General features: G+C 38.7%; 6 protein-coding genes and 5 non-coding genes across 16 annotated transcripts in view; 9 read left to right on the forward strand and 2 right to left on the reverse strand.

Annotated features, from left to right (window-relative positions):
• Window positions 1-6,604: 6,604 nt before the first annotated feature.
• trnai-aau (transfer RNA isoleucine (anticodon AAU)) lies at window positions 6,605-6,678 on the forward strand. Its single transcript has one exon. It is a non-coding gene; the product is annotated as a tRNA-Ile (tRNA).
• A 234-nt stretch (window positions 6,679-6,912) lies between these two features.
• Window positions 6,913-6,986, forward strand: trnai-aau (transfer RNA isoleucine (anticodon AAU)). The gene has a single exon. It is a non-coding gene; the product is annotated as a tRNA-Ile (tRNA).
• Window positions 6,987-7,538: 552 nt separating this feature from the next.
• Window positions 7,539-7,612, forward strand: trnai-aau (transfer RNA isoleucine (anticodon AAU)). The gene has a single exon. It is a non-coding gene; the product is annotated as a tRNA-Ile (tRNA).
• Window positions 7,613-8,176: 564 nt separating this feature from the next.
• trnai-aau (transfer RNA isoleucine (anticodon AAU)) lies at window positions 8,177-8,250 on the forward strand. Its single transcript has one exon. It is a non-coding gene; the product is annotated as a tRNA-Ile (tRNA).
• A 241-nt stretch (window positions 8,251-8,491) lies between these two features.
• On the forward strand, window positions 8,492-8,565 carry trnai-aau (transfer RNA isoleucine (anticodon AAU)). Its single transcript has one exon. It is a non-coding gene; the product is annotated as a tRNA-Ile (tRNA).
• Window positions 8,566-9,296: 731 nt separating this feature from the next.
• vps53 (VPS53 subunit of GARP complex) lies at window positions 9,297-37,269 on the forward strand. Of its 2 annotated transcripts, none has more exons than XM_077566888.1 (22): window positions 9,297-9,451; window positions 9,799-9,879; window positions 11,989-12,038; window positions 12,482-12,548; window positions 18,971-19,057; window positions 19,359-19,474; window positions 19,823-19,942; window positions 21,348-21,426; window positions 21,521-21,664; window positions 21,771-21,913; window positions 23,991-24,132; window positions 25,367-25,474; window positions 26,104-26,198; window positions 26,811-27,053; window positions 29,023-29,170; window positions 30,306-30,388; window positions 30,491-30,569; window positions 30,688-30,836; window positions 30,923-30,992; window positions 31,113-31,250; window positions 34,797-34,901; window positions 36,325-37,269. In XM_077566888.1, the coding sequence occupies exons 1-22, from the start codon at window positions 9,365-9,367 to the stop codon at window positions 36,493-36,495; spliced, it is 2,505 nt and encodes an 834-aa protein (XP_077423014.1). In that variant the 5' UTR covers window positions 9,297-9,364; the 3' UTR covers window positions 36,496-37,269. The 2 variants fall into 2 exon arrangements, with proteins under 2 accessions (XP_077423014.1, XP_077423015.1); XM_077566889.1 differs by having other exon boundaries at window positions 25,370-25,474.
• A 599-nt stretch (window positions 37,270-37,868) lies between these two features.
• rflnb (refilin B) lies at window positions 37,869-42,681 on the forward strand. Of its 2 annotated transcripts, none has more exons than XR_013294072.1 (6): window positions 37,869-37,942; window positions 38,048-38,381; window positions 40,727-40,812; window positions 41,896-42,217; window positions 42,330-42,392; window positions 42,519-42,681. XR_013294072.1 is itself a non-coding variant. In XM_077565510.1 (6 exons), exons 2-5 carry the CDS (start codon window positions 38,190-38,192, stop codon window positions 42,383-42,385), a joined length of 642 nt encoding a protein of 213 aa, XP_077421636.1. In that variant the 5' UTR covers window positions 37,869-37,942; window positions 38,048-38,189; the 3' UTR covers window positions 42,386-42,392; window positions 42,519-42,681. The 2 variants fall into 2 exon arrangements, 1 of the variants encoding a protein (XP_077421636.1); XM_077565510.1 differs by having other exon boundaries at window positions 41,896-42,203.
• Window positions 42,682-44,578: 1,897 nt separating this feature from the next.
• On the forward strand, window positions 44,579-47,213 carry dus4l (dihydrouridine synthase 4-like (S. cerevisiae)). Its single transcript, XM_077565507.1, has 7 exons — window positions 44,579-44,673; window positions 44,771-44,954; window positions 45,068-45,189; window positions 45,296-45,413; window positions 46,042-46,161; window positions 46,226-46,452; window positions 46,536-47,213. Exons 2-7 carry the CDS (start codon window positions 44,866-44,868, stop codon window positions 46,802-46,804), a joined length of 945 nt encoding a protein of 314 aa, XP_077421633.1. The 5' UTR covers window positions 44,579-44,673; window positions 44,771-44,865; the 3' UTR covers window positions 46,805-47,213.
• Window positions 47,214-48,628: 1,415 nt separating this feature from the next.
• Window positions 48,629-53,711, forward strand: bcap29 (B cell receptor associated protein 29). The gene is made up of 8 exons (XM_077565509.1): window positions 48,629-48,794; window positions 49,163-49,273; window positions 50,190-50,290; window positions 50,506-50,653; window positions 50,728-50,863; window positions 51,094-51,196; window positions 52,386-52,486; window positions 52,583-53,711. The coding sequence occupies exons 2-8, from the start codon at window positions 49,182-49,184 to the stop codon at window positions 52,616-52,618; spliced, it is 717 nt and encodes a 238-aa protein (XP_077421635.1). The 5' UTR covers window positions 48,629-48,794; window positions 49,163-49,181; the 3' UTR covers window positions 52,619-53,711.
• slco1c1 (solute carrier organic anion transporter family, member 1C1) lies at window positions 53,545-85,944 on the reverse strand. 2 transcript variants are annotated; one of them, XM_077565505.1, is made up of 15 exons: window positions 85,813-85,944; window positions 76,839-77,011; window positions 72,474-72,615; window positions 68,833-68,965; window positions 68,618-68,739; window positions 68,402-68,548; window positions 66,938-67,036; window positions 66,043-66,285; window positions 65,355-65,519; window positions 64,999-65,194; window positions 64,474-64,639; window positions 62,621-62,793; window positions 57,702-57,766; window positions 57,447-57,564; window positions 53,545-57,343 (listed from the first exon to the last, which is right to left on the reverse strand). In XM_077565505.1, exons 2-15 carry the CDS (start codon window positions 76,932-76,934, stop codon window positions 57,106-57,108), a joined length of 2,103 nt encoding a protein of 700 aa, XP_077421631.1. In that variant the 5' UTR covers window positions 76,935-77,011; window positions 85,813-85,944; the 3' UTR covers window positions 53,545-57,105. The 2 variants fall into 2 exon arrangements, with proteins under 2 accessions (XP_077421631.1, XP_077421632.1); XM_077565506.1 differs by lacking the exon at window positions 85,813-85,944 and adding an exon at window positions 82,089-82,205.
• Window positions 85,945-97,509: 11,565 nt separating this feature from the next.
• Window positions 97,510-144,179, reverse strand: part of LOC144052210 (cGMP-inhibited 3',5'-cyclic phosphodiesterase 3A-like) — a 49,070-nt gene continuing 2,400 nt past the window's right edge. The window contains exons 2-15 of one of the 3 annotated variants that reach the window (XM_077566095.1): window positions 118,351-118,596; window positions 116,095-116,240; window positions 115,903-116,018; window positions 115,578-115,821; window positions 113,311-113,387; window positions 113,018-113,145; window positions 111,488-111,625; window positions 109,842-109,953; window positions 109,100-109,207; window positions 108,809-109,008; window positions 108,517-108,720; window positions 107,215-107,376; window positions 100,789-101,032; window positions 97,510-99,663 (exon numbers count right to left, since the gene is read on the reverse strand). In XM_077566095.1, the coding sequence (XP_077422221.1) occupies window positions 99,344-99,663; window positions 100,789-101,032; window positions 107,215-107,376; window positions 108,517-108,720; window positions 108,809-109,008; window positions 109,100-109,207; window positions 109,842-109,953; window positions 111,488-111,625; window positions 113,018-113,145; window positions 113,311-113,387; window positions 115,578-115,821; window positions 115,903-116,018; window positions 116,095-116,240; window positions 118,351-118,596 (2,445 nt within the window). In that variant the 3' untranslated portion in view covers window positions 97,510-99,343. Of the gene's footprint in view, window positions 99,664-100,788; window positions 101,033-107,214; window positions 107,377-108,516; window positions 108,721-108,808; window positions 109,009-109,099; window positions 109,208-109,841; window positions 109,954-111,487; window positions 111,626-112,948; window positions 113,146-113,310; window positions 113,388-115,577; window positions 115,822-115,902; window positions 116,019-116,094; window positions 116,241-118,350; window positions 118,597-144,179 lie in introns of all 3 variants that reach the window. The other 2 variants (XM_077566094.1, XM_077566093.1) reach the window with 2 other exon arrangements.

Raw genomic sequence — 144,179 nt, forward strand, 5'->3', positions numbered from 1 at the left:
GAAGAGAAATACAGCTGTGTCCTTGAAAGATTTGGAAACTAGCTGGTTAATGCCACTTCACATTGACTAAGAAAGAGTTTTTCCTCCATAGGTTTTCTCACATTTCTTGAAACTGAGATGACATTTTTAAAATACCATGGACAAATCCCAAAACCACCTTACAATTGGTGCCAACTGAGCGGCATTGCTCATTGCTTTCATCAAATTGCCAATGTCTTAGTACATGTCTCAATTGCCTCAGTGGACCTGTGCAAATGGTTGCGTACATTTAGCCTACAGTTAGCACAAGGTGCCCACATTTAGCACATTTTCCAAATGAATAGATCTTGCTGATCGAACTAGATTAGTTGTTTTTCAGTCTAATGGTTGTCCTCTCCAAAACATGTCAACAGGATTTCAGTGTGTAAGTAATAATATGCAAAATCGTCTGTTCAATTGTCAAAATTAGTTCAGCATATCACAGGGGATCAGTGTAGTGGATGGTTGAGACATTCACGTTTTTTTTTCCCTCGCTGCATTGCAAGGGAAAATATCGGCTGCGACGTGGATGAAAACCTTTGGCCAAACAGAGAGCCGGATATTGATGGTCAAGAGGGGGATGGTGACGATCGTGACTGCACAGTAAATTTGACGCTATTTTGAGTGGGACCAAATAGACTCAGTTTTAGAGTAATATTTACTCTTGGAAGAAAGTCAAATAAAGAATTGAAAAAAATAAAATAAAAATCAAAGTCACTCAAGGGTTGAGGAAATTGCAGGTTGGGAGATGGCCGCAGTACCACCTGCGCCACTTCTACTGTTTGCTTAGCTCTAAGATGTTTTTGGTGTCTGAGTTATAAAGATCCATCTGACACGAGCGATATACTACAGTAACACACAACAGGAGCTCTGTTGCTCAGGGCGTCTAATGGCTGACTCCCAAGCTGAATGTCGTGAGTTTGTTCCTCAACCCTTGAAGGACTTTTATTTATTTATTTTTCACTTCTGTATTTTACACTCTTCCAAGTGTAAATATTACTCTAAGGGCCATTTCTTCTGTACCGTACTGAAGCCTGATTGCCCCCCCTCCCCTGTCCCCTTCCGGCGGCCCGCACTCACATTACTCTAACCAAACCGTGCCCGGGCCCAGTTGCCTCCGAAATTTACGTCATCACGTTGATTCACGCAAGAAGAAGACGTCATCATGGGGGAATGCACGTCATTATCAGACCAACGTGAGCCCTTTGCTGCTGCCATATCTTTGCTAGGGACACTCTGGTTGTTGTATGGTCAACAGTTCAGGTCACTCGCTATATACGTCGCACGTACGTACGTGACGTCATGGTTACGTTTCGCTGTGCGCATTTGCGGGCAACCGTACCGGTCTCTGGCCCACCTCTCCCAAACGTGCTAAGCTGGGGATCCGAACCGTACTCAGGCGCGGATCGATTGTGCTCACACTACCGGACTTTAGCAGCAAGCGTGCTTGGGTATGGTATAATGGCCCTAGTGTGCTCAAAACTGAGTCCATTTGGTCCCACTCTAAATAGAGTCAAATTTACTCTACAGAATTTACTGTGTAGTGAAAAAATTACAGTGGTTGGTTCTTCATTTACGCTGTGCGCTAGATATAATTTTAGTTACTAGTTTTTCATAATTATACAGAATTCAGCTTACACTTTCTTTTGTTGCACTCTAATGTGTAAGTAACTTTGTGTAAATAAAAAGTATTGAACTTTCCTTTGATGTGAATGGAGTATGTCAAACCGCAAACTTTGAAGAAAAAAAATATATATTTTCCCCTCAGTTTTATGTATAATTGTATTTTGTTAGCGGCACCTCTGCTGTTGAGACAGAACATCAAATGATTTTGACTTCAAGTGCTCAGAGAATGCCAAAGGGATGATGCATTTGGGGGGCACTGACTACTTGTATGACATAGATATTTGATTTGATTTGATGGAGAAAAACTGTGACACAGTTGCAGCGTGTGGGCATGCATGTGTCAAAACGTGAAAATTATCACATTAAAATGTGAAACTTATCGCGTTAAAATGTGAAATTTGTCACATAATGTGATATTCACCTTTATTTTAATGGTGTGGCAGCAACACACTTGCACATATACTGAAATGTAGCAGCTACCTTGAAATCTTACAACGACATAGCAGTATTCTTTTTCACAGACACCCATCCCTTTCCTCGGAAGCCAAGTGTCAATCAAAGGGCACAAATAGACAACCATTCACACTTGAATTCAAAACTATGGGTATGGAAGACCCGCAGAAAACCCACAAAAGCATGGGGAGATAATGCAAACTCCACATAGAAGAGCCATAGCTGATATTCAACCTCAGAACCTCTGACTTTATGGCTATCTGCATGATGCCTTGCCTTCGCAGACATTCAATTCATCAAAATACTGGACGGGACTTAACAAGGGACTAATCTGAGTCCTTGGCATTAGTGTGACACTTTGGAAGCCGTAGCAGTTTTTAATAGCAGCAAAGAAAATGTTGAATATGGAATAACCCAACTCCATTCTATACCTGAAGGTGAAATCAAGCTTTTTATTTACATAGCCTATTAGCCCCCCCCCCCCCCCCCCACACACACACACACAATAATACAGGTTTTTACAATTAAATTCAACCATTATTTTTAAATACCATTAACCTGTGGCTATAGTCTGACAGTGTAAATTTATGGTGGCGATAAATTTGGATTCTGAAAAGACGTAACTCATTAAAGTGGATTGACACATGGAAGTATAGTATAAAGTTGTTTATTCAATAAAATGATAATATTTGACAACACCATTACAAGTCATTTAAACTTGCAAATTCCACCCACCCACCTCCCGCTGAGGTCATTCCAAAATTAGATTTTCTTCAATTGATTACACATCTCCACCAATGGTGTGTTTGGTGACTGTGAGTCAAGGCAACTGCTTGAGGCCAGATTTATCTGGCAACTGGAATGAGAGATCTCTGTGAACTAATTATCACTGATGTAATGTACTCATCAATATTTAAGGGTAATCACAGTCTGTCCAGCTTCTGATTAGAGAAGAGCCTGTAATGGGGAGGGGGGTAACGGAAATAAAGTAGTTCCCTTCATGGCTCTTCCAATTTTTGTAACACATAAACCAATCAGTTTTAACAATTTAGTGGTAAATTGTATTTGATTTAATTGTATTGTACAATACACTATCTACTATCCAGACGGATGGATCCATTGGGCCACGTGGTCACTGCCCCATACTTTATGAAGTGGAAATAGGTCATAGTTTGCATATTACATAAATTCTATTCTTTTTCACTTCTTCTTCTTCTTCAGTGCTATTCTTGCCTGAGTTTGTTTATCATGGTAATTTTGGACCAATTCCTTACTGTTAATTGTCATTTGTTAATAATGTTTTTCTAAACATCAAATCTTCTGTTGCAAATGCAATACCTTTAAGTTAATTTTCTTTTGCTTGTCTAAAAATTGTGTGTTAGTGTTGGAATGTGTCTGTAAGAGTTTTTGTACTTTCATCCAGAGTAGGGTCGTAGGTCACTGATGTAGTTCTGTACTAGCGATTCCACCCCAAACTCATCCAAGCATGTTTTGTGCACACTGACCTGTTGCCTGCCATCCGCAAACTGTTTGAAGCATACAATTGATTATTTTGCCAATGAACCGAATATATTTTCATTGATTGTCCAAAATGTGAATTTAAGTTTTCCTGAAGAATTACTTGGTTAAAATGTCTGACACACTATTCAGCCTGTTTTCCATGTCTCCCTATTCCACACACAGGTGAAGATCGTTATCAGGCTTCTTCAGAGCATGCTGATGAGCATTGTCATTGGAATCACCTGCGTGTGGAATAGGGAGACATGCAAAACAGGCTGGATAGTGTGTCCCAAGGACCAGGGTTGAGAAACACTGCATAGTGTAACAAAGACAGAATTCAATTTATTTTTTATTTTTATACAGTACAAGGAAATTAATACTGTATTTATTTTTTTTAATTTTGACTTCTGTCATTTCTGTCTTGTCATATTATTCATTCTCTGTATTTTCAAAAAGTGTGAACTATTTAATAGAAGGAGGATACAGGGTGAAACTCAGAATAGATCCCCACCAACTGCAAACAACTAAACATAACCTCTCGCCTTGTGCTGTTCACACTTTGCAGAGGTGATGAAGAGAGATAAACATTCAATAGTTCATTTTCTCCAAACACTTTTCCCATGACAGTATTTTTTACTGCACTCTTATTCTTCCTGGCACACAATGGGAACACAAAACCTGCATGAACACTAACATAAAAAAAAAAAGTAGTACGGTAATTAACAGAAATATATAGCCTTTTTAAAGCAAATATAGACATACCGCCCCTTTATCATTAGTGGATCATTTTGCTTGCAGTAAATGCAATCATTTTGTTTGCTCTGAGATGATCTTTTGGATTTTATGCATTGAACCAATGAGCTGTGAGCCAAAAATATTGCGAAACAGTTTCTTTTGAATTTTGAGTTATTAGATCATTTGTACCATAGCAGGAGCCATCCTCCTACGCTGCACATTTGCAAATAAAAACATTCAACCAGTCTAAATTTACCTGCCGCTGAGACAATTACAAATCTGACATCCCTGTGGTAGAATTTGTTCTGCAGTTAAAATGAGCCATCTTTCTGATTCTGTTTCTCATCCAAACAACTAAATCCACCATGACAGATAATCTTAGCAAAAAAAAAAAAAGATGATGCGTTGCCCATAACATTTTTCCAGACTGATAAAAGCGGTATTAAAGTCAAGAGCTTGTCATGCTTATAGAGTAAGAAGGTACTGTACTACAATTGAATTATGCTTAGTTTAAGATTTTCATTTAGCTCACAGGTGTCTCAAAATTATTTCTGTAGACTTTATATCACTTCTTTCCTGACCATTTTTTTTTTTAAATATAAATTTCAGTGTGACATGAGAAGACATATTTAGTTCAGGCTTGATCAGAAAGCTTTCCGGAGGCTGCATTTTTATAGGTTCTTTTGGGGTGTCATGCATTTTATTTTTATTTTTGCGGACGCTTATTGAAGCAGCTCCTCACCCGCAATGATGTTTGTGGAGAACTGCCTGCTGTTTATTTCACACTGTGACAACTTTAGAGGGTTTAATTGATGATGACTCTGGAATTTTAGCAAATAGGGGGTATGTAAAAAATAGTAACATATGTAGCAAAGGTCATTTGTGTTTTATAAAGCAGGGCAGGGATTAGAGAAATGTGATGATTATATGATTTTAAAATAAATAAATACAATTCTGAGGCTAAGTATAGTATCATCTGGAGAATCCTTAAATCTACAATACATACAAGCAAACAAACAAACCTGCAAATCTTGTCACAAAACACCAGAGCACCTACTCATGGAATGGCCATTGGTTACTCACGAGGTTTAAGCCTTTTTTCCTCAAGCAAACACAAAGATATTAATTCAAGAGGGATCTATTATTATTAACTCAACAAACATGCGAATCTTGTCATCCATGACATTATAGAGGCTTTCAACTTTGAAAGTTCCTGTCTTCCCTTCCTGAGGTAGGCTACTTAAAGCCCACCCCCCACAGTCACATTGCAAGCCTGATGCATGCACTTTGGAAATCCTTTCAGTCCTCTTCTAAACCGTGAATTATGCCCGAAGCTGATGATTTAGAGAGAAAGTGCTTTCACCACATCTTACATGTAGAAGGCGTAGTGCTGCAACATCACACAAAACTGCACTCTGTGTCCTATACTATCTATCTGATTGTGATGTGTCAAATCCCTCTTTTGTTGTGGTGACACTGTTGTGTTGTACAGGTCTTGTCAGTCAAATAGTTATTCATTGTAATTTTGAAAGTTTCTGTCTGCAATTAAAGCTTCTTATTCTGCATTTGGGTCCGATTGCCATTTTCATTCTCGCGCCAATCTGCCGATTGTGACATCACCAGACATAAAAGATCAGACTCACAGCTGTCATATTGCAGTGGTGCTCTCATGTGGATGCCCAGAGGGTTGTATGAAACAGATTTGAACGTCAGTGTTTTTCTTCATGAAGAGGATTTGCAGCTCAGACTAGATACAGATGCATCAGATTAATTGCCTATGAATCAGCTCCTGAACATGATACGGTTCTTTTCACAAAGACAGGTTTATTAACTTTAGGTTAGAGCGTGCTGCTAATAACGCCAAGGTCATGGGTTCGACCCCCATACGGGCCAATGTCATTGAAGAAGCAGCAGTTTTTGGGCCCTCGATTGCTCCAGACTTTAATAACTAGTGGCCTGTTAGCTCAGTTGGTTAGAGCGTGCTCCTAATAACGCCAAGGTCATGGGTTCGACCCGCATAATGGCCAATGTCTTTTATTATGTGATCATCCTGAGTGTTATCACAATTGAAATTATGTCAAGTTGGTTCTTGTACATCCCTTTCCTGAGTCGGATGAGTTAGTCCTTCCGTCAGGTGGCATGTGTCTTTTGGTTTAATGTGAAATAGAAAGGCAAATTTCATCACTTCACAGATAAAATGTTCTATGATTCTTTCAACCGAAAGAAGCAGCAGTTTTTGGTCCCTCGATTGCCCCAGACTTAAAGCACTTGTGGCCTGTTAGCTCAGTTGGTCAGAGCGTGGTGCTAATAACGCCAAGGTCATGGGTTCGACCCCCATACGGGCCAATATCCTTGATTATGTGATTATCCGGAGGGTTATCACAATTGAGATTATGTCAAGTTGATTTTTGGACAGCCCTTTCCTGAGTCGGATGAGGTAGTCCTTCAGTCAGGTGTCATTTGGTTTAATGTGAAATACAAAGGCAATTTTCATACCTCCACAGATGAAATGGGTTCCAATTCAACCGAAAGAAGCAGCAGTTTTTGGGCCCTCAATTTCCCCAGAGTTTAGTACCCTGTGGCCTGTTGGCTCAGTTGGTCAGAGCATGGTGCTAATAACGCCAAGGTCGTGGGTTCGACCCCCATACAGGCCAATGTGTTTTATTATTTGATCATCCTGAGTGTTATTACAATTTAAATTATGTTAAGTTGGTTGTTGGACATCCCTTTCCTGAGTCGGATGAGGTAGTCCTTCAGTCAGGTGGGACGTGTCATTTGGCTTAATGTGAAATAGAAAGGCAATTTTCATCACTCCACAGATAAAATGTTCTCCGATCCTCTCAACCGAAAGAAACAGCAGTTTTGGGGCCCTCGTCTTCTCCAGGGTTCAGTCGTTTGTGGCCTGTTAGCTCAGTTGGTTAGAGCGTGGTGCTAATAACGTAAAGGTCATGAGTTCGAATACGGGCCAATGTCATTGATTATGTGATTATTGTGAGTGCTATCATAATTGAGACTATGTGTAGTTGGTTTTTGGACAGCCCTCTCCTAAGTCGGATGAGGTAGTCCTTCAGTCATGTGTCTTTTGGTTTAATGTGAAATAGAAAGGCAAATTTCATCACTTCACAGATAAAATGTTCTATGATTCTTTCAACCGAAAGAAGCAACAGTTTTTGGTCCCTCGATTGCCCCTGAATTTAGTACCCTGTGGCCTGTTAGCTCAGTTGGTTAGAGCGTGGTGCTAATAACGCCAAGGTCATGGGTTCGACCCCCATACGGGCAAATGTCGTTGATTATGTGATCATCCTGAGTGTTGTCACAATTGAAATTATGTCAGGTTGGTTTTTGGACAGCCCTTTCCTGAGTTGGATGAGGTAGTCCTTCAGTCAGGTGGCATGTGTCATTTGGTTTAATGTGAAATACAAAGGCAATTTTCATACCTCCAAAGATGAAATGGGTTCAAATTCAAACAAAAGAAGCAGCAGTTTTTGGTCCCTCGATTGCTCCAGACTTTAAACGCAGGTGGCCTGTTAGCTCACTTGGTTAGCGAGTGGTGCTAATAATGCTAAGGTCATGGGTTCGACCCCCATACAGGCCAGTGTATACAATTATGTGATGAAAACTTTTGTTCGTGTCCAGAATATTCTGTAAAATAAATCCTTCGAAGGACCTGTTCACCGATCTCCAGTCTGTATTCAAAAAATCAACAATCTCTCTATCCGAACAACAACGAACACGCGAAGACAAAGATAGTCTTCTAACACTCCACAAATGAAAGGGCTTCCAATTCAACCAAAAGAAGCAGCAGTTTTTGGTCCCTCAATTGCCCCAGACTTCAAAAACATGTGGCCTGTTAGCTCAGTTGGTCAGAGCGTGGTGCTAATAACGCCAAGGTCATGGATTCAACCCCCATACAGGCCAGCGTCTACAATTATGTGATCATCCTGAGTGTAATTACAGTTTAAATTATGTTAAGTTGGTTGTTGGACATCCCTTTCCTGAGTCGGATGAGGTAGTCCTTCCGTCAGGTGACATGTGTCATTTGGTTTAATGTGAAATACAAAGGCAATTTTCATACCTCCAAAGATGAAATGGGTTCAAATTCAACGGAAAGAAGCAGCAGTTTTTGGGCCCTCGATTGCCCCAGAGTTTAGTACCCTGTGGCCTGTTAGCTCAGTTGGTTAGAGCATAGTGCTAATAACGCCAAGGTTGTAGGTTTGACCCCCATACAGGCCCATGTCTTTTATTATCTCATCATCCTGAGTGTTATTACAATTTAAATTATGTTAAATTGGTTCTTGGACAGCCCTTTCCTGAGTCGGATGAGGTAGTCCTTCAGTCAGGTGGGATATGTCATTTGTTTTAATGTGAAATAGAAAGATAATTTTCATCACTTTCCAGATACAATGTTTTGGTTTTCTCAAGGAAGCAGCAGTTTTTGGGCCCTCGATTGCTCCAGACTTTAGTAACTAGTGGCCTGTTAGCTCAGTTGGTTAGAGCGTGCTGTTTTTTTTTTTTTTTTCTGTTCAGGTTTATTAACTGAAATAAATCAATGAATGTGGCAGAGGAGGGGACTTTGGCCTTCTTGAATGTTATGGATTCAAATCCCACTCGTGGGAAAAAAAAAATCAATCAATCAATCAATCTATCTATCTATCTATCTATCTATCTATCTATCTATCTATCTATCTATCTATCTATCTATCTATTTTTTTCAAATGCAACAAGCTTCTCAAAAAGCAATTCATTTGAGCAATTATATTTACAAAATCATGTTAATTAAGCAATTTCTTATAATTGTAATAGTCCTCCAATTGTAATAGTTCTGTGGACTAACAAACGGACTAATAAAAGAACTTTCACACAAATAGGTGCAATACTGTATACTGTAATTACTGCAATCATGAACCGGCGATTGATTAATCTTTCTCCTTTCCCTGAGAGCTTTGAACGCACCACGAGCTGCGTCATAGATTATCCCAGAAGCCGTTTCACCAGGAAGTGGGAGGCTTTCGAGCTGTCTAATGTTTTGACAATGATGGAGGACGAAGAATTTGAATTTGCCGATGATTTGGAGGCAATTTTGCATCTCACACCAGAAGTACAATTGGCAATTGAACAGGTAGCTTTTGGGGTTTGGAAAAAAGTGCAGCTTGAGGCGCATTGTTAACGAATTTTCCTAGCAAACGACGAGGATGCATTTTACTGTAATGTGCCTGCTCGTTGTTACACTAGTACTCTGTTGTATATTTAACGTTTCCTTACACCAGCTGAAAAGTTCACCTTCCATATGTGTTAGCTGTGCTTATACCCGTATTCAAAGACAAAATGTAAACGTGCTAATTTAACAAGATGAAGACCGTTTAAATTGCTAACCTTACAAACTACAGTCGCTCTGTTTTATGAGTTCTGCATTATCTATGAATATTAAGTATGTCGCGTTAACTAAGTTTGTCTTGTGTTTGCAAGGTCTTTCCAAGTCAAGATCCGCTTGATAAAGCAGACTTCAATGCGGTGGAATACATCAACACATTGTTTCCGACCGAGCAGGTAAAAGGGCAGAAAAGCAGTTTATCTATTTTTATCCATCTTTGTTGAATGTCTAAAATACAAAACAGACCGTTATTAACACATACAGTACATACGAAGAAAGAGGAGCCAAGGAGATTTAAAATAAAAATGTTATAAAAACAGCATAAAGTAATCGCTTTAACCACTTTCTTGATTTTCTAATTTAATATCATACTTATTTACTGTATGGTTTTGATTAATAAAAATAAGAAAAGAGGTTTTGAATGACTAAATTTGGATTAGTGTACTGTATATCGATTTTAACAAGAGTAAGTGTTAAATTTATAACAAAGACGTGTTTATGTTTTTATTTTACTGCCGTTATTGTATAAACCCAAAAAATTAATTTTGCCCATGAAGAGTGCAGTCAGAGTCTATATGATCAATAACAAATCTATTTTATAAGTGAAATAAGTGAACCAATGTTTCAGGGGACATGTCACAAAATAAACATTTAAAAACAGTAAAGTAACTTTTCTCCTCTATATAGACCTTACTACCTTGGTATCACACATACTTGCGGTTGGCATAAGCTCAAGCATTCCCCGAGTAAACAAACCCTTGCATGTTAATTAATGAGTGACGTATAAATATTTATTGCTGAACAAAAGTGTGGCTTTGCTTTCTTCAAATAAATGACCATTCACTCTCTTTCAATAAGATTATATTCGTAATGTGCAAACTAATACGATTAAACATCTCCGGATGTTATAAATGGTGTAGAAGTCAAGGATTTCCCTGTCTTTAACGTGCTAGCTCCAGTGTTTTTTTTAGCTGGCTCCGATGCTCAACATCCCCATGAAGTCACAATCGAGTAAGACTAACAATGAACCCGCTAACAAGTTAAAGTACAGTAGACTGTAAATCTTGCACTCCAATAGAGTATTATTTTTCTACACTTTCATGATATGAATAACAAATGACGATTAATGTAACTTTATTATCGACGATTAGGTATAGTGTCTTCCGCAAATAAGCATTCACCGCAGTGCTTGAGCCAGCAGCATGGATGCAAATAACATTACCTATTACACTACATTACAGTGTTCACAAAAACATTGTATATTCCTTGAAAATTCGTTTTTTTAATCAGCTATATTAATGGTATTTTTCTTCTGGATAGTTGCTTTATTGAAGTTTATCTTTAACTCATTTAATATGAGATGAGACTGCTCGCTGTCACACTATTACTTGAACAGGAAATATGTAAAGCAATTTTGACTGAAACCGTGGACTTTATTTCATTTAAAAAAGATATCAATATCAAGCACAGACCAGAGGACTAAAATTGAAAATAATTTTAATTATTCATTTAGGCTTGAGAAAGCAGGGCTGACTGATGATCTTAGCCTTATTCTTTAATGCCATAATTTGAATGTGTGATGTGTCAGTTGAAAACTGGATGCTATGTGAGATGAAGTGTTATGAATGAGGACCTAATACCAACATGTTGAAATTTAGATTTCATTAGGTAGATTGATTCTAAAATAGATGTGATGGAAATTCAGACCTAGCATAATCATTGGAAGACTGGCCCATTACTTGACCTTTCTGTCGCTTGGTTCGAAGTGCTCTTTTGACATGTCTGTCCCTTTTGATGTGGCTACTCCGTGAGCAGGCATGCATGTAGTTTTACGATCTTCTCTATACAATTATTCATTCATTTACTTAGATTTTTTTTTTTCTGAAGATAATAGAAAAAAAAACATAACCTTTTGGGAAATATCTGGCAGTACAACTCTAAACACAGAAAATTATTGTAATATTCAATTCAGGTCAGCGGTAGTCACTTGCGTCCTGCCACCCAAAAACTATCCTTGTGCCTTTTGTTTGCAAACATCATGAAAATGTCTATAGAAAATGTTGTACCACTAACCAGTCTACTGGTGTAGGTATCCTACATTTCCATGAGGGGGCTCTGTAAGCCATTACAGTAGAACAGTCTAGAGCGCAGCAAGATAAATCAAGAAGTCATTTAGGATTTATGTCACATCAATATAGCATGAAACAGATGACATTTTTGAAGGCTAATATTGTCGTATTGCTTCAATGACGTCTTGTTTCCTTGACTTGTTTTCTTCCCCCCAGTCCCTTGCTAATATTGACGATGTGGTAAACAAGATTCGTCTGAAAATAAGGTCAGTAGGGCTCAGTGTTTTTGTGTTAATTTGCTAACTCTGTGATATATGCATTTACAGCCATGGAAAAAATAATAGACCACCATGTTTTCTTCAATTTCTTGTTCATTTAATGTCTGGTGACACTTAAAGTGTATCAAGTGACTGACACAAAAGAAAGCATGTAATACCTAAAAGTGCCGTTTTTGGCAGTACAATGAACTTAAAGTGATTTTGGTCATTATGAAGAATACCTTTGGGGGTAAAGGTCTCCAATCTCCATAATCTCTTAAATTCAACTCTCATGAGCTGTTTTTGTTTTCATTAAAATACTGGTCCACACAAATGTCCCTTTAGTTGCACTAGGCATTTAAAATGAGCAATACATTGAAGAAACAAGGGTGGTCTCTCACCCAACCCCCACCCCCCCTCACAGCTATACAGTATAATCATGTGTTCTGCAGGCGCCTTGATGACAACATCAGAACAGTGGTGAGGGGTCAAACCAATGTAGGGCAGGATGGCAGGCAGGTGAGTTGACTCGTTACATTTTGCACTGGTTGTTTTCAATCTAAAAAAGGACTTATTCCTGACTATTAAGGAGCTGTTGTATTGTTTGACACTTAATAGCATTGTTATTTAGTGTTTTACACACTGCTGCCTCAGTCAAAGTTAGGGGGAAAAGGCTGCAAGCGCATCTGTGGCCCTAATTCGATAAGCAACATTGCAAAAAATGTGTCGCTTAATATAAAAAGGTGTACTATACTTTCATTCCAATGTGATATATCCTGTCTAATGTTACATGTTTGTATTATATAAATGTTATTTTTTACTGCTCACCAAGAATATTGACGTTTTCCAAGTCAACGAGTCTGGGCGAGTAACAAGAAAACAGCCATAAATATAAAAACAAACATGTCTTAACCAATGTTGTGTTTGGTATAAAAGTGGACTCACCAGAGAGCAACAATTAATTAAGTAATTTTTTGCCACAAGCACCATTTCACATGTAATCTTCGGAGATGATTGGCGCAAATCCGGTTCTTTTTCTTTCATTCTTTTTTCCATTTTTTGTGACATCGCGTGAGAGCTTGGCCTCACCAAGGAGAAGCGACAGCTCCGAGATTCCGAACGTGGTGTTGACAACACATGGGAATTTGCGTTTGGAAATATGTTTAAGATTTATTTTTGTTTTCCAAGAAGATTGAAGAGTAGTAATGACTCTTAACAGACCCCACACCACACATTTCAGTATAGCCTTTCATAGACATCTGAGAATTGAGCGTTTGCTCAAATACTCAAATTTTGTACCAAATGCTGATGTTTATACCCGTCTTAAGAAGTAAGACATAATAATAATAACTAATTGCCTCTGAAATGTAAAATATTTTACCGGATAATATACATAACTGATTCCAATGCAATAATTGGGCCGATAGACATCCAGTTCAGTGTTAACACACACTAGTGACTTCATCGGCAAAGTGTCCACAACATTATCCCCCTCCTGAAGTTAGAATCCAGCAAGTAAATGCTGTCATCTTTGGAAAAACAAGGTTCCTTCTTGCTTTCCCTTTCATTTCTCCCCACTGCAATCCATGGAAAAGGACATGATGACTCAGATTCATCCCCATTGCGCAAACTGTACCTTTTTACAAAAAAAAAAAATGTCTGGGAAATATATCCCCTTGTGTATACTTCTTTTAGTAAAACCCCAGGCTTTATTGTAAGAGCATGATGGAAAAGAGAGCTGTGCATATTTAATTCAAGCCTTTTCCCAGTCAAGGGTTTGTGGTTTAAAGGGAACATGACACCTGAAGGTTGAGCCATGAAAGTTCCGAAAAGTAGACTTCATTTGGTGTGTGTTGTCTTCTGGGTGTCTGCTGTGGTGGCCATGTCTTTTCCAGTGTGCTACTGTTTGGAAGCGGAAACAACCCCAGACGAATAACATTATCAGGTTGCGCGCACACAATAACTTGAGGTTGTTTTTCCAAGGCCATGAAGCAATTCCAACATTACCAGGGGGAAAATGTCTTCTACAGATGGAAAGGAGGAGAGGTGCTCTTTTCCAGGATGAAGACTGAGACATAGCAGACTCAGTAGAATAAAACCAACAGGGTCCGCAATGTTGTCTGCCACACAGCGAAATGTGACCGTTGGTTGACACTGAAGAAGGTAACTCTTACGAACCACATGGTGTTCGCTGTGCTGTGCTGCAGGGTTAATGAGAGTTGAGTGTCGTCGTGGAAGTCTGAGGAGTACCCTTAACCTGGGTTCGAACCTGGTCTATTAAGTTCAAATAAAATGAAACAAAACTGTACGCTGCTGACCATAACAGACCGTGACAGAGCATGGATGTAGTGCAAGGAACATTCAAATAGAGCATCCATTGTGGAATGGGGAAATAATGTGATGGAGATTGCCATCACTAATCCACCTCATACACTACTGGTGTGCAAACAATGTTGCCGGGTTGAGGCTGGTGCACCTCGACAGTAGCCAGGGAGCAGACGAGTAGCTCTACAAAAGTAGATGCCATTTGTACAAAGGTTTACAAGCAGGACTCAAACTGGGGAACTTTGGCTCTAAAGCCCAACTTGTTACAGATGCAATATCATATTTTTCCACGCAATATATTTATTGAATTTTCCACAAATTGTATTCAAATAGAAACACGCCGTGTCATACATTCCGCCAATTCATTAAATACAAAGCATACTAATTGTCACATACAATTAAAACCAAAAATACAGCTCAGTCAGATGAATAAAACCAATTGATAGAGTATCCAGGCCCATGCAATATCATAATTAACATGCTATTGTTAGTTCAAATGCAAATTCTGGCATATTGGATTAATGTCCTATTGTCGTTTCTTTCTCAGTTTTCCTCTTTTATTGTCCTTTTTGTGTGTGTGTCAGACGCGGTTAAAACACACTGCATCTATAATGTTGAGGGGCCTTTTTGTCAAAAAAGCTTCACGTTAATATTTAATGTAAGAGTTTAATATTTCATATTGTCAGAAAAGGCAGTTCAGAGGCTGTTTTTGTTTCCACACGTATCATCCGCTCGCTCTGTCTTTGACAGATCCATTTATTTCTTCACTCTGACACTGAATCAGTTCTTTTAAACCTTTCTAACAATGCTGCTATCTGCACTTGTCATTTAAAGTAACATCTGGGACACAAGCAGCATAATGTTTTTCAGTTCAGAATCCTATCAACTGTACCTGTGCTTAGATCACTTTTGCAGACACAGTATGGGGTGGGGGGGGGGGTGTTTTTTCAGTAATCCTTTTTTAGTGTAAAGTGTAGCACTTAATAATGTTTGTATGAAATGCTATGCAATTGATAGGGAAATGTTTCTACTCTCAAAATAATTCCACTAGGTTGATAGATTTTATTGTGTTTAACTCAATTTCGAGGCAAATCCTATACTCCTACTACTTTAAATTCATGTCAAGGAGAGTTGATGACTTCTTTTTTCTTGTTTAAGCATTTTGATGGTCGGTCTCCTCTCTCCTTCAGAATACCTCAATACTGACTGCTTGAATGGGAGGTACTGCTTATTTCATGTTAAAGGCATACACTGTTGTGTTTGTGTGGGAAGGCAGATAACATCTCGGGCATGAAGGCGCCTGCTGGGCAGTGGTCTCCCTCTGCTTTCCTCTGGGCTAAATACAGGAAATGAGCACTAGGCAGCAAGCCAGATTGATTCGGCTGTGTCTGCATGAGTGACAATTGCAGCCTTGAAGGATTTTGGCTCTTCAGGATGTACAGATTTTCTTTAAGATCACCTACAGGGAAGTTCTTTAAAATTATGGGGAACTCCCATTCATCAAACTGCCAGATCAAATAGCAGACATGCAGTTTACCCCTAAAAAAAAAGTTTATTTCTTTCAAAGGGGGATTATTAGGCTACACTAAAGAGAACAAATCGGAACAATATAATAAAGTTTACAAGAGTAAATCCTATTGCAAAGCTATAAATTTATCTGGTAATATCTTAGAATATTTTTCAAAACCTTTTCTGATTAGGTGATTGAACACATACAACAAAATAAGTGATTGAAGTCTGTGTAGTTCTTACTCAGGCACAACTGTTTGCACAATTAACTGGTCAGACTGATAATGTTGATTTGCCTAAACATTGCTTGTGAAACTTAAACTAAAGTTTTTCAACAGTCTTCATCAATGCGTATTTTCATGTTCATGTTAAGAGAATTCTCCTCATAAGATAACTATAGCTTTATTGTCTACAGTATGTTTAATTTCGTACTCCGTGTACATAATTTTATCTGCAGTGAAGGTTGTTTTTAAAGTGCTCTGGAAATAAAGCTGAGTTGAGCTGTAGTATATTACAGTATCAATGTGGCCCTTTTAGTAAATGTAATGTAAATTCCTGGTCTTCCCAAAAGGTTGCACCTTGCCTAATTCCAGCTCCCAACAGGTTTCTTGGAAAAATAGCCACAGAAAGATGTCATAGTACTTTGTGGGACAAAGAACATCTCTCCTTTTTCCGTGGTGATCTTGGATAGACTTTCTAAAAAAATTATTAAAATATAGGTGTGAATTTGCCTTTACCAATGATACATAGGAAAAAAAATGAATAGAACAAGCTGTATTTACTGTATAGATGCACATTTTTCTTTGTGTGTGTGAAAATCTGCTGTTAGATGTTACTCACATGAATGTTGTTGGTACCCCTCGGTTTATGTTTATAAATGAAAAATGCACATTAGTCTCAGAAATAACTTGAATCTGCCCAAAATAATAAATGGCAATTTAATGAAACTTAAACAATGAAAATCAGGCATTGCTTTTTTAAATTGTGGTTCAACCGAATTATTTAAATACAACAGTCATGAAACAAGCCTGGACAAAAATATGATATTGTACCCTTGACTTAATATTCTGTTGCACAACCTTTTGAAGCAATCACTGCACCCCCCCCCCCCCCCCGCCCAAAAAAAATTAACTATCACTGAGACTTCTGCATCTCTCTAACTCATAAACCTCCATATTAGAGGGCAATTTTTATTATGCTGAAATATTAGAACAACACCCCAACTTTTTTACTACTCTAACTTTATATCATTAAATTGGGTCTGTCGTTTATAGGCTATCAGAGCTGCGAATGATCCCTTTAACCTTGATAGTGACTGTCCTCATGTTGAGCTGAGTCTCCCGGCCCTTTGCCTCGTTTGAGTTGGTGCCCATTTGGCCAATTAGACTGAGCCTGACATTACACACAGAATTAGCGGGATCATTTTTCACTTGGAGCCACAGCTTGTTGTGAGAGTGAATAAAAGCGATCCCTACAAATCAGTACCAGGCTTTGATAGCATGACTATAGTTCAACCATCGCACAACCACCCACCCAATTTATGATCACAGAAAAAGACCACATTTCAAGTGCTGTTTCATTTAAAACATAGATTTTGCTAGTCAAATCACTGCCAAGTAGGCTCACAGTATCATGTCCTTTAGGCCAATTATGTCTTAAAGTGATCCCTACAAATCAGACCCAGACTTTGATAGCAGGACCATAGTTCAACCAACCATCGCACAACCATCCACCCAGTTTATAATCGGAGAAACAGACCAAATCTCAAGAGTTGTTTCATTTATAACATCAGTTATGCTAATAAACCAAAACAAAATAATATCGGACTAGGTTTTATAATAGCTTCAGCGGTTTAGATAGATGATGTGTGTAAATGTATAAGGTTAGCTCAAGTTTCAGTGTCCATACAGATCCCTTAACTGATGATGTATGGAGGATCCGGTGTATATGAGATGGTTTAAAAACATGTTTTTATTTTATTATTGACTTCAATAGTTAACTCATAATTATCCGCAACTTTTATATGTTCTAAATGTACAATAAGATGGACATTATTTTTTTCTGCGTTTACATACAAGTGGAAATTTTTTTAAACTAATAGAAATATGGCTTCATTTTTTTGTCATCGATACAGTAATGTCATAATAATTAATTAAATTTAGTTAAAATTAAAAAGATGTACTGTTCTGTAAAAAACGAGTGTGATATTGATTGGTGTTGAGGTCATTTTCTGCCACTAGATGGCATAATTGCATTTGTAAGACATTGGCAACAGTTCAGTGACTTTTTATTTTCATATTAAGAGCTGTCTAATCTTTAACACGAAGAAAGTTGAAGAAGTTGTGAAATTCTGCCCATTTTTAAAACTGTAAAATACAACTTGACCCCAGTCTCCACAAATATATGCATTATTGTTAAATGTATTACTGCTAAACGTTAACGTGGACGTGTCTGCTGAGTTGCTACTCGAAATCCCCCAGTACAGGCTTTCCAAGTAAGGGGCAGTCATTAATCGCGTGTCCTTAAAGAAACTTGAATTAACTCAAAATGAACACACTTAATTTTGACACCCCTAGTTTTTATATTATTATTAATTTGTGAAATGTGAATTGATTGACTTCCCAGTTCCTTTCTGTACTCATGCTCTCCTGATATTTTAACAGAACTGAGTGTTAGTTTTCAAAACCCCTGAATAACTTATCTTCTATTTTTAATAGTGTTGTTCCGATACCGTTTTTTGGCCCCCTATGCCGATTCCGATACCCAGCTTTGCAGTATCGGCCAATGCCGATACCTAAGTTTTTTTTTTCTCAACCTGAAAAAGCTGTCCTGCCATTGGTTCAGAGCATTCAAGGGCCAATAGGATATCTTGGCTCGGCATGCAGTGAACATGTCACACATCAGTGAATGTTGTGCACGAGCAAGACACAAGATGCTGCATCCAAAGTCCTATATAGCATCGGAATAATTGGTATCGGCATGTTACTTGTTAATAATCACTGATACCGATACCACCGTTTTAATGCAGTATCAAGGCCTCTGCTGATACCAGTATTGATATCGAACAAAACACAAATTTTTAATATTGACATATATGATTTATGCAGGCGTTGGAAGAAGCCCAGGTAGCAATCCAGCAGCTTTTTGGAAAAATCAAAGACATCAAGGACAAGGCAGAAAAGTCTGAACAAATGGTATGTTGGCACACACATCCAGACAACAATCTGCACCTTCCATCAATTATGATAAATAACAGTGGGCAGCCTTTGTGCAAGCGAGTTTATGTGTCAGGGGAAGTTTTAGAATGCAGAGAATAAAGGAAGGATTGGAAGTGGGGGGTAGAACCTCCCTCAAGATTTCTAAGCAATTAGTTCTCAGACTAGCATGTCTGTTGCTCTTTATCTTAGCTATTTGAAAACACACCTGCCATGTTACTCATTACCGTTTCTCTTTGCTGTCCTTTCTCTGTCTTTGATTTGCACAACCTTTGCTTAGGTCAAGGAGATTACCAGGGACATAAAGCAGTTGGACCATGCCAAGCGCCACCTTACTACATCTATCACCACACTGAACCACCTCCATATGTTAGCAGGAGGTGTGGACTCTTTAGAGTGAGTACAGCTATAATGCACATAAAAACACATTTGATTTATTAACAAATATGTCTACGGGGTTGGGGAATCCAGGTCCAAAAAGTAAAAACCTTGAAACTATTTAGCTTCAGGTGCTTCTACTCAACAGGTGGATACAAGCTCGTTTACCTACAGTAAAAGCACCTGTGGCTAAAGCCATTCTGTGGCAGGGTTTTTACTTTCGGGTCCTGGATTGTGTCCATAAAAAAATTATACGAGCAGATGTGATGCTTGATATGTTTCTTTTTTTTTTCTTTTAAATACGGAAATGAAGACATTGACAGTGACACACAAAAATAAACTCGGGCATGTATGCGTTTGTTTCAGGGCCATGACAAGAAAAAGGCAGTACGGTGAGGTGGCAAACCTCCTGCAAGGAGTTGTAAACGTACTTGAGCACTTCCACAAGTATATGGGCATACCACAGATAAGGCAGCTCTCTGAGAGGTAACTCATACGTAAGACATGCATGCACAGCTGCTCACTTCAGTGCAAAATTCTTCTAGGTCATGCATCTTGTATGGCAAATTATGGCCTCATTTTACAGCAACTCTAGAGTCAGATGGGACAAGGCTGAACTCCAGGTTCAGAGTAGTTTTCATCCGCCTAATCAAGAAATATGACCATCTGTTCAGTTTTGACTAAGGTGTGGCAGACAGTATTGAATACCAGACAACAGCTGCGTGGAAGAAGTTACTCTTCAGGAGAAACAGATGGGAATGTAAAGAAATATGAGAAGGGCAAGTAATGAATGCAGAGAAACTAAACAGAACAGGTTAACAGCATGAAGCACAAAGAAGACTGGACGAATGAAGCTTCTAAAATCAGTACAGACTCGGAGGTTGGACAAGCAAAATTTTATAATTGTGCACTCCCGTCCACACATGGAACAATGAGGCCAATTTTAAAAGAGCAAATACAAGTTTGAGTCTCGACAGAAATGCATTTTTTTGCTATGCTGATTAATGTGCATTTTACCTTAAAAAAAAAAGAAGAAAAAAGATGTTGTGGTATGGGTACTTCTTAGCCCCAAGGACAGCATAAGTAGCCCACGGGTCCGTTCTCAAAACAGCGCACCAGTGATGGGACATTGTGACTTACTAAGAAGAATTAAAACAAGGTTTATTTTATTTTATTTTTATTTACACTTAACATGGAATATGGCAGTATAAACATATATTGAACTCTGAGGTTGTTTTGTAAATTTGCATTGCAAGTGATTGTATGCTCAACATTGTTGAGAAATTTAGTTTATCTTTTTGCTTCATTCTATTTATATTTGCATCAGCCTGACAACAAGAATTTGTGTTTGAAATTGCTATTTAATTGCATTACTTGTATTGCAAGTTCCAATTCTCCCTCTGTGGCACCCTTTTCTTTGGCCGATGACCGGTTGTGGTGGAATCACAAATAACAAAGAAGCAAAAGATGCTTCTGGAGCCAAAATTTCACAAGACTTGCTGACGTCTCACATCATGTCAAGCATGATGATGGTTTTACGTTCAAATGCCCGAGGGGCTCTTGAGACATTTTCCAGAAAATATTCAACTTTGGAGGTTGCACTGTTTAAACAGTTGAAGTGACACAACTAAGACTGCCTGCCTGACTTAAAAGCTATCTCGACATATTTTGGAAAATAACATAATTCAGTGCACTATATTTCAGACTCTTAATAACCTCTACTTACCAGTCTGAGATATGACACCCAGAAAAGTTAGTTTCAGTTTTTCATTTGAAATCTTGCATACAGCTTCATTCACACCAAATGGCAAGTTAATGGGAGCGTAGAAAAATATTTTATACACATTTATACTGACATTTCCACTGTGGATTTGCTCTTTGACTTTTGTAGAGTAAAAGCAGCACAAAGTGAGTTGGGCACTCAGATCCTGGCAGATTTTGAAGAAGCATTCCCATCCCAGGGCTCCAAGGTAAACACATGCCACATGTCATCTTTTCAAATGTGTTTTCAGACTCTCCTTTATAAAAATGAAAGCAAACGTGTTCTTGATCTTTTCGCCATAGAGGCCCGGTGGGCCAAGTAACGTGTTGAGGGATGCCTGTCTGGTTGCAAATGTTCTTGACCCACGCATCAAACACGAGATCATGAAAAAGTTCATCCGTCAGCATCTCTCAGAGTACCTTGTACTCTTTCAGGAAAACCAAGATGTGAGTAAGCACTCATTAACAAAGATTTATAGATTTCAATAAAGGTTTAATAATTCATGTGGTTTTGAATGATGGTGTGTATCAAGCACTTTACCATATGTTTTAGGTCGCATGGCTAGATAAGATTGATCGGCGCTATGCCTGGATTAAGCGGCAACTAGTCGACTATGAAGAAAAATATGGACGCATGTTTCCAGAGGAGTGGTGTATGACAGAACGTATTGCAGTGGAATTCTGCCACATCACCAGGTAGAATTATAAAAGTTTCTCATTGACCTTTGACTACACAAAATCTATCTTAAACAACAGACTGATTAGATGAGTATGTATTTAAATACTCTCAATCACTGGCAGGAAGTGAAAAATGAATATGGGAAAGTGAAGCATAATGGTGTGGCAATTTTCAGTTCAGTTGTTGTAGGTGGCCAACTTAAGTGGTGACCGAGCAGTGAATATAGTTCAAACTGTCTTTTCAGTTAAGAGAGACTGCTTCATTTCTACTATAAATTACGCTGAAGTATAAGTCTAGTAAAAAAAAAAAAATGCATCATGGACTTGAACACGACACAAAAAAAAAGAACAGTAAAGCTCAAATTCTCTTGTTTCCTAATCGTGCTAATGGCAGCAAATGAGTTCCTTGTGGATTTAAAACTACAGAAAAGTTTATTTTTTAGTTTAGTTTAAAATGGATTACCTTAACTAGAATCCCGCGTCACTTCGTGGCCTTTTGATCCTGTAAATTGGAATAGTTCGGCGCAGGGTTTATCACAGTCTTAATTTACCTTAGACTTTTTAGAACTTGTTCTGACGTCTGAAGTTGAACACTGGTGGCAGCAACCAGGAGAGACTCGTTAAAATTTTTACCACAAGCTTCACTATTCTATCCATTGTTACATATGAAATTGTCAATATGGTTAATGTGTGTTGTAAAACACAATATAACGGTACGCGTGCTGTATTTTTATGACTTAGCGGCAGGCAGCTCTGTCCCGTTTGTTTAACCATAAAATGGGTTTGTAATGAGAATGAGACGGAACATCCTTGCCGCATCTTTCGGCCAATCAGATAACAGTGATGTCGCGGCCCTGCTCAGCCTGCGCATTAGAACCACCTCTCTTCTGAAAAGCGGTTCCATAGTAACTGCATGGCTCTGCAAAAATGTAATGGAAAAATGACCACACAAGGCCATTCAAAATAGAAAAGTGGCTCATGATCACACTTCTCCCCTAAACAACACCTGCCTTGCTCCTTCCTGCAGAGCCAAAAGTACTCCAAAATTTCACTTTGCCAGGTGCAGTCAAATGGAATCCACTTAGCCAATAGCTGTGCTTTAGTATCAGCCAAGAGTTCAGTTTTTTCTTCTCCCCTGAGTGCCATTTGAAAGTGGTGGTGTTTTTTTTTTTTTTTTTAAAGCTGCGTCTGTATCAAACAAAACTTCACACATCACCACAGTTGGAAGAGTGCGCCCTTCCCAATTGAGTGCGGGCTTTTGCGCTCCACTGTTCTCAACAAAACAAAACTCCACATGCTCTGTCATCAATTTTTCGAACTTTAACCAGTTTTGTTTGTGAATCACTTGAAGTGGACAGACTTAAATAGTTATCCATCAGTCTGTAACTCAAAAGTAGGAGCTGAGTGCCGAGTGCATCGCCAGTCAAGCATCCAAGTGATGTCTGACAGATTTATGTGATATGTCATATCAGAGAATATTTTTGACCAATTGTGATTTAGACTTATGGCTCTGATAACATTGTATTTTAGCTGTGGTTACTATATGTAGTTCAGAGTAATGTAATTTTATTTATTTTTGCTTAATAGTTGGGGAATAGTGGCAATAACTGATTAAGTTCTATGAATTCTTCCAATCGATTGCGAAAACTGAGCATAGCCCCGGCAGGGCCCTGCGATCTGTTCATGGTCGATAATCAACGTTTCTTCCAATTCTCATTAGTTCTCTTCACATTTTCACATGGTTATGCAGCCAATCAAGTCTGTGTATCCTTTAAGAACGAAGTGGAAATAGCGAGGTAGCAGCCATGCTAAATGACATTCTGACCAAAAAACGACATTTTAAGTATTTAGTGGCTCATTATTTCATACAGAGATAAGATCACAATGATGTCGAGGCACTTTCACTACCATATCATGACATTGTGACATGGGTTAGTTTGAAGTTTCACTACTCACTGCAGGGCCCGGTGCCTATCACCCCCAATTACAGGGAACCACTGTACCTCAATAATAGTGCAAATTATTCATCCGCTTGAGTTTTTATGTGTTGACTTGTATATGCATCTTCTTCTTTCTTTTTTTTTTTTTTTTAAAGATCAGAGCTTTCCAAAGTAATGAGAACACGTGCTAAGGAGATTGAAGTGAAGCTGCTTCTGTTTGCCATTCAGAGGACTACAAACTTCGAAGGTCTGCTGGCAAAACGTTTCACGGGATGCACATTGACAGATGCCCCTGTGGTAAGAACAAGCACAGGCAGGCTTCTGTTGCACATTATGTCAGACAGATTTTTCTATCTCCATTTAGGGCAGGGCAGTTTGGCATTGGAATAAAATCCACAATTCTTTCACAAAATCCCAATTTCTCCCCTTTCGCTTATAGAAAAAGCACATGACAATGATATTGACATGTCATGCTCTTTTTTTTTTTTCACCTTCTGAGATTTCTTCATTTTTCCCAATACAATTTTCCAGTTAGTTTTCCCAGCAATTAGTTGCATCAACAATCACAAGAATAATAGAAGTCAATATTATTTAATAATGTAAATCTAAGTGGTTCCTCTTGACAAAAGATCCCTTTTTCAAAACACAGTCCTTAGCAATGGCTCAGCTGTTCTACATACAGTATATGTCATATGGACAGTGTCAGAGTTGCACCACCTCCAGTTCTCTTGCAGCCTTTTCTCATGTAAAGTTGCACAGGTGATGCAAGGTGACCTTGGCAATTTATTTGAGGCTGGAAAGCACATACGTCAGTTTAGATGTTTTCAACATGTCAATAAATCACTGCTTTTGCAACATTATAAATGGGTATGGTCGCTTTGCTTTCCACCGGGCTTCTTTCTCGTCAGATGGAAAACAGTGTGGAAATGATTCCGCTCATGTTGTCTGTTTCTAAGGAATTAAGGTTAGGGGGAAAAGTCGCTAGAGGGTTGGGAACAGGCAACCCTGTTGATAGCAGAAGAAGCAGTGCACATCAGCGGTGACATACTTTGAACTATGGTAGTGGCTAAAACAAACAATATAAGGAGTTTAATTGTCCTTACAAATAAATTAGTATTAATCACTGAAATCAATTAGCCACCCATCTGTAACTGCATTATTAAAATGCTAATTTTGGTGCCTCATGGTCCTGGTTGTGATGCCTAAAATCTGGTATCCTCCGCAACCTGTGTTCTCTGTATATCTGTCATGGAACTTTTTGGTCATTTGGCATGTAGAGGTTATAAAATAAATGATGAGTATCACTGAAAATACAGTCCTGCATTTTGCCTCAGCAAAGATGCTTTTTCTCAGCTCATACCACTTTGGTTCTGTACACTTTACAGGATAGGATTATATATTAAAAATGGGCTATGTTGAAACATTGTCCTTTGGATGATTTCTATAAATTGAGCTAAACTATTTCTTCAGTCACTAGAATTTCAACATAGATTGAGCTATGTAACCAGAATATATTTTTTTTCTTGAACAGCAGAAGAGGCCAGAGAGCCCTTTAGACCGCTCTAATCCTTTCTTGGAAGAGGATCAAGGTGAAGATGAGAGTAACGAAAAAGATGACAAAGATGGGGATCTGGCAAAGGTGAGATATAAGCTTCGATAAAACCTTGTACTAGTATATACTTTCCTAATCAATAGCTTTTTTTAAACTGGGTTACTGTTGTCTTATTTATGGTGCAAAAATGTTGTGTGCTATATAAATTCGGTTTTCAATAAGTGTGTGTTCTTGAGGCTGTTTGTCGTTTAGTAGCAGAAAGTTTAATCATGTGTGAATTTGGCATTGACTGGTGAATTTCTGATCTCAGCTGGCAGTGTGATTTATTTAATTTTATTTTTGTTGTTTTTGTTTTGTTTTGTTAGTTTTTTGGGGGGGGGGGGCACATTAATCGACAGCAAAATGCATCCGTAAGTATGCTGGAGTTAGCACAGTTGCCCTCTGGCATCTCCCTGAGTCCTTCCTCTCCACATAACTGCTCACCCCTCCCCTCTCTGCTCAGCCGAGAAGGAGTTAAAAACAAAAAGTGGCTGGCCTCTTCTTGTCATTAACTTTAACGAAGCGATTGCTATCTGCAAGCAGCCAATCATATTGCACCGGCGGCAGACAGTTTCAACAGTAATTGAAACCTTGACTTTTTAAAACCACGGTCATCGAACCATGCATGTCATTTCTGCTGTATACTGTAATTGCCTATGTTTGTTGCATTCTTGCAGCCTCGAAAACCCAAGACTCCTGAGAATCCTTTCCATGGTATCGTCTCCAAGTGCTTTGAGCCTCATCTATATGTCTACATAGAATCCCAAGACAAGTGAGCAAGAAAAATGTTCATTCAGATACAATTATATACGTATGCACGAGTCACATAATCAGAGGTAGATTGTGTTTAAAGTTTTCTCGTTATTCACTAACACACACACACACACACACACACACCCCTCTTGCTCTCCACCTCACTGGCTTGTCTGTCTTTCCATCTCTTGTTCCTGGACATGCCACTGACTTGGTTGTGGCAGAAATGTTTCCCATTAGCTACACGACCACAGACGCTGAGAGAGCGAGAGAGCTTGAAGAAATTGCTGCCTCAGCAACCACTTTTTTTTTTTATCCCCACCTCTTCATTTTTTGATGCCCCCCTTTTTAGTCTGCTCTTGCCTTGTTTGTTGGCTTTCTTCATTTCTCTCCCTTTTCCTTTTTTTCCCGCTCTGTTACTGCCACCAGCCTCCACTTTTCCCCTAATAGGCCATCCTTTCCGCAGGCCGTAGTGGTTGCTCCAAAAATGAGTGCAGTTTTAGAAGAGCTGCGATTGCATGGTTGTTGTGCGCAATTTTAAATGGTGTCAATTAAATCCAGAGGCCTGACTATAAAATTTTTACATGCTTGCCTGTTAACCCATCTGGTGTTCTGTGTGTGCTTGTTGCAGAAACCTAGGCGAACTGATAGACAGGTTTGTGGCTGACTTCCGAGCACAGGGCCCACCCAAGCTTGCCACAGACGAGGGTGGTGCTGTGCTGCCAAGCTGTGCTGACCTCTTTGTCTATTACAAGAAGTGCATGGTCCAGTGCTCCCAGCTGAGCACTGGGGAGCCCATGATTGCCCTCACAACCATCTTTCAGAAATTCCTGCGGGAGTATGCCTGGAAGATCCTCTCAGGCAATCTGCCTAAGTAAGATCACATTAGTTCTGTTCAACTAAAGCATAATTTCATCCACATTTGTCACACCCATATGTGGTCTTTCTTCTTGCGTGGTGATATAACCACTAGAGACTAGAAAATTCATTGTGAAATAGAATAGCTTCAATACTTGCCGTGTTTTAATGGGTAGCGGTAACATGGCAATTGGAGTGGGTTATGCAATGGTAATAGTGCACAGATTGTAATAAAATTATTTGGATCACTAAGCACACTAGAAATAATCACTTACAGGACTACATACACAATTATGCTCTTTGTGTTGCACATATGCAAACATGCTATTACACATATGCGCTCGCTGACTAATGTATGCCATATTGTCGACCATATGTGATCACTTAAACATACTCTCAATGATACTCTCAGTCCCACTTGTCTAATGCCATGAGTTATGACTTTTTTATTTCTTTATTTTGTCATGGTTGCGTCTTGAGAGCAGCTTGAAATAAATGGTCATTGATCAAATCACTTTCTTCTGGCTGTTGACGATACGCTGTTGCTGTCGTGTCTCTACATTTGTCTGCACACTATTCATCGTTCCACCATAGTCCAAACTTTTAAACTCACAAGACGCAAATGGCTAAGACTTAAAGTGGAAGTCAACCTTAAACATTTCTTGACAATAATATTTTATATGTGACCTCACTGGTCTAAACATGACATTCTGATTAATATTACATTTGTAAAAATAAGAGTTATGCAGCAAAATCCAGCCTTTTTTATCCATCACAGAGGGCGGCCATTTTGCCACATGGTATCGGCTGAAGAGGACATGTTGCTCAGGTCTCAGGTAACAACCAATCACAGCTCAGCTTCAGAAAACAGGTGAGCTGTAATTGATTGTTGCCTGAGCCCTGAGCAACATTGATGTCATCTTTATTCGACAGCAAGTGGCAAAATGGCTGCCCCCTGAGATGGAGGAAAAATGCTGGATTTTGCTGCGTAACTCATATTCCACTAACACAATATTAACCAGAATACCACATTTAGACTAGTGGGGCTGCACACCATCCATCAATTTTCTTAACCCCTTATTTCTCAAAAGAGTCATGGGGATGCTGGAGGCTATCCCAGCCGACTTTGTGCAGTAGGCGGGGTACACCCTGAACTAGTTGCCAGCCAATCGCAGGGCACACAGAGACGAACTGCATAGAACATATTATTGTCAACAACAAAAAAAGGGGGCGGGTTGACTTCTCCTTTAAAGACTTAAAAATATCTAAATCTGTGATTCTTAACCTTGTTGGAGATACTGAACCCCACCAGTTTTCCTATGCACTGAACCCTTTTTATTAAAAAAATATTACTTTCTTTTTCTTTCAAGTTTGAGACAGCGGCATAACCAAAATGAACAGGGACAGTGGCCTTTTCATCGAATCTGACTCTCTTCACCTTGAATTAAGAAAGCTTATGTTCTTGTATTCCCCATCTCCATGCAGCTTAAAGTGTTCCTTTAATTTTGCTAAAAACAACCACCACTTGTTTTCTTAAGATGGAACCCAGGGGCAGCAGAAACAATGAAAACAGCAGAGGCTCCAGAATTGAACCCTGTGGAACACCATACGTTCCGTTATACATGTGAATTCTTATTGCACATATTTGGCGACCACTTTTTTTTTTTTTTTTTTTTTTTTTTACTCCGTCCACATAGTTAGTATGAAGGGAATAACGAAACCACACCACGTACCAACACAAGAGCCACAAGTCGATTACTGAGCGCACCAAATTCCCTGCAGCACACATAGGCCAAGCAATGTAGCGTGATCACCTGCAGCCATTGCGGCAGCCAAGTGGGGTGTATCATCACGAATCATTTGAGTCGGGTGTGTGTCGTGACCTCCACCGAACCCCTGGGGTCTGATCGAACCCAGGTTAAGAACCACTGATCGAAGTCATCTCTTCACTGATTTGTCACTCGGTCACTTTGTGTCATCTACAGGTCGAGCAGTAACAGTGGGGTTCTGACCATCAGCAGTCTGCTGAAAGAAAAAGAAGGCTCAGAAACGGCCAAGTTCACTGTTGACGAGCTGTGCCTCATCTGTAGCATCCTTAGCACTGCCGAGTACTGCCTTGCTACCACGCAACAGGTATGTACATTTCAAATGTGGAAATTTATTTCTTTAAATGCTGTGTCTATTTCGCAAGCTGTAAGGAGGATTGCAAAGGGGAGCACAATGTGGTAGATTTACGTAAAATTTTAAATTTAGCTGAAAGATTTTGTGGACAGCTTCGACAGTTATTGTGGGAATTAATTTATTAACTGGAAATTTGGGCTGTTTACACTAAGATAATAATGAACTTTTTTTTTTATTCTTTCCCTTAACAGCAGTAACGTAGGTTCAATAGATTTTAGAAATGATCTGTGAATCTCATGATTTTTCCAATTTACTCAGGTATAACCTTAGTGTCCACTGAGATCATGTTAGATTGTGTTTAGTTACACTTTGCCTTGTTTTACTATGATGTTTGCAGCCAGGTCAGCTTTGCGAAAAATAATCTGTTCTCAATTCCCTCAATCTGGATAAATAACATACAAATAGTGTCAGTACTAGGGGCAGATTTTATATATGTTCTAAATGTACAATATTTAAAAAAAAAAATAAGTGTCCATATTTGTGTTGGCATAAAAGTGATTTTTTTTTACTAATAGGAATATGGCTGCATATTTTAGTCATTGATACAGTAATTTCTTAATAATTAATAAAATTGAGTTTAAATTAAAAAGATGTACTGTAAAAAGTGAGTGTGTTATCGATTTATGTTGAGGTAATTTTTCTGCCACTTGATGGCATAATTGCATTTGTAAGACATTGGTGACAGCTCAGTGCATTTTTCTTTTCCTATTAAGATCTAACCTTTAGCATGAAGTAACTTGTGAAGTTCTGCACAAAATTAAATAGTAAAATGCCGCTTGACCCCAGTCTCCACCAGTATATGAATTATTATTACATTTATTACTGTTCATTTTTGACGTGGACATGTCTGATGCGTTGCAACTGGAATTCCCCCAGTACAGGCTCTCCAATTTTTAATCGTGCGTTAAAAAAAAATGAGTGGCGTTAAAGGATCTTTAAATTAACTCAAAATCAATGCACACATTTTGACACTCCTAGTCAGTACTGATCGCAACATTCCCAAGTATTTTTGTAGACAAGTTGGTCATATGAATGTCTCTGTTACATATTGCTGTAGTACTGTACTAAATCTTGTGCTGTTTTCCAGCTTGAAGAGAAACTCAAAGAGAAAGTGGATAAAATCCTGGTGGAAAGAATTAATTTGACTGGGGAGATGGATACATTCAGCACGTATGTATCAAATAAAACTCATCTATTGTTCTTAAATAGCAGCATGCCTTTGATTTGATAACTTGCCATATTTGCGCTTTCTCATTTTCACTATTTTACCAGCGTGATCTCAAATAGTATCCAGTTACTTGTTCAAGATCTTGATGCTGCCTGTGACCCTGCTCTCACTGCAATGAGCAAGGTCAGATGCGCGAAAATACATTTCGATTCTTATGGAAAACACGATTTAATAAAACATGAAGTGCATATTATGAGGAGGCTTTGTGTGACTGCATGTGTCAATTCCGTTTTCCTCTCAGATGCCGTGGCAGAGTGTGGAGCATGTCGGTGACCAGAGTCCCTATGTGACTTCAATCATCATGCACATCAAGCAGAATGTGCCAATCATCAGAGACAATTTGGCCTCCACGCGCAAATACTTCACGCAATTTTGCATCAAATTCACAAAGTAATAGCCGTGAGACATCCTCAGTTTCTCGGTACATGAGTCTGAAGTGACCATGCATCAATTGAATGTTGTCATCTCTTTTCTAGCTCGTTCATCCCCAAATTTATCAATCACTTGTTCAGATGTAAGCCTATCAGCATGGTGGGAGCGGAACAAGTACGTGTGTGCTAACGACCAATATGACCTTTGTTTTAGTCACCAACTTAAGTGCTTTGCTAGCTCTGCTCAGCCTTCTTTTTTGACTAGCTTTCCATTTTGTGTATTTCTTCCAACCAGCTCCTCCTGGACACACACTCTTTAAAGACCGTCCTGCTAGATCTGCCCTCCATAGGTTCTCAGGTACTTCGCAAGGCACCTGCAAGCTACACCAAGATTGTGGTGAAGGGCATGACCCGTGCAGAGATGATACTTAAGGTGAGCAACCGCGGTGAGGCCTACTTAAGTGCAGTGGCGTTGGACTGACATGATTCCGTACAGAGTAACTTCAGATTTTAAACATGCCTAACCTTTCTTGGATGAATTTGGAAAATAAGCAATTGGTAGGTTTAAACAGTTTATGTATCCCACATAAACTCAGAATGACTATGTTCACATCTTAAGTGGAGCATAATAAAACATCAGTGCCACTCAGTCGTAACGGGGCACTTCAAATGTTATGACAGTTCGAACCAGTGTCGATAAACGTGTGCCTGTCTTGTCGACAAAAAAAATCGCTTTCTGACCTTTTAAAGGCATGGAATCTTTAGACTCTTTAGACTTTAGGATCCTTTAGTATCTATTTGTGTTACCACTTGAATGAGGTCTCCATACTTTTCCGTCCATATTTCTGTTGAAACGGATAAATTCTTACATCAAGAATAGTGCCACTCGTGTCTGCAGACTTTTGAACTGAATCAGGTCCTAAAATATGAGAGAAGAATCTTTGTTGACCCCTTGAGAGAAAGAATTTACTTGCAAATTCAACATTTTATCCCCAGAAAATTAATCCATGACAAGGCCATCTTTGCTGCCATCTTTGCTGTTATACTGTATTCATAATAATGATACACCGGGTGGGTGGTGCAGCTTGCATGTTGCTTTCATGGGTTTGTCTGGGAACTCATCCTCCCACATTCCCAAACCATGTATTAGGTTTATTGGCCATTTCTAAATTGCCCTTATGTGAGAATGTGACTGAGATAGTTGTTTGTATTTTGTTTGATTCTCACTGAATGTCGACTGGCACGACAGAATAAGTAGTAGAAAATGATGGCCGAATGAATGAATGAATTATAACTTGTTTTTTGCTGCTTGTTTGTGACAAAACGCATAGTTCTTCAGACTTCTGGAAAAGGCGCGTGGCATCCATTTCATCTTATAAAGATGCTACATATGGTACACGTGATGAGTATCACACAGACTCCCCTCCCCCACCACACCCACACAGCTGCCATTACCAAAACAGCCAAACAACCCAAACAGGGTACAAGTGTAAAAAAAAAAAAAAAAAAAAAGGTATTATGCTTTTATTGTTGTTTGCTTTACCACGCAACAACAATATCAAGTAGTTAAAGTTTGTAAACTAATCAGAATAGATTAGTAGACTGATTTCAATGGATAAATAAAGATTAAATATAATAAAAGCAAAATGAGCTCACACACAAAAAATCAACAATTGCCTACATCTACAAATCAGAAGCAAAAATGCTCTCAATTTAGTCTACTTTCTTTTCAGTGGTTTGTACAAACAAACAAAAAAGTTGCCCTCTAGCCTTCACTCTTGCAATATTATTATGCATGGCAACATATGGAATTTGCATAATGAGGACAAGCGGTTTGGCAAATGAATGAATGAACAATGATGAGGTTAAGTCTTGTCCATTAGGGAGTGCCATTTATTTGTCTTTATTCAACTTGACGCCTCTTAATGAATGGGCGCTCCGGCGCTCATATTGGAAAATAATGAGTGAAAAGTGTTTTTGTCCCCCTCCCCCACACCCATCAGAGAAAGACGCCCTGTGCGGCAGCAAATATCGCCCTACAAAACACAGTGTGCACATTGGATGTAGTTTTTCCATTATAAAGAGTAATTCTGAAAGCCAGGACAGTTGGCCTTGTCTCAAACCAACCATGTGACATCTAAAGGGACTTTGGTATGTATTGCCCCACCCTTATTAACTGTCCTTGGGGTGAAGAAAAATGCCCACGCACATTAAGTGAATGTCTGTCTGTCTTTCGAATTTGGTGGGACTCTCAAGAGCCTTTCCTTCCTTCCCAAGGTTGACCTTGGTTGTGCTCTATTGTCTTGATGGCAATCAGCAGACTTGCACGAGTTGAGACAATTCCTACCCACGGCTTGACAATGAGTGAGATAGATTTGATTGATGTCCTTAAACATAAGTTGTATATATTATCTCTTCATGTTTACGATATTTTATCTCATTTCTGACAGTGTAGCAAAACGTACACTTAAAAAAAAAAAAATTTGCAAAGCTAGTTTTTGCACACTAAGGGCCTGATTTAGAAGATCCCAAATCGTGGGCACTAAATGCACTCCCAACAGGTTGCGTGCTATTTTGGTGGGTGTGTTTCGTGTGATATATGCTAAGATTGCAATCTTTTACTCAGATCCTGAATAGCATGTGCTAAATTGCATATGCATTCATTTAGTCTTACAGATTGGCGGCAGTGTTGGCAAAAAGTGGCGGGCATCGTAACGATGTTTTTTTTCGTGCTTTGGGTAGCTTTGATGGTTTTCACTCGAGCTCGGCATTGCTCAGAACCTCATGATTTGATTTGATTTCAATTCTTTAGATTGTGATTCAATAGGATTTTGATTCTTCAGGTTGCCATTTAATTGAAATGATTCGATATGAGCTAAGAATAAAAAATACACAAATAGGAGTACATTTTGACCTTTTTTTTTTTTTACCCTGCCATGTAAACATGTGGCACGTCACATCACATTTTTAGCAATAAAACATCTGAAAATAAAAATCTCCATTCATTTATTCATTTACTTACTTGTTCTCTAACTTGCAATATCTCAAGGTATGAGGCTGCCTCCCAAGATGTATTTCTTGCTTGGCTGCTTCATATGAGAACCTTTAATAAGGTGCTAGAACTTAATTGTTTGATGCTAGTTTGTGTGCTCTTGTTTGTGGAGCTGCTGCTGGCTGCGTAAGAAATTTTCCTCACTTTTTTTTCCAACCCAGCTCAAGATTGCTACAATGTTCACTAGGGAAGGTCTCCTCTGGGGACTATTTAAAAAGCAAGCCCCATCCCCACCCTTGTTTAACCCTCACTTTATCACTCAGCCTTTTTTGGGGTGTGGGGGGGGGGGGGGGTATTACATTCTTATACTTGCTTATATTCTCACAATACCCACAGGCCTTTTCCTTGGCCTGGCTCCAGCACAGTTGCTAAATAAATCACTTGGTCAGCAGGGCGAGTATGAAAGCTTAGAATTCCACACAGTCCTTCATGCCTGCTCACTTCTCAAATTCTTCTAATTCCTCCACAGCGACCTTCCATGGACACCTTTTTGTACATGTCTGTGGTGGGTTAAAATGTCTTACATGAGGCAACAAAAATATTTTTTTAGTGCTGATATTTTTTAGCGTGTTTGTACGCACAAAAGAGGAGAGAGAGTCCGAGACTAACCTGAGATTTCCGCTTAATGTTTAGTTGTTGAGGGAATCTATTCCATAAGCCTTTTGTAAAATCTCTCATTATACCCACTTCAACCAAATGTGCTCACTACTTGTAGTAGAAATGTGCAGTGCAGAATAGTTAAATATCAAGACTCGACTTCATTTGTAGCCACTGTCAGATTGGAACCCCCCCACTCCATTTGCCTGATTTAGGTCATGGTTGCACCATATGGGATCATTTAAAGATTTTTGGGGTCTTACCATGATGGCTCACAGGAAAAAGAGGGGTTGTCAAAACAAACTTATGGACAGTTTCTTTTTTTTGTAGGTGGTGATGGCCCCGCATGAACCGCCTGTGGTGTTTGTGGATAACTACATCAAGCTCTTGGCTGATGGCAATCCTGAGACTTTCCAGAAAATACTTGACATGAAGGTTTGTTGGTTTGCCCAGTTGTTTCAAATCTTTTAAAAGGCATGATGCAGATAAATGGAAATTCCAAAAAGCATAGAAAGCTGAGAACAGGCATCCTATGCAAGTATGTTTTTTTTAACCAAATGCTTTTTGCAACACATGTCCCCTGAGGGGATTTTATAAGAAGAAGAGGCTATTACAGTTAACCTATTAAGGTCTAAAGCGTCTGCTAAAACATGCCTCTAAAACCTGAAGTTTTCCTGGAAATTCAACAATATTGGCAATGCCGATTTAATTGATATTTCAACCCCTGTAGCAAATAGAAACATACTTCCAAAACATTTGAGAGCTTACCCCTGTGGCTTTCACACAAAGGGTTTATTATTAACTCATTCACTGCCATTGACGGCTATAGACGTCAAAAATGAATTTGAACTATTTCTATTAGATTAACATTTTTTCTCACAAAACCTAGAAAAACTTTTTTATTGTACATTTAGAACAGGTATAAAATTGGTAAATCGGGAGTTAACTAGTGAAGTCATGCGATTAATTATGATTAAAAATTAATCGCCTGATGCTCCTAATTTTTTTTTTTTAAGGAAAGTTTATTTTTAAAAATATATATTTTTTAATTAATAAAAAAATATATATACATATATATATAAAATTTGGGGCGTCAGATGATTAAAAATGTTCATATTTAATCGCATCACTTCACTACTCACGATTAATCACAAATTTTATATCTGTTCTAAATGTACAATAATTTATTTATTTTTAGGTTTTCATACTCTTGTTAACAAAAGTGGAAAAAATGTTTAACTAATATAAATAGTTCAAATGCATTTTTGACGTCTATAGCCGTCAATGGCAGTAAATGAGTTAAAAACCTTCAATATATATATTTTTTAAATCAGCAATCAACTGTGTCACATCTGTGGGTCTAATTTACCTTCAACACTGGAGCGCATTCATAAAGTAGAATCAGATCAAATTTGGATTTATTACATTTAGTAAATAATTTCTGTCCGATAAGGCACACCTGACTATAAGCTGGGCTAGCTAAATTTGGGGAATACTCGAGTTTGTTACACCTATAAGCCGCACCGGACTGTAAGCCGCAGGTGTTTTAATGTTACCACACCGGGTTCCCGCTACTTTCTTTTCCATAATGAGGGTTCAAATTGTCTCACTCTCGTTCTCTCTTTTACTGTATTTGTTCTCCCTTGGTTTGTTTTGCTCTGCCTGATGCTCTTGCGCTTCCTTTATAGTGCAATCTTGTGATCTAATGGATAAGCCATACCTTTGTATTAGCCGCAGGGTCAAATGCAAGTGAAAAAAGTAGCTGCTTTTAGTCCAGAAATTACTGTGTACTTACTTTGATTATGTTTTGGAGATATTACAATTCGTGCAATGATTTCAATCATTCTTTGGTGTGTAGGGTTTGAAGCGTGGTGAGCAGAGCAGCATGCTGGAGCTCTTCCGACAGAGGTTACCCACACCACCCTCCGGGGCCGATGGCAGCACCTCTTTGTCTTTCAGCGCCCCCACCCCTGAGCAGGAGTCATCCCGCATACGCAAACTAGAGAAACTCATCAAGAAGAGACTGTGAAGGAATAATATTTCAACATATTGTGTGCTGCTTGGCTGGCCTTTACCTCTCAACTATTAATCTCACAAAATGCCATTATGCTCCATTGAGTTATAGTTAAAAATAAAAAATTAAAGTAAACACAAGTTGGTGGTAAGGTGTGAAGAAACTTCCTCATTTGTGACTTGCTTTTGGTACATGAACTCCTTTATGTGCAATTTCCTTACCTTTGTCTTAATGCAATGGCCATGCAGTGCTCAGTACATTGCACATTGAGTTGCACTCAAAAGAATGGATGTTGTTCTTGTTATCTGTCTAGTACAGGCAACTTTATCCAGGTTTAATGATGTTTTCTTATAATGATAAAATACTGTAACTGAAGGGTCATGGCATTGTATGGCAAATCTGAGTATATTAATTTGAAATATGTGCACTTGTCTTTCATACATTTATGAATGAGAAAATAAAAGGCTCTTACCTTTATCAGCTATTTGGGGGGATATTCAGTTGACTCTGTTAGACAATTTATACACACAAGACAGAAATTCACATGCACTTCAACTGACATACACTCAGGCAATGTCAAGCATTCCAAAAATGCTGCAGTAGAAAAAATTGACTGTGGAAATAATATTTATACAAAATTACATTTAGCTGCAATTGATATCTGCTGCTTATAGTAACACATTCCTTCCTTTGGGTAAAACTATCTTTCTTGTCATGTTATATTATACAATTGCAAGTTGTGAACAGATGAGTCTTTGTGCTTCATTAAATGGTTTTATGCCGCATTTATTTCTGCTTTTTGCGTAATATCAATAAGGAAAGCTGGTGTCAATGTTTATGATCCATGTTGGATGATGCACGTATCACACAGCGTCCCAGCAATTGACATACTATCGGCTGTGAACTTGTTTTTACTATATGTTGTACAAAAGTGTTAGGACAGTTTCTACAGTTTTGCTTTTACAATACACACCACCACTATATGGTTTTAGAATGCACATTACAGTAAGTGTATTGTTTCTTCTTTTTTTCAGATTCCATGCCTAAATTATTAAGTTATTCATATACACTTCAGCATTCATGTGTTCCCATTAGTATGTGACACTGTACACAAATTTAAAGTTCTCAAACATTTAATAAACATCAATTTGGCTTCATTAAATTAAGCCATTGTGGTTTTGGAGTTTCCCAAGATATTGTAGCCCATATACATGTATGAAAGAACGTGTTTTTCCTCAATGGTCTCTTGGTGCCTTTTTGGAGTTTAAAATAAATACTGTATTCCTAGTAGTTTCCCCTTTTGTCTTTCATCCAATCAACACCGAGGAAAAGCCTCCATGGGGCGGGTCTTTCCCTTTTTAATGCCTGATTGGACTTTCGAGGGAAAAGTTTGAAGCTCAGCCGTGGGGCCGCTCAATTCATGTTCAACGTTGACCTGTTCGGTGATAAAATACAGAATAATGTATGGTTATATTCATTTTAACGTGCAGATTACTGTGCCAAAAGGACTTAAAAAAGGTTAGTGTGAGTCGTGACTGTTTTTCCTTCTTTTTTTGTCCTATCCAAGGCACCAGTGTAAGCAGTGAGCCGCGACCACGTAGAACGTTAACAAAAAGCGAGGACTAACTGGGGAAACTACATTTTGGAAGTCGTTCGCAAGAAGCGTCACCAGCTTCTGGAGTTTCACAACTTCTCCCTTTGAAAAGGAAATGGTCGGACGGTTGAACTTTCCAAATGTTTACGAAGAGGACCCGCTGGGCATGAGCTGCCGGGCGGACCGAGGGCTCGACAGCCCGGACTCCGGGTTACCGCCGAGCCCGAGCCCCAGCGTTTGGCTGCTGCCTCAAGACAAAGCCCGTGGTGTGAGTCCGGTACCGGAGGACGAACGAAGCCGATCGCAGGTGTGTATCATACACTGTCAATGTAGTATTTATTGAGTTCAGCTCGATCCTAATTTGACCACAAATGCACAGCTGTAAACGGCCAGCTATCCCACCTGCACCGAGCATGCTCCACCTGTTGACAATATGGTATCCAACAAGTCCTGACCCAAACTGTTAAAAAAAAAAAAAAATCCCAATAATAGACGCTATTAGGGGCACCGATTTCTGTCCGATCCCTGATTTCTACAGCCTGACCAATCGATCCCAACTTCTTTAGTTTTTTATAACCAACAGCAACCACCTTCAATGTTCCATTCTTGTTTGATGGTAAAAAATTGAGCAGTACCTATGAAACAATATAAACGTGTTAATTTAATTGAAGTAGTTCACTCAAATAAAAAGTCTGTGGGCTAGACTGGCCATCTGGCATTTAGGGCAATGCCCGGTGGGCTCTAGTATTTTGAGAACGATAGAGTGCTATTTAATTATTTTTCCTCCATTTACCCCAAGAGACCAACAGCCCATTAATCAATTCAGAATGCAGACAGCAAATTGAACCAATTATCAACATTAGTGGCAGAGCTACGTGGTAGTCAGGAATCAAAATGCCGTTTTGTTTGTTTGTTTTTTCTGTGCTAGCTCAGCCCTGGCCATCTTACAGCAGAAGAGGACAGTGGCTTTTTCTTTTTCAGACAGAGGTGGATGAGATCGATGGACAAGATGAGTTTTATTTTAAGACATCTGCAGATCCCCCAAAATTAAGGAATTGGCCCCAATCCTGACCGATCGATCAGTGTGTCTGCCTATTGATACAGTAGTTTTAACCCTAAATGCACCCAAATATGTTTTCCAGTTTAATACATTACCTTGTAGATTTGATTTAGAAAAAATGCTCCAGGATTTTGAGGCAAATATTATTTTTAATGCTTTTTATTTTTTGTCTCTGTGATAGATGGGTAGTACGGGGGGGGGGGGGGTGTACTGTAATTGCACACGGTGCAGTAAATCCCCCGCAGACAGCCTGTCGCAAATACAGGAAAGCTAAGTAATTTACATCACTCCTAAATGTTTGTAACTGCTTATATTTTAAACTGTAAATATGCTACAAATTACGATCCCCAGACATGTTAATATAATTTCAAACACATCTCACAAAATTGCCTTTTAGAGTAATTGGCTTACAGCTGACAAAAAGATCCGGAAATGCTCGGTGAGCCTGCATATGCAGCAATTATTCCGCAAGTTCACCACAGTCTAACCTTGGCTCATCAACAACATACAAAGATATTGGTCACCTGTCAACACACGTTTCTGCTTTCCTATTAGTCAGAGGCTTGACACTATCTCAGGGCATTACTGAAAGTTTGCACACAAAAAAAGTGAATGGGTGAGTTTTTCAGCAAACGACTGAGGATTGGTTTTACATAATTAAGAAACCATAAATAGATAGGAGTTGAGACTGTACTATTGCAAATGACTCTTTAGTTAGGTACCTGGTGCACCTTAAGTTGGGTAGCGAGCTGTTACCAGCTGATCAACTGTTAAAGTCCAACTCTGTGGAGAAGTTTTCCACCCACGTTTCTCCATCATCAACCCCACAAGGACCTCTACAGGAATCTTGCATCACACCACTGTTCATTGCCGGGGCTGCTTGTTAGCTGGTGACAAAAATGCTAGCTGCTCCTTTGCTAACATGGCACTTTAGCAGAAAGCAGGCTATTTTCGCGCCATCTTTTGGTGTGACAAAAAGAGCACAAAAATGGCGTGGGAATATGGGTGTGCGTTTTTTTAAACAAATAGTATGTTCAACAGGGGGGAAAAAAGTATCATATTTCCTCACATAGTGGTTCTTCTGCGTGCAGAAAGTAACGGGCTCCCATTTGAGAGGAGGCGTTATTTAAACAGATAGCCTACATGTCGTTAGCCTACTAGCATAATTAGCCAAGATGTTTTTGCACGTTTTTGGAAAACAAAACACAAAAAATTCAACAGACAAGAAGAGTCCAAATGTCTCTTAGTCTACAGTAGAAACATTGGAAATTAATGACGTGATGCTGTACATTAGAAATCAGTTTTTCAATTGTTTGTGTTGCAGCGTCTGTCCCTGTTCAAATACACATGAAGTGAAATGAATTAACACATTGGCTCACTTTCCATCACAGGCCACAGTCCTGCACGTTGTAGAGGTTTCCCCTCCTCCAACACACCTGGTTCAAATGATCAGGCTCGTTATCTAATCTCCTGCAGAGCTTGCTGATGAGCTGATCATTTGAATCAGGTGTGTTGGTGGAGGGAAACCTTGGACCACGCAAACGTTCATCCTAGCGTTCTTGTTTAATGGTATTTATTTATTTATTTTTCAGGTTTCAGCTTTGCCCGCTGGTCCCTTCCAGCCTTTGTCCTATGGGGAGGGTATTGCAATGGACCCTTTACCTCCTAAAGAAGTAAGGTGGGTTGTGTTGAAAAGTCCTCCAATCCATCCTTACGTTTTCTATACTGTCACTGTGTTCAGGTCTGCGGCCTTGTTCTCCCGGCCTTTGTGTTGGTTTTCTCTGGTTACTTAGAGTTCCTCCCAAAACATGCGTGTTAGGTACATGGAAGGCCTTAAATTGTATGCATGGATTTTTGTGAGGAATGCTCGTTTTTTTTTTCTACGTGCCCTGAGATTTACGAGGGCACAGAGATTTACCGGCAGTCTGTAGTCATGCGGCTGTCTTGCTGCGTTTGATTGGTGAAATGAAATCACACAATCCTCTGACAAGCTAATACAGTACTTAAAATGTAAGTAGCTCAGTGTAAGTGAGTAAAAGTGGTGTTTCTTAACAAAAACTGCCCAAGTATATTGCGTTAAAGCTACTTGTCAAGTATAATTTTATCCAAAAAGTTACTTAGATAATCGTGACGGAGAAATGTAGCTGGCTGCTATCCATTTCTGTGCTGGAGTACGCCAAAAAACCCAAACAAACACAGAAAACAGCCACTAAGAACAATAATGTTTTTGCCATCTTTTAGTTTTTAGTTTTTGTTTTTTTTTTCTCATTGACAGCTCAGCATTGTTCATTCGGTAATTTTACCGATTCGACATGTCATCATCATTGCTCTTTTTTATTTTTTATTTTTTATTTTGTGAGTGCGTGCGTGTGAGTGTGTACTCATTAGTTCACCTAAACCGAATACTTCAGAATCCAGCTAGTCGTGAGGTTGTCAGGGGACCCGAGGAAGGATCAAAGAAAGGAAAGTGAAATCCAGCACCGACCAGACATTACCTACTACCCACCGGGTTACTAACCAGAGTCTTTCACCAACCCCAGAAACATCTAAATTCCGACAAATTAGGGACACGTCAAGAGACCAAAGGAGAGACTGAGGGAGGGAAGGAAGGATAGATGAAGCAGAGTGAGATCCACAGACATCAGCCTCCACCGATTCAACGACCAGAGGAAGAAGCAGATTGTGTTTGAATTTCGATATGTTTTTGCTATCTTAACTCAATGGAAAACTAAGCTGGTCAATCGCCTTCTACCATCCACAGATACACCTCCTCACTGCACTATGACTCGGACCGCCACTTCATTCAGAATGTGGCCCTGCAGCCGCGGGGTCGGCGCCTGGAGCACTGCGTGCAGACCATCACAGCCGTGTCACACAGCACCTGGCGTCATTACAAAACACAGCTGGATTTCCAGCCCCGCCATCGGCCGCAGAGCTTTACGAGCACCACCATCGTCTACCCCAAGAAAACGAGCTCCGTGTTCGCCACAGAGCTGAGCTACGAGCGCCACCGGCGAGCCAGACGTTTCCTCTCCAGCGTGGAGTTGGAGGCAGCGGGAAGCTACCTCAGTAAGACGGAAGAGGTCATTTCGAACGAGCCTGTTCTGTAACGTAGCCCTTGGCTGGTTGTCACCGACCCTGCTGTGTTGTCTTTCACTTTTGAGTCATTAGTTATTTTTTTTTTTTTAATGCCAGTGAAGCGGGAGCGCGTGCACTGTGTTACATACGGCAGAGATGTAAAGACAGTCTAAAGTGGAGGTAATATCCATTCATTCCATGTCTTCATTATTCTGCTATCGGATGAGCCATCCATTAGAAATGACCTTTTATATGAATTTCCAGAAATGCAGTGCTGTATCTATCTCAGTCTTTGTGTTTTTGCAGATCTTGCCCAGCCAAGGCTAATGACTTGACCGCCATTGAAGCCTCCCATCAAATTGGTCACTGCCTGATGCTTAACATAACACATTTTAATGAGAAGCAAAGACTGATGACATTTGTATTAGTGAAGGAAAAGAAGAGAAATTCACTGTCGTGGGGGGGGGGGGGGGGGGGGGTTGGCGGTGCATGCTAAGAAATCACTCACGAAAGATTACCGCACTGCACAAAGGGGATATACTTAGCTATGAGTTTTTTATTTCTGCACTAAATTATCACAAAATGAACTCTTTGCAGCCTGTTTTTAAATGCAATGCATTATACTATTTTTGGTGTATTAAAGTAACCATTCAGTATGAGTAAGCTTTTGTAGAAATGACTCGGGCATGTGACGTAGATGGAACAGGAGTCTTATGTGACAAATACACTCACTGGCCTACAGGTGAAAAGTAACACACTTCATTCCACTACACTTTTTATGGCATTTGAGTGGAATTTGTATTTATTCTTTTTAAGGTTTAAACAGCTGAGATTTTATCATTTGATAAATTTATATTGTCCATAGATGTACAATATTTGCGGTGTGTTGTGCTCTGTGTCTCACAGATGTTTTTGCTGTTGCTGACTTATTTGGTGCCAATTTGAAATAAAATTATTCAAGCTTAACATTTTTTTATTTTATTTGATGGAGGATAAGTGAACATGGATGGATGTGGTTACTAAGTGACTACCTCTTCGGCAGTATTTTTATTTTATTTTGAAATGGCTTGGTCAGAACCATCAAAAAAAACAAAACGGCTCACAATACCGCCCAGGGGGCCTACCACGCATGTCCGCCTCAGTGCAGGTCGTTATATTGAATCCGGGCTCGGCTGTCCTGTGTGGAGTTCACATTTTGTTCTCCTTATGCCTGCGTTGGTTTTCTCTGGGTACTCCGGTTGCCTACCTACTACATTCCAAAAAGATGCATGGTAGTTTGAACAAAAAAATTGCCCGTCGGTGTGAATGGTTCGTCTGCGTGTGCCCTGTGCCGTGTGCGTACCTCGCTTACCGCCCTAAAGACAGCTGTGATAGAATCGAAAACTCTTGCGACCCTTGTGAGGATAAGCGGTTCGAAAAAGTGTTGGATGAATGGAAGAACCGTAAAGATTATTTGGGTAGTGCTTGAGCGCCTCGCAGTGGCCAAAGATTACAATGATTTCAGTTTAGAGGAAGAGCAACGTCTAAACAGTATGGGCAACATCGATACAAGTTTGTCTAATTATATAATATATTAATATATGTATAAATAAAATTAAAATAACGCAACATTTTCTTTAATTAAAGAAATTATGTTCCCGCCCAGTTTCCACGTGATGGGTAATCATGATAACCATTACACTGTGGAACCATATTCAGTAATAGATTTCATATGAAATATAACAAAAATTCCGTAGAAATGTTTGTATTTTAACTGGTAGGCAATAATTATTACCTCTTTTTTGTTGACATTATGCCTCTAATTGACAGGACAGTTAGAAGCGGGAATGACACGCAGCAAAGGCAGACGGCACGGGAATCGAACCGGCGACGCTGGCTCAGAGTGCAGTGTTTTTTTTATTATTATGAATTGCTTTGTTTAACAAATTGAAATCAAAAGCCAAACATGGTAAACATTAAGCAAACAATCATCATCACAGTACACAACAATTTCACAATAACAGTAAAGGAAAAGGAGGAAAAATGGGAGAGAAAAAAATGCCAGGGGTCTTAAACTAAGAAATATTAAAAACACCAAAATGAGAACACAAAATTAAGGTCTTGATAGCCTTATTATTTTTTTATCTCTTTCAAAAACAGGAAAAAAAATAGGTTTCGACTTTACACATTTCCATTTATGAATATAAAACTTAGCAAGATAAATTAAAAGATTAATCAAATAATATTTATTTTTCAAATGAATCGTCATAGTTCAAAAATAAATAAAAACGTTCGGTAAGGAAAGCTCAAAATTACAAAATATACTGTCCAAAATAAATTCGCAAATGTCTTGTCATAGCTAGAGTTTCTGATTGGGAGCCACAGAAGTCAGAGTGCAGAGCGTACGCTTGGCTACTTTGAGATTGATGGCGTCATTTTTCAAAGGCCACGCCCACATTCTTTTTGCATGGTGGACGGGAGAGTGAGTACATGTGTCCGAAGCTGAAATTTGGATTGCATCTGTAGCTTTACAAACGCAAGGACATGTTAGCAAAATTGTGCTTGTGTTTGATTTGAAGCGGTTAAAGAGTGCTTCGCCAGGGACTACCCACGAGTGGATACTGAATCAGGCGTTAGCTGGTCATGCTAAGTGGTAACGCTAAGCTTGGAAAGGATGAAGACCACTAACCACAACAGTGTTACGAGCTTGTTTGAAGAAGGAAATGTGGTAAAGATTTGTGCGCCGATGGTTCGCTATTCAAAGTAAGTTTGATTCTTTGTAGCTCTTGTTTTGAAACTCACACATAATGTAGTGTGGCTCGGCTGGCTCCTTAGCGAATCGAAAGACGTACTTCCCCTCTACTATTTCTCCACAGACTGGCTTTCAGGTCACTGGTTAGGAAGTACAACTGTGACATTTGCTTCACTCCAATGATTGTTGCGTCTGACTTTGTGCGATCCATCAAAGCCAGAGACAGTGAATTCACCACGAATGAGTGTGAGTAGGAGCAATTCGTGCAATGTTGAGTGCTACTAAGTGTTTATTATCTGTTGGTATATATTTTTTTAAATGTTGTACTGCTTTTGTCTATTGTCTGCCATAGGTGACAGACCCCTGATTGTGCAGTTTGCCGCCCACGATGCTCAGACTCTAGTTGACGCAACGTGTGCAGTTGCACCTTTCTCAGATGGGGTTGACTTGAACTGTGGATGCCCCCAGAGGTGCATGTCTACCTGTTTTAAATTCCATTCTTATTTTGGATTTACACAGCACGTCCAACTGTTCAAAATCGAACAGATTAGATGTGTCAGAAGTAATAAACAACTTATTATCACATTTAACAACAACTATTTTGATAATCAGGAAATCGTTAAACCCTAGAACAGATTAACCAACTATAATGGACAATCACCAAAATTACACAAATACTTCCACAAGCATCAACAGTTAATGCCGTTTATTTGGCCTTTGCTGATTCTATCCCCACATTGATTTAAATGAGGGTAACTGATGGGTTACAAAGGCCAAAATAATCAATCATGTTTTGCGCTTCATCAAAACACAATGACTAGCAAAACTGAAAAAAACAAACAGATTTTTACAAAAGACGGAGAATTCACGTTAATTGCTTAGCTAACAATTGATTGTAATCATTTAACAGCGTAAGAGTTGCCATGATTCATGTCTCAAATGTCCCACCTAAGAGCAAAAAAAAAATGGACCTTGCAATGTAAATCCAGCCTTAGAATTGTTTTGTTTTTACTGTTTTGGTCGCGGTGTTCAGAATATATTAAGACCGCTTAAATATGATAGCATTAGCATCTTTCAGTTCTATTTTTATTTTTTCAGATGGGCCATGTCTGCAGGATATGGCGCGTGCCTTATCAAGAAGCCTGAACTGGTTAAAGACATGGTCAGACATGTCAGGAACCAAGTGGACAATCACTATACAACATCCATTAAAATAAGGTAAAATACAAAGTGATAAAAAAAAATAGGATCACAAAAATAATGAAATTGACTTCATCTGTAGAATACACAACGACCTAAGGAAGACAGTTGATCTGTGCCAGAAGGCTGAGTCAGCAGGAGTATCGTGGATAACGGTGCACGGTCGTACGTCGGAGGAGCGCCACCAGCCAGTCCACTACGACGCCATCAAGACAATCAAAGACAGCGTCTCCATTCCGGTCATTGCCAATGGGGACATCAAGTATCCACGTGATGTGGAGTCTATTCACCAGCTCACTGGTGTAGACGGTGATGTTTGTTTTTTGTTTTTCAAAATCCAAATTGCTTTATTGAAAATCAATTGAAAATAATTTCCTGTTGATTTGCCGTAGGTGTGATGGTAGCGCGAGGCTTGCTCGCTAACCCGGCCTTGTTCGCGGGGCACGAAGAAACCCCTTTGGAGTGTATATGGGACTGGGTGGACATCTCGATACAGCAGGGCACGCCATTTACGTGCTTCCACAATCATCTCATCTACATGCTTGAGAGGGTTAGCTCACAGCCTGAGAGAAAAGTATTCAATTCTTTATGTAGTACATCGGCTGTAATAGACTACCTGCAGAGCACGTATGGTTCAGTAGTGCATGATTTGGGAACATGAACATCCACATTTGTCTCATTAGCGTCGCGGGTGAGCTGGAGCTTATGACTTTGGGGCAGGGTAAACCCTGGGCTGGTAGTCAGACAACCATTCAGAGTTAAGTATCAAATCAAACTTTATTTGTATGACACGTTTCATTACATAAAAGAAAATGCAACACAAAGTGCCCCACAATAAAATAAAAACAAATCCAAAATATGACATTGATTTTCATCGATATGAATGCTTCTGTGCATTTGATGGTCTTTGAAATGTTACCACATCATCATGCAACGACTATTTAGATTTTGAATCCCCACAAAAATATGAAATATTACCCAGCATTTTGTCTGTTAACTGCTACCCATCCTGCTAATTTGTGGTCAGTAATAATGTAAGTAATAAAACTAGTTTGACCCCTCTGTGTTGATATCAATTGTCATGTAACAGAACTAGTTTTGTTCTTTCTACCAGAAACCGTGTCAAGCCATCATATATAACAAAATACATGTGAGTGCTGCGTTGTGAGGGTTGAAATTGGCTTGTTTACACATTCACAGGCTTTATTTAAGTATTCAGTAATGTAGAACATCAGTAAGCAAATCACTTAGTTTTGACTGGACCAGGCCAGATGGAAGTCAAAATTTCCTTTAAAATATTAAGACTAATTTAGCGCGGTTAGTGGACAATAAAGTCCCATAGTTAATAGCAAATAGCTAGTGATGGCCAAATGAAGCGTTTGTGGGGAAAAAAGCCACTTGGTCGAATTACTTCGAAAATGGGTTCAGTCCTTGAAGCGTCAGTTATAGTGCCCTCTCCTGGCGAAAAGCAAGACCAGTGGATTTAGAACATCTTTGCTTTTAAATATTTATGTACACAAAAACTGAACAAGAAATGCAAGCAAAACGTATTATTTATCAAATAAAGGTTGATTAATGTGTATGTGTATTTTCCTAGTGATTAGACACTTCTTGGTTTGGGTGCCTGTGTAACTATGGCCAGAGAAGGTTATAGTCTAGTGTAGTGGATCTCAAATGAGGGTATGTGTCGGCACTCCTGGGTGATACATGAAATATTAAAATATATTTAAAAGAATAAGTAAATATTTCTGGAAAAGAGTTAATACAATGAATTTTATATTCAGAAGGCAATTGAATTTCAGTGTCATAAAAACAAGCATTTCCCCAATACCAGAATGTTTTCACCCACTTGACTTGAAAACTTTATTTAAAATTCTGTTAATTACTTTTTTCCCTTTTTTTTTAGAACAGGTTTTTACGGTGATCCCAAAAGATGACACTTTATGTTGATAATAATCTGTGCGCACAAATCTTCATTAATAATTAAATTATTTATTCTTATTTTTTTAAATTATATCTTATTATTTCCAAATAGTTCAAGAGACCACATAGATACAAATAGAGTTCCAAAGTTTAATAATAAATCAGACAATGATGGCACAGCACTCGTTTTTTTAAAAATTTAATTATTATTATTATTATTATTATTATTATTATTATTATTATTATTATTATTGGTTAGGGGGTACTTGGCTGAAAAAAACATTTCACAGGGGGCACATCACTGAAAAAAGGTTGAGAACCACTGGTCTTGTGTAGCGCTCGTGAATAATCAAGGAGCAGATGATGCTAGAGTGCATGAAAATGTTTGGGATTTGAAATATATGAGGAGTGAGAGATACGCGTTTCAGACAACGGATATAGATGGATTAGGGTTATCCTAACCCTATATAAATAAATATAAATAGTAAGAAGAAGAAAAACACCGCCACCGTAGGGAAATCAGGCCAAAGACCTAGAGCCGAAAGCTGCATTGAGTTTTCATTTGAAAGGAAGCAGCGGAAGACATGCTTTTCTCAGCGGAAGTTTGGGAGCTTGCATAAAGCAGGAAGTGTGGCAAGCAGACCGACAAATGCAACTTTTCATGCTGCCAAAATTGTTTTAACAAAAAGTCGAAAATTCCCTTTGGTCGTCGATTGTGTGCTTTCCTGGTAAGTCAGCAAGCCATATTATTCAAGTGCGGCGTGTGTGAAGCGTTTATGTTTTTAAATAAAACAGTTGGAAGTTTGGGTTGCAATCATGGGAAACTGTAAACAAGTGTGATTAATTTTCACATGTCGCCTCTTGTGAGTATTTTCACGTCACATTATTGCTTGTGACGACGTTGCGCCGTGTAATGTAATGTAATGTAAACCTTTGACTCATTTGTTAGCGCACATTGTGTTGAACCATGAAGTGTTGACAAACAGGTAGAGAACTGTCAGCCAAGATGGACCGCGCCTATCATTGAACCTGTCGGAAGACGACGGAGGTTGTATAACCAGAGTTCGCTAATCTTGCCCTGTTGCACTTTTTCAAGTTGACCTCACCACATCAAGATGACCCTACAGTGGACCGCTGTAGCCTTCTTCCTCTATATGGAGATTGGGATTCTTGTCATCCTCTGCCTGCCATTCATCTCAGCTAAGGGGTGATGCACAATGTTTTATAAGCAACTATATAGTTAAAAAAAGAAGCCTAATTTGACCCTAACCCCCTGCCCACTATTGACTAAAGTCAACATGTCTAAAATACTACCCTGGGTGATTATCCTGCTGTGTGAGTTGAGTTCAGAGTGATTTTTCGGGGGGGAAAAACGTCCAGGCAGACTATTGTAAATGTTAAAAAGTAGAGCCACAGACTTTCACTCTCACGAAAGGCAACAATAGCCAATTAGGAAGCAACCTGACCAGAAGCTAAGCTAGTAAAGGTTGTGTTGAGTATTTGAAAAGTGTCTGCATCAAGAGAAGATTTTGCCAACGCAGTAGTTAAGTTACCAAATAAGCTAACAGTTAGCCTAGCCTAGCTTGTACTAGTTCATCTATGATTGGTCTTTCTTTTTGGAAGAACAGAAGAACTCACCTATTTGCACTTTTTCTAAGGTACCATGTTAGCGTAATGGTAGCTAGCGTTTTATTTTATTTTTTACAACAGAGCCAGCTAAAAGACTGCAGAACACTGACTCTTCCCGAATTCGACAAGGACCCGGTCATTGCAAAAAAATTATGGATGGGCTCTCATCTCCGCGCATTGGGCGTTTAGCATGACGGGTCTTTGCGATGTAGGTCACTGATGTTAATTATGTCTGGTGAAGTGAGATCTTGGGTGCAAATCCGAGCTCTACCCATAAGGATTTGTGATTGTAAATCATGAACAGGTTTATCATTTGAAATTACTCATAAAACATCCCACACCAAAAGAAAATCACTCGGGATGTTTTTTTGTTGACTTTGATCGGAAGGAGCAAGCAAGGATGAACTTTGGCCTGATGATCAGAATGTTTGTAATCTGCTATAAGGATCAATGTCTAACTGTCTGTGTCTGTTTATGTCTGTGGTGTATTTTAGATGGCAGCGTGTTTTCAATTTGAGGATCTGGAGCCCGTTTGCCCGCTTTTGGAACAAAGTCTTTCTTACAATGATTGTCATACTTATTGTCCTTTTCCTCGGTAAGTGCAAAAATAGTAGTCTCGGATTTTTGTCAGTACTAGAAGGTACCCTTCTTTGGGGGCATCACAAGGGAAAGACAAAAACGATAAAAAACACTTTGTTGGAGTTAATCCTGCAGATAAATCACTAATCAAGATTCCCAAAAGTCGTGTTTTGATAAGCTTCTAAACAAATGCTGATGACGTTACAACATGGTGTGCTCCTTCATTTGTAGATGCCGTCCGCGAGGTGAGGAAGTACTCTCTTAAAAACCTCGGCACAGACGCCAAACTGATGCCCAACATGCACGACCACATGCACATGAAGCTTTTCCGGGCCCAGCGGAACCTCTACATCTCCGGCTTCGCTGTCTTCCTCTGGCTGTGAGTCTTTGCTTCACTCTTAAAGATTCAACTTTTGTGAAATTGTCAGTTTGTTATTTATTTTTTGTAAAAAGGGTTATGAAGCGAGTGGTCACCTTGATTAACCAACTGGCTTCAGTATCTGGGACTACTGCTGCACTGCAGGCACAGGCTGACAATGCAAACAAAGCTGCCAAAAAGTACATTGAGGACAACGAGCTGCTGAAGCAGGTACTGATAGTTCGACAGACCGATAACAAAAACTGAATCAGAAAATCACATTTACAATACTGACAGGTTCATTCATTTTGTAAAGTGAACAAGAAACTTCCTCTAGAACTGATCTGTTCTAAATCCACTTATACTCAACCACACTACTTAAAATGACATTTGATGCACATTTGATGACTAGTTCAACGCCACCTAGCTTTTGTTACCATGTGCTTGACGTGTCTTTGCAGGCTCTGATGGAGGGTTCGGGAGATAAAGCAACTGCAGAGGGCATGGAGCTCTTGAGGAAAGAGTTGGAGAAACTGAAAGAAGAACTGAAGACTTCCGAAGACGGTTAGTGACAAAGAATATCACAAGTGGTTCATGGAGCTTCCATCACCCCCCCCCCCCCCAATCTTATTTATTTTTAAACAAATTTAAAATGTTTATAGTGATGAAATGTGTATCAAGTTGAGGTCCCAGGGTCCCATTACTGGTGAGCTATTTTTGGAACAGAGATGGGGCTACTCATGTTGTCCTTGGGACTAACTAGCACCCCCTGGCATTTATTTGGCAGCATCTTTTGTCTTTTTCCTTCCCGCCCTGCTCCATTATGTACCAGGAGGGAGAAAAAGTTATTTGGAACCAATTAATAGGGAAAAAAACTTATGTTCACTAAAAATGAACAAAATGTTTACTTTTCAACTACCATACTTTTTATGCTAATGTACTGTATACTGTAAAGACACAGAATAGACATGGATGTGCATGTTTAATCTTGCCCACATATCCGTGTGACAGCATGTTATCACCATGACAGATATATTTCTTCTGTGTTTGTTTTATTATTATTTTTATTATTTTTGCTCCGACGGGTGCTTTTCTTCTTCGTCTTGTCTGTGGCTGTTGACTCCCTGCAGCATTGGCCCGCCCACAGCACCGTCTGATTGGTTGCTAACAGCTAATAAGCAGCAAAAGCTCGGCTCTTCTCTAGACGCTCACATGCAGAAGAAAATCCAATGCAGACGGTTAAGTTAAACTTACTACCATGTCTATTAAATAAGCTATATAAATAAAGCTGCCCCTGCTAGTTGACAATGTGTTAGCTTGCAATTTAGCGGCTATTTAGGAGTTAGCTTGTTGGCTAATGATTAGCCCGTAAGCTAACCGCTGGCTCGCGAATTAACAGCTATTTAGGAGTTAGCGTGCAGTATTAGCTAGCCCGCAAGCTAACCGCTAGCTCACGAATTAGCACCTATTTGGGAGTAATGTGCCGGCTAACGGTTAGCCCCCGAGCTAATCGTTAGCTTGCGAATTAGCGGCTTTTTGGGAGTTAGCTTGTGGGCTAATTATTAGCCCGCGAGCTAACCGCTGGCTCGCGAATTAACAGCTATTTAGGAGTTAGCGTCCAGGATAAGCTAGCCCGCTAGCTCACGAATTAGCGACTATTTGGGGGTAATTGTTAGTGCAAACCTGGCGGAGCTGTTGTCTCAGCCGTTTGGTTTTCGATCTCTTGACGCGTGTTGATGTGTGTCAAATGCAGCACTGAAGATGTCTGAGTGTGATGCGGATGGATTGAAGAAGCAGACGGACGGCCTTGCCAGGGAGTACGACAGACTACTTAAAGAACATCAGGAACTTCAGGTGATGCTTTTTTCCTCAAAGCAACTTTACATTTGTCTCAAATGTTCCCCTGACCAGCCCACAGTCATTCTTCCCGCTCTATGATTTGTCTTCTAGAATGTACAAAGTCCTGTAAACAAAAAAGAAGACTAACCTTTGGAAGGAGTTCTCCACACAACCCCTTGTGACAAAGCGCAAATGACGCCTGAAGTATATGCAAGCTTTTAAATGGAATACTTTTTTTCCCAATTATTATCTTTTTCGCTCTCCTGGCGCCTGACTGACTTTTAAAGGACAGTTTCACGCTCTCTTTGCTGTTTCTGCCTGGCACTGCGACTAAGAGGATTGTTGCTCGAGTCAATGCTCTCTATTTTTAGTTTGGGACTTCTGTGGAGCATCTCGGCATGGTTTTCTGAAGGGGGGGGGGGTGGGGGTCACATTAGGCTTCCTTTCAGTTGAGTCATTCTCTGAAATGATCCATTTTTCTTTTGTATCTTTTGAAATCTCCTAATGGATCATTCCTCTATTCTCCACCTCCATCACGAGTGAAAAGTTGCTGCTCTCACAAGTTTACATTTACTTAATGAAGCACACATGCGCTGTCAGATGACAATGTCTTAGTTAATTTTAATGGTGAAGTACTGCTTTGTCTTAAATTGAGTGTGGCTATTGAAAAATGGAAGAGGTAAGTAACACTTGTCACAGAATGTTTTTTTTTTGTGTGGGTTATGGTGACTAAGTGAGTTTTACTGCATGGGATTTAGACTGTTCGAAAGGTTTGTTTTAAAAATGCACCCGTTTTACTTAATCTATGGAAGATGGGCTCTGTTGTGTACTTTGCTGCTCGAGTATTGTCACATGTAAATCAAGGAAGCTGCAGAATGTTTTCCATCGTCGTCTTTTACAAAGCACCTCAACACATTTTTTTTTTGGATTGGGTATTAAAAGTTTTATTACTTACAAGGTATTATTTGACATTTTTACAAAAATAATCCTCAAATGACATTATGGTTAACTTCCTTCTGGTAAATACTTGATGCTGACACAGCTGAATTCAAAAGACAGTAGTCACAATACAATTGAACCTCCCATTAGTTTATTTAGCATCTATCCTCCATTGTATATTGTCTTAGAAAACAATATTGTCTGCATTTATGAGGACATTGTATGACTAAATGTACAAAGTATATAAGGAGGATGTTTCCCCCCCACAACAAAGAAATGTAGTAAACACCTGAGGAAATCATGTCTGTTGGGTTTTGGCATCCGTTTCTTCACAAACCCCCACCCAAAAATGTCACAAAACAAAGTCACTAGTGTAAAGTCTAACAATGACGAGGTAGAGCTAAATACATATCAGCAATATCAATAAACGATTTGCGTTACAGTTGAGCCATTGGTCGAAAGCCGAGGGCAACAGTTGGCACAGCTCATCGCATGGATTTCACCATACGACGCAAGGCAAGCATGGCGGTAAGAGATCGCCATGGTGACTACAATTATGCTGATTTGAGGATATGAATGTAATTAGGCGCCTGCTTGCAACGCAAAGCACTGGCTCGAACTGTTGCTAAGCAGTTAAGGCATTTAGTATATCAGCATTCTGTTCAGTATTTCAGCGTGGTTATAGCAGTGCGGTGAGTCACAAGGTCTAGAATTAACGTTACGGATCCACTTAGGGGAGCGCACGGTGTTCTAAGCGCTTGGCACATTTGCCTTATGATTCTGAGGTTAAAGGTTCAAATATCACCTTTGTCCTTCCTGTGTGGAGTCTTCACATTCTCGATTTGCTTGTGTGGGCTTCCTCCCACATAGAAATAAAAATATTTTAAAAAAGGACTCAAAATGGATGAATGACTATAAATGGGACAAAATGAGGCTGGCGAAATCCGCCGGGACTTGAGACATAAAGCTCTCAACCCGGGACTGTTCCAGGTGAACAGGGCGTCTGGTCAGTGATACTCAAAATGGATAAATGAATACATTCAATACCCATTTGGATGGGGTCAAAGTGAAAATACAGGAAAGGCCGACAGTCCAATAAATCTTCTGGAGGGTGTTCTGACCCAGAGGGCAGTTTTCCTCACAAGGAGACTGGCCTTTGATCATATATACGATAATGCATGTAAACCCTGCAAGGCACTTTGTGGCACAAAACATTCAGGCTTTTCTGGGTGATTGGTTCCGCAGCAGTCGAGGCACTGTGAAGTGATGTCCACTGTACTCCTGCTGCACTCTTCTACCCTGCCTATCCCGCAGTTACATTGCACTCATGGTACTGGTCAGAGGTGGCAAATCCAGGTCCAGGAAGCGCCCATTTTGCTTGTTTACCTTTTAGCTAGCTCCCATGGTGCTTGTTTACCCTTTAGCTAGCTCCCATGGTGCTTGTTTACCCTTTAGCTAGCCCCCATGGTGCTTGTTTACCCTTTAGCTAGCTCCCATGGTGCTTGTTTACCTTTTAGTTAGCTCCCTAGCTAGCGCCCATTTTGCTTGTTTACCTTTTAGCTAGCTCCTATGGTGCTTGTTTACCTTTTAGCTAGCTCCCTAGCTAGCGCCCATGGTGCTTGCTTACCTTTTAGCTAGCTCCCCTAGCTAGCGCCCATGGTGCTCGTTTACCTTTTAGCTAGCTCCCTAGCTAGCGCCCATGGTGGTTGTTTACCTTTTAGCTAGCTCCCTAGCTAGCGCCCATGGTGGTTGTTTACCTTTTAGGGAGCAAGCTAGCTAGCGCCCATGGTGCTTGTTTACCTTTTAGGGCGCAAGCTAGCTAGCTAGCTAGCTAGCATCAGGGGCTAAAGCCAAACTGTGGCAGGGTTTTTACTTTCTGTACCTGGATTTGCCACCTGTGGTATTGTGTCCAGGGCTGGTTATTAGTGGTGACTTGTGGTCCTTGTGTTCCCCAGTTGGCACTCATGAGCATCTCGTCTGTTGAATTCAGTCGCTTGCTGTTGTGTCGCTCCAATTTCTACATATCACAGCGTCTGGGATCCCTTTGTCCTCCTGGACTGTCCTCACGCTCCAATTCTTTAAACGGGTGCTTTACTGCTTCTGTCAGGTCCTGTCACTGACTTCCCAATCCACAAATATACATTTCAACTGCTGCCGCAGACTGTATCCTTGGAAATAGTATTTCAATTTATGGCATTGAGTGCTGATTTCTTTTGCTGTTGCCCCAAATCCTAGGCAGAGAGCCCTGTTCTACCCAATGTTGTTGCTCTATTTTCTTCTCATTGTACTGTCCAGCAGCATCTCCCAAAACATACATGTCCATGCCACGTAAACTGTAATGGAGGGAGGATATCTCTACTGTTGCACAACAAAACAGTTCCAGTACTGTAAGACATTCAGGTCCCCATACCTTGATGCAAAGTGTAGGGGTTAACAAACAAACAAAAAAACTACAGTGAAAATATTCTGGTTGTAATTTTGTGTAATTAATTACTCTAACATGAGGATAATTACGAGTAAAAAAAAAAAAGAATAAATTTAGGAGAATGGACAGGCAAAAAAGTTGTAATTTTGTGAGGATAAAGTCAAAATATGAGAATTCAGTAGGGCTGGGCGATATAGCCAAAAAATCAAATTTCGATTTTTGCAGTCATTCAGGACAAATCCGAATTTAATATAATAAAATCAACAAACATTTATTTAAAGGTTTCATTTATTCAAAAATTATACCTGTGCAAAATGTTCAGACAACAATAATGTTTACTGATTCTAAATCAGTTTTAACATCAATTTAACATTCATAGTTTGTGCTTAAATGCCACAATTAAGTAGTTGGTAGCTATTGTAAACATGTCTTGTAAACCAACCATCCAGCATTCTGCCACTTGTGCAAAATTACAACTCAGCTTTTAATAAGCCAGAAGATAAAACCCAATTTCACGATTTAGCAAATTTTCAACAAATCGATTTTTTTAAATGACGATGTATCGCATTAATTCGATTTATTCCCCAGCCCTAGAATTCAGTAATGTAAAAAAATTATAATAAGAATTATTACAATTTTAGAGGAAACCCATTTTTGAGAATAAACCCCATTTCTCACTGAGGGGAGAACATTTGCGAGTGTTGGCGAAGGTAGTGAACGTGCACTCCCGTCAGGGTTCATTCACGGTTTGCTAAACATTTACTAAACGTGTGAACGTTTTTGATTTTATTTTGTAAATGCACTTATGTCCTCAATTGTTTGCGGGCCGGCATGATCCCTACTCCCTGCGAATAGCGGGGGTCCACGGTATATGTGGTATGGCTTGATTCTCGTAAGAATGACTTTTTCCTCTTAACATTACAACTTTATCCTTCTGATTCCTACAGCTTTTTTTCTTTCTTGTTATTAATATTCCTTCATACATAAAAACACTACCCATTTTTTTTTTTTTTTTTTAGAAAAAACAAGTACAATACATTCAAGAGAAATATTGTAGCTACAGTATATCAAATTTCTCTTAAATCCTCAATGCACATGAAATAGTACATATAGAATTTATATTTTAAATAGATTTAATATGATTCCCTGCAAATCTTGTGTATCGGTGTGTATGGAAAGTTAAGTTTGTTCATCTGCATGTGATGAAAAGGAGGTTGGTGGTCCTTGGAGTTTTTTGTTTTTTTGTTTTTCCGTTTCTCTTTCTGGGGAATCACAGTCGTGTCTCACGCTCTGTGCCGTTTTCTGACGTTCTTTGTAACGTCTCGGAATTTGAGATCACACATTCTTCCTTTCTAAGCGCTTCCAGCTCTGTTCCGCCATTGGCTAGAGATTTACGAAGGCTGTCGTTTTCCTCCTTCTTCAGCTGCCTGCTGAGCAGGATGAAGCCGGGAATGCAAATTAGGAACGAGATTGTCCGCAGGCCCAAAGTCAGGCCCAGGTAGGCTATCCTAAAAAGAAAGATTTTTTTTTGGGGGGGGGGGGGGTTAATCTGTTCATATGTAAATACATTCCTTATACAGGATTTATGATTTAACACTGAAAGCGTTCTACCTGTACTTAGTAGTGTTGTAGATTCTACAAGCTCCTCTTCCACCACAACGTTTCTGACCCCATTTTAGACATGTGGTGTCAATGATTGCTCCAAAATAAATGGGTGCTGGGATTCCGGCTGTATATATTATAGCAAGTGAAACCATTTCAGTCAACACAGCACATTGTGTCCTCTTTTTTTTTTCAGGAAGAAAAATGAAAGACTACTACTGTACCGGTGCTATTTGTGTCAACTTTTCGAAGGACCTTACTTACCAAGCGTGTGTGTCGCTAGAGCGTGGAATCCCAAAGCAAATGATTTCAGTTGTGGTTTGATGCACCTATAAGAAAGAGATTCGGTATCATTTAACTTATTCACTGCCATTGACGACTATAAACTTAAAAAATTCATGTGAACTATTTCTATTAGTTTAACATTTTCATTTTCTAGAAAAAAAAATATTGTGCATTTATAACAGATATAAAATTTTTGATTAATCGTGAGTCAACTATTGAAGTCATGTGATTAACTCTTTTACTGCCCAAAACGTTAAATGACGTTTAGTAAAAAACCTACGGAGGGCCGCCAAGGACGTTAAAAGACGTTCTCCAATTATTTTTTTTATTTTTTTGGAAACGGGTGGAGGAAAGCCTTGGCCAGCTGTGGTGAAAGTTTCAAGCACACATTTGTAAATAGTTTGCGAAATTGTTTTGTCAAATTGTTACACTGTTGAATGGAAATAAACGTATTTTGCAATCTAAAAACACTTTTTCATTGTTGGTGATAGTGTTTTACAGAAGTAAAGCACTATTTAGGTGTTTGTGGCATCATGGGCAAAAAGAAGTGTACAATTCACTAGAGTGCATGAAATAATATCGTTTCACAAAAAGCTTGTTTTCTCCGTTTTTTTGTTTCAAAACAGAGCATTTCGGTGAAACTAACCATTTTCTATTGTTGATTACTGAAAAACGGAAAGATGAAAGATGAGAGTCCAATCTTTCATTTGGTAGTATGTGTGTTTCCATAGTCCAAACACAACATTTTCTGTGGACCTTGAAAGATCAGTCAAAATGCTTAAATCGGCTGCCACTGGCGACATCCCGTTTCTGGAAACGTCTGGCAGTCAAAGAGTTAATTACGATTAAAAATTTTAATCGTCTGACGCCAATTGTTTTTATTATTTATTTTTATTAGGGGCGCCAGGCGATCTTTTTTTTTTTTAATAATCACATGACTTCACTAATTAACAAACGATTAATCAAAGATTTTATATCTGTTTTAAATTTACAATAAAAAAATTCTAGGTTTTCATACTCTTGTCAGCAAAAGCGGAAAAAACTACTAGAAATAGTAAAAAATTACTTTTTGACGTCTATAGCTGTCAATGGCAGTGAATGAGTTAACGCTGTATATGGGTCATTGATGGATAGGTTAGCCCGATGATGAATTATCATGTGGTGCGACCAAAAGGAAATAACCAATTTGGGACTTTTGTTTTGAAATGCATTTAAAGACAGGAGTTTGGATCATCCACAAGACAGTCAAGAACCCACGGAAGCAGCTATCAGGTTTGTACTGTCTTACAACTATGTCAAAAAGTTGCGCTTTTAGGTACTGGTCTGTAGTGGTCATATTTGGAGAAAAAACAAATACAGTATATTGTTTTCATTATAATTTAATTTGTGTGTCTAGCTAGCTTGGTTTGTTTGGATGGTTAATTGTTAGCCTCATAATGTTAATTTAAGTGTGACCACCCGTCCTCTGGTTCGACCATTGTAGAAAGATTTTCATGATTGCTTTTAGATGACCTAAATTGTAGGTCATAGTAAAATTGTAGATAATAGTAAATAATAGGGGTGTGAATTACCTAGTAGCTTGCCATTCTGTCTGTATCACGACTCACAGGTCACAATTCAATAACGATTAATCCCGATGCGAATCTATAAGTCAATTGTGTTGTTGTTGTTTTTTTTTCTCAAATTTTGAAAATACTAATCAATAAACTTTTACATGTACACTAAGATTTGTATGAAAATGGACTTTAGGCTTATAAACTGCTATTTAACAAACAAATCAAATTTTAAGGCTTAATGTTCCATTAATATAACATCTTCCACGCTTAAAGTGTGAACCCTAACTCTAATTAAGACATTTTGTTGAATATTTCCATCAAAAATTGATCTTTAAAAATCGATACGTCTGCATATTGAATTGATACGAGAATTGTGTGCCGTAATATCGCGATATATTGCCAAATCGTTTATTTTTATTTTTATAACACCCCTAGTAAATGATAATCAAGAATAACTATTTTAAGAAGAGAAATCTTGGTTGGAGAGCCCCTTTTCATTCAATTTCCACTTTCCCTGGTCTCAAACGCATATCTGAGTGTGCCCACTTCAAGCTAGATAGAACGATCGTCCCAACATTTTGGATTTTAATGGACATTAAGCATTTTCCTCTCAATAGCCTCTCACTGTAGAGAAAAAGCTTAACGTCGTGATCAATCTTTATCAAAATGTATATCTACCTCCCTTCAATCTCTAAAAATATTACAACGATCACTCCAATATCTTGGATTTTATGGACTATTTTGGGAGGTTGCAATATACTGAAGGCATTTCAATTCTTTTCTTTTCGGTTTATGATTTGAGATACAAGTATTTTTTTTTTGTTCCGAGTATTTGAATTAATCTCATATCTCAAGGCCCTCTAGCCCACAGTCTGCTGGGATAGGCTCCAGCAAACCTGTGACCATAATGGGTACAATTGCTCCTGGAAATCGATCGATGGACTTGATTTAGATACCAAGTGATTAAACTAGCACAAAAAGCCAAGTGTGGGGGTTTGCGAAGTCTGTAAATGTCATTCTTAAACGGTCACGCCCCAATGCTGTGTGAACCCATGTTTATTCAACATGACTCCAAATTCAAGCTCTGTTCTAGAACGCTTTCCTGGAAGGAGATCATTTCAGATAATTCCGTTTTATCAAATGATCTCAAGAACACAGCGACCACTGTCATTTTTAATAGGAGTCCGCGGAGGACACACAAGAAATTGCCAAGAGTCGGCCTCGCACCCAAACTAAGCAATCAGGGAAAAGCTTATTAGCCTCTTTCCTGCATCAAAGTCATGACATTTATTTGCCTTTTATACGGAATCTAGTGAAGAAGCATATGACCGCAATTGTGTTAGCGAGGTATTAACAGTGTACAGTTGATAACGTAGTAAATCGTAAAAGGTCAATTAAATGATTTAAGTATAGCACTGTGAAAAGAAAGCTTAAAAAAAGCACTGTACTGCATTAGTCAAGTCTTCTGCCAGTTGTCATACACTATCAGGAAAAAAAAAAAAAAAAGAGTGCTGTTAGGGATTCATTTTTGTTCTACTGGGCTGGGCCTACACAGTCGAAAAAAATAACGTATTTCTGATTTATCCAAGGCTAAAAACATTTTATTTTGAAAAGTGACCGCATTTTCTCTGTCCCAACCATCTCTGACAGACTCTTGACGTATGCCAAACAGGCTTGGGGAGTAACGGAATAGACGTACCGCCGTTACGTAATCAGATTGCAAATTTTTTTTTACTGAATTCTATTACAGTTACAGGAAAAAAACATATAATCAGATTACAGGTACATCTATTAAAAATGGGGATTACTTCGAGGGATTGCAATTTCTAGAGCGTGAAAGCTTGCGCACGCCCGCGCGAGTGGGACCGTTGCTACATGTCGGGGAGGTGGGAACGAATGAACGAACGAACGAACGAACGAACGAATGAACGAACGAACTGACTAATCGCAACGAACTGACTAATCGCAACGAACTGACTAATCGCAACAAACTGACTAATCGCAACGAACGGACTAATCGCGTCCTCCACACACGGGCTGTTTGAAAAAGCTTCACGGACGGGAGGAGGAAATGGCGATTCACTATTCACTGGAACTTACTAATGTGAGTTACACCTTCCAAACAAATCTTCCTCCCACCAATTCACTATTTAAAAATCATTCTGTCTGTCTGTCTGCCTATCTGTGAGGTGTGGTTGCTTTCAGTGACAGTTCGAAAACAGCATATGGCCTTCAATCAATCAATCAATAGCCTACATGCTTTTTAATTACACAAGGATTTTTGCTATTTGTAGGCTGCCCGGGTCCCACGGGCACATTGTATAGAATGTATATTGTGGTGATATTTATTTGTATTTTGTCTTCATGAGCATACTCAATATTGGAGTAGTCCAAAAGTAATCCAGTTAGTTATATTACTTTAATATTATGGTACTTGGATTATGTTACTAACTACATTTTTCAGCAGATAACTTGCAACTGTAATGGATTACATTTTAAAAGTAAACTTCCCAACCCTGATGCCAACATGCTAATTATCTTGGTCGCTAATGCTAATATTAAATTTCATAATCTAGCTAAATGAGTGGGGGGGGGGGGGGGGGGACAGAGTGGGACAACAAGAGACTATGACCAAGGAGAAAAAGAAAGATGCATTCGCTCGAGACCTAAGTCTAAGTTGAAATACGGATTTACGGGGACAGGTGATTCACACGCAAAGCCCGTTCATCACAATATGTAGCGCTTGATTTAGCATTGTGGTGCATTTCAGGAGAACACCGTTAATATAGTTAGTTAATATTGTCGCAGGACAATCTAGAGTCGTCAATTCAACTACCGTGCATGTTTTTAGTGTGTGTGAGGAAAGTGAAGGTTGGAGCCTAGATTTGAACCCACCACCCCTAAACGGATATGCTAACCAGTGGCCCACCAGGCTGCCCAGTGTTAGGAATGGAAATTCAATCGTTTGAACTCTGGCACCAGCGTCACAACAGTCTCTCTGATCTAATTTGTGAGGAGCACAAACGTGTCTTTCAAGATTTAATATCGATCATGTGACTGGAAAGAGTCTTGTTTGAAAAAGTTGGCAGATGGGATTTTAAGATTTTAGGCTACACAGAAACTGCAAATGACACTAAAACTATAAATAGCCCGTCAATTGCCTCTAGCAAAAGTCCCCATATTCACATACAAAGTACGACAAAATACCATTTAATCATGTGGTATCAAAATCATGCATTATGTATGGAAAAGTTTGATCTGCTCACTTATCTCTAAACTTTGACGATCAAAGCAAGCGAGGCATGAAATCTTTTATTTTTTTATTTTTTTTTATGAGCTGACCTGATGAGAAGCATGTATCCTGGCGTTCCACCCAGCGAGATGATGAAGGATGTGATGACGGAGAGGGCCAAGAAGTACGGGAACATCCTGTCACAGTCGTCCTTATCGTGGCACTGACCCGTATTGGCTGTCAAGTTAGCGGCCGCACCCACACAGCTGCAGTTCGAGAAGACCTGGACAAACGTGCGTGTACGGGAATAATGACAAAAAAACAGACATCGACTGATGAGAGATTTGTCGAGGACAAAATCACTTAAGAGACTTTACATATAGAGACATGTGGCTCAGTGGTATGTATGGGCGCCACATGCCCGTATGCACTCATTAACTACGTCTAGCATGCTCTAGATGACAAGATGAAGAACAGCAGTTCTATTGTTACTGCTTTAAATTGGTCATGTGGATATGCTATCCAACTGCTAGTGTGATTAAGTTGGCGTGACACAGTGATGGTTATGTGGAGGGGTTCACATACAGTAACAATTTTGAACAGGTTCTTAACTCATTCACTCGCAGCCATTTTCACTGAAGCAACCCCCTTCGCTCCTGGCTGTTTTACTGGATTTTGACAGATTTTGCAAGGCCCACAGAATATTGTGTTCTATTGCTATAAAAACATGGAACCTACCAAAAGAAAGATTGGAGTCTCTTCTTTCATCAGGAAAACATATATATTTTTATCTGTTTCCGTTTTGCAGCAATTAGCATTAGAATATAGCTAAGTTTCATCATTATTAACAAATCTGCTTAGAATTGTGGGGAAATCAGCTTGCTTTCAACATGGCCTTGGTTGATCTCTTCTATTCTGCTGCCACCTGCTGGCCGTTTTTGTAAAAAACTACCATTTGTTCAAACATTCTCTTCAGTTGAGAGGCTGCATCAAAGCCTTCTGTATGCTCGAGCAATAAAAACAAAAACAAAAAAACGTATAAATACGTCTTTGGGATAGTTGAAACATTAAAAAAATACAAAACATCTGGGCAATGTTGGTCCTGTGGGTCACATCTGGCCCTTGGTGTAGTCTTTATGAAGTCAAAATCAAATGTAAAGCATGTATATATGTACTGTATGTGTGTACGCATGTCGGCAGTGAGATATTATCGCTGTATCTATTGACTTTTCTGATCAAATTTCTGGTAACTATTTTATATATATATTAAAAAAAACATTTAGAACTGTGAACACAAAGGCCGTTCTTTGTGATGTTGATAACGGGACGCCGATACTACTGCTGGTGAGGACTTACTCCGATTTTTTCCGTGTTTTTTATTTCCCCCCTTAAGTATTGGTGGCAGGTATCGGCAGCCTCTATGAGCACCTGATACTTCGAAAACAATTTTTTATTAATTAATTATTTTTGAGCAGTTTGTTGTGTTGTCAATATTGAGGCACTATAAGATGTCAGAAGATATCCATCCATCCATTTACTACCGCTTGTCCGGAGTCGGGTTGCGGGGGCAGCAGCTTTAGGAGGGAATCCCAGACTTCCTTCTCCCAGCCACTTCAACCAGCTCCTCCAGCGGGATCCCAAGGTGTTCCCAGGCCAGCCGAGAGACATAGTCTCTCCAGCGTGTCCTGCGTCGACCCCGGGGCCTCCCGCCCGTGAGACATGCCCGGAACACCTCTCCAGGGAGGCATCCAAACCAGATGCCCAAGCCACCTCAACCAGCTCCTCCAGAGATAATTTATGAAATTTGTAATCTAGTTCTTGATTTGAAAACATTTAGGAGTCCTGGTCGTATACACCAGGAAATTAAACTGCAATTTATACAGTAGGCTACTCAAATTTCCTTTGTAGTGCAAACATGCCTTTTGAAGTCGTCCCGCTTTTGACTTTATACAGCTTTACTTACTGTGTTTTTCCCTGAGCCGGTGGAGACGGTACAGCCAGCAAGACAGGGAGAAACATATGTGACGCCATTCCCTCCACAGACTGGGTCCCAGTTATTTGCTGAACAAAAACAGTTGGAGTTGCAGGTGGTGAAAACAGAGTGCTTGTCATAAAATATGCCCTCCACGCTGGAAGAAAGAGAACAAGAGAATATGCTACTAAATACGGTTTGTGATTTACACAGCCAGAAACCTTCTAAAGTTGTACAATATGAGATTTGACGCAAGTCGCTAGTCCAGGGGTGGGCAAAGGTTTACGTTTACATTATCAAGAGTTAAATTTATTGCATTAATTTTGTTGTTTTTTTTTCCCTTAAAAATTGGTTAATTAAACTGCATTTATTATTTTTTATACTTTTCGGACAAACAAATTAAAGACCGTCCCGCATCCTAGAACGGATTGTGCTCAGTGAATAGTGTAGGTAAAGATTTGTGCACATGTTAGATTTTGCATGTGAGAGGCCATTTTGTCTGATTGAACAACCTACCTGTCGTATGGAAGTGTCACTCCGGCTATTTTGGCATTCTCACAGCTCATCACAAAGAAGAACAATGAAAGGACGTAACCGAGGAATGACGTAACAAAAGCAAACTTGGCTGCTCCCATTATGTTCAGCTTCATTTTCTTCATCAGGAGGCCTCCAGAAAAAATCCCAAGTGCAACCGCGGGGATATTAATCACACCTAAGATTTGGGAGCAAAACAGAATTATAAGCTCAAATGGCATCACGGTCACATAAAGGCTAATTGAACGAGAGCTATTTAATACCTGTATTGATATTGAACCTGTGCCTATTGCGTCGATGATCTTTCAGGCTGTTATACACAAATCATTCATACATACCCATTAGAAAGTTGGCCTTTGAGGCGGATTGCCGAAAGTGCTGCTCGATGTATTTGGGTTTGTAGGTGACCATGCCAATAAGCGAGTTGAGCTGGATGATTGTCACACACAAGTAGATCAAATAAACAGGGTGGTCCAACAGGGTCCGTAAGGTTGGGATAAAATCTGTGAAAAGATATGAATATGAACAAAGTATAGTAAAGGGTAAGTCGACCCCACTGCTAAATAATGCATTTATGGAATATGAATTGAGTAGCAAAATCCACTCATTTGTATCCATCTCAAGGTGTGGCCATTTTGTCACTTGCTGACAATGACATCACAGTTGCTCAGGTAACGACCAATCACGGCTCCGCTTCAGAAAACAGATGAACTGCGATTGATCGATGCCTGAAGCCTGAGCAATTGTTATGTAATTTTCAGTCAACAACAAATGACAAAATGGCCGCCCCCTGAGATGGATAAAAACGGGTGTATTTTGCTGCTTAACTCATATTCTACAAATGCAATACTAATCAGAATGACATGTTTAGAAAAGTGGAGGCACATTCATTGATGGCTCCTATGAAGACAACAATGCATAAACAATAGATTTAAAAAGCTTAAACTTAATTGGACTTCACAATAGAACTTTTTTTTTTTTTTGAAGAAAACCAAAGATATACAGCATACTCTTAGCCATGCTCACCTTTGGCCATCTCTATGAAACTGGTGTGCTCCTCCACTGGATACTTGTGTTTGATGGGGGCGGAGTTTTTAATAAAACTTGTCTGCTCTGGCTTTTCCGGGGTTTGTGAGCCTGGAACGGGCAACGAGCGTGGTAGAAACCAGAAAGGAATGGCAGAAAGTAGGGTGATGACGCCAGCTATGAGGTAGCCTAACCACCAGGCTCCAACCCAGCGGAAATCTGCTGGGGTGATTGTGATGGTTTCTGTGTTGTGGCAAATAGAGCAAAAAATTATTTATAATCACCATGGATATTTCTAGGATCTCCACCACTAGGATTTGGTTACTTCTTTATACGTTCTACTTTATTTCTCATAAAATTAAAATTTGATTCTCGCAAAAATTCCAACTTTATTTTTGTTTCTTTCTTGATGACCACCTTTACCCTAATGAAGTTGTTAATACAGAGAACAAATACTGGGGGGAAGTTGTCTTTTTGAACTTCTGTGACATGAAAGATTCTGAATGGAATACCCAATTAGTAATTCATATAAAGACCAACATTCTTATTAGTATGGACTACAGTCTTGTTTTTGATGTAACATAGCCCGTATTCTCACGTCCACTCCCTCTGCAGCACTCTATTTGATTGAAAGCTGCTCTGGTTCATTAACCAACTGATGCTAATCCTGAACATCTGTCCTGACTCCCACTCACCTACATCTGCTGCACTTGCTGTATTGATAACATCGTGCCTCAGTTTCAAGAAGGAGCTCTTTAGTTACAATCTTTGAAAGCCTGACAGAAGCTCACTTTTCATTAATCAAATTGAGTTTGAACCTGCTGTGAAAGTTTTCATAAAACCTAACTGATAGTTGTCCTCTCTAACTTAGAAATATGAAACTATACTAACTTACCCAGTTTTACAAATCCAATATCCACATAAATCTTTGCACATAAGGAGCCCAACAGGTAGCCGAAGACGGGCCCCACCACAGAGATGGTCTGTACACAGCCTAGAACACCAAAAACACACTCAAATTAAAAGACAGATATTGTTAAAGAAGATGAACATATGCAAAAACCATCCACACCATCCATCATTTACCGTATACGGGGGCAATTTAATGGTGAAATGTTGTGTTGTTAATGAGGGACTAAGTTCTGTTACAACTGTTAAGTCATACTGTTTTGGTTTAACACGGGTAATTCATAGATATGTACCTTGGGTCCCTTGAGAAGCATTATATTGACAATTCCAAAAATCCAGCCATTTCTCATTTTTCCGCAACGCAAATGCTTCCTTTACACGTTGTAAACAAATGGCATATTGTATTGCTTTTGCCTATGACTAGCATACAAACCAGGCAGATTGTTATAGTAGTCAATGGCATTTAATCACATTTTGAAATCAAACTCATCAGAAATCAATTTACAACAATCCAAAGTCCAATGTTTTTCAATGAGCGGAGAGCTTCCTTTCACCAAGTTGACCGCTATTTTGACATTTGACATAAACTCGCAATTGTCAATAAGTTATTATTATTATTACTACTACTACTAAAAATATTTTGTGTGCATTATTCTGATAGTACAGTATGGTATATAACATAATTGTCTCTAGGGCGCTAATGAATAACTGGATACAGCAACAGATTAGCATTTAGCTGTTATTAGCTCGCTTTAAACAGACAGTGTGTATTATTTAGTGCCATCTAATGGTGAACTAATACAAGAACGCAACAATTTTGAAGCACGTGTACTACAGTGCCTTAAAGAGACAACACTTCACAAGCCTACCACCAATTACTAGCGGTACCAATTATCATTTGCGGTAAGCAAGCGAGCATGCAGCAGGAGCAGCCAGCAAAGAGTACCGGGAGCTAGCAAGACCTCGCTGGTGCGGCTAACGAGAGCAGCTAGGGTGAGAAACTAGCAAAAGCTTGCGAAAGCAAAGCAGAGGGTGACAAGCCTGACTCACGGGATAACCAACTCCAGACCCCTGGTGTGTAAGGTAAGCGGTGATTGACCCATTAAGTCCGACAATAGCTGCAAACACCACCAGAGGCTAACTACGTTCACAAAGTTCTCCTTGGGGTATCCGTAGCAGAAAGATGGCGGCAAAACATGTCAGCCTGCTTTAGGCACGGCGCGACCTATGTAATATAATTAGTGATTACTAGACCTACAAGTATATTTAAAAATGTACATGGGTGTGATAGAACATTTATATTTATTTTCCATATTATTGAAATGAGTGGGTTTTATAACGGAATGATTAGTTGACCACAAGACGGCGCTGAATAATACACACAAATAATTGACCGACCGACTGACCGATAGATACGTAGATAGATAGATACTGAAAATGTTTTTCTTACCCACATATAAAGCAGCATTCTCCTCACTAGCAAAGTCATCTATGTAGGAGATTCCAAGGGGTTGAACAGGGGTCTCGCCAATCCCTCGTAGGACATTTCCCAGGAGCACATATATCCACATGGACAGGTTGGAATCTCCTTCACAATCTGGAGAAGATTATTACATGACGGTACCAGTGCGTGCATCTGAGTGTGTTTATCTGAGCAGAAGCCTACCTGTCACTGGCACTTCGGGTAATTTACTATCTTGGCTGAGGTCAGCTGCGGAGCCCAGTGAACACGGGGACGGGGTAAGGCTTGAATTCACAACCCACTGCGCTGATGATTCATATTCATAACTGTACACAAAGGTTAGATTTGAGGAAAAAAACAAGTGATAGATTTCCATTAGTCTGTTTATTAAAAATCAAAGTTGAGTTTTTTTTACTAACCGCCCGATGATGAAGTGGGGCAGAGCAATGATGAAGGTACCAATTGACATCAACACACAACCCATGGCAATGATCTTTGGCCGATGGAGCTTGGCACCAAAGTAACTGACAAAGGCTATGACTAACAGGTTACCTGTCAGAAGAGATGAAACATTAGAGACTTTATGGGATACACAAATTTGAACAGCAGGAAAGCAAAATCAATCGGCATTAAAATAATGACATACATCTTCTAATTACATATATATTTAATATAATACCCAATAAGGATGAGGAGCAATAAAGCTTGGCCATAAATGCTAACTTTTTGATGAATGTGAATAAGACAACTTCTGGTGTGTGTACATATGTGTCTTTTTATAGGGTGGATTTGCATAATGTCAGCAAATTGTACAAAGTCTAGCCTTTTTAACTCTGTAGTCAACAACCATGCCGAAGGATTTACTGTATGGTTCCTTTTGAAGGGGATTGCAGGGTTTCAAACAAATTACAGCGGGTCTTTAAGATTCTTAGCATGATTTCATGTGGCATATATTAATTATACAGCATCAGGGCCAGCCAGATCAAGTGCTGTGATTAACAATATCCTAATCCCACTCGGGTCAGTCCAGTCTGTAGTTCACCTTTTTGCTCAAAGTCAGCTGGGAAAGGCTCCAGCTCTCCGCACCCCTGATCAGGATATGCGGTACAGTCCGGGACAAAATAGCAAATATTTGTCAATAACTCATGCTCCCCTAAAACTGATTACAATTATGACCAACAGTTACCGTTCATTGTCTCCATCAAAGACAATAAAATGAGTAAAATGGGTAGATAAAAAAATTATAATCTATGAACAGATGAATTTGTGAATGTCAAACCATAGATACTGTATGTGGGGGTCCACTGTACGTATATAAAAATGGATGGTTGGATAAGCCCACTCTTTCATCTTCTATAATGCTTTCCCACTGTGCTCTGTTCTTAACAGTTGTACCTTCATTTCCTCTTGGTATTCATGTTGCCCTTCCTGTCACAGTGTTTCCCTGGCAACAATCCTATAGATGTAGCTGGTTGCCTTGACCACATGTGAATATCTTTCACAGGAGAAAATGAACTACATTTATGTAATTCAGCTTCAGGATGCTGCAGGTGACCTTCTCAAGTTTTCAATGAATGCAGCGTATTACAGTGGTGCCTTGGCTAACAAGATGAATTCGATCTTTGATCGCGCTCATAACTCAGAATATTGTATCTCAAATTATAGTTCCCAACAAAATGAATGGAAATACCATGAATCCATTCCAGCATCCATAAAACACCAACATTTTAAATTTGGATTAATTGATCTGATTCTGTAATATTCCAAACCTACAGCATATGGTACTGCAACTGACCCAGAAACCTTGCGTCCACCACAGAACATACACTACAAGTCATCAACACCATCACGTCGTCCTTTTTACTGGAAATGCTAATATGGTCCAGCAACCAGTCAACTCATTTAAAAGCTCCAGCTTCAACCATGTACAGGACAAGTGCGGTGAAAATAATGGGAACAAACAACTTTGTTGCTGGAAGCTCATCCTTTGTTTCATGTTTGCTCCTAATGTTTGTCTTCCGGTTTCTGTATTCCTCACCAGTCCTGCTTTGATCCATTTGTTTACTAGCTAACTGGATCCCTGCTCAGTCCTTCTTTGGTCAACACAATACTTCAGTTTTTTTTTTACTTTGTGTCCTTTTTGTTAATTGCAATTTCTTGTTGTTTGAAATACTGTTCACGAATTGTCTGTTCTTGTCAATCTCTGTCCACAAATGCACAGAGGAGCTTCTCTGCTTTACTGTGAAGTTGTACGGTATCTTCATTGTTATTCATCGGAGGACACAGCTGATTCATAATTAGGAACTTCAAAGTAGGCCTACATTTGTTTTTGGTCGGTACCCGAAAATCTGCCATTTTAAGCCTCTCCTCATTAATACATTTGAGAGAATAGTTGGAGCTGGAGCGAAGAGTTTTAACTAACGTTTATAATGTAAATGACTAGCATTTGCATTTTTTTTTCTATTTGGTGCATGTTTTGGTCTTGAACCAACCGAGTGTTGACTTTTTTCAGTTGGCGATTTCTCAGTCTATACCAAAATCCAAATTTCCAGTGGTTCAGTCTTCTGGACACTTACAGTATCTAAGGATGCTCATCTTCTATGTTTTATCCTCTCAGTCAAACAAATTTCTTATTTAAGACTGACCAAATCAGACTGTTCTGTCTCGCGAGTGCCTCGGTCCTAATAGATAAGGAATTAGATTAGGCATTCCCAGTCCCAGTCCTTGAGGGCCGGAGTCCTGCAGGTTTTAGATGCTTCAGTCCTCCAACACACCTGATTCTAAAGATCAGGATCGTTATCAGACATTTGCAGAGCTTGCTGGTGAGCTTATGCTGCATTCGAGGATGGTCGGAAGTCGGATATATCTGAGTTGTTTTTTCCCAGTTTCGACCTGAAAGCGTTCAAGGCAAACCAAAATTGCAGATAGTGATAAAAAATATATATATTTAAATTTTGGTCCTCAAAACTTATTTTGACCTCCAGCAAACTTGCCTTCTCGCAATTTTGCTTCATTTATTGTTTTGATCTGATTTCATAAGCATTTCATACAGTTCCGTAGTTCACCGTATAATTTCATGCAGGGAGATAGTGGCATACTAATCACGTACGTTGTGTTACGTAAAGTTATGTCGAGTATTTATGAATGAAGAAAGCTACCTAGTTTTATACTCGAGTAAATTGTGTTTTACCATTCACAGTCTGTGCTTCCAAAGGGGTCGCCATTGTAGTGACGTCACATTGTAGTCCGTTGAAGAAGTCGGGGGAACTTTTTTTCCCCCCGACTTCGCAAGTGGAATTTCCGAATTCAAGCACACACTTCCTGGTTTGAAGTCGGAAAAGTCTGACTTCCGACTATCCTCCAATGCAGCCCTGTGTTGGATGACGAAAACATCTAAAACCTACAAGACTCTGAACCTCGAGGAGCAAGATTGGTGAAACCTGAATTCAATACTTCATGAGCAAACCTTTCATGCACCATGCAGTCATTGTTTTTGAGAATCTAAGAGAGATTCCGATATAGGATGGAGGTCTGAAGAGCTTGCAGATAAGGAAATACGGAAGAAGTACAGCAGCCTAAACCCACTTCTGCACAAAGTCTCTGACTGTGTGCATGCCATCCATACCTATGGATTGAAGCAGTAGTAGCCTGAGTATTTATATTGTTTATTTTACTCTTTGCCTCCTGCCAAAAATTGTAACTCCGTGTGAGAAATGCCTGAAAGTAGGCCATATCATTTCTAAGATACCATGCAAGTAGTTCCCCATGGGTCTGTAAACTTGATAGTAATGACATCTGATGCAGACTTTTTAATAAATGGGCAATGTTGTACACACATAGTGAAGTACAACAAGCTTGACAGGACAACAAATGACAACATTTCTAGTTCACCACGGATACAAAGAGCAGTGTTTGTCCTTGTTCAACATTAGCCTGAAAATCCTTTCTCAGTACCTGAAATAACTTTGTGACCCATTGATTTTTTTCCAAAGACGAAAAGTGTGTGTGGGGGGGTGTAAACAACATCGACATAAAAGTGATGACATGCACACCTACTCACCAATTTCAAAGCTTCCGTCAATGATTCCTATTAGGTAACTGGGAATGTCAAAGCGTCTCTCCAGCTGAGTTATCGTGCTCTTCATGTAGCTCCCCGACAGAGCCTTTGCGAAATAGGCGAAGGACAGAGCCACCAGAAACATCTGTGAGGGGAATGCAAATGGATAACGTCAAATTAGATTCAAGTCAAAGGCCCTTGCATACAGCTGAACTCTTGTTTACATTAAGTGAATACAAATAACAACTGTGCTCAAATGAGTGGGGAAAAAAATAGTTAAGCGGTCCATTTATTGGAAAAACTTAAAAATCAGTAATTGTCCGTTTTGCTATTTCAATTGATGAGGTGCAAAATTAAAAAAAAAAAATGCTTATTTTGAGCCTTGTATAAATCAGGAGAAGTGTACAAAAGGATTTCCAATGAATTAAATACACCACCTAACATAGCGAAGTATGAAAAATTGATAATTAAAAAAAAAAAAAAAGACAAGACCAAAACTCAGGGAGTCAGGGAGGCTGCCAAAATGAAGACAGTAACATTGAATCTCCTGTCTTCTTCATACTGTATGTCTGGGCCTTATCTTACAAAGAAAAAAACTGTTGTGGGAAAATGTAAAATGCTCCACTGAACTCAAGGTTGCATTGTTTGGCCATACAGTAATTCCAAAGATATCTTCAACACAAAGACAACACCATCACACAAAAAAAATAAAAAATACAATGCAGTAAAGCATGATGAACCGGCATCATGTTTTCAGGCCAGCTGTAACTAAGCGAATTATGCACAGTTACAAATACTCGTCAGTGTTAGCGCAAAACCAAATGTGAGGGAAAAGGCACCCAAACATCTTGGTAACAACATTTTGGGGAGTGAATCAGAGGCACTTTAAATGGTGTCAGGTTGGTGCTGACTCCCATTTAAATATAACTTTCATGACTCATCAAGGTGCGGACTGTTGCTATTTTTAGACGCACTACAAATATGTAGTGGTTATCTGACTTTGGTGTATTATACTCTTTGCTGTTGCTCTTTGATAACTTGTTATACAGTCGTTATATTCTCAGGTAGTTCGAGATTTACTTGTTAATGTCACTCGTATAATGTTTAACTTTTTATTTTTTTTTACTGTATAATACATGCAGATACAACACTTGTGTGTTGTTTACTTCCATTACAGAGCCACACGTGTCTTTGGTGTTATTGTTGTGTGTGCTGTATATGGTGGAGAGGAAAGTAAAAAAAAAAATATATATATATATATATATATATTAGATGAGGTAACAGAAATATTCACACTAAAAAAAATCTCATCCAACCTGGTAAGTTTAATTCATTTATATGAATTTTGTGAAGTCAAAACGTCAAGAACTTCTGGTTATGTTGTTATCATACACCTAGTTAGCCATTCGGTTAAAGTGATGGACAGACTAATGCTAGCTAGCTGCGCTCATTAGCCAACACGCATTTCTTTCATGACACCATTGACGTTAACTAAATAAAATGAAAATAAAATAAATAAAACATAATCAAAACATTAACGGCTAACTATATAAAAGTACTTTTTACATTTAGCCTCTACTGTATTATATTTCCTCGGTTGTTGCTTTCAGGTCATTTATATCAGACTGCTACGCTAGCTATACATCTTGTTGTTGAAGTAAACTGACAAAATATTCAACAAACTGATCAAAATTGGTGAATATATTTGTGTCATTTGTCCGCTCATACTGGTTTGGACCTTGGTCACAGTTTTTTTTTACCATAACAAATGGGGCAGTGATGTGAGAAAAAGATGTGTCCCATTTCACAAACAGTGACCTCTACAAACAGATGTCTTTCAAGGTCTATGTTGAAGATGGCGTGGTCATTAAAATCAGAAATGATTATACTGCCGGTTATTGTAATCCTTGTGGGAAGGGTGTGTATTTTCGTTGCACACCTCATGCGTTTATGGCAATTTTGACAGTTTTGTTCCATTTGAAAATACACTATCAGTGTTATAGTAAAATAATTGTTATCATATTCAATAAAAAAAAATATGTTTGAGAAAAAAAAAGTTTATTTTTCAGTTAAACTGATTTTGAGATGCACTGTAGATGTAGTTGTTCTAGATTACAGAATCCCCGTGTTGTGATATTATCGATATTGCAGGCAAAATATCAAACAAAATCATATGCGAGTACTGTAACTCCAATATTAAGACATGTACTCACAGCAAATTAAAAATAGCGTACAGTCCTCTCAACCCATCAGTGGTGGGTAAGCCAACTAGAAATGTAATCAAACTAAATTGCTAATTGGTATGTGACATTCACGGCTACTTAGCACATTTTGTGAATTGAGACAAACGAAGCTGTTGAACCGCATATAATCATATAATCACCACTAGATTGTAACAACCTTAATTAGCAGAATTATGTACAAACTGGCTCTTAAATGATTGTTCGCACAAACACAAAGGGTGATAGCAATCCCCTTAACTTGCATGCAGGGTAAACAAGCTGTAAAATTTACAGCAGCTTTCCTCCAGTCAGAGAATTCAGTCATGTTATGGCCCACAATGAGATTGTTTGTTCCAGAATGAATGACGCCCCCCCCAACAGCATGTCTACAGTTTATTCAGATAAAATGCTGATCTTTTATACGTGTTTGATTAATTCCATTCCAATCTTTCAAAAGTCATATTTCACGGTTTACTTTAAGTTAAATTTGTATGCAGTGTTGCAGAGTGAAATGAACCCCATTCTCAAGAGACTTTTGTTTAGGTATGATGTCAGCCAATCTTTGGTCATATTGGTACAATAAACAAAAAAGTGGGTAACAAAAGGGTAGGATTAGAGTTGCAGGAGATTGTGCCACGTCCCACCCAAAACTAAACAATTCCGAGAAGAAATCAAGTCTATGCAGAGACTCAGCCTGTATTATGATAAGCTGCTTTGAACATCATTGTCTCACGTCACTTTCATCTGCGGGAGAAGCAACAAGAGGGTTTGATCTTATTTGAAGTTGTTGTTGAAGTTATTTGTGTTGAAAGAAGACTTTCAGCTTATTTTTTAAACTTTGTTTGACGTAGAAGGAAAGGCAAGAGTGAGATGGAAAAGCCTGGGGTGGTCTGATCAAAACAACACCACATTCATGCTGTGCTCTGCCTTATTTCTGCGCTTTCTTCTGAGGAGGACTATGGAGCAAAATTTGTGAGGCAGATGGATGGACGACAATAGAATGATGTAAGCATGAAAAGCCAAGAAGAAGAAAAAAAGATGATTAAATGTTGATACCTAAACAAAATGTCTTCATTGTGTCAAAACTATGGCTCGGGGACCATCTGTGGCCCATCAACTATTTTTTAGCGGCCCACAGTAGACATTAATAATAACTTTTGACATGGCCTACAATTATATTTTTTAAAAAGCGTTAGTACATGAGTAATGGAGATTGCCACTACTACTAATAATAAACTTCCCTAGATATACAAAAATACAAATACATTTACAGCTAAAATAGTCATAGAAATCCTCTTCATAGCACTGTTGAAAATCAAGATAATTCATTTTCAGAAACAAAAATGTTCTGCTTAGTGTCAATGTCCGATTTGTGAACATTATCACATTTATGTATTTTGGTTCCGAATGTGAAGATAGAATCCAGCTGCTGCTCAGTGGAGGGGCAGATTTGTACTTGTGGGAAACAGAGCCACAGGCCACAAAAAAAAAAAAGAAGACTATGTGCCTTATCACTTTTAACAGAAAGCCTTGACGAAGCAGATTTTCTAAGTAACTACATTATATAAACAATATATAATTGCTTGATTGATCACCGAAGGAGTTTTCCGTCCGTCGATCCGGGTCAGTACAGACGGTCCTTCTCAGTCGCATCATAAAGCACTCACCCGAAAACGCAGTAGCACTCGTTGAAAAGTGGGCATCCATCAATGATAAATGAAAGTTTAAAAAAAAAAATCAAAGTGGCTCTTGCATCTTGATATTTTTCTGTATGCGGTCCTCGGAGATAACAATTTGGACACCCCTGATTTTAAGTCAGTGAACTTAAAATAATCACGTGTGAAAATACTAAAGTCTGCTTCGATGAGCTCCGTTTAAAAGGCACAGGCCAATAAATGCCAGCTCTAGTGTTACGTCTCTAAAGAGGCTTATGTTTCATGATGAATAACATCCCCAATTGGGCATTCAGTGTGCTTTACAATAGCTGCTCAAAAGAAAACAAGTTCAAGCCCACATACATTGCTGTAAAAAAAAAGTGAGTTTTACCAGGTATTATCAAGTCAAACACAAAAACAAAATGAAAGAGCACTAAATTGAAATCCCCGAATATCATCTTCAATTGAAATCTATATGATACTTGCCTTACCTTAAGACTGGAGCAGGATGAGGGGCGTGTTTTTCTGGATGCATCGTCAGTGCGTCGAGTCTTCTGCATGCCGCCACGCTCTGTTCCAACCTCCATCCTCCTAAAAGGTCACTGTGTCTGCTGTGCTGTAGTCTACCACCAAGTGCAAATTCTTGGCACTGATGCATGCAAGCCTGTAAATGGATAATTCAAGCATGTGACCCACTTCTTATTCTCAGCACAAACAGAAACATCTTACAGCAGGCAAAGGGGAGTAGACATGAGTAAGTAGTGCAGTTAAAGGAGTAAAGCCACCACACAATTTTCAGATCGTGTCACAATATGTATCGTTTAGAAAAAGGGCTATCATTTTTTTAAATGCTAGGAATGCTGAAATGCAATGACTTGACTGGAGAAGAAAGTTTTAACCACAGCACATAAAACTGATTGTAAAGAACAGACGACCGGGCCAACCACAAAACCTATTTTAAATGTTCAGACTCTCTTGTTTTATTAGCCTTGCCCTGCTTCTTCACCCCAACTCAGCATTTTTTTATCCTAGAGAGGAGTCATGTGAAGTCGTGAATGTGATGCCTCAGGGGGCAGAATTAGTGATGCCACTACAGCATTGAACACAATACACCAACCGCGTTACTGTCGACAAGACTGCATGGAAAAGTCTGCATTTCTGCAGGACGGATTGCTCCGGTTTTAAGGTTTTGGGAGTGTTTGCGAATCGAGGGAGTTGAATCAACATTTACAACATTTGATTAGCAGCATGTGGGCAAAAACAGGATAGAGTGGGAACTCACGAATTAATGGCGATAGTTTGATAGTTTGTTGCTATAAGGACTTAGACCAAATTAGAGTCCCGTTGTGGATATATATATATATATATATATATATATATATAAATTTGCAACTAGTTGTTAGAGAGATGCTAGTCTGCTCTGTGGCTACTGTCGAGGTGCTCTTGAGCAAGGCATCACCACCGCTCACCCAGCTCATTGTGCTCCTCTTTCATTCTAACATCTCTTCTTGCATGCCTGCACACGTGTGATCTGGTTCTGATGTGTCATGTGCAACACGTCGAGTTGAATCCCCGCTGTACGATTATAATGAGTAAGACCTTTTGTTTTGTAAATTGGGAGGTGACGTCCATTATTGTCACTAAACATGAACTCTTGTGACTATCTGACTGGAATTGTCTTCTCACATCCCAGGAAGATGGTCCTTTGACGTTGTCATTCGTGAAATATCCACCGAACCGCAAACCTATTGTAGTCAATAGGCTAATTAGTGATCAGTCAATATGAAGCAAGTTAGCAAATATGCTATTTTTCCAGAATTTAAACCCAACTCTGGGTCAAAAATGGACCGAACCTCTATTTGGGTCTATTTGACCCAACTTTGAGTCAAGAAATTGGTCTTTTGGTGTACAACAACTCATAACTATTGGTCAGATCCTTTACTTGAGTCAAAAAATTGGGTCATTTTTAGGTCTGGGTATTGATTCAGATTTCCAATTTGATTCGATTCAGAAGGGCCCGATTCGATTCACATTGATTTCATGCAGTACTAATTTTACTTTGATTTGGAAGACATTCGCAGAAAGAAGTACCAATGTTGCAAATAGTAGAAACTTTTTTTTCTCTTACTTGGAGCATTAGTAAAAATATGAATATTTAAATTTACAATTGAATCCAATGCAGTTACATGAATTATGTATATTTTATTGAACATGACCTGATCAAAACAATCAATAATAATTGAAATCAATTACAACTACAGCGCTATGTAAATAAAGTGGGTAAAATCACGACATTCGCATTCCTGTGACGGTTTTTATGCTAGGGTTCCAGTGGTTAATAAGTAAATAAAACAAATTGACATAAGAGACACAGTCATAGTGCATAATCACAATTTGTGTTTTTATGTCCAATTTCTTCCCTTACTTCTTTTGGGGGGTATTTGTGTTCAGTCTTTTGCTTTTTCTTTCATTTAATGTACAGTTTAATTACTGCCACATGCCTGCACTCCGTTGAATAATGTGGCGGTAATGCACCATAAGCACCTGCCAACCGTGATAAGAAAGAAGAAGAAGTCATGCTAAAGTCATGCTATGCTAAAGAAGGGGGCGCTAATGAACCAAAAGTATTTGACAACCATCAAATGGAAGTAGAAGAAGTAGTCCGTAGTCTTGTGTAAGTTATTGTGTCTACTTTTGGCTCTTCTGGAATTTCAGTTAAGGTAAGCCATTTAAAAATACTGCAAAAAGAAAAGCTTTTCCATAGTGCATCTGTCTAAACAGTGTTTGTCTGCATGTGTGTATTTTTCGAGAGTGAGACTTGCGATGCGATCCGCTTGCATTAAAACGCAGCCCATTTTTTAAATTTTATAGCAATCAGCACCTCGGAGCAGCTCATGCTTGAGCTGTTTCCTTTCTTTGTAAGCACTGGGCTCCTTTTGGGGTACTCTGAATAACAGAAGGGCACACGCAAGGTTATGAACAAGTACATGCTCGCCTTGGGCACATTCATTTATGGTTTTATGAATCGATATTGGGCTATGAAAAGCAATATCGATATCGATATTTTAAAGCCAGCCCTAGTCATTTTGTATAAAACAACCCAGAAAGTTGGGTCAAATTGACCCATTAAGTGGATCGGTCCATTTTTGATCCATACTTTAGACCAGAGGTGGGCATCGAGGGCCGGAGTCCTGCATGTTTTGCACGTTGCCCTTCTCCAACACAGCTGATATATGATCAGCTCATCAGCAAGCTCTGCATAAGCCAGATAACGATCCTGATGATTGGAACCAGCTTGTGTTGGAAGTGAGAAACCTCCAAAATCTGCAGGACTCCGGCCCTCAAGGACCGAGATTGCCCACCTTTGCTTTAGACCCTACTGTTTTTAGAGTGTAAGACGAAAACCCGAAGATCTACCAGACCTAGTATGGGCCTCAAAATATCGCTGGTACTAGACACTAACAAAATATATATATATATTTTTTTAAGAAAAACAACCATTATTTAGGGCAGAGGTCCCCAACCCTGGTCCTCAGGGACCGGTATCCAGCCTGTTTTCCATGCCTCCCACAGCCAACACAGGTGATTCATATCATCAGCTAATCAGCAATCTCTGGAGAAGGCTGATAACGATCTCCACCTGTGTTGGCTGTGGGAGACATGGAAAACAGGCTGGATACCGGTCCCTGAGGACCAGGGTTGGGGACCTCTGATTTAGGGAATTCAGAGTTTGTACTTGCCCAAGTTTCTCTTTTATACATTTGTCAAATCTACCATTAATCAATACATAGCAAGTCAGCAAGTATGAGACATATAGGTAGCTATGTAAGAATATACCAAAATCAATCTATGGCTGTTTAGCTTTTCCATAACTAACCAATGTCGGTCCCCAAATTGAAACAAATGTTGTTGTTTTTCTGTTTGTTTGGGGGGCTAAACAGAGACTGTACACATGGAGTGGTTGTCTGCACTCCCTGCTGAACCTGTGACATTTTATTAAAGGGCATCACTCAGAAGAGAACACTCCTACATTCAGGCCGTCACTCCGCTATCCTCGCTGCATTTGACAATTACATATGGTCACAAACTATAAAGAAGCTAATTCAATGAACATATAATACACACTAAAACATGTCTAAAAAAAAAATTCTGTTCAGTTTGCACAAGCATTTCACACAACTTCTGGATGGACCACTAATGATTAATAACCACAAAAGTAGAGGACCCAAACTGGGAATGGTCTTTATAGTCAATGAATTGGTTGATTGTATAAGACTGAGTAATCGACCGTTGATTAATTGGGTCTTAACTCAGGAATAAAATTAGTCCAAATAAAAATGAATCAAAATAAAGTGCAAAATTGGCTGCAATCAGCAGAGGCGCTGTTGATTTTCAAGTGGTTTGCTGTCTGAAGAAGTCGAACATGACAGACATCAACTTTGAAAAGACATCATTATTCCGTTCGGTACAACATTGGCATTGAAATAGAAATTCAGAACATGGAGAGATTTTTCCATCACATTAAGATAATATCAAACAAACAATTACTTCTCACTCTAATTGGATGATTCCAAACACTCAATTTAAAATCAACACAACAAAACAGATTCAGCCTCAACTCAACCTTGCTAATCTTGCATTCGTACCGCGATCAGTTGAAAAAAATGAATTACCATAGGACAATATCAAAAACGCTGAGAGACTGGTGGAAAATGCATTACTCATGTCCACTCTCATCAGCTCTCTGCTTGATAGGAGGCCTGACCAGGTCAGTAATCCACTGCTATAAAATACAGAAACATCCTACTCATTTCTTTAACAATCACCAAGGTGGTCATCCTTCCAAACTGAAATTTGCAAATATCTTGCAGCATCACGCACTGGAACAATTTACTCACAGAGTAATGTGTAGGCCTATAAGCAAGAAAAATATATTACAGCATGAAGGAGGAGCACTACATTAGCCTTGCATGAATCCTATAAGTTATTTATGATCTCTGTGTATCTCTAAAGACCAAAATCAAAGCCAGGCACATGACAGCATATGTTAAAATGTTTTTTTTCTCTCCAGAAAACACAAAAAATAACATTATTTAATTAGTTAATAGCCAAATACTAATTATATATTTTAATAGTTGCATTTCAAGGGTGTAATTGAATCTGAGCCAATTTTAGCAGAGGTGGCCAGCATACTCAGGAGAGGGGGGAGAAACTGTCAAATATGACTCGGGTCATTATTTTAAGAGGATGGCAATATCTTTGCATGACACTTTTCTTGATGAGGTTTCAGGTGAAAATAACTAAATATGAACTTTTTTTGTGGTTCAGGGAGGGCAGAAATAGGTTGCTACTGACGCTTGCACAGAAATTGCCAGTAGAAAAAATGCTTGTCCTGTTTCTTATTATTCTTTGTTTGTTTGTTTGTTTGTTTGTTTGTTTGTTTGTTTGTTTGTTTGTTTGTTTGTTTTTACCAGAAACCATTGGCAGAGAAAGCAACATTTCTACCCCTTAATTGGAAAAAGCCTAACATGACATCAAGCTAATAAAAACTAATAAAAGAGTTAACTTTTTTACTGCCACATGTTATCAAAAAAACAACCCCAACAGTGCCAACCGATTTTGAGTATTTTAACTCATCTTTCAAAGAAAACAGAATATTGTGTACTTTAACTACACAAACATGCTGCATACCAAATGAAAGATTGTGTTCCATTCTTTCATTAAAAAAAGTATGTTTCTACCTTATCCGTTCGTTGAAAATAGGTAATTTGAGTGACATTGAGCGAAAATTGAAAAGAAAAGGAGAAAACAAGCTTTTTGTGAAAAGATACATTTTCTGCACAACAGTGAGGCGCTGTGAATTATATTTAATGTGACAAAGGCTTTCATCATTCACGTCATCCTTGAAAACGTTCTATTTCCTAAGATCCGCCATGTTTCATTGCAATTGAACATTGCAAAGAGAAACAATGCTGCCATCTGCTGGCCATAGTTAGTGGGTGTTTGTGATTTCACAAGTCCATTGAGTAGACTACAACTTCCACTGCCCATTGTGAGAAAAAAAAACGTAGTAAACGTCAATTAACGTTTTTGGCGGCATTCATTTAGATTTTAGTAAACGTCATTTAACGTTTTTGGCGGTAAAAGAGTTAATTGATTATGGACCAATAAAGGGGTAATGGAGATTTGTTTGAAAACCTCTTTAAATATTAATTTCCGAGGTCAGATGGTATCAACACGAGCATTCTCAGACAAGTAGTCATCAAAGCTTCACTTTGCACAGCGCTGTGTGTAGTTGACCAACCCATTCATTGTCTATGTAAGACTGGCAAGGCTCTCCACGGTTCGCATGATGCGCCTGCCAGGACTGCAAAATGCTTTGCATCACGGTTTGTTTTGGTTGGGTCACCACATGCAGGCCGGAATTTGTCACCATGCCAGCTATAAACAGACAACTGATAATGGCTGTCTGAGTTCACTGCTGCAAGTGCAATTTTTAAATATCACCGACACTTTGCCTCTAGGAGCCAAATTGCACAAAAAAATGCTGTGTTCCAAGTTTGCTGCTAAAAGAAAAGGGGACCATGAAATTGGCAGTTCAAAAAAAGAATGGAGTGAAAATTTTGCATTCGTTCTCCCTCCAACCAGCACAACAACAATGTGCTTTACAAGGAAATCGTAGCTGTGATGAAGATTTCCAAATTGAATTGGCATTATCAAACGAAGCATAGGAATTTTTACAAGACATTTCCTCAAGAAGAACAAAATGAAATATGGCATATCAATCTGAAAACAGGATTCTTGTTACGTTTATGATGCAACAAGGAAAAGCAACAGTGCTCACTTGGAGTGGCGTGGATTTTCGGTAAACACAGGAAGCCATACTCAGAGGCAGAAATATTAAAACAATGCATGCCTGAAATGAGGGGTGCAGTGTTTGAAGCAAACAAAAAACGGAAATGACAACTAATTAGGCCTAGACAGATTCCACAGCAACCAGATGCACATAAATGATCTATTTAGGCAGCTGTGTGATGGAGTACAAGGAAATGGAAATTTTAACATTTTATTTTTTGTTGTTACGTAAAGGCATTATACCAATATTGCATGTGACTGACCTGAATAGATCAACTGTTGATTAATTGAAGAATCATTTATGGCCCTTAAAACATTTGTCCTGGTCAAGACAGTCACAAGCTCCATGCTAAATGTATAATGTATAAAATGGGACACTTTACTTTTAAATGTGAACATGTTACAGATAAAATGTTTTTTTCTGGAACCATTAAAGATTAATTTAAACAATCAAGTAAACTATTTGTGAGCTGCCTTTTTCTGAAAATGTGTCGTTAGTTGAACTTCAATCTTCGGAAGCCTTAAAAGTCGTGCTCACCGATGGGTTAGCTTTTAGGCTAACCCAGGCTTTTAGAATTTTTTTAGCGCACTCGACTCTTAACCCGTGGGAAGCTGGTTCTGTGGTTTCCAGTCTCAAGCAGGACCACGCCAGATGACTATCATCTAATTGGTACCATGACTTAGATTGGGAGTCAGGTTTTCAGGGAAATCTTACTCCTTAGAAGCCTTCATTGTAGTGCTAGCTAGTAGTTAGCAGCCTAAGATTAAGATTTTAGCCTGCTAGTAATGAGTCATAACCAAAGTGGAATTTGATTTGGTGATGAAGTCCTGCCTCCACGAGTGATATTATACAATTGATGTCTTCTTTATGAGGGCTAGCATAATCAAAAATGACTCTTCTATCTTTTATAGTACAGAATGACTTACAGTTTTTCAGTATTTCGGTTACTCAATAGTGAACCATGGGAAAGCCACACTTGCGCTAAGTAATTTATAAAGGAGCCACTCCCAGGTATCTAGTTCCGACCTGGAAAGGTGTAAAAATTGGCATGCATTTGTAAGGAAAAGGGAAGATTCCCTTGAAACCACCCCTTAATGTCAAACCTCAATAGCGCCATGCTGTGCTGGCTCCTATGCTGTTTTCGTTTGTCTGTGTCCATGCCTTCTTTGCAAATAAATTAAACTGCTTGAGTTATTTTGTCTTCAAATATTTATTTTAGGTATTCTCTTTATCAGAATGACTATCCCCCCCCACCCCCCCCCCCCCACTCCAACTTTCCGTATAAAAGCTCACAACGAGCACCCCTCAAAAAATTAACTCATTTCAACAAGGTAACAAAACGTGGGTGTGATCCTTGGGCTGTTTTGATGAAAACATGCCACAGACATGTTATTAAATGAAGCATATGAACTGCTTTACATTGTGGGGAAAAAATGCACAATTAATCACCTTTAAATAAAAGAAAACTTTCGACTAAGAATGTCCAATATGAACAATGCACAATTCCTTAACACTGTTTTGAATGATGATTTTGAACCCTGCAGGCGCCCTTTAACGCGACAGATATCAATTGGTCAACAGCAAAGCAACATCTCAGAACCTTTGACATACTTAACTGTTTATGGACTGCTCTTACGGGGGAAAAACACGTGCGCATGCTGTGAAGTATCAGTACGTATACGGAGGACTCACATGAACAGATCTCTAATTGTTCATTCATCTTAAGAATGAGGATTGTATTGCATTACATCCCGTGACTTGCTTCTCTGTTGCCTCCATGTAAACTTTTGTAATGAAACATTTTGTTCAAGCTGGAATGTCTGTGAATAAAGCACCTATAACTAACAACAAAAATAAACTTTACACATTCCCCACCATGCTACCGCTTTCTTTTGCTACAAATTCATATAAATTAGGACCTTTTCCAAACACACACTTACGTGTTTATACATCGTTTTTATACATTTTTCCTTTGTAATTTTAACTGTGTTGTGTACTGTAATATTAAAGATTCCCAACCAGGGTGTCTTGGCACACTAGTGCGTCGTGAGAGATCACCAGGAAGAATAAAAAAAATATATATATATATATATATACAATTTCATTTTATTTGTCCCAAAATTATTACAATGCCCTCAGTCTATGTTTGTTGCTGCTCCTTTAGATGGCAGAAAGTTCAATGACTAAACTGTTGCCATTCATAAAGTAGAATAAGTGTGAGAATATCAGTTTTGTGTTCAATTAAACAGGGCCAGATTTCACTTTATCAAGTCGATTTGAGATTAAATTGAGACATTATTTCGGTATTTATACTTTTTGTGACATTTTTGTTTAGTAGTGTGCCATACTTTTTTTTTCTAATGTAAAATAGAAAATGCCTTGGCTCAAACAGGTTAGGTAACACGAAGATAGTACGACTTTACAATATTCACGCGTTCGCGAATGTAAACATGGCAGAGGTGACGCGTGTCTTTGTCGGTAGCCTGCTTCAGTTCAATTGCGTTTGCAAATCAAATCAGACTCATTCGAGAGGCTAATCATAACATCTGGTGTTAAACCGTTTCCATGACACATTGAGATGAACTGAAGTTTGAGTGCGAGTCGCTTACCTCCGTGACAAAGAGCGGTGTTTTAGTGGAGGAGGAGATTCCGAGATGGGGAGCAAACACAGGTTGGCTCCGGTCTGCCGGCTTCGCTAAAACTTCAAATGAGGATGGCTAAGAATGGGAGGAGGCGCCGGCTCTTAACTGCGGTCGGGCCAGCCTCCACTTGAAAAGACCAAGTCAAACCAGCCTCCATTTAGAGTGCGGCGCGGTAAAGCGCTGTAAAGTGCAACGCTCCGAGGATAATTTTCAAAATAAACGCCATAGTATATCCCAGAAGTTGAATAATAGCGCGATGACGGAGAATATCCCTCCGAATTCAGAGTAATAACAATCATCTATAGACAAATTTAAAATACTGTTGAATTGCAATATCAGATCTTACTAAAGTTTTCAGTATGTATTATTTTTTCAAACATCAAAATGTAGTAGTAGTAGTAGTACAGACGCTCCCCTACTTACGAACATTCGAGTTACGAACAACGGTATACGAACATTTCTGCGCGTACAGTATGTCGAAAAATGTTCGGAAAGAAATGCTGTAAATTAGATTTTGTATTGCGCGTAGTGCTTCTTTCCGCCGCTAATACCGACGATTGGCGCTGTGACAGCTCATTGGAGGCTGAGCAACGTGGCGAGGAGGAGGAGGAAGAAACGCCGGTCCCCATGAAGCAGGAAATAACTTTTGAAGCCGATTCCAGCGACGACGAAGAATCTCTCATGATATAAAATCCTCCTCTTCCTCCTCCTCCATCATCTCCTTAAGCATCGAGTACATCTTCCAAAAGTAAGTTAAACTTCATTTTATTTATCTTATTACGTACATGTTCATACTGTGTGTGTGTCTTTCGCTCTCTCTCTCTAACATACGTAGTACAGTACAGTACTGTACATATTCTCTCCATTTTATTAGTTTAAAACTGAAAAAGTTTAAAAGTTTTTTTCAGTACAAACCAATGCAGGTTACTTGTACAAGCCTTAAACATACTTATATAAACCTTCAATATACTTATATAGGCTTTAAACATAAATTATAATACAAAATATAGCACTGAAGCAACTTACGAACAAATTCACCTTACGAACGATCGTCCGGAACGTAACTCGTTCGTAAGGTGGGGAGCGTCTGTAGTAGTAGTATATTAAGTAGGTTTCCGTTTTCTCCCGGAAGTGGAATGAGACAACAAAAATTTATATCGTATAATTGCAGTCACAAATTTCAAAAGGCTTATCCCAGAAGTGAAATGGCTGCTTGACTCCAGGGGGAATTTATTTCCTTTTCTTACTGTAAGACAAAGGAATTGCCTGTTTATTATGTGTGCTTTTATTTTGAAATTGCATTACCGTAATGCAGAGTATTAAACAGATGTGTCAATCTAATAAGTGGAGGCTGCATGAGCGCAATGTGGATGAACTTCGGCATTAATCTACTAGTACTGGCAGCCGTCGGCAATCATTTTGCTTACTCAATAGTAATCACAACCATTTTAAAAACATATTTGATCAATGCTTTCGCTACAACAGGTGTATTTTGATTTAGTATCGCCCTAGGTCTTGTTCTAAAAATAACTCACAAGTGATGTGATTTTCCAGGAATGATCGTAAAGTGATTATGTACTGCTTTTTTTATTATATAAGCTACGCTATAGCGCTTACAAGCGACACCAAATGGTGCCCAAAGCGTTTTACGATGTCTCACATTCTCCTGCCAGTGGTCAATTGCTGCCATTTTTTTTATATTAAATGGATCCACATCTCTGACATTTAAGCCAATACTATTGTAGCTGTAATTCATTTCTCATGAGCTCATTGGTTTGCACCAGGATAGCTCCGTGCTGTTGTAATGCTTACCTGATTTTACATGGCCAAAACCCCGCAAGGGTGAGGGTTATTGCACTCTTGAGAGATGATGAATGTTTAAACACAGCGGTTGACCTCCTTTGTTCACAGCTGGCACAGTATGAACAGATAATAGACTAAATCTTCTGCGCTTTTCTGTTGCTGTGGTTACATGTATTCCATTCAACATGGACTGATGACGCGAGTCCCTAGTCCCGCATGAGTATTATTAGCGGCAAAGATGCAGAGATTTTAACCTAAGTTGAAGAATGGAGAATTAGGCTACAATATGAAGCGTTTTGCAGTGTTGCATAACTCCAAGAAACTGAACACGTTTGCGTTGTTCCCTCATTAAAGTAAACTAAGAAAGCTGTATTTCCACCAGGGAAACACATATATACTGTAATGCTGTCACCTCCTACTTCTGCCTTCAATTCACTGCATTGGTAGCTTTTTTTTGTTGGTAATATCAAGGAACAGCATCAAGGGTGGTTTATGTTAGTAGAGCGTGTGAAATTAGCGAGGGGATTTCAACACCTCAACACTGTAACAACTCCGCTGTGGAATTCTGTTGCGTGACCATGGCTTTGGTCTACAAAAAGTATGTTTCATGTGATTAGATATGGCTTACAGCTCATTTGTAATATCATATGACAAACCGAATGCTGCTTTCCATTCATGCAAGCAGGCCTTATCCTGCACTACAAACACAGAGACTCCACTGTTAACCACATCGACAATCTACAGTATAAGCTTGAAGAAAAAAAAAAGTTTTGTTGTGGTGTAGCATATTAGTTCTCTTACCTTACATTTTTACTTAGGGGTGTACTCACTTTTGTTGCCAGCTATTAATGGCTGTATTATGAGTTATTTTGAGGGAACAATTATTTTGGATATATATTAACATATTAGTTCTCTTACCTGGTTGGCTATTTTCATTCATGGGTGTCTTGCGTACAGGTTACACCCAATTTGTTTGAATTACAGTTTTAACCGTCTTACATTTCTGCAGATATTTAATGATACCTTTTCATGGGACAAGCATTGAAGAAATGACACGTTGACACAGTGAAATATAGTCAGTGTACAGTTTATTTAAAGAACAGTGTCCAAAATAATTGTTCCCTCAAAATAACTCACAATACAGCCATTAATAGCTGGCAACAAAAGTGAGTACACCCCTAATTGAAAATGTCCAAATTGGGCTCAGTTAGTACTTTTTCCTCCCTAGTGTCATGTGACTGATAGGTAGCAGGCACCTCATGGCAAAGAACATCTGAAGACAAGACTGAAAAAAGAACTGTTGCTCTATATAAAGATTGCCTATAGGCTATTAGGCAGATTGCCAATGCCCTGGAAATGATCTGAAGCACAGTGGCCAAAACTATCCAGCGGTTCAATAGGAATTGTTCCACTCTAAACAGGCCTCCCTTGATTCCACTGTGACTTACACTGTAACAAATTTCTATCAAATCTACAGTTAAAAATAAGTACAGCATTATCTTGGTTTCATTTTACAGTATTTAACTGTATATAGCAATGCATTATGGGTAAACCAACGTTTATTATGGGTAAAAACAAAGCACAGTGATTTGCTGTATAATTAGAGGTCAAATACTGTACATTTTACAGCAACTATGTTTTGGCATGTATATATGTGGATTACAGGTAAATACTGTAAAGCATGTTGGATTTTGGCAGGTATCTCTAAAGGGGAAGAAGCAAATAACACACCCTGTGTTTTGAATTGGTGAGTAATATTTTAGTCTGCAGCGTCTTCACATCGCATTTCTCCAATAAACAACAAAAAAATAAAAAATAAACAACATTACCAACAAGTCCTCCAAGAATAAGGAAAATATCGGTCGTGTTACCATGCACCAAAATACGACCAAGTGTAACGTATTGGATAAAAGCCATGGCCTGGCCAAGCATGTCTTCAGACTTAAACCAAATTGAACAACTCTGGGGGATCCTCAAACACAAGTTGGAGGAACGCAAGGTCTCGAATATCCATCAGCCCCGTGATGTTGTCATGGAGGAGAGGAAGAGGAATCCATTGGCAACCCATGAAGCTTGGTGAACTCCAATGCCCGAGAGAGTTAGTGTACACTCTAAATGCTGTTGGGTCAAAAATAACCCAAATTGTGTAAAAAAAATAAATAAATAAAGGACCGAACATTTTGGGGTTAAATAACTCAAAACATTGGGTCAGTTCATATTTGATCCAATTCAATTGGGTTATTAAAAAATAACCCACAAAACAACAAAATTGGGTTGCTTGTGGCCTTTTAATTTGATCCAACATTTTGGGTTAAATAACTTAAAAAGTTTGGTCGGTTCATTTTTTTTTTACTCATTCCAATCGGGTTATTCACTTAATAACCCACAAAACAACCCAAAAAATTGGGCTGCTTTGTGTGTTATTAATTTAATTTGACACAACTTTGGGGTTAAATAACATAAAAAGTTGGGTGGGTCCATTCTTGACCCAATTTGGGTTATTTTTGACCTAGCTGTTTTTAGAGTGAAGTGCTGGAAAATAATGGTGGCCAAACAAAAATATTGACACCCGAGGGCATTTTGATTGACTCTTTTGTTGCCAGTTGGTGTCGTTGATGTGTGATGAGCAGTTGAGCACGTAGCGATAAAGACGGAAAGTGCAGCGTTAAAAGTTCGCACACGTTAACATTTTAAGTGCAAAATGAAGGTGAATTAATGTTAACATTGCGATGTTACAACTGAACGTGTACTCACCCTGACTACGCGTGACATGACGGATGTGATCATGCAGAGGGATTACTGCTTGTCATTCCGAGAAGAATCTCTTCACATTCTCTGCACATTTTGTTCTTTTTACTGCATCTGTAAATGTCAACGTAGGGAATCGATATTGTTGCTACGCTACCGCGATATGTCACAATACTTTGCCGGTTTGACATCATATTTTTCTGTTTGTATTACACGTGAAAAAAAAAGCAAACATTTGAAATGAATAATTTGTAATGCTCACGTTGGTGAAGTCTTGTGAAATGTTCTTAATCATGCATGACACTGACTCACTTTTATTCTTTATATTTGAATGAAAATGTGGATTCTACCACAAAGGTGTTACACTATATTAAAAATTCCTGATAGACGATCCTGCATTTTAGTGGAATATAACCACATGTAAGCCTCTCCAATCCCTGTACTCTTCATACAGTATTGTCATTATCAAATATCAGTCATTACAACGGACTACTTGGATGTTGAACATACAGTTTGTCAACTGTGTGTTGCTATGGAAACAGGACAAAGACTCTTGCAGTATTTATAAATCATGTAATTCAACAATAGTCACATTACAACATCAACACTGCTTTGCTAGTGACATGTTCTAATCATCCTTATATATTGTATAGTTACTTTGTAATACATTTTGAAGAGGCACTTCCAGTAAATCTGGCAATAGAGGAGCTACAGTATTGTGTCTAAATTACAAAACAGTAAAAATAAATATTTTTCTAAAAGTTGTTTTTTTTTTGATATAATATACTTTTCCAATATGTACAGTATATATTTTGAATACAAAGTCAAATGAGATCAAGGAATACAATTTATATTCCACCGAAACAAATACGGGTAGATCACACAACTTCCCCATCCGGTAAGTATTGCTACATGTGTTGTGTGTGTTGTGAGTGCAAGTGCCTGATATAGTAGATTAGAGGAACAAAGATAACCAGCCATATTGAAAAGTTTGTTTTGGTTCCAACAAACAATGTAGCATTCTTACAATGCATATGAAAATGGTATGTCACAACAAACAATTAAAAAAGAAAAATGTGCAAAACAAGAATATTTATAAACACCGAACAACGGGATTCTGCTCTGAGAATAGAACACGCCCGTCTTCTCACAGTAACTGTTGTGCACGTCCACGTGTCTGGATTACACCGACAGAACAGAAGACGACTGAAATATGTTCCTTTTTAGCTTTCGTTGTGTGCAAATCACAAAAAAAAAAAATACAGAGCTCAAAAGCCTCTTTGGGGTGCTCGGAAAAGGTATGCAGCAATCTTCTTCTTCTAATTGATTCCAGAGAAGATCACACATTTTTTGAAGATTTATAACTCACACTTTCTGGCCTCATACATGTGAACATTTAAACAGCAGAATAAAAATAACTGACACATGTTGTCATTATAATCAAAAAGCAGCTGAGGGCATGAGCATGTATTGCAAACAATTTTTGTATTCTTATCAGTTGGAGCCGCCAGCTGTTTAATGTCAAGCAGCAAAAAAAGAATTGTGACAAATGGAACACAATCCTGCAAGAATTTAGTTTTGTGGCATCATTTGTGTGACGGACAGCGGAGTCAGAATTCAGACAGTATTTGGTTTTGTCTTTGTTAGATAACGTTAGCTCGGGCTTGCTGTCTGTTATATTTGGGGTATTAAATAAAAAAAAAATTAAAAAAAATAACTACAACTGGAAGTATGATTATATAATATATTACTATGTTGAATGTCTCCAAAATGATTCTCCACCCCAGTGCGATTGATTAGCAATGTCTGTCTTAATGTCAACATTTTGGCTACAAAAAAAAGAGGATTACTTCAATTATATATTAAAATAATTTATTAAAAAAAAAAATATAGCACCTGCTGGTCTTTAAAGCCTGTTTTGAAGAAAATGTGAATTGTTAAAAATCACAACCTTATTTTAACATTATTCTTGTAATATTACATCTTTTCTCCTGAAATGCTACAATGTTATTATTCTTTTCCCATGACTTTTTTTTTCTCATAACATTCTGACTCCATTCTGTTAACCATTGCAACATTATGCTGACAAAGTTGCCACATTATCCACATAACGTAGCTACTCTCGTAACATTGCAACTTTTTCCTCACACTATTAAAATTATATTTCCATAATGCAACCCTGCTCTCATAACATAAAAAACGCAATATTGCAACTTTATGCTTATAATTTGAATTTGGGGATGATACGTTTTTTTTTCTTCAAATGAAGTAAAAAGAAGCCATTTGGAAGCAATGGTGAAAAATCAGTATGGTGGTCTTGTACAATAATGGCAATATATCAAATAGTGCCTGTAAATGTGATCATTCACACTATGAAGCTTCTTCGGTAAAAAAAAAAAAAAAAAAAACCTGAATGAGGCAAAGTTGACGCGCTGGCTCATTTTGCCTCCAAAGCATCACAGCAACATTGTGAGAAACATGCAAGAACATTTTGAACCATTTAGTCAACAACAGCAATGTCTTGTCACAGCTTTTTTTTTTTTCTTCTTATTTTGAAAAAGTCATCGCTGTGCTGTCTTGCACAGCTTGTGAGGCAGATCAGACCAACTTGAGCCCGCAAGAAAAGGGAGCTTTTTGGGGAAATACAAGTGGAGCACTAGATGAAAAAGTGCCGTGAAGATAATATGCACATTAGATTGCAAAGTGAGGCATTAATATACTGCACAGTGAGAAGGATATATACAGTGCACAGAGCTTGAAGCTCATATTCATGTATTCAGTCTAAACGGGAGGCAGCGCACTTGCACAGCAGTCTGTTGGAGTCAGTTTTGAGAAAACAGAAGAAAAAAAAAGGTTACATTTATAAACATGATAGCTTGCATGTTAGTGGAAGATGTCTGGTATAGATGCCTGTTGCTGCATATGCTTGTAATACACTGACATCCGATTGTGTTGGCACAGGATCTGGACACCTGGAACATATCACTTGGCATTTTTCTCTTGCCAAGTAGCACCCCCCCCCCACCCCCACCAGGGTCTTCTAAATAAAACGCATCCATTTCATTTGAAACATAAACAGGGACAATAAACTTTGGACAGTCATTTTTGTTTAAAAACAAACAAAAACAATCATCTTCAAGCCTTGGGAATAGGCAGTGAGGGGCAATGTGTTGCACAGCTAAGCCCCCTTTTCCACACAATGGGCATGTTAGGAACTGTGCAATGGATCCAGCTCATGACTTAGAAAGTATTAACGTTGAAGAAACTCTAATTGAGTTTAGTAATTGGGTCACAGTAGGGCAGTTCAGTATTCTACAAACAGGCCTGCTCAATGGATTGGCCACCCCCCCATGCAATATCATTGGCTCTGTGATTTTATTTAACTCATTCACTGCCATTGACGGCGAGAGACGTCAAAAATTGAACTATTTCTATTAGTTTCACATTTTTCCACTTTTGTTAACAGTGTGAAAACCTAGAAAAAAAACTGATTGTACGTTTAGAGCAGATATAAAATTTGTGATTAATCATGAGTTAACTATTGAAGTCATGTGATTAATTACAATTAAAAATTTTAATCGCCTGATGCCCCTAATTTAAAAGAAAAGATTATTAAAAATTAAGGGCATAGTAGTTCAATTACAATAAAAAAAATGTCATCGCCTGATGCCCCTAATTTAAAAGAAAAGATTATTAAAAATTAGGGGCATAGTAGTTCAATTACAATAAAAAAATGTAATCGCCTGATGCCCCTAATTTAAAAGAAAAGAGTATTAAAAATTAGGGGCAGAGTAGTTCAATTACAATAAAAAAATGTAATCGCCTGATGCCCCTAATTTAAAAGAAAAGATTATTAAAAATTAGGGGCATCAGACAATTAAAATTTTTAATTGTAATTAATCGCATGACTTCAATAGTTAACTCACGATTAATCACACATTTTATATCTGTTCTAAATGTCCAATAAAAAAATTCTAGGTTTTCATACACTATAAAAGTGGGAAAAAATGTGAAACTAATAGAAATTTTATTAATATTGAATTTTTGGCATCAATGGCAGTGAATGAGTTAATTAACTTTTCATCTTAGTGTTTCTCACCTGGATAGAACATTTTGCAAACACGTGGTTGTTAACAAGTAATGTTAAGGTTGGATCCCAGGCTTTTCTGATAGTTGCTATGGTTTGTCATCAATTAATCCCAATCCTATTTTAGTGACAAAAAGAGTAAAAATGCAAGAGAATCGGTGTTCCTAGGAAGACTGAGAGCATCTGGGTACATTTTGTTAGCGCCTTTTGTAAGCTTAGAGTGATTACAGAGCTGAAGCCTTGTACTAGTTGACCTTTAAGAGGTTACAATTAAGCTGTTTGAACGTGAAGTAATTCCTCCCTTGTTTCCAACACCGTTTAACAATGACGCTAAAGCTGACAAATGCCACTCATTCAATTCAGGGAATCCGTTGGGATCTTCTTTGTCCCATGTACCTTAAAGAAAATCACTTTTGGTATTTCCCATCATCCTTTATAATATTTGAATGTCATGTAATGATTTTCCATACAAAACAATGGAAATAGAAATGTCATGTCATGACATGTCAAATCGGTAAAATTACCGAATGAACAACACTGAGCTCTCCAGAAAAGGAAATAGAAAATATGTGTTCCATTCTAATAAGACTTGTAAAGTAGTTATGCCACACAAGTGTTACGACACATTTGTACATCTACGTCATCATAATTATGAATAAGTTTCATAAAAGACATATTTACTTTTTAATATTTTCAGTTAGGGATCATTAGGTCCAGTTTACTCATGTTTAATAGTATGGCTTGTTCACCCTGAGTGATTTAAGATGTAAAATTGAATAATTTAATACATTGACAACCACTTTGGAGACGTCAGCTGGGCGTGGCAGTGCTTTTAGTGGCGATAGCTTAGCAAAGGAAATACGGCTAAATAATGGATAGCTACACACCATATACTGTATCGATGCTATTTCACGGCTTCACAAGCTCCCTGAAAGCGTTGCTCTCACATCTTGAGCTAACAACTCATTTCCCCGATCGACCGCCTTCCAAAAACATGAATGTTGTGAATGCTCTCTATGCGCTGGTCCTGTGATTGACAGGTATTCGGTCCAGGGTGTACCCTACCTCTTACTTAAATCCCCTGGAATTGACTCCACCCCGTCAGGAATCTGAACAAGATAAGATGTCCCTGAATTCATAAAATTTGGAATGTGACCAAAATGAATGGGATAGAAATGCATCTAAAATCTCACAAAAGGGGTGCTAGGGTCCACAAAAATCAGAAAATTTTAACCAAGCAGATTTGGATTTCAATGAATCTTAGTATACTTATTGATAGTGGTGGCTCAACACAAAATCTAAAATTTTAGGTTAATCAGAGCAAGGATTTGGGAATTACGGCCCACTGAGTTGTAATATTTTTGGCAAAAGGGGGCGTGGCTACCTTCCTTTGAACCCTTATACCTCACGAACTACTAAGTCAATATAAAAAAAAACAGGTATTATTGGAAATGGAATTGCCCTGGTAAGATGTGATTATTATTTACAGAATTGTATTTTATTTTTGTAGGGAGATGAATAAAAAGTGCCTATTTCCAGCCGTATTGGTTCGAAATGCCATTATTAGCTGTTTACTGAGCACGTAATGTGTTTGGCCTGGCTGCACTTCTTGATTTGAAAATTTGGCCCAACTGAATTAGTAATTGCAAGATGATCTGAACATAAGGATGTCGCACGCTTGATGTACACACGGACAAAAGTGTTTGTACCCTTCATTGGTCACTGAAATTCTACTTCTACTTAATAGTAGCTACTGAAAATGACTGAAAGTCAGGTTTGTCTTTTTTCACAAAACAAACTAATAACAGTACCCTGGACAAAAATGATGGTAAGCTTAACTTTCCTGAGTGAACTCCTCCAGCGGTTTCAGATTTGAAGCGCGTCTTCTCCAGACTTTCAGCCCCTTTCGGAGACATTAAATAGGATTTGAAGTCCTGTTTAAAGTACCTGAAATTGATATTTGAGTAAAAGTACAAGTATCTCAACAGAAAATAATTTCTGCATTAGAAATCCTCTTGAGTAAAATTCATACCTGAAATAGTGTAGTGAAAGGTGAGAGGTATTTATAAATAACAAAATAAAGTACAGACACATTAAAATTTACAAGTACAGTAACAAAATATTTGTAGTCCATTACATAACAAAACTGGATTTCGATTAAGCAGCAAAATTCTGCAGTTTCTATCAATATCAGAAGGCGGCCATTTTGCCACTTGCTGTCGAGTGAAAATGACATCATAGTTGCTCAGGTCTCAGGTAACCACCAATCACAGCTCAGCTTCAGAAAACAGGTGAGCTGTGATTGGTCGTTGCCTGAGCACTGAGCAACTGTGATGTCATCTTCAGTCGACAGTAAGTGGCAAAATGGCCGCCCCCTAAAATGGATAAAAACAGCTGGATTTTGCTGCATAACTCATATTCCACAAATGTAATATTAATCAGAATAGCATGTTTAGACTAGTGAGGTCTCATATAACAGATTATTGTCAAGAAACATTTAAGGTTGACTTCCACTTTAAGCTGTTCTTCAGTCCTTTTAACCACGTACAGTATTTGAAGTCATTATCCTATTAGCGGAACCATGACCTATGATCGAGTCCAAGCTTTCCGACAGTGATCGGCGCAATTTTGCTACAAAATGCCCTGATAGTATTAAAAAAAATTGTACCCTGCACAGATTCAAGACAGAACATAACCTTCGACGTTTTAAAGCGCTGTAGAGTTGTTTTCGTTGTGTTTTTTTTGTAAAATGGCGATGATATGACTTGCCAAAAAGCTTCAGTTTAGTCTCATGTGTCCAAAGGAAATTATTCTCTTTGTTGGTTGTTGATGTTGCTTGCATTTCAGTGACCATTATGGGGTTTTCTTTAAAGTGGAAGTTCTTGACAATAATATGTTCTATGCAGCCCCACTAGTCTAAATACGCTATTCTGTTTAATATTGTGTTAGTGGAATATGAGTTAAGCAGCAAAATCCCGTCGTTTTTATCAAGGCGGCCATTTTGCTACTTGCTGTCGACTGAGAATTACATCACAATTGCTCAGGTCTTTAGGTAACAACCAATCACAGCTCAGCTTCAGAAAAGCCTGAGCAACTGTGATGTCATCCTCAGTCGAAAGCAAGTGGCAAGATGGCCGCCCCCTGAGATGGATAAAAACGGCTGGATTTTGCTTCATAACTCATATTCTACAAATGTAATATTAATCATGTTTAGACTAGCGAGGTCACATATAACATATTATCAAGAAATGTTTAAGGTTGACTTCCCCTTTAAGGGAAGGGTACCAGCAATTTTGTCCACGTGCATGTAGAATATACTGCACCAAACATGAATGTTTTTAATTAGCATGCTAACGTTTACGCAGAAAAGCCTGGCAATGACATAAAGGGTAGTCATGTTATAAAATAAATCTGTCTACAGGAACCAGAAGGAAGAAGTACTTGAGCTTTACAAATCATTACAGTATTTGATTAATTACCTTGTTTCCGTTGTTGTAAAGTGAACACACATGGTCATAAATGTGCAGTATAGCATTTAAAGCGGACAGGAAGCATCAAAAATTAATAAGGTCATCTTTGTTTTGTTTCTCTGCCTTCCTGAGTTGTGTGACCTTTCAATGTGTGCGGGAGGAAACGTGCATCTAAACACATTGTTTGACACAAAGTAAAACATGGGTTTGGATTTAGTTTTTCTTTGATGGGAAATAAAGCTTTTAGAGGGCTCTTTGTAGAACATCCTATTTTGTCCACTGTATAAAACATGTTTGTCCTGTATGCACCTACGTACGCATGTGTGATGCACATTCCCTTTTTTTCTCCAATACACTTACACATTGCCAAGCTTCAGTGGAAACAGCTTTTTCCCTGGCTTTCATCCCATTGTCTACAAGAGGAAGTCTCCTCAGCATCGGATGCAGTGGGCGTGCAAAGGGTGGACTAAGTGGGTGTGGCCCAGGGCATCCACCTGAGGCGGGCGGGAGGGCATACACTCACCCACCCCGTTGTTGATGAAAAATTGAAAAACGACTTTGGTCGGGCAACCGGTGTGCTTTGTGAGGCATGTGACTGCGTGTGAGAGGTGTGTCAGAAAATTTCAAGGACTAGCGTCACAAAATATGAACGACAAGTTTTCCCCTTTAAGACTTGCTCTGGAGTCGGACGCACTTTGCCATAAGGATTCTTCCAAGATCATCACAACTACCTTGATACTGCCCACGTTTTCAAAACTAGTCCCCTTGATGACCCCTTTGACCTTTTGAAAGAGGAAAACAAATCACATGGATCCAGGTGTGCTGAGTAATAATAATAAATAATAATAATAATGCATTGGATTTATATAGCGCTTTTCTATCTAATCAGTAGTAGAGAGGTTGCTACAGCACAGTGATGCTTTTCTCAGTTAGGAACTGTCAGATGCTCAATTTCGCCTCTTCTCGCGCACTCAACAAAGCAAAAGCCACAGAATCTCTCTGTTGACGTGCTGGGTAACCGTCCGGTCAACATTGAGGAGGAAACTTTTTAAAAACAACAAGTCCTGTTACTTTTCTGACACACCTTATATTACTGACTGATGGATGAAATGAGTGAATCTGTGTCATTGTGCATATATAGAAGAAAGGGGAGGCTAGATGAGGACTAAAATAAATGAAGCTTTTTTTTTTCTCCACTGAGTTCCCTTCTTTTGCTCCTCCAAAATGTTCTGGTCATAAACCCTGTTTTTGTTAGGCACAAATTACCCAAAACGTCTTCTACAGTGTTGTGTCAAAGTGATGTGCTGGCTACCAATATTAAGAGTTAGGAGAGCAAACAAACGACGGTAAAATAAGTTCCTGGTTTGGAAGGAGGCCATTGTTCGTATTATCACTCCGATTCCTCTTCTTTCCCACCTGACGTCTCTGATTGTGAGAGGCCGTCCTCGTCTTCTATAGCTGGCACCTCTTCACTTTTATCAAAGCATTCAGTTAAATCTTCCTCCTCTTTGCTTGTTTGTTCCTCCTCTTCCTCATTAATGGCTGTGATGGGGTCAGTGGAGGTGCTGAGACAGTTTGGGTCCTCTTTCAAGGTGTCCTCCTGGACTTCTGCAGCAATGACTCTCTTCCACATTTCGTGGTTCTCCAGGAGGTGCTGTGTGATCTGGCAGAACACTTTCCTCCTGCTCTCCTTCTTTGTCTTTTGCTTTTCTGTAAGACACAATAGACATGATGCAAGATTCTAAAACTGCAATTCCAATGACTTTTTTTCCCACCTTAATTGTTTCTATGAACATTTCAATGAACTATGAAAATACACTTGTCACAGTGGAATCAAATCCTCTCGATGCCAACAGTAACAGCTGAGAAAGGAAAGAAAGGATTTTCCTTTCTTTTCTTTGGTCCTTCCTCGGGTCTCCTGACGGCCTCACGACTCTGGCTGGATTCTAAAGTGTTCGTTTTCGGTGAACGGTATGGGATTTTTTAATAGGTTGAACTAATGAATACACACTCACACGCACGCACACATGCACATACACACCCACATACAAAATAAAAATTAATTAAAAAAAATAATAAAAAATTAAAAATTAAAAATTAAAACAGTAACAGCTGAACGACTTTCGGTTGACCCTAACGTGACTAAAAGTTAAGTCAAAGTTGATTTTAAAAAATGACATTGTTGATATTTTTGTTAGCACAGCACAGCGATCCCCAGCCTTTGCACCATGGGCCAGTTTACAAGGTTTTATGTAAAGAAATATTTTGGACCCACATCGAAACAAACTTCCCATTTAAGCTGATTCTAATTGTTTTTAATTAGGATGGATGGATGGTGGGAATAATGCACAATGCACATGTTGTTCTCTATAACGAGCTGGCCAGTCTCATTTTGTCTCATAGCCTGTACATACATTGCTGTTGATTGAAACACAATCTTCCCATTTATATTCATCATCATTTGAATTAAAGTATGTATTTGGATTGAGTGGTTAGCAATTCTGCCTCGAGGTTTGGGTTGGAATGTCGGCTCTGACCTTCTTATGTGTGGAGGTGGTATGTTTACCTAATAATGATAAACAGAATAGAAAATGGATGTTCCTGAGTTTATAATGAATTAACAAGCGCAATTGTGACCTGGTTCATTAATTTTCCTATACAATCAGATCGCTCACGAAAATTCAACGCAATAACACAATCCAGCTGCCAATAATTTACCGTCAAGGCAGTAATTGAAAACTTTCTTGCAACAGAAAGAATAATTGGAACTAGCATGTAGATTGGCATGGAACATGAATAAATGAGAGGTTTGCATACAGGAAAAATGTTCCTCACCCAAATCTCCCTCCTCCTCCTCCTCCTCCTCCTCCATATCTCGTCCGTCCTTTGCCTCTTCTTGCTCCACCTCCTCCTCCGGCAGGTCGACCCAGTCACCCGGCATCAGAGCGGCCGAATCGTACGAGGAGCAGAGGGGTCCCACTATATGAGTGATGAACGACTCTTGCAGCTTGGCAAGCTGCGGTGCTGAGCGGTCCATGAACGGGCTGATGGGAAGGCCCAGGCTTGCCTCTTCATCTCCCTAGAAAGGTGCAAACTAGGATTACTGTCGGTTCACTCAATTGTGGAAAGACATAGTATATCATGTACAGACTCCTGATTTTAATTGTCATATTTCTGAGCTTATAATAAAGTTTTGACAAAACAAACTTGCAGCATTGTAAAGCACGTGTCAAACTCAAGGCCCGAGGCCCTGATCTGGCCCTTTATGTGGTCCGTGAACAGAGGCAAATCGTGCAACACGGAACATAACAACACGCTAACGTGCATAGCTTAGCAAAAAAAAGAAAAAAAAAAGAAGTCTGTGTTGCGTTCAAGGCCCGTTCAGACCATGGGAAACTACATAACCCGCGACCCACTCACAAGGGTTGCTACAATATTGACCCTTATTTACAAAAGGTGCTTTTTGCGTTGCTACCATCAGTATTTTTTTTTCCATTTTGTGTTTACGTGGTGCTCTATTAACATGACTTTATACCGGCCAAGTTGGGTGTACTTAAAGACATTTGCCATTTGCTATTTATTTTTTATTTCTCTGGAGAGCTCAGTATTGTTCATTCGGTAATTTTACCGATTTGACATGTCATCATCATTGCTCTCTTTTTTTTTATTTTTTTATTTTTATTAATTTTTAATTTGCTATTTTGATTACACTACTTGAAAACTGAACTGTGACTTTTGTTATTGTTTTGCTTAGGTATTTTGCTGCTTTATAAATTATATTTATTATATACCATGTTCATTTTTACAACCTAATAAGTGTAGCCTACTTTTTTCAATACTACTCTTATTTCATGTGTAATTTATTTTGTATTAAAACCGAAATTGTGATTTGATAATAAAAAAAATGGTGATATTCTATTCTTGCAAGATCGCCCTACTGTCAACTGAAAATGACATCACAGTGCCTACAGGCTCAGGTAATGACCAATCACAGCTCACATGTTTTCTGGGTTTGGTCATGTGACGTGTGTAAGCTGTACCAAAAATTATACAACAAAAACTTTAAACATCCAACGGGGATAATTGCAATATTTAAAAATAATTGTCTTTTTATTGGTTGCATTTTTAGATTATGTCTTAGGTTGTCTTTTTCTATGAGCACCTGTTGGCAATATTAATTTCCCTTTTGGGACAATAAAGAGATTCTGATTCTGGGTTTTATTTCAAAGCAAACCCAAATGCAAATACTTACTTTTTCAGAAACAAAAATGTTGCCATTATTTCAAAGTGGGTTTGGGGATTTTGTTGCCATATTAATAATTAATAAATTGGGCTTTTTTTTCTCTTGAGTAACTCCCCAAAACACAAAAATATTTTACAATTTAAAACAGTGTGTAAATCCTAGTAATTGCCATGAAACAATCGTATTTAGCCTTTTGTACACAGTTAATTGTTTTAATGTAAAGCAGTGTAATAATACATATGAATGAATATTCATAATTTCCTTTTTTTTTCTTTTCTGGAGAGCTCAGTATTGTTCATTCGGTAATTTTACCGATTTGACATGTGAAGAGAAATTAAATTCTTTGTCCTCTTTGCGTGTTCCAAAATTTGAAGACAGATTTAATGTAAGAAAAACCACCTTTGCAAAAGTGATTTAATAAAAAAAAACAGAGATCTCTGGACATCGTGACAGACTCCAAACATCACATAACAGGTGGAATTTCAGAGGGCCGAATGTGTCTCTTCCGCGTGTAAAATGTCTTCTTATAGTTAAACAGACCACCTCTCTTTCATTTGTAGACAAAACATACTCTCTCTGGGTACTTTTCCGTGAGCGATGGCGAAAACAGAGTCAGGGGTGTGTGTGTTCGAAGCAGATTTTGTTCTCAAGGACTACATGTGTTTTCGCACAGAACACTGAGAAGGAATTTTTTAGACCAAACAATTTACCAGCTTAGGTTAAGGTCAAATTATACTGAGTTCAACACTACCTCACATCTACAAAACATTTCGACATGGTTAATATAAAGAATTAAAATGTTAATAATGTATAACAATGGTTAATAAATGAAATAAAGAATTGAAATGTTAATAATATCTAACACATGTCATCATCATTGCTCTTTCTCTTTTTTTTTTTGAATATTGAATGAATATTCATAATTTAACCTACAACTGATTGGGTAGCTCGTCAATGAGTCTCGTCTTTGTTCAAATGAAAATAATCTCGACTCTACGTCACTAAATAACTAGAACCCCATATTGTAATTTTTCCTCTACTCGTTACATGAAATCACATGGATTATATTTTGAAAAGATTCCTGCTTAACAGGTTCAAAGAGGAAACATCCTGCTCCTCCTCCTTGTCCTTGAGATGTTTGTTGTTCATGCCTTTCATAGCTGCACAATGGATGAATTCCCTGCTTCACTTCCTATTTGGCAATATTTTTCAAATCTAATCCTAACTTGAAATTAGTTTTTATGTTGCGATCACTACGCGTCATTGTCAATGTTAAGCTTTTGATTTTGGTCAGTGACTTTTCATGTGGAGAACATAAAGCTAATGGCTCTGATTGCCATGGCAACCAGAAACCTGGATGGCATCAATGAATGCACAACGTGGTTCATGTAAGCGCGGCACGAGTCTAATGCGGTATACGGCGAAATGCAGAGTGAAAAAATTATATTTAGTGTTGGACATGAATGTGCACTGCAAAGCCACATTTCAATAGGACACTGTGATTAGACATTTGTTGTGTGACTGAGAGCATCTTTACACATATAACTAAAGATGACATGACTTGATATTTGCGTCACGTGACTCCCATCATCTGAAAAGTATACCGTATATTGCACTGTATGCATTTCCACCTCTTTCTCTTGCGAGCAGCTGCAACGATGCTAATTCAGTATAAATGCAGTAAATTATTCTCAGAGCTACTAATCCAAGCAACAGGCTTGTATTAGTTTGTCACTATGTTGATGCCACAGATAGATGGCCAAAGATATAATTGTAATTAATAAAAAATGGTCTTGGGAATCACTGATTAGAGGATGAAGATTTCCCGTGGTAAATATCAACAAACTGATTAAGGATTTATTAGTTTGTAATGTTGCAACATAATGTTCTGAATTACACTTATCTAACCATAATGTTCGTTACGTGAGCTGAATACATTCCGATGCTTACCAGTGTTTAGCCTTCACCGTGTGACTTTTGACGAAATGCTGTAGAATTAAGTTTTAAGAGCACATCTGTATATAAACCGAATGCACAAAAAAAAAAAAAAGCTAAATCACGAATATCACGATACACCGGCAGAAGACCCCTTTGACTAAAACACCTCTAATCCATATATCCTTTCTGGCCACTAGATGGAGCCAATTTTAATCTTAAAGTATAATTTAGTAAAGTTTTTTACTATGTGGCAATTTGGCAACAATGCATCACTTATTCACACAAATTATTTTTCTTTGTAAACCCTGACCACAAGGGTTTTGTGTAACAACTTGTCACATCCGTAAATAAATACCAAATCACCAATATGTTTTTAACTCATTCACTGCCATTGACGGCTTTAGACGTCAAAAATTAATTTGAACTATTTCTGCTAGTTTAAATTTTTTTCCACTTTTAACAAGAGTATGAAAACCTAGAAAAAAGTTGTTATTGTACGTTTAGAACAGATGTAAAATTTGTCATTAATCGTGAGTTAACTATTGAAGTAATGTGATTAAATAAATTAAAAATTGTAATCGCCTGACGACCTAATTTATAATAATCTTTTCTTTTCTTTTTAAAAAAATCTTTTTTCAAAAAAATCTTTTTTAATAATCTTTTCTTTTCGTTTTTAAAATAATACATTTTTTTTAAATTAATTTCAATTAAATTATTGAAATTAGGGCATCAGGCAATTACATTTTTTAAGTGTAATTAATCGCATGACTTCAATAGTTAACTCATGATTAATCACAAATTTTATATCTGGTCTAAATGTACAATATTTTTTTTCATACTCTTGTTAACAAAAGTGGAAAAAAATGTTAAACTCATAGTAATAGTTCAAATAAATTTTTGACGTCTATAGCCGTCAATGGCAGTGAATTAATATTGATCAATATAACTTTATTACAAATCCAATCCAATCCAGCAAATTTTATAAACACGCGCACTATTATACATAAAAAAAATCTAGTATAACCAACTATTAAAAAAGTCAATAAAATACTAAAATACAGTAAGTAAAATAAATAAATAATATAATAAATACATAAATGCATACAATTTAAAAAAGACGTCTCAATAAAATTGGATCATTGCAATGTAATGTAGTGGTTCACATTGCTGCCCCTCATGCAACTAACTGGTGCCAGCATTACTTCTTGTCTGTAAGCCATTCACAACAACCCTGTGACTGTTTAGAACCAGTTCAGTATGTTGTCCGCCTTTTCATCCTAATTTATATTCGATATACTGTACTAAAACTTATCACGGTAAACAAAATAGTTGGACTTATCTTAATTCTTAGCACTTTTCTATTTTCGTGTTCTTGACTTCACCAATCGAACCAATCAAAGCCATTGTTGGTTGACAGCTGGATTTGTTGCCAGGCTTAATAATTAAAAATAGATTTAAATACATTGTTGAACGTGCAGGTGCATTTTCTGTCTTTTGATTCGAGGGTAGTACTTAAGCACTTTCACACACTTACACTACATGAACGGGTATTAATAATGCATGTGCACTCACCATTCACTGCATTAGGTATGCTTGCAATCTACTTTAATGTATGTAATATGAGAACTGTATCAGAAATTCTGCCTTCACATTTCAACTACATTTTGAAAAATACCCTAACCCTTGATGAACACAGAAGTGTTCATTTAAAGCTACTGAACGTAGAACATTCCATTTCGAATCGCTACTGCCACCTGCTGGCGAAAAAGGAAACTGCACATACCGTTCTTCACATACACACCACGCACATTACGTCACATCCGCAGACAGGGCGCGGGAAATTCTAACCCAGTCTGAAAACTATTGGCCAGAGGCTTGCAGTAATACCCATTGTGAACAGCTAAGGTGTTGATCTACTAATTAGAAGGCATTTTAGTCATAAATGCTCAAATAAAAAGCTTTTTGTTAAGTTATTTTATTTTTGTGTACCAGAATATAATGGACAACATTATATTGTGTACCTAATGAAGTGACCTGTAGATGTATTTGCACATACCCTCACACAAGTTCAGAGGAAAATATGATGTTTATACTGAAGACACACAATATTGTTCCGACCCACTAACAGCAAATCCCACACATTTAGTAAATATCTCATAAATCATCTCAGGCTGGTGGCTGCGGAGCATCCAGAGCATACCAACATGATGAAGAACAGCTCCTTTCCTAAGCTGTAGGACTTCAACTCAAATTGTACGAAGCCCCGACATCAGTCCCCTAATGCCTATTCATCCCTACATGATAAACACTTTATCAAAGAACAAAATGACCTTGTAAATATCATGTGCAATTCAACCATCGTTAATTTTCAGTCTGCTGCATCCACGCCTTTTCTGCATAGTGCACACTAAAAACAGTTGGGTCAAAAATAACCCAACTATGGGTCAAAAATGGACCGATCCTCTACTTGGGTCAATTTGACCCAACTTTTAGTCGAGAAATTGGTCTTTTAGGTAAATCAACTCAAAAATTGGGTAATTTAGTATAAAACAATCCAGAAAGTTGGGTCAAACTGACCCATAAGGTGGATTGGTCCATTTTTGGTCCATAATTGGGTTACTTTTGACTTGAGTGTGTATTTGCACCTGTTCAAAGTATGAATTGCCTAGTACCTGGCGATTCGATTCGTATCACGATTCATAGGTCACGATTCGATTCCATTCCGATAACCTAACCCTAACCCTTTTGTTGAATATTCCCATAAAAAAATTGATGTTTAAAAATCGATTTGGCCGCATATTGAATCGATTCGAGAATTGCGAGCTGTAATATCACGATATATCGCCGAATCGATTTTTTCTAACACCCCTAGTGAAAAACATTTCCCTTACCGTTTAAAAAAAAAAAATCATATTTCATTCATCTTATTTTGTTGTTCTATTTTAACTGTCCCAAGTTTTGGGAATTACTGAGAAACCTGCGATCTCAGGTATTGAATTTAATATACCCGATCTCTAGCTAAATAATGTAACAACAGTACAGCAAACGAGGCCAAGCATTGCAGAGGTTTAGAACCCTACTTGTTCGTAGAACTCATTGACGATCCCCTCAGTCCATTGCAAGTGCAGCTCCTTACACTTCAGTGGTCCGTTGACATCAGCCAGCTTGATGCACATCTGGCAAACCAGCAATCGGTCATTTTCGTTTGTCCAGTCGATACCAGACATTCCTTCGTCACCCATCTGGGTACATGAAAAAAAAAAAACAGCATCAGCGTCTTTCTGATCATTTATTTATTTATTAGGGGCTATCTACAGTATCATTACAATCAAATTATAGGGGTAGGGGTAGTAGAGGGGCAGCAATGTGAACCACTACATTACATTACGCTACTACATTGCAATGATCCAATTTTATTGAGATGTCTTTTTTAAATTGTATTTATTTATGTATTTATTATATTATTTATTTATTTATTTTACTAACTGTTTTTTAGTATTTTATTGACTTTTTTAATAGTTGGTTATACTAGATTTTCTATGCATGATAGTATGCGGATCTCAATGTACATCACTTTGGAAACGCGTGTTTATAAAATTTACTATCGGAATAAAGTGGATTGGATTGGATTTGTAATAAAGTTATATTGATCAATATTAATTCGCTGCCATTGACGGCTATAGACGTCAAAAATTCATTTGAACTATTTCTATTAGTTTAACATTTTTTTCCCACTTTTTTTTTTTTTGTAGAGCTCAGTATTGTTCATTTGATTTGACATCATCATTGCTCTCCTTTTTTAAAAAAATACATATATTTTTTTTTCTCATTTTTTTTGTTAAATATATATACATATATATATATACTGTACACACACACATATATATATATATATACACTTTTATTAACAAGAGTATGAAAAAAATATTGTACATTTAGACCAGATATAAAATTTGTGATTAATCATGAGTTAACTATTGAAGTCATGTGATTAATTACACTTAAAAAATTTAATCGCCTGACGCCCTAATTTTAATAATGTTTTTTCTTTTTTGAAAAAAGATTATTTTAAAAACGAAAAGAAAAGATTATTAAAAATTAGGTTTTTGAAAAAAGATTATTTAAAAAAAGAAAAGATTATTATAAATTAGGTTGTCAGGCGATAAAAAAGAGAAGGAAATATGGGTCTGAAGTCAGGTTTGTGTCAGTAAAAAAAAAAAAATAAATAAATAAAGGTTTATGTCACAGCAAACATGCCAAAGCAAGTCTTTACGAACCGTTTTTTGCACACTGGGCCACATTCAATCCAAAAAAAAGAAAAAAAGACCCTTCTCAAACTGTTCCCACAAAGATGTAAAATTGCCCAACATGTCTTGTTTTACCTTGGCATTAAACTCTGCGAGGAAGTCAAAGTGCTTTTTTAGGTCGGTTGCCAAGATGGCTTCGATGACAAGGAATCGGAAGCGTTTGAACTCAACATGTTCAAGGTTAACCAGGAAGTTGTACTCCGGACGAGACATGAAGAGGTTCCACGCTGCAGCGGCGTGGTGGTTTTCCAAGACAGAACGGTCATTATATAGAAGAGCCTAGAGTGGGGGAAAAAAAAAAAAAAAAAGAATTTCTGCTTTTGATCCGTCGTTTGAAATGATATTTCAGAGTCCCCTAATCATTTACCTGCGGCGCACTGGTTGCTACTAGAAAGGCGTTGGTTCTCCCGGGATGGTCATAATCGTGCATGGCAGCAGCTACATACAAGGCCATCAGCTCCAGCCCCGGAATTAGGCCAGACAGGGAGCCGCAGCGTTCCTCCAGCAAAGAGTGCATCTTGGATGACAGAAAGGCCGTAGCACCGGGGGTTATGCCATTTGCTGGGTCTACAGAAAAAAGAAGAAAAAAAAAGAAAAAAAGGAAATACATGTCTTAATCTCTTTGATTAGACGCTACCGAGAGATTTTTTTTCCTCACCGTTGTGTATGCCGTTCTCGGTCAGGAGTGTGGGCAGACTGGGCACGGGTTGAGTGGTGAGGTACCAAACGGCATGCAGCACGTCAGTGGCATGGATCCTGTTGTGATCTATCACGACCAGCAGAGGGCAGTCAATGCATGAGCTACAATCTCGTGCAAGCTGCAGGCCGCTTTACTATTGTGAGAATTCACATTTGTTTACATATTTCAAAAAAAAAAAAAGTCAACATGGACAGAAAAAGACAACTTTAAAGTTGTTCATTTGTACACAGAGTCTTGTGAAGCTTTTAGAAAGTCACAGTTTTAAGTGGAACTTTTAAACGTTTTTTTGCTATATTTAAAATATGTATTATTTAATAATAATAATACAAATATTTTAATATGTCAAGCGGTGCTGAATACAAACCAGATAAACTGAGAAAACCTTAATAATGAAACTTTTTTTTTTAATCTCCCCAAAACGTTCCGATTCTGAACCAATAATGTTGATGATGATATATAAGGGATAAGATATAAAAATATTTTACCGTCAAACTACTTGTTTATGAGTAAGTGTTCTCAAATTCGAGGAATTGAATCCAATAGATCTCATTCATGTAATAATAAAGACGGTGATGCTAATTATTATTCGATATGAAATGTGATGTTGACAAGGTCCCCTTCTGCTCTTCAAGTGGTTTTATTTGACAGAGACCGCAATTAAAACAATATTGACAACAATGCAAGCGGAATGTATTCTCACACGGGATGTCTCTGTATCCGTTCTCCAAAGCGTGAAAGTAGTTCATGAACTCTGCTACAGGAATCTTGAAGGTCTCAAACAGGCCCGCGTCTTCGAAGAGCCTGTAGGACACCTGGGACATTGAATAAAAAATAAATTAAAAAAAGCTTCATTAAAGCAAGCTATCTTTACAGAGGATTTGTTGTTAAGTCTCATGCCTGAAAAACTTGCCCAAGCTAGTGATATCAAATACGATACATAAATAAATATATATAAATACTATATTGTAGTAGGGCTGGGTATTGATTCAAATTCTCTCAATCGATTCGATTCACAAGAGTTCAGTTTGATTCGATTTCGATTTTTTTGGTCCAATTCAATTCGATTCACTAATCCGATATTGATTTATTTATGGCACATAAATTCTTCCTAAATATCAAGGACATGATAAAAAAAAAACCTCTACAAACATTAAATTCTAAATTAAAATTTGCAGAGGCAGTAACTGGCTAAATGACTTCTTCATTCATGAAAATAACACGTGTTATAATCACTTAAGCGTTACACAAACATTGACATCAGCGTGGATGGGATGAAAATGCTTTCATAATTCCGATTCAATAATTGTAAATATAAATTAAAAATATTCTAAATTATACTTATTATTATAAGTGCAATAAGTCATGTCTTTCATAAATGTAGGAAAATACTTTGAAATTCATGTGAACAGTAAGTTTCAAGAAAACAGTAAGATACAAAAATAACTGATATTTAAAATTCTATTTTCTTGTTAATTTAAGGGGAAAATTGATATTAAAATAATCGATTCATGGTTTTATGAAACAATAACGCGCCCAAAAAGAAAAATTGATTCAATATCGATTATTCTATTTTTTAAACCCAGCCCTATATATTAGGGGCAGAGGTGGCTTAGTAGTTAATGACGTCAGCCACCACTTTGTGGATCCCAGTTCAAGACTCACACCCTATACTTGAGCAAGTCACAGATATCCTGAACCGCTGCCCGGGTCCTTAACTCATTCACTCCCAGCCATTTTCACTGAAGCAACCCCCTTCGCTCGCGGTTGTTTTACTGGAATTTGACTGATTTTGCAAGGCCCACAGAATATTGTGTTCTATTGCTATAAAAACATGGAACCTATCAAAAGAAAGATTAGGGGAAAAAACTATATTTCTATCTGTTTCCGTTTTGCAGCAATCGGCATTAGAAAATAGCTAAGTTGCATGATTATTCACAAATCTGTTGAAAACAGTGTGGGTGGGGGGACTTTACGCAACATGGCCCTATACTCTGCTGCCACCTGATGGCCGTTTTTGTAATAAATACCATTGCGTCAAACATTCTCTTCATTAAAAAAAAAAAAAAGTATAAATAGGTCTTTGGGAGCATGGTGATATTTAAAATAGAACGTATTTATACGTTTTTGGGAGCAAATGAGTTAAGGAGCCCCCTGATCAGTTGTGTGCTTGATATGTCCACTACTGTGATTGGTCAAATTTCATGTATGTGTACATACCTAACAAATCAAAATTCTGATCATTCTTCTTTTCATCCAATGCACACAATACTATACGTATTTCTGTCCATCAGCGTTGATGTATTGTCATAAGTTGAATGAAAGATTACAGCGCTAAAGAGTCCTCACCTGGCTGAGAATGCAACCTGTTTTTCCGTGAGTCCTCTCCACAAGACTGAAAATTGGAAAATTCCATTTGTTGAGTTGACTCATAAGAGGTTCCAACCCAGGCATCACCAGTGGCTCCGAGGCCAGGAGTAGCTTGCTCTGTGCGTTGCGGGAAAAACAATAAAAAAGGGCGTGGCCAATTATGGTTAGTATATTTTTCAATATTGATACAGAGTGCAATGATAATTCTCTATGTGAAGTATTCCTCCTTGCCCAAAAGATTACCAGCAGGATAAAATGTGACTATTGGTATATACGACTATGACATTACTTCTTTCCATCCACCGTGAATCTAAACCTATAAAGTAAATTCACTGTCCCCGAGTTTAAACTATCAACAGCAGCAGTGGGAGCGAAGCACTTGAATACTCCAGACTGAATCTTGGGATAAATATTTGCCTTAGCTGACACTTCCGCTTGTCCTAAATCAATGAGCCTTGTAGCTATTCCAGAAAACAGTTGCCCAGTGTTTGTTGCTGATGCTGAACAGCCAGGAAATGTTTTAATATTTCCTGTCGCAAAAATGTCTCGGGGTTATGACTCCGAACGCCGCAAAATAAAGCTTTGCGTGTATTGATTGCAGCAGTAATGTATTTTGGTTACTTTCAATAAAAGTAACAAAATGTATGAAATCCATCAATCCTGCTTGTCTTCATTTGGAGGAAAGGGTGACCTGGGGTTTTATACCCTAACCCTGACTTTTGGTGAGAGTACACCCTGTGAGTCGACTGCTCACCAGCCAAAAGCAGGCCACATGTAAACAACCATGCACACTCATATTCACACCGATGGGTAATTTAGAGTCTTTAACTCATTCACTGCCATTGACGGTTATAGACGTCAAATATTCATTTGAACTATTTTTATTATTTTCTTACCCTTTTGTTAACAAGAGTATGAAAACTTTCAAATTTTTAATTGTACTTATAGAACAGATATAAAATGTGTGATTAATCGCGAGTTAACTCATGAAGTCATGCAATTAATTAGGATAAAAAAATGTGACGCTCCTAATTTTTAATAGTCTTTTTTTTTTAATCGCATCAGGCGATTAAAATTCTTAATTGGAATTAATCACATGACCTCAATAGTTAACTCCCGATTAATCATACATTTTATATCTGTTCTAGATGTACAATTTTTTCCCCTTTCTAGTTGTTAACAAAAGTGGAAAAAAATGTTAAACTAATAGAAATAGTTCAAATGAATTTTTGACGTCAATAGCCGTCAATGGCAGTGAGTGAGTTAATTAACCTAACTTGCATGTTTGTGCAATGTGGGAGGAAGCCGGAGTTACGGCAGACATCCCATGCAACACACAAGGACCGGAGCCGAGATTTGAACCTTGAACCTCAGAACTGTGCGGCAAACATGCAAATAAGCAATCAAATAATCGATTAAAATGAACCCTATTTTGCCAACCTCAGGGGAAGGCAGGAGGGGATGCAGAACGATGCTCTCCATCGGATACTGCCGGCAGCCTTCTCTCACCTCAGACGGCTTTTTGCCTGCTTCGGCTTCTTCCTCATTCTGTGCAAAGTCGCTGCTGTCACTGTGGTTGGTCTCGTAAGTGCTGTCGTAGGTGCTGTCATAGTCCGACGAGACAACCGCACGCTCATCTGACAGAAATACGGAACATGCAGTCAGTCAGTAGAAATTAAAGAAAAGAATAATAGCAAAACGCGTCCAACTTTTCTGTTTGAGGCAGAATAAAGGAAATTGTTTTCATTGTCCGTGTGAGCCTTACAAAAAGCCAAAAGTGTCTAAAATGTATGCATGTTTACCTGGACGGGGTATTCGGTCTACCTTGACGATAGATTCTACCCCGTGGTTCAGTCGATTGTTGAACGGCCTGCCGCAGCTGGAAAAAAAAAAAAGAGAGCAGAGGATGCACATTATTTCATCCTGATCATTCTCTGATTACGGACTCATTTCCTGTCCTCTTCATGCTGATAAATCAAGTGACTCATTTCCTCACAGACTGTTATAGTATTCTCATTTAGATAAACTATCTGTGCATCTTTTGTTGCAGCATTTTCAGAATTAATGTCAAGATTGAAATGTAACAATATGTATAAAATGTAATAAACCCCACATGTACGTATCTCATGTTAAAGTCATATGAAGTAATCACACGTTTTTATTTCAACACGTTAGCATGTCTTTTACTTGTCAACTGTATATTAGCGAGAGAGAAAGAGAGAGAGAGAGAGAGAGGTTTACTTAATTTTCTAACCATATCCTTAAAAATTACTATTACAAATGCACTTCCAAAAAAAGTATTAGCAAAACCAATTGTCATTTTTATATTACACGTAAAAAGTAACCAATAAAGTAACTTGTAATCTAACTTAGTTACTTTTAAATGAAGTAATCAGCAAAGTAACAAGTTACTTTTTCAGGGTAACTGTGGGTAACACTGTATACATTTTTTCAGTCTCTTCTTTAATTCTGGAGATTGAGATTACAATTTCCACTTCTTTACCCTGATGAACTCCTTTTTTGTTTGTTTTTGGTAGTGTGTTCTGGGTCATTATCTTGCTGCCTAATGAAGGAGCTCCCAGACAGTTGGGTTATAAACAAAATGTTTCTGTAGACTCATGAGTACAATCAAGTTGCTCATCAATGAAGAATAGTAAAACCATCCTAGAGCACGCCACGCATGCCTGTATCATTACATTGTCTCCACTGAGTTTCACAAATTTTTTCTCACTTTTTTGAAAAGTTAGCCCTTCCATTATTGCTTTACTCATTGTCTCATCAGACCATAAAACGTTCTACTGGCATTTTTAGGCTTGGATTGGCTGCCGCCCAATTCATCTTGCTCCTCAGTGGTTTGTATCTTTAGTGCAGCATGTTTTTGTTTGTTCTGCCCTTTGGGGACGTTTGAGACTTTTGAGATTGTTCTCGATGTCACTAACCGTTGTTTTAAGGCCTACCCACTGTGATTTATTTCTTAATTTGTATTCCAAATGTTTTATTGGATATGGCTAATCTTTGTGCAGTCGATCCGCTTCATTTTCGTCTTCTCTCATCTTCATAATAGACAGGCCCCTGTTGATGACACCGCTAACTGGTATACATTTAATCTTCACAGGTAAAACTCTAATCCAGTGGTTCTTACCCAGGGTTCGATTGAACCCAAGGGGTTAAGTGAGTCAGTCTCAGGTGTTTGGCAGAGGTCAACACACACGACTCAAATGATTCTTTATGGTACGCCCAGCTTGGCCATCATTGGCTGCAGGGGATCATGCTACATTGCATGGCCTATCAGTGCTGCAGGGAATTTGGTGCGCTCAGTAGTCAACTTGTGGCTGTTGTGATGGTACATTGTGTGATTTCTTTATTATAATCCCTTGATACTAACTCTATCGAGCAAAAAAATCAAGTGGTCGGACAAATATGTGCAATATAAATTCACATGTACATAAACGGAACGTATGGCGTCCCACAGGGTTAAATTCTGGGGCCACTGCTGTTTTCGTTGTATCTGCTGCCCCTGGGTTCCATCTGCGCATAGGTTTTAGTACCTCCAACAAGATGAAGAACCCCTGCCCTAATCTGTGGATATTATTCAGCGCAACAAAAGAGACCTGCCAATCACATTTTTAAATATTTTTGCTCACATGAAAATGAGTGGGTTCAAACAAAAGGTGTTGCATTCTAAATTGTGTATCCGATGCAACAGATATAAAAGCTGGAATTTGTATCTCTTGTCGTATCTGCCTACATGCTTTTTAATTACACTAGGATTTTTCTATTTGTAGGCTGCCCGGGTCCCTATCACCCGCAAATGGCAGGGGCACATTGTATAGAATATATATTGTGGTGATATTTATTTTTATTTTGTCTTCATGAGCATACTCAATATTGGAGTAATCCAAAAGTAATCTAGTTACATTACTTTAATATTATGGTACTTGGATTACGTTACTAACTACATTTTTTTAACAGGTAACTTGTTACCCTCCCAACCCTGCTGTTCCACTACTTTTGGAAGACAATAGAGGTAACAAATTGTGATAATACTGTTGTGTGAATCAGAATTTACCTGCTACAGAGTGATGGGGGTCTCCAGTGAGGGGTGGTGGAGCTTGGAGCGCTCTGGCTGTGTGTTAAGGCTCGGTGGTGACTCTTAGAGACCACACAGCCAGGGGCCTGATCTGCCAGCGGCCCGGCAATCTCAGGAAGCTGAACTAAACATGTCTTGATAGTTGGGCTGGAGACGGGAGTACCCTGGACAGGGGGTGATGAACATGGAGAGCCCAGAGGTGATATGTTGGAGTGGGTGAAACCTGAAGGAGAGGTTGACACACTTAATACATTTGGGATGACAATGTAGGTCCCGGTCAATGTATCTTGATGTTTTCACCCACCTGGTCTTCCAAGCGGTTTGCTGTAGAAGTGGTTCAATGTGATGGACGCAGCACAGGAGGCGGACATGGAGCGGCTTTTTGAGATGGTTGTCATAACGGAGTTTCTCCATGATTCGCTGCATTAATGAGGGGAAAAAGAAAGAAGATAAATCAATAAGCCCATCCCAAAATTACACGTAATATTAGCAATACCTTTCTGTGGTGTATTTGATGCTAGCCGAGCGGTTCCTTCGCACAGGCCCAGGCTCTATGGCAGGCATCCCAGTGGCTGACGTGGTCGTGGTCCACGTTGATGAGATTCTCCGCAACAACCCGGGGGGGAGGCTTCGCCTTAGACGCTGCCAATGCAGAAAACACAAGTACAGCAAAACCTCAAAGGTTGAACACTCAAATGCTGGTACATCCGAGAGTTCAACTAAAAATTTCTGCAAAATACAACTCTAAAACTTCTCATAGGATTACCTAAAAATGTATTACATTTGCAAATGTAAACGAAGGTTGTGTTTTATGTGTTAAATGAATATGGAACACTGGTCTGTAACACATTTCATAGAGTCATTATTGTAAAAGCCCAGAACGGCCATCCAATCATCCATTTTCTATCCTGCCTTCGCTACCATTTCCCAGCGTAAAGGTCATGGGTGAGCACTAGCCTATGCTTGCTGACTGAGTCGGTGTTCATTGTAGAGTGGTTGCCAGCCAGTCGCAGAAGCCCAAAAAAACATTATCCTATTGCAAAAAGTCAAGGAAGCTAAATCAAGCTAACCAAGCTTTCTCCTCAGAACACTGTTTCATTCAACAAAACAGCAGTAGCGACCTTGATTATCAATTTTCACGTTGCTAAATGAGAACCCACATATCTTCTCAGTAAGCCAAAACTAAGCAGCCTTTCATTGAGCTTCATGTTTGTGTGCGCTCATGCAATGTTAAAGCTACTTTCCTGGTAGGCCGTTCTTGCCTTGCATCATACGCTTTATTTAGTTTCCTTGCCACCTAAAGTGCCTGCATACATTTTGAAGCGCTGGCCTTGTAAAACATTCAAAAGCCCTTCAGAGGCATGTGCATCATTGTTTAGTTGCATTACAGCTCATTGCTACGTCAGCGAAGAGGGGCTGACATATGCATTGTGATTTATATAGCAACAAACAACAAGGTTTTTTTCTTCATTCGGGGGGGAGAGTGGGCGTGTGGAGTTTTCGTGTTTTCAGTATGTTTGTGTTCTCTGTGGATACTTGGCTTCTTCCTACAATCCAAAAACATGCACAATATGTACAGTACAGGCCAAACGTTTGGACACACCTTCTCATGTAATGCATTTTCATTATTTTCATGATTATTTACATTGTAGATTCTCACTGACGGCATCAAAACTATGAATGGGCTGGTGGAGTTATGTACTTAAAAAAAAAAGATGAAATAATTGAAAACATGTTTTATATTCTAGTTTCTTCAATGGCTATTTTGAAGAAATTAGAGTCTAAAACAGTTTCAGTTATTTCACCTTTTTTGTAGTACATTACTCCACATGTGTGTTCTTTCTTAGTTTTGATGCCTGCAGTGAGAATTTACAATGGAAATATTAATGCGAATAACACAAACACATTGAATGAGATGTGTATGTGTGTGTCCAAACTTTGTACTTTGTACTGTATGTAAATGATTATTTTAAGTAGGTGTTATTATCGGTTACGTCCATGTTGTTGTTGACATTTGTGTCGGTGCTAATGTGCATTTTGGGTGTGTGTTCGTGAAAATTGAATTGAATTGAAAAACTGATTTGGGTCTCTTGAAAAAAAATTGCACACAGACTCCACAACTTTCATACTTTAACGGTCGTAGGAAGCTCAACCTATAGGACGCTAAGATATGTGGTAAAGAAAATAAATTCATGGTTTGCTCGCACAAGGTTACATTGTGTTACTACTGGCATAGCCTGGGACAGATTTTTGGTGTAAAAGTGTCACCATTGACTTCTGTGACATGTAATGGGCGGGAAAAAAACTGAGTCTAGTTTATCATGTTTGAGCATTTGGCAGACTGTGTTGCTCTTTCTGGGCGTCCCGGCGTTTTCTTTAACAAGCCCCTAACGCACCTTACAATTGTGTAACAGAAAGTAAACTAGACATTAGACCAGATAAAAGCAGGTCTAAGTTGTGGCGTAGGCGATATAACGAGATTTCGGTGGATTTGACCGGAGCGCAGGCAGACTAAATACCAAAAGAAAGAAAACTCCACCCTTGTACACAGCTGCACTTTCGCTAGAATTGTGCTGGGCACAAAAATAGGGCTGATTCAGAGTTGAGGATACTGTTGAAAAAGTTAATAATAGACTATACAAATTTTGATGAAATACAGTAACTGCTAAATAAGTGTTTTGTTTGCACTTTCATAGTTTGGGCAGCAGGGGGGACACAGACATGGAGAAGAAAGAGGGGAAAAAACACTCACCTTTGGAATGGCCAGTCTTTCTACTTTGTCAGGCCCGTCCTCTGAATCGGAGCAGGCGTGTGTGACTGGTGGCACGTGGGGCCGATGAAGTGGCTGGAGGATAATCTGGGTGCTGAGGAGGCTGCTGACAGCCTTCAGAGAGCTGCAGGTGTTAGGGGGCAGCGAGGGGTCTGCCAGCAAGTCTGATATCAATCCATGGGCCTCACCCATCACTGCGATGTCCACCACCACACTCGTACCCGACGACTTGTGAAGAGAAGACAAAAGAAGGAAAGTCGGTCAGCCGTGCTTGCATATTCTTGTGCAATACAAAAGTGTCACACCACAGTGACGCACGCACTAGCTTTGGGAGAATGATGACGTTTGTGGAATACGCTTGTGTATTCTGTGCATATGGATTGTAGATCTAAATTACAGTAAAGCCTGAAGCAGACGTCACTCATTGAAAAATCAGTCTTAAGTATACAGCGATACCTTGAATTATTTAATTTAAATGCCATTCATCTGTTCCAGCTCACCAAAAAACACCACACTTTGTTGTTATCCATCCATCTATTGTCTTAACCGCTTGTCCTCACAAGGGTCGCATGGGGCGCTGGAGCCTATCCCAGCTGGCTTCGGGCAGGAGGCAGGGTACACCCTGAACTGGTTGCCAGCCAATCGCAGGGCACTTTGTTATGTTTTTTTTTATAATTCTCACCAGGAACTATTTGTAACAAATCTAATTGCTAGTCAATCTGGTAAAGGGTGGTTGTGTTACTACTTAAGCTAATGCTAAATGCTATCTTGGTTGATAGTTCAACAGCGCTAAACAACACAATACACTCACCATTATATAACCTTTTTTGCTCATTTTTTTCATTGGAAATATGCCGCTAGAAAAGCTTAGCTTGCGTTGGGTCTGACCGCAGCATTATAGGGGCAGGAAGTAATTCTAATTCTGGTTTGACCAAACACGCCTACTAGCGATTAGATGCAGATGAGAATGAGCATGCTAACATGAATGTGAAAGTAAATAGGAAGGAATTTAGCAGTTAAATTACTTTTGGATTGGCTTATCGTGTGAATCACTATGACAACTGTATGATTGACATACACATGGCCTTAACAACTGGCTTGGAAAAAACAAAAAACGGGATGCTGGGTGGGACATGAGTAAAAAGCTCAAAACCAGCACTGCCCCATGCCGGAACATGTGGTCACCCTAATTAAATTGATTCACACTTATCATGTAAATATTTTTGAATGCTAACAAACAACGGAAGAACATTGACGATCAAAACAAAACAGCACTGAAAGCTGAAGAACGGTCTCCACTGCTATGCTACTTTCTCTCATCTAAATTTAGCAGTCACTCATTGGCTGATAAGACCAAATGCTTGTCTATGTCAAAGGTCAACCTTGTATGGTTTTGTAATGGAGTTCTTTGTTAATGTCAACAAATGCTAATCAGCTCTTTTTAATCAATATTCCCAATACATGTAGGAACATACACATACATCTCTATCCATATTCAATACCGCTTATTCTCATTGACATTACCTTAAGAGTGCCCCAATTTACAAGTTTTTTTAGTCGAGAGCTTTTGAGTTCTAGGCGAGCTTCAGATAGGTTTCTCCTCAAGTGAAGGGGGGGGGGGGGGAGCACAGCCATAGTTGCAGATGCAGTTTCAACTATTTATTGAACAGCATTAACAGTCATACACAGAGCTAACAAAAATGAACACACTTGCAAGGATCACGGAGCAGAGGCTAACACTGAACTAGCAGCACCACCAGTCTGACGGACTGCAGTCCCCGACGTCATTCAATAGGCCACACCCCTTAAGGGCACACATCAACATATGAATGTACTATACTGTGTGTGACTTGGCTAAATTACGCTGTATTCTTTTACCATGTTTTTATATGAATATTTTACCATTTTTAGCATTTTTAATGGGAGGGCTGGGTCAATGTACCACTATATGTGCACCTAATCAGGCTTGCTGTTTTCTCTGTGTTTATCATGTTAATTGTAATTTTCAGTAATATTGAATGGTTACCAATGGATGCTAAATGAAGATCTTCCAACCAGACCAGATGTTTTCTGTTCTCTCTTTCCTTTTCACCACCAATGAGGCAACACATGAAGCGAATGAGCCCACGTGACGCTTTTATCAGCCTTGGCTCACCCATCTGCCTCACCCCTAGGCAACTTTGCTTGGCGACTGCCAGCAACCTCTTCCTTTGATACTCTGCTTGTATCTGTGACCAAGTTTAAATGTACAGCCCTGCAGTGTACAGTACATGGTGCAACAAGGAAGGACTGACAGCTCCCGACTAGTCCTTCTAACATCTGATTAATTTCTGGCATAGCAGAAATTTAGATGACTGGATTTTCCAATCTCCTAGGCATTGTCCCCTCGCTGCCCCTGTTCAAGTAGGTGAACATCTTGAAGTCATATTACAGAGGTAGTTGTGTGCCAATACAGCACATACAAGGTTTTTTCCTGGCTCAAAAAGAGTCAGTGGTGGTATCATCCTGACTATGATGGGTGATTACCTTTTTTTTCTTTTTTCTTTTAGAGAGAGCACAGTATTGTTCAGTCGATAATCTTACTGATTCAACATGTCATCATACTAAACCAAAGACTTCAGAATCCCGCTAGAGTCGTGAAGTTGTCATGAGACCGGAGGAAGGATCAAAGAAAAGTGAAATCCAGCACCGACCAGACACCATCAACTACCCACAGGGTTTTTCACCAGACCTCAAGAGACCAAAGGAAAGACTGAAGAAAGGAAGGAAGGATAGATGAAGCCGAGTGAGATCCGCAGACATCAGCCTCCACCGATTCAGTGACCAGAGGACGAAGCAGATTGTGTTTGAATTTTGGTAGATGTTGGTGTGGCGGATCTGGCATGCATGAAAACCTCCACCAAAGAAGGGAGCCGTCTTCCCCGGCCAGGACAGGGCTAATAGCCGGAGAGCAAACCCAGGAGCCCGGAGCACCCCCCACCTCAACACGGCCCGCGCCCCGCGCCCCAAGCCCAACGCAGCAGAACGCCCACCAGGCACCCCACTGGCCCACAGCCCCCGCTCCTCCCACGATGCCCCTCCCCCAACCACAACCGCCGCCCCGCCCCTCGCAGCACCCCCCACCCAACCACCCGTTCCCCCATCCCCAACAAGCCGCAACCCCCCCCCCCCCCTCCAACCCCTGGCCTGGCCTGGTGGCGGGGGTACAGATGGGGGGCTGCAGCACTGCTTAATATTGCATTCTCCCCACCCCGACTCACCTGCCCCCTCCTAGTTGTGGGGTGCATTAAAATTGGAGGGGAGTTGCAGGGCGAAGACGGTGTCTCCACCCTACCCCAACCCCCCAAGGAGTGTGTTATGTGCCCTATGTTTCTATTTACAAAGTGTATTGTGCAAAACTAGTGGAGTGAGTTAAGAGGAGCGACCAGGTGGGCATCTCTGAACCTCCAAAAATGCACCTTTAAGTGTATTGACCATTCCGAGCTTACATCAAAATTGCGTCACAAGTCAAAATGGTGTTCTAATGCTGCATTCGAGGACAAGATGAAGGTGGGAAGTCGGACTTTTCAAACCAGGAAGTGTGCAAGGGAATGCCCATTTGAACTGAAGAAAAAAAAGGACTCCGACATCACCAACCCGCTGACGCCACTCGACAATAGAGACACAGACTGTGAATAGCAAAACATAATTTATACAATTGTAAACATATTTATCTTTGTATTTATTATGGCATTGATTTAGTTATTCCAAGTAAGCAACCTCAGGTACCCCAATGTGATTTGGACTGTGCGGTAACCAGAACAACAAACAAATGTATCATAATTAGCCATTTTGTTGTTTATATTTGTCTCGAATGCTTTGAGGTCAGAAGCGGGACATTCCAAGTGCGATCAATCCGACTTCCCACTTTCCTCGAATGCAGCGTTAACTCAAACTTAACTTGAAAAAGCATTGAACTTTGAATCGTCATTTAATTTGTGAGGATTATTTTTATTTCAAAATGAAATGTCATTTAACTAGTATAACAATCTGCCTGGTTTGTATGCTAGCCACAGGCTTGTTTTCACCGAAATATCAGAATGGATGTTCGAAACTGCCAATTAAAAACTTTTTACAACTTTGCAACATATTTGCCTGGGTCTGACCTTAACCCTGAAGAATTGTGAGGCATGAAAGATAACACCAGCAACAATGGCCACTCTGTTGTCAAACAAAAGTGACAGATGATTCTCATAATGTGCTTCCTAACACAAATTGCGTTAACTCTTCAAACATGTTTGTTGAGGAGTAAACGCCCCCATCAAACATGTTGGGAGATTGTTTCCTGGAAGAGCGCGTGACGGCACAAGTGCGTGTGGGAGTGTGCACGTGTCACCTCAACCTGAACAAAACCCATTAGACCACTCCAGAGCTTTATGACATCCTGCTATTGTGACATTTACCCATTACCTGGCAGTAATGGACTCTCTCTGTGGTGACAGGGGAAGGTTGCGCGCGTGTGTGTGTTTTTGAGGGAGCCAATTAGAATGTTCGACCTTGGAATTCAGGACTCTTTTTTTTGTAACGAGACAATATTTTGACTGATTGAAGTTCTTTACAGAAAATAAAATAACACATAAAAACAATAATCAATTAACTGAATTAAAAGCAATACAAAATACTTAAACAGCATATTTCATGTTTTGTTACATGATTTATAGTACAACTTATTGCATGTAAAACATTTGCAGGTGATTTCAGTGTGGCATAAATAATGTGCCGGTAACACCATAGTGATATAGCAAGGCAAAGGAAAGGTAATTGATTCGTTCCGGCATAAAAGCCGGCAGGGGAAGTGTCAGTCAACGCGTTAGACACGCTTGCACAGCAACAACGTGGTTGAAAGTTACTGACAATCGCAAGCAAATTACAGTCTGTGACTCACACCTGAAACACCTGGCAATTGACCCTCGAACATATACCAACTTGTTACAACGGTGTTCTTATGGGGAAACAGCTATTTGAGGTGCCACATATATTGTATTGTATTACTGTTTTATTGAACCACAAACACATAGCAAGGAAGAAGCGGATTGCCCTGGCCAAGCCGCTGTCGCTAATACAAAAGAGAGGAAACAGGGCAGGAATAAAGGAGATAATGTGGATGTTTGAGAAACTGTTGACCATCACACTCATTGACTGCCCTTGTATTTAGGCGACAGAGACACTCCACACTTACAGTACAAATCAAATGAAATTTTGCTGTGAAAGATCCCATAATAAGACTTGCTGTTTTTGATGCAACACCATTTACCAATCACAGAATAACAAATGGTTGACCATCAGCCACTCATGAAAACTAGTTACAGAAGCCCACACACTGCTCAACAGTTTAGTTGTGTTTGGCCAGGTCACTTGGTGTGCAGCAGGCCCTAAATCAAAAGTGGATGCAAAACAGCAGATTTAACAGCACGCACGCACGCACGCACACGCACACACACACACACACACAATGTGGAATCTAGCCTACTTGATAACTGATGTGCATACACTATAATGAAAGACCTTATGAAACAATACATGAATGGTGAAAACTTAAGATTTAAAATAATTATCTTTTTCAAGTGCGCACAACCAATTAAACTTTTTTTTTATTATCAGAAAGTCTGTTACTAAAAATCATTCACTTTCAAAACACCTCGAGCGCGAAGTTCCAGAAGATGCCTTTTGGGTAATTCATGTTAATTCTCTGTATTCAAATTAGCCCTAAAACATATGATAATCTATGTGCAAGTAACTGAAACGGCATACTAACTACAAGCAACCAAGAAATAATCCACTGTCTAAATGTGCATCTTCTGAGACAATGTAATTTGTCCAAGTCATGCTGCTGTGCCACTTCACATACAGACGAGGTTGCAACACGTGCAGGCCAACCGTGCAGAAAGGCGGGACATGAACAGAAATACAAGCCACAGTACAACAGAGGCAATCATGTCAATTGACGTAGTTGAATCCAGCAAGATTAGATTCCAAAGAATGACGAATTAAAATAGTGTCCATGGAATAAGAAGACATCGAACTGAATTAACCCTATACTGAAGTTGCTGGTATACAAAGATATCAGTGAGCAAGCTCTCTTTTCTTTTTAATTCTACAATAGCCACAGAGTACTGAAGTCAACCATGATGATATTGTGTCAAGACACATCTTTCTACTCTACATCTCGATACAAATGTGAGATTAAACTAAACTATTGACAAAAGTGATGACTGAAAGGTGAACTCTACAACCATGAGGATCCCAAAATACAGCCTACATAAGCGCCAACAACACATATTAATAGAAAAAAATTCTATACGTGGGATGAAGTCACGGGACAAGTTAAAGGGGAAGTCAACCCCCAAAACTATGTTTGACAATAATATGTTCTATGCAGTCCCACTAGTCTAAATACAGTATTCTGGTTATTATTGCGTTTGTGGAATATGAGTTAAGCAGCAAAATCCAGCCTTTTTTTATCCATCTCAGGGGGCGGCCATTTTGCCACTTGCTGTCGACTGATGATGACATCACAGTTGCTCAGATCTCAGGTAACAACCAATCACAGTGCAGCTTCAGAAAACAGGTGAGCTGTGATTGGTCATTGCCTGAGCCTTTCACAACATTGATGTCATCTTCAGTCGACGGCAAGTGGCAAAATGGCCGCCCCTTAAGATGGATAAAAACTGCTGGATTTTGCTTCATACCACATATTCCACAAACGTAATATTAATCAGAATATAATGTTTAGACTGGTGAGGTCATAAACATTATTGTCAAGAAATGTTTAAGGTTGATTTCCATTTTATTTAAATCCTTTCCCAGAGGAAATTGTTGGAAATTGAACTGTGTACAAACACATAGAGCAGTAAGAAACCCAAACTATTTACCGTAGTCCAGTCTCAATACTGCATTATGATATTTAGATTAGTTTCTCATAAGATATTTTATGACATTTTGTGTACAGGTGGCAGCACATACAACCTTGTGTCATGCATTCCATCCATAACTATTTTATCTATCCATTCATTATTTAGTTTGTCCACATTATGACCAGTCAATTAAACAACCATTTCAACTCACAAGCACACCTATGGATAATTCAGTCTCCAATTCACCTGCATGCTTTTGGAATGTGGGAGGAAGCACATGGGAGAACATTCAAGCCAAGCTAATTAAAGCCAGCATTCAAACCCAAATATCCCCACATATACTTCATCACATCAAACAAAATGTGCCTCTGCTCACTCTGCGTCCAGAAGCATGACAATGTTGAATCCCTCTTGGTTCTGACTCCTCCCCCTTCTCCTCCCCATATCTTGCTATTTCAGTTTTCCCGCTTTAACCCCCATCCCCCCAGTCTTCTCCTGAGACAGGAAGAAGATATGTAGGCAGATCAGGCATAAAGGCAGATGGTGAGAGAAGAGAGATAAAGCAAAGAGAAAGAGAGAATGATAGAAAGGGAGAGGAGCCGAGTCCAAAGGCAGCCTGTGGTCACTCAAGTGAAAACGGGAGCAGCTCATTTGAGCAGGGCAGCTGAGCTTTACCACAATGTAAGCTACATTAACTATACATTCTGTTTTAGTAGGTTTCATTAGTGCATTAGAAAGAATGTCACGACTTAAGGTACACCTGTATAATGTCATCAAATGCAGTATAAATGTTGCATTAATCATTCTGTTCGTAATAACAATGCTCAATTTAATTTTGGATTGGAATAATTTATAATAATTTTAATAATAATAATAATAATAATAATAATAATAATAATAATAATAATTATCATCTTCTGTTATAAAAAAGATGCAGGTGTAGCCAATGAAATATTTGGTAACTGTATAATGCCATCATCCTCCTGTCTTTAAAAATGCATGCCTCAGGAGCGAAAGTCAACAACACACGCCAAAGGCCACGTTCCTGTTCTGGATGCTTGAGAAAGACTGCAGAGTTACACACGATTGCAAGACTGTAAAGATCACAGTTGCAGGGCAATTAAGTCGGAGCGAGTGTAAATATTGATTTGTTGATGCTGACGAAACATGTGTCTGTTTGCGAATGAAATCAAGCTTGGTGTGTGTTGAGTTTCCTGGGTCATTTTGACATTCTTTTGATGTTTTAAGACTAGAGTAAATGGTTAAGACAATCCTTTTCTGATCACCTGAGGGGAAATTGAAGCTAGGATTCAAGATTGTTACTACAACTCAGTCATGCAGTGTAATTGTGTTCCCTGAGGACAAGATAGCATTAAAAACTAATACAGCCAATTTTATTAAAGGAACATGGTGGTCATGAAATAATAATAGTGCCACTAAATCTCTCAACAGTCGTTTCACTCTCTAGCCTACGAACGCCAAAAGCTGTGCACGTAATTGACCTAAAAACTAGGCTGTATCAAGCTTAATTTAGACATCGCTTCAAGTTGTCCCATCTCTCCATTACTGATTCAATGGCTTTCTGATTTCCAACACATGCATGCAAAAACTATCCGGAAAGTCTTCACGTCAACAAGCAAACACTCTACCTGCTTGGCAGGATGTGAATTGTCCAGGTGGCATCCCATGATACCCGATGAGTGCCTCCTCTGCATCGTTTGTGTTGGCTCTGAGCACAAACCAAGCAGTCTTGTGATACAAAATGCTGAAGCAGCCTCTGCACTGATCTCTGTCCTGAACTGCGGTTCAAATAGCACACGAACCTCAATATGGAGCAAGTGACATTTCAGTAGTGCAGCCCCGCCAACATTTCCTTGCCCTCTCTGCTCATCTGCTTCTCTGCTCTCCTTTGCTGCTTCATGAGCCTCCCTCTGCCCTGTCACCCGCCCACCCTCCACTCCGCATCTGCCAATTGCAAGTGTTCACTGCATGTTCGGCGGTGGCACGACCTGCAATACACAAAAATCCCAGGTATTGGAAATACCTGGTTGCCAAGATACATTGGGACAAAGATCAAAGTGACTCGTCAATGGACCATAAACTAGTTGTTTGGTGCTCAGTTGGTCACAATAATACTACGCCCACACCTGCGGCGCTTGTTGAGGGTTTCCTGTGATAGTAGATGGTGCATGGCAACCAAGCTGCGTGTACTGATCGATCACTGAAGGTGTGTTCAAATAGAGGGATCGTTGTTTGTTGGGGCTGCTTTCATGGGTTTTAAAATCAAATCAACCAGCTAAAAGTCCTTAAAGCGGAATTCAACTTTAAACAATTTTTTCACAATAAGTTATATGTGACCTCACTAATCTAAACATGACATTCTTATTAATATTACATTTGTGGAATATGAGTTATGAAGCAAAATCCAGCCATTTTTATCCATCTCGGGGCGGCCATTTTGCCACTTTCTGTCGACTGAAGATGACATCAATGTTGCTCAAGTCTCACTAATCACAGCTCAGCTTCAGAAAACAGGTGAGGTCTGATTGGTCATTGCCTGAGCCCTGCGCAAATGTGATGTCATCTTCAGTCAACAGCAAGTAGCAAAATGGCCGTCCCCTGAGATGGATAAAAACGGCTGGATTTTGCTTCATAACTCATATTTCATACATGTAATATCAATCAGAAGGTTATGTTTAGACTAGTGAGGTCACATATAACATATTATTTATTTTATTTTATTTTTTTATTTTTTATTTTTTTTCCCTTCTTTTTCTGGAGAGCTCAGTATTGTTCATTCGATTTGACATGTCATCATTGCTCTCCTTTTTTTTAAATATATATTTTTATATTTTATATATATATATATATATATTTTTATTTTTTTTTTTTTTGTATGTGGGTGAGAATGTGTACGTGCGTGTGTGTGTGCGTGCGTGCAAGTGTGTGTGTATTCATTAGTTCACCTAAAACCTATTTAAAAAAATCCCATACTAATAATATAATATAATAATAAATTGCCAAATGCAGAAACATCAATCTAAGTTATCACAATGCGGTGGCTCTCGCTAACAGGCAGAATTAAGTGACCAGAATTAGGTTAAAAATATAACATACATATACATATGTATAATATATGTACATACATATAACATATTATTGTCAAGAAATGTTTAAGGTTGACTTCCCCTTTAAAGTAACAAATATTATTTAGAATAATATGTTTTATGTGCCTCCACTAGTCTAAACACGGCATTCTGATTAATATTGTGTTTGTGGAACATGAACTAAGCAGCAAAAATTACCTGCCACTGTCTGTCAACTAAAAATGACATCACAGTTGCTCAAGGCTCAGGTAACTACCAATCATGGCTCAGATTGCAAACGTCACATGACCACACTCAGAAAACAGGTTCGCTATGATTGATCATTACTTGAGCCCCGAGCAACTGTGATGTCATTTTCAGTCGACAGTAAGTGGAAAAATGGCCGCCCCCTGAGATGAATGAAAAATGGATTGATTTTGATGCTGAATTGAAACTCCGCAAACAAACCCAATAATAATCTGAAAACCGTGTTCAGGCTAGTTGGGGTGCATCAAACATATTATTATAATGATTTTATTTATTTTTTTAAACCCCACAAAAACCCCACAAATGTGACAAAAAGCTAGAGTAGAAGTGAAAGTGTGTTACCAAACGGACAAAGTAGTGATGGCATAGTATGCATTTGGAGGAGTAATATTGTTTACAGGGTTTTTCATCCCTCCCAAATGGATATGTATCAAATGTAAACGCATAGGACATGGAACCATATTTGGTAACCAAAAGTTAAATCCCCAAGCAGAAACTTTTCACTATACATTCAGTGACAGGACACACACACACATGCACACACACATACATGCTGTGGCTACTTAAGTAGCTTACCGCCACCACAGTGTGAATGTGTGAGCGCACGAATAATGCAAACACTGTGAAGCATCTTTGAGTGCCCCAAAAAAACGCTTTATAAATCTGATGCATTATTATTATTACTATTGTTATTATTATTATTGGCAGCACGGTGGCTGACTGGTTAGCACGTCCGCCTCCCAGTGCTGAGGACGTGAGATCGAGTCCAGGCTTCGGCCTTCCTGGGTGGAGTTTGCATGTTCTCCCCGTGCTTGCGTGGGTTTTCACCGGGTACTCCGGTTTCCTCCCACATTCCAAAGACATGCATGGCAGGTTAATCGAACACTCCAAATTGTCCATAGGTGTGATTGTGAGTATGGTTGTTTGTCTCTGTGTGCCCTGTGATTGGCTGGCAACCAGTTCAGGGTGTACCCTGCCTACTGCCCGAAGCCAGCTGGGATAGGCTCCAGCACCCCCGCGACCCTTGTGAGGAAAAGCGGTCAAGAAAATGGATGGATGGATGGATTATTATTATTACTATTATTATGCTACAGTATACATCCGATGTTTCATTAATTGTCAGTCATTTTACAAGATGCTCTAAATGAAGCGTGCAAGCTGAAAAACACATTGTCAACACACCCGTCGTTGGTGTTTATAGGTTACTGACCTGGGATCTGCTCAACACAAGCTACAGTCAGCAACTATACAGTATAGATACAAACTACAGTGGAAGAGCTGTGCAACTACTGCCAGTGCATTGCAAAATGAGGGAAAAAAAGAAGTAGCACACTCTTCATTTGCTGTCTCTTCTTTACTTGCCCTCGTGCTTCCATCTAAAAATAAAAGAGGAGCAGGAGCTACTGATGAAGAAAACGACTCATCACTTTCTGTCACTACCGAGAGTTGATGTGAATACAACACACCATCCACCAAAACCCCACTCATCCTCTAACTGAAATCATTTTACAATTTGCTTGCCATAGCAGTCAAATGATGAGATAGGACGTGGCTTTCAGAGTTAAAAAAATAAATAAATAAATTTAGAGTTAGTGACCTTTCTTTCCTGCACTGCAGGTTAGGACTAAATATGAAAGAAAGCTGCAGTAGGTACAGAGTATATACCAGCAAATGTTCTGACACAGCCAGCATCACATTTGCAGGCCACATGGTACTTAGCATTGACAATTAGCATTTAGTGCAGGGTGTATCCAAACTTTTTTTTGTGAGGGCCACATATAAAAAAAATCGAAGGATGCAAGGGCCACTTTCAAATGTTTCCACTTTAATTTATCTTGCAGACCAAAATCCGTCAATCAAGCAATTGCATATTGTTTATTTCAGTTTGTTTCTCTTTAACAACTGCTACGTGAACAACTTTCTACAAAGTTGACAAGTTCACAATTTTGACCTTGAGATATAGCAGATTTCTGCTTGTAAAAATCGATTACTTTTATTCACCACAGTCTTATGAAGAGAAATGTTGTTACTTGTTTAACTGTAAACAGCTAATTTGCATATATAGAAAAGCTCTACAGCAGATAAAACACATTTATTAATAGCAGATGCGATTTTAGGATATGTCGTGGGCCGCTAAAATAGGGATTTAATTCCGCGCTAGCGTTACGATGACAAGTTAATTGCTAATATAATAATTAATAACTACTGTAGCATGAAACTAAAATTTGAACAATCATAAGAATTTAACATGCTAGCATTAGCATGATGGCTAAGCTGAGCTAATACCACTGATCTGAATATTTGACTGGATAGTCAATAGGCCAAGATTTGAAGTCGCGAGGCCGCCATATTGCTCCTCCCAAGAAACGTTTCTCGGCATACGAGACGATCCTATGCATTTCCTGTATCATAATTGGAGAACATTTGAGAAAATTGTGAGAAATTAATACAATCAATCGTATGTTTTCTATGCATTCATTTTCTATACAAACAAATGCAGCCTACCACTGCCTTTCTATGTGACTTCATGTGAACGTGTGTGTGAATGAGAGTGGATGTGACGATGACGACTCCACCTTCCTCCTCCCACATCCTCATCATTGCACAAAACCACATTAGCGCTGCTCAATGATGCTAATTGTTCCCAATACACATCTCAGGAGGCCCCGTGAAACCAGACCGCACTGGCCGGTGCTTACTGATCTAATTACATGCTCACCTCATCTGCATGAGTGTGTGTGTGTGTGAAGAGAAAAACTGTGACGTCAAAACAGGTGTCTTCTGAGCATTATAGTGAAACTAAAAAGTCTAACAAAAACACACTTTTAAAAAATCACAAATTACTGTTAGTATGTCCTCATTATGACTTTAAATAAGTGGAGCAGTACTCAAAATTATATACCAATTCCTATTATTAGTAAGGAATAACATCCTTTTTATCTCATTTTTCATCTCCACCCTTTTGTGCCCCTTGTGAATGGATTGTGCTGATGGCAGCCATGGACACCACCTCAGGCAAGTGTGTGTGAGTGTGTGTGTGTCACAGAGGGGTTGCATGACTAAGCCTTTGCATGTAATGTCAAGTAAATGCATGCATGCATCTGTCAGCAAATTCACATTTGTGCACGTCCTTTTTGCATCCTCCCTGTGTGATGCATAACATGTTTTTTGTTACTACACTGAGAGACTACAGACTTGTGTGTGTGTGTGCATAATGCGTATTATTGACCTATACAGTATTTCGAGTGAGGATATGATCGTGTTCATAACATTTATATTTGTTAGGGTTGAGGTGAGGGCTCTGTGTGGTCCCAAATACTGTACACTAATTCTAAAATGTGAGTTCAAACAAACATAAGCAAACCTCACCTTGTATAGCTACTAGCAGGGTACCAAACAAAAAGAAAAAAGTTAGGCTAATAACAGTGCACATTCCATCCCCTGTGACGTCTACGTGTCATCTTTACTTCACTAACTAAAATGCATCACATGCTAACAAGTCCCGCATGCACGAAGCTCATTTGAAATTCACACACATCATTTCCTCAGAGCATCTCCCATCCTCCCTCCACCCTTCAAGGCTGCACGGGGCTAAGTGGAGTGCTTTTACCGCACGTTGTTGTAGCCATGTAAGGCTACTGACGCCAGCTTGTCATCCAACTCCTATTACTGCAAGAGCAGAGTGCGTCACAGCGTCCGTAACCCACTTCTCTCTCTCAGCTTTCTGCTTTCATTGATTGACATTGACGGTGTCGGGCATTTTAGGTCCACACCCATGAAACTATTTTCCTCCATTAGGAACTCAAAACAGCACAAATAATGTACAAAGAATACAATAACCAACTTTGTCACAGTATCCAGAGGCTGTTCAAGATCAAAGAGGGTTATTGTTATAAATTAAGGGGCACAAATCATTAAAAAATAAAAATAAAAAATCCAAGATAAGAACAAACAAAGCAAATGTGTGTTTTTAGGTATCAATTTATGGAATAATTTTGCAATAGAATTGAAAAAGTGTGAATCACTCGCAGTGTTTAAAAAGAGGTTTATAACTACAGTATAGTACAGAAAAATACACAAATCAGATACAAACACGAGCATAAACCTTTTATTTTTGACTTGTTTTGTTATTGAAAATGAATCACCTACTAGTTGTATCGATATGAGTAATATGGTGTTGATAAAACAAAGGATCAAAAGTGGGAGATGGAGTTTTGCTAGCAGGCCCATTGAAGTTATTGTGTTAAAGAGAGCAAAGAAAATAAAGATTTTTTTTTAAAGGATAAATAGTGAAAGAAAAAAATGTTTTTTTTTTAAAGGATGAATAGAGTGGAGCTGCGAGCGAAAGACGGCTGACGGGGGGTTGTCACTAAGTCGCTAAATGCTAAATGCTATCTTGGTTGACAGTTCAAAAGCGCTAAACAAGTCCATTGGCTGGCAACCAGTTCAGGGTGTACCCCGCCTACTGCCCGAAGCCAGCTGGGATAGGCTCCAGCACCCCCGCGACCCTAGTGAGGAAAAAGCGGCCAAGAAAATGGATGGATGGATGGATAAACAAGTCCATGCACTCACCGTTATCTAACCTTTTTTGCTCTGTCCCGACAGCTGTTGGTAAGATAGATGGCTGTGCCGTTTACCTTACACTCACACATTGTAACACTGGAAATATACCACTTGAAAGCTCAGCTCGCTTTGTCTGACCGGCGAGTAGCGACTGCAGTGGCTAGTAGGACTTCCCTTCTTAGATGCGAAAACAGGAAGTACTTCTAGTTTTGGTTAATGCGTATTTAATGCTATCGATAAGAAGCGGAAGCAAATGACAAAGTAAACATGAATTTATAAGTAAATGGGAAGGAATGTAACTATTCCCTTTTGATGGGTTTATCGTATGAATCGCTATGACAACTGTGTGATTGACATATACAAAATGACAAAACTGGACGCTAAGACGAACCTGTGTATTATCGGAACAAAACAATGAGGTTGGTCAAATCTGCCGGGACACGGGATACAGGTATTTTCATATCTTAATTATATATTCATAGTTATTATGGTGCGAAGCAGCGTGTGCAGTAGTGCTGATTGCTAGCAAAAATGTTTGTTTGTTGGCAAGAAATTTTAATTTGGTTTTAGTTATTGTCTTTTGACTAAAATTAATTAAAGTTTTAGTCATAATTTGGTCATCTGATAGTATTTTAGTTTTAATCCAATTTTAGTCAACAACAAAAAAGAGCAATTTTAGTCAACTAAATTGACGGTTTAGTCGATATTTTCCTTCAGCATACATTTCAACTTTTAAACAGAAAATTATAACACACCTATTTGTAACTGTAGTTTAACACGCAAGACACATTTAATACAACGGTGTCTTTATTAATTGTTTCAATGGAACATGTTGAACTGACAATAATATAAGTTAGTTTTCACCTAAATAAAAAAAAAAAGGGCATAATTGCTTGAGATTGATTTTACAGCTGCGCAATGAATGTAAACATGTTTGAACATTACTAAATGAAGTGCAGTGAACAGTTTCTGAGTGATTCTTTCTCCCACCCGCGTTCCATTTCTTCTGATTGGATTGTGTGAATTTTCAGCACTGTGTTGTTGTTTTCATTTTTGTTTTAGTCAGTGACGAAATTGTCAATTTTAGTTATTGTTATCGTCTCAATGAATGGCTTCTATTTTAGTTTTCCGTTTAATTTTAACTAAAAAAGAAAAATATGTCTGAAAAATATGATGAAAATTTTTTGACAAAATTATCACTGTTTGTAGGGGGCTCCTGCTTGTTGGTTTTTGCTCTTGCTCTTTTTGTACTTTTTCCTTACTTGTTTATGTATGGCTGAGCGAACATTTGCTACACCCTCCAGGAGGGGCACAAACGATCAGGATCGAAGACTTCACAGCAGTGATCTGTAATCGCTTTACATAATCCGCAAGTGGAGATCTTCTTGCAGCTCCTTTTAAACATACAATGAGCATGTTCTACCACAAAGACCATGTGCCTCTCTGGCGGTGGATTTAAAGGAAATGAGAAGAATTGCTTCTCTTAGCCGGGAAGCAAGTTGGCTGTGTTCACGCCCACAACGGCACAAACATTTCTAACTGCACACATCTGCAAAAATACACAAAGAAACATAACTCCATGCAGATAGTTAAACCAGGCTTTGTGCTAGACTTGCCATGGTCATGAAAATAGGGTCCTTTATATGACCATAAAAATAATATGTGTAATGTGTGATATTCAAATGTGATAGGATAATGTTTCAGAGAGGAAAAGGAAGGTTACTACTATGCAACATATGACATCACAGACCAGCTGACAGTCTCCCTACAAAGGCAACATAACCTCTAGCACTTAGCTACTCTATATACGTCATCAATGTGTGCCTGCAGCAAATGTGAGTGAGACACGCATCTGAGCGTTATAAGCTATTATAAGCCACAGTGGAAGACAGAAATAAAAGCACACCCAGATGCATGGGATTCAATTTTACCCTTTATTATCTAATTGGGTAACCTACAGGCAAACTGGACATACACACTGTCAGGAGACTTGATAGAGCACAAGCCACAAGGAAGTAAACACATGCATTTACACAAAAGCTGTCCAGTAAGACACTCAGTAGAAACACTTGGTAGCATTTGCAATAAATATTTAACTGACATGTGCTTGTAAGGGTACTTTGAGTATACAGTCATTTGCCATGCTTGATTGTGAATACTGTACAAGAAGGAAGGACTAAATAATGACCTAATTTGCACTGAACCATAATAAAAAATGTTTTTTTTAGATAAGTAATTGCACTGGGCAGAACAGTGGTTAGCAGTGCTGTTGTGAGTTTGTGTGATGGACCGCAGCGCACAGAACAGATGCCAGTAAGGTTTCATAAATATTTGTAACGTCCAAAACAACTTCAAGTACAGTAGTTAACGATAGAAAGAAAAAGTTGCCAAGCGATGAGCAGAACAGCGAGAAGAGTGAGGGTAACCAGGAGGATAGCAAGAATAAAAAAAAGTGAAGGCACAAAGAAGTTAAGTACAAAACTTTGGTCACACTAAGAGACAAATGGGCATGGGCTGAATATTCAGAAACAGACAAGAAATCACCTGGCACACTCCTGATCCTAATGCCGACCTTATAACTGTATGAAAGCACTCCTTTCCAAAAAGTGTGCGAGAGGTGCACAATCCTTGACATGGCAGAAGGACAAACTGATTTGCTGGAGTTCACGTAGGAGATCAAAGTGTGGTGTGTTGGCGTTTTTATGGGTTAGTCATGTGACTGACAGGTGACAATTCTTGGATGTAGTTTAAATATTCAAATCAGCCCCAACTTCCATGTAACCGTCATCATGAACAGACTAAGCTGTATAAGAAAATAGGTACAGTAGATGTATTTTCCTAAATTGCAAAAATAGATTTGATCTGGAAAAATAACAGTCCTGAGGACTAACCATGCAAATCATCAAGTCCTTTTACGCATTCTTCCTTTTTGTTTCCCTTCTCGGTAACCTTGTTATAAGACACAGTAATGCCTTGGAAAACACAATGAAGAAAAAAGTCAACCATTTTATCATCAATCATTTCTTTGAGAAGATTACATAGGGGTCCGTCTGTGCTTATTAGCTGAATGAAGTCACCCAATATAATAATGAGTCTACCCTATATATCAATAGTCAGGTTTCTATCCAATTGTTTTGAATTTTTTTAAGCAAATGTACTGAAAATGCGCAAAACGGACATGCGACTTATGCCCGTTTTCATTTGTTCTTCTTTTGCCAATATTGAGAGGGTACTCCGACGCTGTAGGTGGCAGTATACACCATAGAGAGGGGATCCACCAGCAATTTAAAAGAAGAAGAAAATCAGGAAGCTATGCCGTGCGATGACATCGTATGAGTTTGCTTTTGTAATTCTTGATCAACCATAGCGTTTCTTTGCTGTTCTCCATCTAAAATTGCATTAATATTACCTTTTTTAATTAATTCCAAAAATATTTCTGTTTCTCACTGTAAACCCAAACATTCAAAATAATCAAATAGATTAAGTACAAATTATTAAAAGTTTTATGAAAACTATTACTAACTTAACTTTTTTCAGTTGATGTAACTTTGTATGCTTTTATGAGTAATTTGTACTAAAAAGTTTTGATTTGATTAAATTGAACTATACTAGTTTTGGGGTAACTTAAAAACATAAATTAGCTGATATTTCAGAATTTATTTTACTTATTAATTTGTAATTTTATTTTAACCCCCTTTAGTTGACATTGTAAATGATAATTTGTTCTTAGTTTCCTATCTGGTTTATATAAATTAATAATCATATATGTTAGATTATAAACATATGCTTATAGCTAGCGGCATGGTGGCCAAATGGTTAACATGTCTGCCTCTTAGTCCAGAGGTTGCGAGATCAAATCCGGCCCTCTGGCCTTCCTGGCTGGAGGTTGCATGTTTTCTATGTTCCTGCGTGGTTTTTCTCCGGGTACTCCAGTTTCCTCCCACATTCCGAAAAATATGCATGGTATGTTAATTGAACACTGAATTGTCCCTAGATTGTCTGTGTGTGCCCTGCGATTGGCTGGCAACCAGTTCAGGGTGAACCCCGCCTACTTCCCGAAGACAGCTGGGATAGGCTCCAGCATTCCCGGGATTCTCGTGAGGACACACAGTGTACTTATGGTTTGGACTTCTGTTAACTTAATCCAGTGTTTTTATAACATTTATAAATTAGTAACTGAGAATAAGCTTTTAAGTAACTACTGTATGTAGCAAAACAAATAATTGGGTGTAATCAAACCATTCAAGTTCTGTAAAACTTTAACTTTTGAGTTGATCAACTCAAAAAAGTGAGGCAACAACTCAAAAAATGTGAGGCTGGAACTGGCGATTACCTCACTTTTTTTTTTTTTAGCTCTGCTAACTTATTCGGGTTAACAGTGCTGATCATAATGACACCGCCCCGTCTGCTTAGCATCCTCTATGAAAAAGCTAACAAGCAAACCAATTTTTTCTCCCCCACTTTTGTTAACAGCTCAGCCTTGGCAGACATCTGTGCTCAAATGGGTGACATTCTCTTCATACTGTAGGCAAAAGTCAAATAAAAGGACAGCGCTACCTGACTGACTAACAGGCGTGAGACTGTTAAGTAGAAAGTGTACAGATGTATGTATGGATGGATTTACAGTCGATTCAACATGTTACGTGCCTCGGCCAAGCCCGCCTGCCTCTCACCGAGCATATTTTGGAGCTAAAACACGCCATTGAGTCAGTAACAAGGCAATCCTTGTCCAGGGCCACCAAACCTCATCTGGACAGCCAGCAGGGAAGCCACTATATGTTTGTCAGAGTGTGCATGTGTATACAGGCCGGGTTAAAAGTATTTGCTGCTGCTGCCTTTTAGTAGCAAGCTGTGGCAGCTTCCTTTCACACTTTTTCTTTTTTGCTCTTTTTTTCCCCCTGGAACTCGCCTCTCCGCGTGAAAGCATTATGGCATGGAGCCACATTCGCATCGCCTGGTGACAAACAAACACAAGCCCCGACAAACCGACCCGTATCTGAGTCCACTTGTGTTTAGTTTGAGCGCTACGACTGACTCGTTGTCCTTTTACCATCAACACTTCTGCTGTGCTTGGCAGCCAACCACCTCCCTCCCTCTCTCGTTTCCTCCCCCGTCTTTCAACACTTTGCCTTTCCCTTAAACCTCCCTCCAAGATCTCTCCGCTGTCATGCAGTGAAGTTCCATCCAGCCAGTTTGGTCACTAGCACATTTTGCAGGCCAAATGCACACTTTTTATTCATAACGGGGTTTTTTTTTCATTATGACTACTCATTCACCTAGTGATGACGCAGCATCAGGAGCAACTGGGGATTCAGTATCTTGCTCAAGGATACTTTGACAAGGTCACAATGGCCTAGGATCTAACCGACAACCTCAGGGTTGCGAGACGACCACTCTACCACTGAGCCATGCCGCCCCGATTGCACTTTCTGAATTAAAATGATGCCAAACTGCAGGCATTTCATTAATTTGCTTCACGTTTACTGCGTTGTAAAAGTCGACAGTAAAGTGGTTCGGAGTCGCATATTTGGAGATTTTTTTCTTCAATATTTTTCATCCATCCATCCATTTTCTTAACCGCTTGTCCTCACAAGGGTCGCGGGGGTTGCTGGAGCCTATCCCAGCTGGCTTCGGGCAGTAGGCGGGGTACACCCTGAACTGGTTGCAATATTTTTTTAAATAATTACTTTTTTTTTTTTAATTGTTTTGTTTTGTTTGTCCTCTAAACACAAACTTTTGCCTGCACCATTCAACTTGCTAAGTAAGACCAGAACCGATTACTGTTATTTTGTTTGGAGAAAGCAAGTGCTGAATGTAAAAATGAAAAATGTTTAGAGCTGATATTGACCATAAATGTCAACTTCTTTAACCAAGTCTAATGCAGGCAGACATTAATTATGAGGATGTTATTGTCAATGTGAATGTAATGCATTAATAATATTGAGAGCTTTGTGGAGGCTTAGTTTTACTTTGCTCTTAATCAAGGTGTTGACCGGTGCATAAACATGTATTTAGTTTTGGGGAAAGCATATTTTTGTCTGGTTAACATGACAGCATTCTCTACAATTTTTTAATTTTTCTAATAATGCACCAGTTGTATTTGCATGTACAATATATGCATGTACAATGTAATCTGATTTCTTATTTCCATTTCTTATGTTTTGATATTTGTAGTTTTCAAGAAATATGCCCACTACGTTTTTTTGGTACACATTAGCATGTAGTAGCATAAGTATGGTGTTGGAAATCCAGATTTATGTACACTATGTGTGCATATATATATATATATATATATATATATATATGTATATATATATATGAATTTCAGGATCTAACATATCATCACTGTTATGTGAAAAACACTTATGTCCATTTTTGTCTTTAAAAAAAAATCATTTTTATGTATTGGGGATGAAACTGAATGCAGACATCCCAAAAACGTAAAAACGTAATAATTGAAAAAAAAAATGGACATAAGTGTTTTTCACATAGCAGCGACAATATGCAACATACAAGCAAGATTGTGAGCTTTCTGTGATACAGTGTAGAAAAATAACAAAATGTGGTTTGAAACACAAATATACTCACACAGTATGTATGTTTTGACTAGTAATATGACCCAATATATTGCTACACATCCTAATGGTCTCAAAATGGGAGGTTCCTGCTTCTGTTATACTGAAAAAGGCAGAAGATATACAGTATATTTTCTGCAAGCACCTAATCTATTATTTACTTAAAATGAAATATATCAAGGAAAAGCTTTTGCTTTGATGTTTTTTGGTGCGTCTTTCTTCAGACAGTACATTTGACGTGTCTAAGTTACTTTGATGCATGCTGCAAGTCGGACAGATCATTATTGGTATCATTCTGGTACTTATAAGAATTACATCATGAATATTTCAAAAGCACCTTCCTCTCAAAGAGTTTGAGAAAAGCATGAGAGGAATGACAGCACATACTTTAAAAGAGTGATTGATGATCCATGAATGTTAAAGTTTTGTATAATTCCAGCCCATTTGCTCTTTTACAAGGTCTTCTGAGGGAATGTGTCAATTTATTTAAGAGAACATTGTGGATGCCACATTTATTCCATTAATTCAAACGTTGTTGGCTTCCTATCGAGCATTTAAACTCTCAAAATGTTGTGTATTTATTTGAAATGAGGAGCAATTTTCTCAGCGGTCCCTAAGGAAGCACTGATAAGCCTTGATGAACTCAGCGAGCCCCGGAAACGAGAACAGGTTGTGCGTCTCTCAGGAAATTCATTTGCGTCAAACAGAGAATGTGGGCCTCCCCTCAAATAGACTTCTGAACACATGTCTTTGCTTTAAAATCTTCTGAAAGTCTCCCTCCCTCCAGGCCCCCCTCTGACACAGATACTGCAAATGATGTGATGATGACGATGTTATGCAACAGAGCATTGCCTTATCCGAGATCTGACCTCTATTTGGAAAGGGTCAAATATTTCAGGAAAAAAAAACATTTACTCCTGAATAGCGTTGCACTTTTCTTAAGATTGAAGTGCAATCTTGAAGGATTTGATGAACCTGACTGCTAGTTCATAGTTTTGTTTTTGTCTTCTTCTTTTTTTATACACACTTTTGCAATGTATTCATGTGAAATTCCTTATTAATACAACTTCACCAGCTACCTTCTCTCAAAATAGTCCAGTCTCAAAGGCATACTTTCAACTGTCGCTTATCATTATTAACTGGTGGGAGGAACCATCGTATTGATTGACCTTCAGTTCTCATGCATGAGCAAACATGCTCTCTTCCAACTGGGCTGGGGAAGTAAACCATGATTGAGCTTGAAACTCAGCGGGTGATTGTCTGACTAGTGTGAGTATGCTGTATTCAATACCGACTTGTATTTATTCACTTTTCACCACACTACCATCCTTCCTTATCCTTTCTCTGCTGTATGGTGCAACCGGGTCCTCAGATTCATGATAGTGCCGTAATCTGGCGATATGTGGCTGTGGTGTCGCAACTAGCTAGTAGAGTGACAATATTATAAGTTACAAAAAAGAGAACACTTGGTACGACCTCAAGATACCTAAATAATAGTCAAAGTTGACTCAACGATGACATGAACATGTGCCTCCTCTGTATGTGTAGAAATAAAAACAAAAACATAATTCTCTTTTGAAATCTTACTTGCCAAATGAATAAATAAGAGCATAATGTTCATAGCCGAGTCTTTTTAGCCCCAAGATCTACTTTTTTTTTTGGGTCTCCGGTTCGGAAGCGCAGAACGCTACCACTGAGCTAAGTTTTTGGGCCGCCAACACACCTCAACGTCTTATTTGGATGTGCAGAAAGTGAGATACTTAAATAGCAGATTTATTTTTGTTTCTTTCTTTTTATAAATATAACAATAAGTAGGGTACACACACACGTTCAAAACCCGGCTTTTTTTTCAGCCTACACTCCTCGCAATCGACTTGGAAGCAGTCCGCAGTCTACCAGCCGCGGTAACAACACGGTGGACTCCGCCTCTCATTTGTCATGCAGTCAGTCATATTCAACACAATAAATAAGTGATCATGTCAAGGCAAAAGAGGACATTTGGTCACCCTAAGCTAGCTCAATGAATACATAGTTTCACAGTTGTGTAATGAACCACATCAAGCATATCTATTTATTGTTTGCGAGCCTTGTGTTCTCCGTTTGTTTGTCTTAAATGTACTGCAGTAATTTCAATTTTGCTATATCACAGTGGTAAGCGGTAACACAACGTGGGTCATTGTGTTTTTCTCTCTTTCTTCTGTACATGATGTGACTATGACATAGTTACTTCGGAAGTGTACTGTTATCTCAAAGAGTAACAGATTACTATAGTTGTCCTGACTTTTTTCTCATAAAATGTCACTGGCGAAATGACTGAAGGTTTTCAGAAAGTTTGAGCTCAGAAAATTCTCAGGAAACTACTGTACTGCACGTCAAAACATTTGAATAATTGAACTCAATAGCATCATACTCATTCATCACTATTACAACATCATGGATGTGTTTGACCACAGACAGCAACAGAAAAAAATTAATAACAAAACTAAAATAAATACATGAATAAAGTCAGCGAAGAACTGGAAATATGTTCCTGATTCCGGTCCAATAAAGTGCCTGTCTTGCCTCTGGGTTGGCAGGCTACACCAGCCGGCTTCATAAATACTGCATCAAAAATGCTTGATGAAAACCCTGCTTCTTGCAGGTACAACTGCACTCTGGAGAGCTTCATTATCTACAGGCCTCTACCTAGAACCTGATGTGCGCACAAATATTGTTAACATCTGAATCGATTTTTTAAATGTGACAAACCATCCATGTGCAAATACTGTATAAACAAAATCACAATGTGTGTTGTTATTGTTCCTATACTGTAGTGTGTGGTGTGCTTTGGAAATGACCAACAAAGTGAACCACACACTTTTCTACACTATTTTTTTCACAAACAAAAAGGTCTTCCGCCCAAAACCAGAAGTCTGTCGCAGTACCTTAATAGACCTGAGCGAGGCAGCACTGCCAGAAAATCTAAGAGGAGAAAAGGCTAGCTTAAGTACAAAGTAGTAGTAGCAGTGGTGAAGAATCAGGCTAACTGTTAGCATATCAGGTAACTACATTGCTTTGGCAAATTCTTGCCAACTGTCTTCCGAGTTTAAAAATGTTCAGCTTTTGCCGCCGGGTCCTACAACCAATCAGCGGAGGTTTCATTGCTACACACATTGCGCTATCAATCAACATGGAGAAGAAGGAGAAGAAATTATTTATGATACTTCACACAATGATTTCAGAGATGTGAATAAAAAGGCAGCTACAAGGAGCTACATGGGAGCTTGTTGGTTCCAGGGTTCATATATTCGGTAACATTTCTTTAGCATTTTTGTAACAGTTAAAATAACATTAGCATCCAACTTTTTTAGTGTACAGCCCACCGTATATAAACATTAAATGTTAACTTGCATTTTCATTTTTATTTTTGTTTCAGAAAATAACTACTGCAGTTGCTCCTCTAATTCTGAAGAGCCTTAAATTAAATGGAAAGGGTCATGTGTCAGCTCTCTTCTATTCAACGCATGTAGCATTTTCAGAATACAAGACAAAGCCCTGGATATGCTCCAATATAAGAAAAAACAGCAACGACTCACTGGCTCTAGTGAAGCCAAGCATCTCAAACAAAATTCTCCTCCTTAAATCAGAAAATCAATGCAATTGCCCAGAAAGTTGTTGTGGTAATTGCCTGCTCTTTCCTAAATTGTTTCTATTGGCGTTTTAAAGACAGAGTTATACAACAAACATCTAGCATGCTAGGGTGCATCTAATGTGGTACCTGGCCTGCAATAACTTATATTGGTCCGGCTGCAAAAGCATGACTCACTGCTTATATGGGACATGATAGGACGTATGTGGACATGCTAAAGGACAACGCAATGGCCTAAACACTGTGTTTGTAGTTAGATGCTAATCACAATGTCTTAAATAAAGCCAAGATGGTCTCACTTTCCATCCCTTTTTTGCCAAGTTGACAACTTCTAAAGGGAATTTGTGGCTTGAATTCATGTTAAGAAGTATTCCAGCCATAGCATAACAAGCCACTTAACCACTTGCTTTTATCTGTAAGTCAATATGGATGGATGGATAGAGACTGTAGATACATGTAAATTGTTTGTGGTTTAGTGGTTGGTTCGACTGGCTGAAACTTAAACAGGGTTGTACTATGTACTATATTTTTTTATATATAAACCAAAAAATTAGAACATGTGTTATCTTTTTTTTGTTTTTTTTCCTGGAGAGCTCAGTATTGTTCATTCGGTAATTTTACAGATCTGACATGTCATCATCATTGCTCTCTCTCTCTCTCTCTCTTTTTTTTTTATGTATGTATGTGCATGTGCGTGTGTGCGTGTGAGTGTGTATTCATTAGTTCACCTAAAACCTATTAAAAAATCCCATACCGTTCACCTAAACCGAACACTCCAGAACCCAGCCAGAGCCGTGAG

The sequence above is a fragment of the Vanacampus margaritifer genome, chromosome 5, assembly GCF_051991255.1.
Source record: "Vanacampus margaritifer isolate UIUO_Vmar chromosome 5, RoL_Vmar_1.0, whole genome shotgun sequence".
Lineage (NCBI taxonomy): Eukaryota > Metazoa > Chordata > Actinopteri > Syngnathiformes > Syngnathidae > Vanacampus > Vanacampus margaritifer.

Bases quoted from the DNA above. Each gene is read 5' to 3' on its own strand.
- vps53 (XM_077566888.1), top strand. From the start codon at position 9,365: ATGATGGAGGACGAAGAATTTGAATTTGCCGATGATTTGGAGGCAATT. The intron at 25,475-26,103 runs GTGAGATATAAG...GCATTCTTGCAG, and splicing joins AAGATGGGGATCTGGCAAAG to CCTCGAAAACCCAAGACTCC. The intron at 29,171-30,305 runs GTATGTACATTT...GCTGTTTTCCAG, and splicing joins GCCTTGCTACCACGCAACAG to CTTGAAGAGAAACTCAAAGA.
- bcap29 (XM_077565509.1), top strand. From the start codon at position 49,182: ATGACCCTACAGTGGACCGCTGTAGCCTTCTTCCTCTATATGGAGATT. The intron at 49,274-50,189 runs GTGATGCACAAT...GGTGTATTTTAG, and splicing joins CCATTCATCTCAGCTAAGGG to ATGGCAGCGTGTTTTCAATT. The intron at 52,487-52,582 runs GTGATGCTTTTT...TTTGTCTTCTAG, and splicing joins AAGAACATCAGGAACTTCAG to AATGTACAAAGTCCTGTAAA.
- dus4l (XM_077565507.1), top strand. From the start codon at position 44,866: ATGAAGACCACTAACCACAACAGTGTTACGAGCTTGTTTGAAGAAGGA. The intron at 45,414-46,041 runs GTGCATGTCTAC...TTATTTTTTCAG, and splicing joins AACTGTGGATGCCCCCAGAG to ATGGGCCATGTCTGCAGGAT. The intron at 46,162-46,225 runs GTAAAATACAAA...CTTCATCTGTAG, and splicing joins ACAACATCCATTAAAATAAG to AATACACAACGACCTAAGGA.
- slco1c1 (XM_077565505.1), bottom strand. From the start codon at position 76,934: ATGGAGGTTGGAACAGAGCGTGGCGGCATGCAGAAGACTCGACGCACT. The intron at 72,616-76,838 runs GTAAGGCAAGTA...TTCCCCTCACAG, and splicing joins CATCCTGCTCCAGTCTTAAG to ATGTTTCTGGTGGCTCTGTC. The intron at 64,640-64,998 runs GTAGGTTGTTCA...TCTTTCTTCCAG, and splicing joins GTGACACTTCCATACGACAG to CGTGGAGGGCATATTTTATG.
- rflnb (XM_077565510.1), top strand. From the start codon at position 38,190: ATGGTCGGACGGTTGAACTTTCCAAATGTTTACGAAGAGGACCCGCTG. The intron at 40,813-41,895 runs GTGGGTTGTGTT...TACCATCCACAG, and splicing joins TTACCTCCTAAAGAAGTAAG to ATACACCTCCTCACTGCACT. The intron at 42,204-42,329 runs GTAAGACGGAAG...TTTTAATGCCAG, and splicing joins GGCAGCGGGAAGCTACCTCA to TGAAGCGGGAGCGCGTGCAC.